This window comes from Emys orbicularis, chromosome 2 (assembly GCF_028017835.1).
Source record: "Emys orbicularis isolate rEmyOrb1 chromosome 2, rEmyOrb1.hap1, whole genome shotgun sequence".
In the NCBI taxonomy this organism is placed as follows: domain Eukaryota; kingdom Metazoa; phylum Chordata; order Testudines; family Emydidae; genus Emys; species Emys orbicularis.
The window spans coordinates 218,290,060-218,419,197 of record NC_088684.1 but is presented as its reverse complement, the minus strand read 5'-3'; the positions used below and the strand labels follow the sequence as shown (position 1 = coordinate 218,419,197).

The 129,138-nt window shown below is 43.4% G+C and overlaps 1 protein-coding gene across 1 annotated transcript; it reads right to left on the bottom strand.

The window, feature by feature from the left end:
• Window positions 1-19,859: 19,859 nt before the first annotated feature.
• ZNRF2 (zinc and ring finger 2) lies at window positions 19,860-92,093 on the bottom strand. The gene is given in 6 exon segments (XM_065400131.1): window positions 19,860-19,928; window positions 21,104-21,185; window positions 21,983-22,088; window positions 45,211-45,306; window positions 91,464-91,955; window positions 91,958-92,093. Coding segments are annotated over 5 exon segments (888 nt in total). The 3' UTR covers window positions 19,860-19,928; window positions 21,104-21,127.
• Window positions 92,094-129,138: the final 37,045 nt, after the last annotated feature.

Below are 129,138 nucleotides of genomic sequence, written 5' to 3'. Positions count from 1 at the left end.
TAGTTTTCTGAAAGATCTGCTCTAGGAATTATATTGGGGGAAGTTTGAGGGCCTATGTTGTACCAGAGGTCAGACTAGATCAGAGATTCTCAAACTGGGGGTCATGACCCCTCAAGGGGTCACAAACTGTCAACCTCAACCCCCAAACCCTGCTTCACCTCCAGCATTTAGAATAGTGTGAAATAGATATATTAAAAAAGTGTTTTTAATTTATAAGGGGGGGGGGTCGCACTGAGAGGCTTGCTGTGTGAAAGGGGTCACCAGTACAAAAGTTTGAGAACCCCTGGACTAGATGATCACAATGGTCCCTTCTGGCCTTGGACTCTGACACGCTGCTGCTAGCAGCGCACCAACAGCAAAGAGCTAGCTACAGCATGGAGAAAGTAGAACTGAAAAACTAATTGAGTGGAGCAGAAATCTCTTTCCCAACAACAGGGAAGTGCTAAAAACCGTTAGCGAATGTAAGACGTCCCTGCCAGTCCTACCTGAATTAATAGAAACATTGAGAGAGGTGGTAGGAGATTGGAACGACAAGCCACAATCTTGAGCTAGACTAGCGAGAAGCAAAATGATTTTCAGTAGGAACTACTGATTTTGGGAGCCAACCTGAGATGCCTTAAAGAAGCCTGATTCTCAGAGGCCAGGTGTGCAGTACTTTATGAAAATCATGTCCTTTTTAATGGATCTCAAGCATTGAAGCACCCAAAAGTATTAGACACTGTGCAAAAGCTTAGTCAACGGTCCTTAATTTTCCTTTAGTTAAATAAATTTTCATTCCTGGATAGATTTAAAAAAAAAAAAAAAAAAAAAAACCCAAAATATCTACATGTGTGTGTTGGCTTCTCCATTTACTAACTTGCCCATGAAGCTGGGTGGGATGAAGGAAGGAAACAAGCTGTGGTGGAGGTTTTAGTAAAAACAATCTTAGATCTCCACAAAGTAAAAATATTAAAAGGTTTTTTCTATTTTAAATCCACACCCACCTCTTTTTGGTCATAGCACCCTCCTCTTTCCCACCCCCATTTATTCCCTTTTTCCCCAAAACACACTTTCAAACACTGTAAAGAAAAATATTAGCGTTTGTTATTTTCAGTGGGCTTTTCTCACTGACTATGTCATGTCAGTGATATGGCTCTCTGCCCACTGAGGTGAAGTGACATTTCCATGTCTTCCTAGAGAAATCAGCTAACTGGAATGATTCATGCATCTGGGCCACTGGTTACTGAAGCAGAGAGGTGCACACTTAGACATGCAGTATATTTCAGCTGTAAAAACATCTGCCAACACAAAGTAAATAAAACTCTGTTAAAGGCTATTTTTAGGGAAAAAAAACCCACACTTTTCTCTTAGGCTATGTCTACATTGGCACTTTCATTAAAACTTTTGTTGCTCAGGGGTGTGAAAAAACACCGCCTTGAACAACAAAAGTTTTAACAACAAAAAGCACCCGTGTGGACACCACTTTGTCGGCAGGAGACTCTCCTGCTGATGAAGCTACCGCCCCTCATTTGAGGTGGTTTTATTTTGTCGTTAGGAGAGCGCTCTCTTGGCCACAGAGAGCAGCTACAATGGCACAGTGTTAGGGACACAGCTGCGCCGTTGTAAGGTGTGCAGTGTAGACATAGCGTAAGTCGCACTAAGGTCTTCCCAGTCCCTCGCCAGGTGGCAGATACAACCACCACCAAAAAAGGGCGAGTCCCCTTAGTTCCTACTGTGCTCAGCACGTCCCAGGAGGTGTTGATAGCAGAATTAAAACCTAGAGCATCAGTGAGGGAAAAATGCATTTTCATGTTCCAAGCCTTGTCCTCCTTTTGCTGACCAGTTACTGATGTGAAAATACAGAATGTCCATGAATTTAATATGCTCGTTTGGGGCTTCTCCCTTCAGCTTCTTCTGCACTAGTGCTGGTGCACACCCTGTTACATGCATGCCTCCGATGCTGCGAGCACTTACTGTGGGGCCTAGTGTTTGCTGAACTGCTCAGGGAAGCAAGCGCTGCATGTGGCAGGAAATGCCTGCAGGAACAGGGCTTGTGTTAAACCATGTGCTGTAGACTGTGGGCCTGTTAAACACTCCTGTCCAACTAATCATTAGCATCAAAGGAGGATCCACATCTAGAGAGCTCAGAGGACTGCACCTTGGCTGTGGGAAGAGGGCAGGCTGTAGTGTTGATACTGAAGCCGTAGCAGATTTCTGTTCCAAGTGGAGCCGTGACAGCGATTTATTTCCCACATTACTTCATAGCTTCAGCTTAGGGAGAACGTGGCTGCCGTGCGTGGAGAAGCTTGAATTTCCTGGCACAGAGCTTTGGGCTGCACTTTTTTCTTCATAGAAACTTAATGGGCTATTTGCAGTGAGCTCCCAAGCTATAGCTTGTGGCACCTTAGAGACTAACAAATTTATTAGAGCATAAGCTTTCGTGGGCTACAACCCACTTCTTCGAAGAAGTGGGTTGTAGCCCACGAAAGCTTATGCTCTAATAAATTTGTTAGTCTCTAAGGTGCCACAAGTACTCCTGTTATTTTTGCGGATACAGACTAACACGGCTGCTACTCTGAAAGCTATAGCTTGGCCACCTACAAAGGGGGCCTTGTTTACCAGAATTCAGGTCTCTGAGAAAGACACGTAGCTTGTAATTAAATACATATTTTTAAACTTGGAATTAATTTACTTAAAGTCCTTTCTACAAAACCATGTATTTTTTCATCCCTTTGTTAATAAACAGCTTTTTCAGAGCTTCTCTAGCCTGCTCCTGTGATTCCTTGGGGTTTATTTCAGTCCTGCCAGGGAGAGACAGGGTAGATTCAGCCCTGGCTGAGACAGCATAGCTCAGGCAACAGAACGCTATTAATGAAAATTCTTCAGCTGGTGGGAAGAGCAGTTGCAGCTGCTCCATGGGTGCACAATTAGCCCTCCTGGAGGGATCCTACAGCTGGCCAAACCGGGGGCAATACTAGCCAGGCAGAGGGTATGGGCAGAGCAGCTCAGACTGCACTGTTAGTGCTTTGCCTGTGGAGTCCTGGTCATGAGATGACCCTAGCAATCGCTCTGTGCTCCCCTTCGTCCCAGGGGTGGACTCCCCGCTGGCTCAGGAAAGTGTCATTTGTACTTGGCTGGCACAGGCCGAGCAGGTTTATTAGAAACTCACATCCCAGCTTGTACAAAGACTAACGCACTGGCCTTTGGAACAACCTGGTTCAACTCAGTCTCTCACTTCTGCACATTCAGTCCTAACCCTGTGTTTGGAGAGAATGTTTAAAAGTTGTTTTAATATCATGAACAAGCTGACGTAAGTATCACCCAGAAGCTGTTTTTAAACAAGCATTTAAGAGTTGGTTCTTAATATACGGTCAGGATGTGTGAACTGCAGCATTGATCAGGCCTTACAGTGTCCAGTAGACACTCTCCTTCATGTTGATAGTTGCTACTAGAAGGACAATGCAAGGGATGAGAAGCCCCCAGGAGTTTCCGGTTGCTCTAAAAGCCAGTGTATATTACGCCCAGAGCATTGCCCCTGTGTTCCAGGACACACCACTTCACTAGCATGAGTGAAACTGAGGTGGATCTTTAACAATTTGATTCTGCTCCTAGTAATGCCCCAATAAAGTTACTGTATGCAGCCTTCTGCCATTTTAACACAGGAGCAGCACAGAATCATTGCATCCCTTCCAGCCCGTGCCAGATCTAAACCCATGAATTTTACAGAATGCTAAAAGCAGAAGAGCCCATTTCTGTCCCATGTTCATTTCTTTTTGTTTATCACCTTGGCTAAGTCAGCTAGACTCTGACACTCTTAGCATCCCCTGCCTTTCATAAAACCTTGTGCCATAGACAACAGCATTTAAGAGCCAAGGAGTTTAACTCAGAGCACACCCGGCCATAGGCACTGAGGCTGCAGAAGCCTGGAAAGGGGATAGTAACTAGAACGGGAAGTAACAACAAAACGTACATTCCCTGAGAAGACAGGAGCAGCAGCAGCCCAAGAGCAGGTTACCTATCACTATAGGGGATGTAAAAAAAATTGAGCATGATGGATGAAACTGTACTTCTGGTAGGACTACAGCCTGCTGCACTCAGGGATTGTCTCAGTTCATCTTTACACTGCTCCTGGCTGTTAGCTTCCTCAGAGCAGCCAGGGATGCATCCGGACAGTATCTCAGCCTGCCACTAGGAACAGTTCAGTCTTCTAAAACATTATTTATTTGGAGGAGGTGGGGGTAAGTCCTAGTCCTGATGCCAGATTTCTAAGCTACAAGCAGACTGAGGGATCCCGCCATCGCTACAGGTACTAGGAAATTTCCTTGGTGGAGCCTGACTTGTTGACATTAGAGCTCCCTGGCTGAGGGAAGCTTGAGCTCCCTTCTCTTCATTTCAATGTTTCAAGAGTGGAAGTGTCAGGTAAAGCACTGAGTCATGGGGTTTTGAAGTAACTGGGGCCAGTTCCCTCTTACAATTTGAAAGGAGGCTCTATGTTACAGGGAACAATCATTTTCTCTAGTTCCAAATCCATGCAATCTTCCTAAGGCACACAGGTAAGACACCATACATTAGGGAACTGGGTGGTTTGGAGCTTCATGAAGGGACAGCTGTAACCAAGTTGGTTGGTAGAGTATATACACACACATATTCCCTAAATTGCATTGACTGACCTAATAAACAGGGCATACAACTCAATCAAAATAATCCATCCCCAATCAAGTCCTGTATGCCAGAGGGAATTAAAAAACCCTCATTAGATGGGGACAGGGAGCAAAAGGGAACACAATCCCCACATCTAGAGCTGCCTTCAAATCCTGTCAGGTCATTCAAAAACTATCCCCTTAACGACCACCATATTATTCCTCCTGCCCCCAACAAACCCGAGACATTAAAATAATTTTGTGCAATGATAGTTTTAAAACTAAGAGCAAGCCAGCTCTACATCCCTCCTCTTGTGGAAGTGAGACCAGCAACGGCACAGGGAGGACACCAGCAAGGCTCTGACTGAAAGTCTGTACTATCTGCTGTCTGCTTAGGAACTCAGGAGAACAGAGTTGGTGGTCCTAGAGACGGGACAGTAGGTGGGGAGGGCTCTGAGTTACTACAGACATTTCTTTCCCAGCTGTTGGGGGGGGGGGCCTCACCCACATGCTCACAGTCTAACTTGTTGCCATGTTTAGGGTCAGGAAGGAATTTCTCCCCAGGTCAAATTGGCAGAGACCCTGGGGGATTTTTGCCATCCTGTGTGGCATGGGGCCTGGGTCACTTGCTGGTTTGAACAAGAGTAAATGTGAATTCTCTGCAACTTGAAGCCTTTAAATCATGATTTGAGGACTTCAGTATCTCAGGCAGAGGTTAGGGGTCTAGTACAGGAGTGGGTGGGTGAGGTTCTGTGGCCTGCAGTGTGCAAGAGGTCAGACTAGATGATCATGATGGTCCCTTCTGATCTTAAAGCTGAAGAATCTCAGTCTAATGCCTAGTGGCCAAGTATTTGATCACAAAGCCACACAGTTTACAGTCTCAGCTGAGATCAAGTACTGAATGGGGTATGGCAACCAAACCATCCTCTGTCCTGCAGAGGGTCCCTGTAGAGCAGAGTTGTGCATATTAGCCAGGCCACAGAACCTCACCCAGGCAGTATGGGCTGCTTACCCTGCTGCGACCTGTGCTGTATCTCATTGGTGGCTAAATGAAGGAGTTCAGTCATCATGACTAGCAGCACCATCTTTCACCCACCCCAGATGTTAGTGGCCTGAGACAGGATGAGTACCCGCAAAGTTAAAGGAAGGCGGTGGAGGCTCTGGCTGCTCAGTACCTTTTGAGTATCGGGCCATAAAAGGTTTATATTGATCATAGCAAACGGGGGGTGGAGGGGAAGGCTACATTCAACCTTTTCCTCAAGAACTCAGTGGGGAGTTCTGGAAGCCCCCTTAGCACTAATGGACAGTTACACCAGTTCATCATCTGAAAAACAAAGCTGAGGTATCTTTGCATGGTCAATACCAGCTCAGCAACTTCCCTTTTGGGGCATGGAAGGGAATTAATTCAAGTGTCACTACAGAGAAGGGCCAGTAGCCACTTCTGTTATCTGCTAGCAGAGCATCCAAATGTGGTCCCATGAAAGGGGACAGTCATCTGGTGTTGGCCAAGAACCTGGGCTAGTGCCAGCTGGGTCTACACAAGCTTCCCAACGTACTGTGTACAGTCAGTAACAATAGGCTGGGCTGGGTGTAGCTCAGCCCAGTAGGGTGGGAAAGACGGGAAGAGAAGTCGACTGACTCAGAAGAGGGCACTTCAGAGTTACTCACAGGGAAGCAGCTTTATTGCTCTAATTCATTAGTTTCCAAGATCTGTTAGCTCTTCTTTTCTGACTTGTTTCTTCCACCTTGTCCACAGCCTCTCAGGGCATGCATGACCATGCTTCTGCTCTGACTGCAGCATCACCAGCACTTCCAGAACCTGCACACTATGGGGCGCTGCTGCTTTCAGAATTATCCCTACATAGAGTAGAGAGTCAGCTACATGTAGCATGCTCTTAAAAGGATCCACACACAAATAGCAAGGCACCAGCTCTCCGGGCATCTCCAATGCCTATTCAGCCCGTGACTTTTCTGCTGAGGCTGCCAATTATTCTCACTAGTGATTTGGTGATGTGGGCACAGGTATCCTAGGAATTGGATTGGGACAACTCATTTCACAGAGCTTTCATCAGCCAATGACCAGCCAAGGCTGGATTTGAACTAAAGCCCTGGAGGTGAAAGTCTCCAACTCCCATTACAGAGTCCCTGAGCCAGTCTGCCCACCCGCCTCACTATACATTTCAAATGAGCTATGTGCACAGAACATGAAGCTTCCCAAGAAGCACGATTCAACGGGTTAAATTTTGATGACCAGGTTAGTGTGGGGTCAAAATTTAGCTTAGAGTGTTGTCACTGCTGGCTTGGGGAGCAGTCATCCTACAAGTTCCTTCAATTGCAACCCTAAACTTTGTGATTCTGCCCTCCCCTGGCTCACAGCCATGAACAGACTGATAGGTCTATTCCCCTAACACTGCATAGCCAATGCGTCACTCAAGTCCTCAGGGAGCTGCCTGGCGTGGGTCAATGGAATCACGTCAAAGCACAGTCCACGATCTGTTTTCAGCTTAGCAGAGAACAGTTGTGTGGGCTGCAATCCAAGAGCAAATTACACTTTGTGCTGACTTTAAATCCACTCGCAATGAGCCCAGGAGAGACACATTCAATTCCTGTCACACATGGAAGAAAGTCAGAAAACTGCAGCAATAGGAGACCCTCTGCAAACAGCACTGGCTGGGTGCATGGGTAATCAATCCCCTCCTCACTTTCTGGGAATTTGCTCCCCTTTTAGTTTGACAGAGTTTGCTCTGCTTCTGGGGTCTAGTTATACTGGCCTTTTTCTGAGCAGATGGGTTTGTTTTGTTTCGTTTCTGTCTTAGGCAGTTATACTGCTGCCCATCACTGCAGTATCTGAGCACCTTCTACATAAAATCAATTGCAATAGCGAACTCACTAATGCTCTTCACGGAGGCTCTAGCACGTCTCTTTTCTAGAGTTCAAAACTCTGCTTAGTGTAGGGGCTGCAGATTATAAAATTTGATTATTTTTGTAATTAATCTCCTTTTCGGTAGGATTTAGGGGTGGGGGGGGTGGCAGTGTTGTGAGTTTGCCTTTGATAACTTGAGGCAACCTGAGCTGTAATTTTCAGAGGTTTCTCTTCGGTTTTGTGTGCCCCAGGCACTGAAACAGGCACTGTCTTTACCTTACAAAAATAAACGCTAAATGTATTGGTCAGGATTGCAAACAGAAGATCAAGATACAGATCGAAAAATTCTGGGGGTGGTTCCTCCTTTCCACCTCATTCAACCAGTGTTGTCACCTCCACTTGGTGTTCTTTGCCTTAACCTAGATTTTAAAGCGCAAGCACTGACGATCTTATCTTCCTATTCATTCTTTAAGACTTTTTTGTTATTGTGCCCCACAGAGGTGGTTAGAGTTGCTTCCTTCCCTTATAGTGACCCTGATCCTTTCGCAGCTATGGTCTCTATTCCCCAACTACGTCAGTCATCTTTCAAGTACAGAACAAAAATTCCAATCGAGCCTGCTGACGTGGGATACGGGGACACTACTAGATCAATAGAGGGCATCAGGCGTGCGCTGCTTAGTCCATTATAAACACACTCCTAGGTAATATGGCTGAGACCAACTCTGCTTAAATAAAGCCCAAGAGTGTGCCCCATCTCTCTTTGATGTGCTGCATTTTATCTCTGCCAGGGTGGGTCAGAGCATGGCAATGTGTCCTATGGATGGGCCTGCCATTCTACGTCCTTTGTTTTGAAACTGTGGGTTTGCTGGCCTCAGCCTAAGGCAGGAAGTCAGAGGCAGAGCGATTTAGCATAGGCACTCGGGGGAGGCTGGTTAGGTTTCTCTCTGCCTTGTTCTTGGTGAAAATGTGAAGTCTGGACAGGAACAACATTGACAATGCGCAGAGAAGCGATTTGTGAATTTTGGACACATTCACACAGACAGATCTGTAACAGGGGAAGGAAAGCTACACCGAAGCCTGACAAACATCACTTAAATAATGGGCCAAAGCCTGAGGCACTGAGTGCCTGCCATTCCCACTGAAATCAGTGGCAGCAAGAGATGGAATCCAGTCAAATCTTGTTTATCCTGCTGCCTTTAGAGGGAGCGAGTCATCGTGCTACTGACTATAGGTTTTATACCATTACTTATTTATGGCAAGCCCTCTCTAACAGCCCCACACACACCCCGATCTCATCCCACTCCAAAAATGGAGGCTTTATTACATGACAGCTGGAGAACTCTGTTTCGAGACTGAGGGGATGGTGTTTGACAGGCTTCTTGCTATTTCACATTTGGCTAGTAGTGAGACAATGTACGCGAACGGAATGGAAAAGCCTCAGCGAGCAACATTGCGAATCATTTTGGGACAGACTCGCCCAGGTCCGAAGCAAGATTAATGCCCGTACCAACAGCAACACTTTACAACGTTGCATGAAGCCGGCTGCGTAGCTGCTGTAATTCTGCTTTGATAGTAAACGTCAAGCATGTCCTACGGCTTTGTTGAGTTCTCCTGACTTTCCCTCGTCCCTCTTGTGAGAGCAGAGCAGACAGAGCAACGGCAGCGGGCTCAGTGCATGCCCCTTGAAACACCATCATATGAAGGAACTCTAGTAAGCACAGCCTGAAAATGAAACATTGATCCAGGGCTGCAACAAGGCTTATCCGGAGATGCAGATTTCATCTGGAACAGCCATGAGAAGAGGCCTTCAAAAGCACTGACGTCACAGCAGTGAGATACTTGGTCCATTTGACTAGAGCTTCCTAAATCCTAGAGGCAACTCTATGGGTAGCAATGATTTCTGCCGTGCTTACAGTGGAATGGGGAGCAGCCACAGAGAAATTCATGCCTGTCTCTTGCTTGGTTTAATTATTTAAGGGACATGGGGACAGTCCCAATGTCCTTCAGGAGGACATTGATTTAACCTGCATTCTTCCTTGTCCCTACAACCACCACTCTCCTAATCAGCAGTGGTTGCGTTAGCAGAACTTGCCACGTGTTACTTCCCAAAGCTGAGGGCATATAGGACAGCCAAGCTAAAGGAAGAGGCACTGCATTGAAAATAGTATTACAGCCTGAGCTGAAGGAGCAGAAGTCATGGCTAGGGCAGGCACCAATCTTTGCCTTGTTGCTCTCTGCAATCCTACAAACTTGATCTATCAGTACAGGCTGTGGCACTTACAGCCTGGGCTGCTAGTGCAGAGACAGTGAGCTGGGAGAGGGGCAGGAATCTCATCCTTTTTTCCATTTTTGTTTCCCAAACATCACAGTGATGACATGGAACAAGTCATTTGTAACAGAATCCTTTATCATCGCTCCACTTCCCTAACACAAACATCCCCTCTCCTCAAGCACGCTCCTCCTAGCGGTACTCGGGGCTCGTGAGGACACTTTTTGGCACCAGTAGGTGCCTGTGACACATGCGGCTGAGTTCAGCTTAGTCAGTGGCTGTCCCTGCCCGGGATACCAATTACAGCTTCAACTATGGGATTTTCCTTCACACATCTCTCCATTTCATAAGCCCCTCCTTAGACAAGTTCGTTTCCAGTGAATCTGCAAGGACAGAAGGGAGAGACATGCCCTCCACCCCAATCTGCTGTTTGGGGACCAGCCCTGCTTTCTCTTCACCCCCAATAGAAATGCCTACGGTACATTTTAAGTACAAAAACTAGCTGGCATTCAAAAATCACCTAGATGTTTACTACAGAAAATGTCACAGGGGATAGGAAGACGTTAGCCATCTCTGAACAATCTCTCAGAGCTTTCTCTACAGATCCGTGGCCATCAGAGAGTTGAGAATTCAGACCTTTCTACTGGAACTATTTTCTCCATCTTAACTATTTATATGGCTCCCATAACCATACTGCCTGAGCACCTCACAATCTTTGATCTATTTATCCTCACAATAACCTGGGAGCAACGGGAGTGCTATGATCACCATTTTACAGATGGAAAACAGAGTCCAGAGAGGCTCAGTGATTTGCCCAATGTCACAGAGGAAGGGAACTGAGATACAGATACACAGAACAGGGTCTCCAGAGTCAGAGCCTTGTGTCCCAACCACTAGATTATCCTTCCTCTTCCTTCTCTGGGGCTGCCTGGCCACCACTGAACTCCTTTAAAGAGCCTTTTCCAGCTCTCTTCTGATCCTTTAAATCTAGGAGAGGAATACAGTTGCCTCCCTAAGGTGGCCATTTGATACGGACTGCTGCAGGCTACTCCTTCCCTTCCAGCTGGTAAGTAATTTTAGCTCCTATTAGGTTCTCCCTCTCTCATCCATAACACACACGTATGGCAAACACATAGGCCAAAACGTAGCTCAATCCTCACATGCAAGGCAGACAAGTTTCACGGCACCTGAACTTTGGGCCCAGCTGTAGACTGTGCAGCTCTAACATTTCATGCCAATAGCCCCACAAAAAAAGTCCACCTTTGTGCACTGTAATCCCTAGAGCACCTGATTAACATTCTGGTACAGGCATCTACGGTAGATTAACTGCCAAGCCCATTGAAGCACAGCTCTACTAATTGAAGGCAGAGCTGATGTGTTCTAGTGATATGTAGTCAGGCATAGTATGAAACCAACAGATGCCACCAATTTAAATTCAACACATGAATTTCTGTACCTGCTGGATTGGAATAATTTCCAGCAGAATTCCTGTTGCTAAGCCAGACATGGTTATCCTGACTAATTATCAACTGCTTCCACAATAAAGCTCTCTTTTCATATGTCCAGAATGGGGGGCAGGGGCAGGAGAGAAGAGCACATGCATTAATGACAACGAAGGAACTAAAGCTTAGCAAAAGCCGATCGGGGGGGGGTGGGGGAAATCACAGTAGCAAAAAATGTGGGCACATTTCATCGTAATTATAGCCAACTCCCTGTTGGTGAAGACATGAGTGTGAATAATTCATATATTAAACTCTATGGACTCCCCCAGAAAGAATCTTAGCAGTGATAAATGGTTATATTTCCCTGACTGGCTTTGCTTCTATTGCTTTACATTGGTTGCCCCAGAAGGTCTCCATAGAAAGGGGGGGGAGGGGCAGACACCCATCATGGTGTGGTGATGGATGGCCTTTGAGGAAACTTGGGCTAAGCCCAGAAAGAACCTGAGTGTTTTATAGTCAGTTTTTCTTAATAGCAAAGAGCTTTATATTGCCCGATGCTGCCATTTTTAACCATTTTCTAGTTACAATGAACTTGTTTCAAGTAGCTGGCAAATTAACTCTGACGTCAGTATATAATAGGGTGAGAAACTTGGCCACTGTATATTGTGCAAACCTCAGCCTGGGGCTATTATTATTATTATGGTAGTGCCTACAGGCCCACATGGAATTGAAGGCTTATGCTTCAAGGCAAAGGCACAAACACAGCGAGGGACAGTCCCTGTCTTGAAGAGCTTACAAGTTAAATAGGAAAGATAGGAACAGGGAGCAAAGGGAAAACTGAGGCACAGAGCAGTGAAGTGACTTGCCCAAGGTCATGCAAGAGGTCAGTGGCAGAACCAGGAATAGAACCCAGGTCCTGGGCTTCCAGTCCAGTACCCCCCACACCAGACCACACTGTCTCCCTGGCTAGGAGGCAACATAGGCCAGGAGTGGGAGGAGGGAAGGACCAAATTCTGCTCTCAATCAAACTGGTCGAAGTTTGGAATAACTATTGGCTCCTGTGGAGCTACTACCGATTCCCACCTATATCACAACAAAGCACCACCTGGAACATAGCCACAAAACTGAACACAACTGGCATTTGCCAGAAAGTGTTACTCCCCAGGACAGATTGGTTTCCTCCCCCAAACCTCTTAGAACTTCTCTTGGCCACGCTGAAGGGAATTAAACAACAAGGCAACAGAGGTCTTGAGAAACCTCTTTCCAGAAAGCTGCAGCTGTCCACTCTCTAGGCTCACTTTTCTCCAATTTGGGAAACTGTGTGCTGCTGTCACTGTTGATGTTTTGTTCCAAGTTTCTTCCATACACCGCAATGAGTTGACAGATTCAAAGAGAAATCTTTCCAGCAGCAGTGTCATCATGCAGTAGAGCCTGTGTTGTTTCACCGCATGAATGGCCGCAATCAGTTCTGTATCCTTGTGTACCGTACAGCACCACAACGGCCGTTTGCAACAGGTTTGGGAGTGGATCAGGATGTAGGCAGTAGAGAAATGTCTACATAGAAATGGCCAAAACTGATCACAGGGAGAACAGCGTGGGAGTCTCATGTCCTGCTGGCAGTTTGGGAGTGAATGGGGGTAAAAAGGATTTTATTCCCTCCTCAAATCTGCTATAGTTCCCCTGCAAAAGGCCCCTTTATTCTGATTTTGCACCGAGTATGAGGAGTTGGCCATAAGCCGCTGTCTGTGCTAGTGAAATTTGGTATGCCAATCGCTTTTTGATCTCCCTGGCAAGCTCATACCACACCACATGACCATGCACCTAAATGTTCCCAGTGGGGCACATGCAACATCTGAATAGCCAGCATGTGGTCAACGTCAGTGCAGACAGGAAGTGCTGGTATGATAGTCCTAATGGCATTGTTAGGCCTTCCACCACTACCTCATAGTGCACAGCCCAGATAAGCCATCTGTTCTTTTATCTGCCCTCTTCTAACAAGAGATTACATTTGCAGAAGCCACTTACCTGTACAAATTGCTCTACCCTCACCAGAGAACTCATTTGTATGCTGGTTTGCCAGCATCTGCTTCTTCCACAGCACTGTCTGGCGATCAGCTCCTTTAGCAGCAAACGTGTCTCCAGGAAAGCTTTCCCATTAGCATTCTGCCTACTGGTCAGAGGCAGATGTGGGGCACTGATGATCATCTGGGGCAATAAGGAAATCCACTCAACTGAACTGTGGACATATCAATGAAGCATTACACATTTTAAGAGAAACAGATGAGTTGTAGCCCAACAGTTTGAATTAAATGACCAGTGTACTAACATATGATGCTTCACCCTCTGGTCTAGCTGCCACTTTTACCACCCCCATCCTCCTCTCACCTCCATTATTCTGAGGCTGGACAGTGGGTCTCAGGGCTGCTCCAATTTGTACTGATCCCAAAGGGCAGTTATGCCATCCAGAGATTACCAGAAGGTACAACACTCCAGTCATGTCCTTTCTCCAGCTCCACACACGACACAGGAAGCAGCATAGTGTCAGCTACCTCAGCTCTATGCTGCTCGAGGAACCTTCAGCTAGCAAGTTAAGCCGGCTTTACATCCTCTTTGTAGTGCAGGATCCAAAGGGGCCATATCGGGAGCCAGAAGCTTGCAGGATACGTCTGAATTCCTACCTCTAGGGCTATAGCCGCCCCGAGGACTGTTTCTCCTGTATTTATGGGGGTTCCATAGTATTTAATAGAACATGGAGACAACTCTGCCCAATCTACAGCATTATTCTTTTTATCAATACTAAAGTCACCTGGAATCGTGACAGAAACTGTGCTTCAAAAGATTTATTACATATAGTTGTACATATTTTACATGAATGGAATGTTAAACATAACCTAAATCAATAAAAAAATATTTAATTCATGATTACATACTGACAGACCATCAAAAAAATGTACCTTAACACAAGTTATCTTCCAATCATACTGCTCAATTACAAAATTTACAAACATGTTTTACATTGCAAATTACATTCTTACTTATGCTCAGGGTAATGAAGGAAGACTTCTTGTCCATTACCATTACAAATAATTGTAGCATTCATAAACTACTACAGAGTTCCATCTAGCACTTTGTGGACACTTAATTTTGTGGAAACAGGTACGTGAACCAGTGGCTACACTTCACCTTCTACCATGAGATTGCTGCTTAATGGTAAGAAGAGAGTAGGCGAGTTTCTCAGGCAAGTGGAAAGGTTCCAGGCTGAATCACCACTTGTTAAAATAGGTTGAATTTTTAAAATTAAGACATTCATTAAAACATCCCATCAATAACTGAGCTGCCCCCCGCTCCTCAAGTGCAGCAGTTTGGCAAAGTCAGCCAGAAGAGTGTTACCTGCTATACAATGATCAGCTTTATTTTGACATGTATTTTAACAGAACCCCTCATACACAAGGCCATACCTCGATGTTCCCATTAATCATCATAACCCTTGGGAGCTTGTGATCACCTATATTTACCATTCAAGTAGTTTCCAATATAACAAAGTAGGGGTTTAAAAAAAGTAAAATAAAAGGAGAGCTTCTGAGGAAAACAAGAACAGGATTCAGCAACAGCCTATTTACTGGCGGGCGGGCGGATTTACTTACATTTGAAACTCTGCCAGAGTCAACCTTTGTCAAAGCAGACCCCTGGGCAAAAGTCTCATACAAACATGTTAATTAGAAGCGGACACAAGGAGATGAGCAAGTAGCAAACGGGTAGGCAGCAGGCACCCTAGCTACTGTACATTGGCAACTCGTTAGGAAAGGATCATCGATGCCAGAGCCAGGAAAGGCATACTAGCCAATCAAGTCCAACCTCCTGAAAATGCAAATATGCTATAGTTATTTATCGGAACAAATCTTCAGTTAACTCTCATTAAGTTAGTTTACAATTTATCCAATCGGTGACTCTGACATACCCATTAGGAAGGTAAGATAGCCTGTAGTCTATAGAACACTGTACAGTGGCCTGAGAAATTTCTGGAACAAGGATTTCAAAACCTCAGTTTCAATTTCGGAAGCACAACCACAAAACAGACAAATGCACAACTAAAGCAGTCAGGGTCCTCCATTCCAACAGGAAAAACCTCTTGAATGTGTCATGACAAAGCTGATTTTAGAAGAGAGCAATGCACTTCTCTGTTCAATGTGTGCAATAGAGCACAGTGCAAGTTCTATATTTCATAAAGTAAACGTGGCCACTGTTTTGTTCAGAATCTCCTGCCCAAGGTCATTTCAGATGGCAAGAACTTAACTGGTGCAAGCTGCACCCGCTGACAAAAGCACTTGAGAAGTGGTTGAAGCTAGAGTTCTGACAAACGTTCCTCTTCCAATGAGATGGTGTAATGTATTTCTAACTGACATCAATGGGAGCTTTGTCCAAAGAAGGAGGGTAGAATAAATTCCTAAAAATCATATAGCATGTTGGGGTAGGAGGAGGAAGAAAAGAAGAAAGCTTTGAAGCTTATATATAAAGTTTGAGGGAGAGAAGCATGAACAGCAAAATTTTGCACTGGTCAAATCAGAGCTGAGATAACCCATTAGCACAGATAAGTTGGGAATCTTCATGTTAGCACTTCTGTATTCTGTCAGGAAACTCCCTCTCTACCACAGAATTAGCAAATACAAACAGCTACACTGAATCTAAGTGGAATCATTCTATTCCATGTGATAAAGCAGCTCAGAGTCATAGAAACTTGGAAAGGAACTGAAAGCAACTGCATTTAAAAAAATATTGGTTTGTCCCTGTTTCCTTAGAGATATCAAGAATATTAAGTTTTAACTTCCTTTTTTTTTTCCTGGAAGATTGAAGAGGGAACATCTTAAGCCCTCAAATAAAAGAACAGGAGTGCTCAATCTTTCAATAAGAAAGCTTTTATCCCAAGTTTGTGTCAGGAGAAGTTAGATATTATAACCAAAACATAGTTGCAAAAGTTCTGACTTAAAATTCCTTTTTCCACAATTGCTCAGGTTTTAGTCTTTTGTGAGGTCATAATCTTACTAGCTCTCCAGTCCTTTAGCAAAAATGGAACTCAAAATGAGATACTTGTAATTTTTCAGGGAAGTTTGTTTTTGTTTTTGAAATCATAAAACACCCTTTACATCATAATAAAGCAAAAAAGATCACAAAGAATTCACTCCCACCATTGTGGGTTACCTTCAAATGCCCCATTTAGAAATACTGCAGTACACTTCCCCTTGCACACTAGGATTGGGAGAGGCTCTAGTTTATAATCTATTTAAACTAATTTTTCCCCAAAATAAAATAGCTTACTTCAAATTTGCAGTAGGCTTCATCATCTTTCCTTTTACATTCCACTCAAATCAATGTCTAGAGTACATGCACAGTGAAAACTAGCTCACTATTTAAAACATAAGTGATAACCAATGCATTAAAGATACAAAAGACAGGATAATCACAGTCCTGTAACTATTAGCAGCATGGCTCTCTTGATACCATATGGGATGATCATACAAAACCCAAATCATAACCACTCCCTATCACCTTTAAATGAAACTTTTACTTGAGATGTTTGCTATACAATGAGGTTTTGAAAAACCTCACATTTCAAGATAACCTATGTCTACTCTTCTTTTCGGTAAGCAGCATGTATATGGCAAACCTGAGTATGGGAATTTGTTCACTCTTACATACTTGGGCAAGATATAGGTCAGATGAAAGAAAAACTGAAGCAATATAAATTGGCAATCTATATATTTACAGGCAGAAAATGTGGCACATCTAAATTTTATCATAACCTATTGGCTTCTAATGTGTGCAAGTGTGGTCTTCCTCTACTCAAAAAGAGTGAACGCTTTCCCCCTATTGAAGCACAGTGGTCCAAGACCTTGGTGAGGGGATATTTTTAAAATGAGGATAGGCTTAATTATGTAGTTATGTGTACACAATTTTTTTCATAATAGTTTGAGATGAAAGCTTACATACATGAACTTCCATAAGGAGTTCTGAATACAAGCTTATGTTTAATTTTTCCATATCCTTCCAAGTTTTGTCCACATTAAGGATCTAACCCTTCTTTCCTTGGCTCAGTCAAAACTTCCATTGACCTCAGAAGGAGTTTTGGATGAACCAGAAATCTAGGATTAGGCCCCAGGACTGAAGCCATCCTAACAACTCCAAACAGTCCAAAAAAAATCCACTCTCTCCAATGGCCAGGGGGGCAAACCTGCAAGCAACCACCATATATAAAAGTGACAGCTGCTGGCATGTTTCAACTACAGCATGGACACTGGCCTTAAACTTCTGAATGTGATGATAAATGCTGGGGAGTTTGTTCTTTCAACTATTTACTTATGCATTTAAATCTAGGAGATTCAGGTTTTGAAAAAGCAGCAGATTAATTGAAAGAGTGAATTACTGAAATCACACAAATTGTAAACAGATTCATGTTTAAATACTGATCTACTTAATCCCTAAGCCAAAAACTACCTACAACCTTGAAGCACAGGACACCAAAACACCCCAAACTTTCATTGTAAATTACAGAGGAATTTCTGCTCCAGCAGTTGAGCCCATAGTTTGTTGTGGATGGAGGATGATGAGCACTAAAGTGTATTGTGCATTGACACTGTATGGCATGAAGCTAACAGCAAATGTTAAATCAATATAAATGCAAAAAAAACTTACTTTCAGAAGATAAGTGATTCAAAATACCAGGAAAGTAAGCTTCTAGGCAACAATGTCCCTAATAAAATATTACAGCTGCTGCAACTTTTTCTCCTTAATACAAGGCAGCAAAACAATTCCCTGCAACAACAAAACCTATACTGGAAACTACTGTCAATCGTTGGTCAGGAGAACTTGTTTGATGTGACTACACAGTTTAAAACATGCCAGAGTCTGATCCTGCTCCCACTGAAATCAAAGAGTATGATTGGGACCTATAACTATAGATTCAATTGAGAGTGATTATGCAAGGGAAAAAAGCCCCATGGAAACTGTACTGTCAGTTGTCAGCATTAACCAGTTTTGATTGTGTCAGATTTGCAGCATAACAAAAGGCATTTCACAGCATAAAGTTTAAGGAAAAAGGTTCTCTAGACTAAAGTCATTTGACAAGCAAAATGGGGGATTCGTATAGTGTGCAATGCACTAATTCTTCTGGGTGGCAGCAGTTGCTCCTGTACTTGCCCTTTTTAATATGAAAGAGCAGCAACAAAGGAGAAAAATATAGAATTAAGAATACAATGCCAGCCAAATTAAGCACACAAGACAATACTTAGACACTTAAGAAAAAGGTGTTGTGTAATTTATTTTTGCTATTGAAACTTAACTAAAAATTGCAGTCACTAATAGTCAATCTATCCCTGTAATGTGAAAATTCAGAAGCTGCTACATATCCGTTCTTGAAATAAAATAATGTTTTCCTTCTAAGCTGTGATATCTGTTCCAGTTTGTTTTTGTTTTTTTAAATTGTGATGTTTTATGGGAATATTTATCCACATTTTGTTTGCTGTTTCCCCCTATGGATATCCCATGTTTGATAAGCCCTGATATATAAAGACAAATATAGTAATATAGGAAAATAGTAATAAATTAAACAAATGCAGGTGCGTGTTAAAAATACTGCCAAATGCTAATGTCCACATAAACAGATAAGTGATGTTAGGTGCAAATTACTATGGCTCTGCTATCAAGAAAATTTCAATTAAAAAATTTACGTATAAAAAGTGTTTCAAAAGTTAATGTAAATCCCACCCCCGTGTAATATCATTACTCTAATGCCTAGGAAACTTCACTGTGCCCATTTTTGCAGTTATTCCCCTAAACCTAAAGAGGCAGCCTGGAGATGAAAGTAGTACAATAAAATAATTACCTGAAACATTTAAAAAAAATACCCGTTAAACAAATTACCTTAACTGGCAGCACTTAAAATTGGTAAATTCTCCCATTAAAAAAAATTGCATAGCTGCAAGATTATGCTTTGCTGCATTTTTTACCGACAAGCTGTAAAACAGAGAAATTTTAGTACACTTAAATAGCAATACAGCATCCAGATTTCAACAATTCTATAGCTCAATCAATATAAGTTAGTCAGCTGCCTTCGTTTTATTCTTTGGACAGCATTCTGACAAAGGTTTAGTTAAAAAAAACTTTGAAATACAGTTTTCCTATGCAGAAGTAGTTTTCATTTCCTGTTCTTGAAGAAGGTGAAGAATGTACTGAGGACAGGGTGTGAATTCAGTGAATAAGGTCACACTGCTAGATTGCTTGCCATTTACTCTTCTTCAGCCTAAGAGAAGATTAAAACACTTCCACTCAAAAATATGGTGATCCTCATGAAAATGTTTCAGATAGTGTTGATTTAGAATGCATCAATTTCCATTTGGGGTAAGAAGAGAGACAACCATAACCTGCTTCTGCAGAGAACTTAAAAGTTAGACTGAAATTAGTAACTTTGGCCTTTCAAATACAAATCATCAATAACATCTGTGGCGAGAAGATTGTTACAGGATGTGCAGCATTTTCAAAATCCCTGCGTGTCCTTTATATGCATGTTTGGTATGCTGACTCTACTGGCAAGCAATTGGACTCGGCAGTTTTTGTTCCACACGATTGTCTATCTTTGCCTTTTCCAGACACACAAGAACACAAGTTTAAGCCAAGTATGTTCTCAAATTTGTGTTCAAAGACAGAATCTCAAATCCTCTACATTTTCTGATCCATGTAAGAAGCTGTGAGAAAACCAATAAAGATGACAAATATTACTTTCTCAGCTAGTTCAGTAAATTACACACATTAAGGCATTACCTGCTAAAACAAAAAAAATCCAAGGAAAATCTACATTTCCCTACTTCATATTTCCTAGTGTATCACTCCTATCTTCTACAATTTAAACACATTTGATTTAGCATCCTGAGTGAAATATCCTTAAGTATTTTCAAAGATAAACATCATTGCAAACAGCATCTTGTGCTTCTCCTATGGTTCAATACACCAGGGACAACATGTGACGCTCTATATACATGACTAATTTTTCACTTGGACTTGTGCTATGGGAAAAACAGTTGTCCCTGCAGGAATGTGTTCTTTGGCAAGTGTGACAGTGCATAACCCTCGCTAATATGACTGCAGTGTGAGCTGCAACACATACTTGTGAAGTAAAAAAGAAAGCAGAACACAAACAGTGCTTCAAAAAACCACTTCATTGTTTGGGGCAAAGAGTTCATATTCCCTGATTGCCATAGTGTTTAATATAAACCGTAACGTGTTTTGTAATGGTTGGAGCTGGTAGTTTAGTGTAAGCAAGTTACCTGAAAGAATAAAAATGCCCCTTTAGTCCTTTGACTAACTGGTTTCCAATCTAAACCGTTAATGCACAATACTAAAGAAGGAAAGCTTTGTATCTGTGTGAATGGGAGTGGGGCAGGCTGGGTTGTAACATTTTACATGCATTGCAGGAAAAACAATGCATGCTCAAATGTGTGTTGAAAGTAAAAAGCAGGATCTCACTGAAAACTATGTAACATTCCAAATGAAAAAAAAAAAGATTTCAGTCCAGAAAGAATGGTCATTCACTAAACTATCAAAAATTCTGGGGATTTGGTATTTTAAGTAGGTTTAGGTTACACAACAAAATAATCTTAAAAGGCTAATTAAAATTTCAGTGGCACTGCTGCTTGTCACTTTGCAGTAGTTAAACTGCAACTTATTCCAGACTACTGGATGTGAGGGTGCAGAAACCATTTATGGATTCTAGTAATTTAAATAGATAGTAAATATACTGGAACTACAATGAATTTACCAATTATTTTAGGTCAAACTTAGATCTGAGTGCATATTTAATGTATTTATTTATTTAGTTCTTATTACTGACAAGATCAATTAAATATGTAAAAAGAGAAGTTACCTACAAAAGAGGAATCTTGTCGTCTCAATCTGAAGGGTGTTCAGGACAAGATCTATTTACTTCAAACCACTCATCTATGCAGCTGTTGGAACATAAGAGAATAAATGGAAGGTAAGTATATTAAATACAATTACCAGCAATTGTTGTGTGTACTAAATAATTTTATCATAGTTAAAATAAAGTGACTAGAAACATTTGAGAGTGGGGGAGGGAGAGAATGTGTTTTAAGACCTAAGCTACTTCAACTAGAATGCGTGGCACAGTATTTTTCAACATTCACTAATCATTTTTAACATCCCTAAATCCCAATAAAATAAAGCATATGGTACCACGCATTAAACATTAGAGAACTCAATGTGTAAGTTGTTGTAACTGTTTATTTCAGAAGTTTTAAAAAATTTACAAATTACTTTTTGTACTTTTCATTTCTTAAGAGGGACACCATCACCCTAATCACTCTGCTGCCTGCAATTTTTGCCCATTGTTACAAACATCATCTAAAATGACTATAACAGATCAGAGAAAAAAAATACACATTTTTCAATTTTACTCTGTGCATTCAACAGACCCTGTGTGCACGTATAGGGATTTTTACTGTTTCCCCTGTATAGAAAATGTCCCCCTTTTGTTTCTGGGAGTTTTTCAAACAGCAACAAGAGAAAAACAGAAAAGGAAAATTTGACTGTAAGAGCAAATATACTTGGGTAGGGGAGGATAACTCAAGATGTAGTACCTCAAAGTACTTTTAGCTAAGTTTTGTTTGTTTTTTAAAGTGACAAGATGTTAATTGTCTCTTTAAAAATCCCTTATAAAAATTACTCAGCCAATGTTGGCATATGGCATTTTATCTGGGAAGAATACAGCATGAAGAATACTTGCCCTTTATGATATATGCATAGACAAGGCAGCCGTGCTATAGTATCCCCTTGCTGCAGCTCTTCCAGGCATATTGCACACTCCCCAGCATCTTTACTAAGCACATCCTCTGTAGAAACAGGGCAGTTTTAAATGGTTAAAAAAATCAACACTTAAGGCAAAACTTTCATAACATTAACACAATTATACAACACAAAATTTTAAAAGGTTCCCTTTCAGCACAAGATGTGAAATTAAGCATGTTTATAATGTCTGATGATGTAAGACGGGGTAGGCAACGTATGGCACACGAGCTGATTGTCAGTGGCACTCACACTGCCCAGGTCCTGGCCACCGATCCGGGGAGCTCTGCATTTTAATTTAATTTTAAATGAAGCTTCTTAAACATTTTAAAAACCTTATTTACTTTACATACAACAATAGTTTAGTTCTATATTATAGACTTATAGAAAGAGACCTTCTAAAAACGTTAACATGTATTACTGGCACGCGAAACCTTAAATTAGAGTGAATAAATGAAGACTCGGCACACCACTTCTGAAAGATTGCCAACCCCTGATGTAAGAGGTCTGTTATCAGGAGTCTTTAGATCACAGCTGTAGTTTAATTTGATCTCTTGTCTCTGACTAAATGCAGTTGTACAACAAAGGGAAGTACTGTAGGACTAAATAACAAATACACCACCATACTGAAGCAGTGCTGCTATAATTAAGGGTCAGTTACTCTTAAAATTGACAGAGACAAAGAACCCACCACTACCATCACCCTAGTTCTGAGTTCAGAGCATCTGCACACTACACAGCATAGAAGCTGTAACTCAGTACCAGTACTAAACACTGAAGAAGTTGGATTCTCAGGACCCTAATGGCTCCAGTTCATTTTATGGGGAAAGGGGTTTTTCCTCATTGCCGCCGCCTCCTCCTCCTGCCCAAGTGCACATATTCTGCTTTAAACACACACTTGAGCTAGAGGCTAAGACTGAGCCTGGACAAGTGGCTTCTCTGAAAAGAATGCTGCAGCCTGACACCTTCTACATCCTCCACCCCCAGAGTAATTAACTAGGTAGAGACCACACTGGCATCCTCCCTCTAAGTATCCAGTCCCCCCCTTGCTTCCTCCCATTCATTCCTCCACTGTATGCCTGGCCCCTTCCGCACCAGCTCTCCTGTGAGCACCTGGTTCTGCTGTTGCCTCCCACCTACCCCAACTATCAGCCTGTTTCCCCTCCCCACTTGCTTCCCTCCCATTCCTATCATCCAGCCCTTCAAGAGGAACCAGAGTTCTCCATCACTGCAAACTGGTATATGGTATGGCTCACAGACCCTAAATTCTGCAAGGTCCCCTGATTTTGTGGAATCAATACTACGTCTGTAGTTAATGGGAAGATTAGGCAGTTGCCAGAAATGCACAGAAGACACTTTTAAAATGGAAGTTTTCATGAAAAATATTAGGGTGATATAGTAAAAGCTGTATTTTCTGGATACTTTTTTTTTTTTTTAGCAGCAGTGCTTGATGCAAAATTCAGCATCGGTACAACACAAATCAAGAGGCCTGACTACCCGAATTTAGGCCCATTGTACTGTAGAGTACAAGACATAGCCTAACGTGGATTTACACAGTGCAAGGACCATAACCAAAAGGGACATTCAGGGTGTCACAGCAAAAGAGCTGGCAATCCATGGCAGAGCTGAATGTTGCATTCCTAAAAAGGGTAACGTGTGTGCTGAATGCCCCTTTTGATTAACTCTTTAGGGTACTGGTTTTCAAAGTGCAGGGCACAAGGAGATCACCGGGGATGCAGGACCAGGCAACAGCAGAGAGAGGGTACAGGGGGCAGCCCTTCCCCAGCAATAGCCTGCTGCTCCTCCCCACTCCTTTCCAACCATTGGGGACTCAGACTCTGCATGCTTGCCCCAGCCCAACAATTCGTTCAGCCACAGCAGTGTGTATTTTAAACCCTTCAGAGCCTGCAGAAGCAAGGTACTCTGTGCTGGGGGGAAGGGAGAGGGGTAGAGAAGAGGAAGAGATGAGAAGCCCCAGTCTGCATCATGCTGCCATGAGCTCCTCCAGGGATGGAGCCAACTAGGTTTTGCTGCACTCCTGGCATAAGCCGCCTGCTTCCCTTAGGAAGTCACTTTCTACCCTGGTCCCTGGATGGGTGGGGAAGGGCCTGTTATGGGACTCCCATAGAGAAGGAGGGCTTAGCAAAAATGTTTGGGAACCTCTGACTTATGGCATTCAGCACATCACTCCAAAATCACTAGATTTTTAAAAAAATGCGCAGGTTTCCTTTAAAATTGTGAACAAAGCTTTCAAAGTTTCTATGGCACCTGGGGGAAGGTCGTCCCCCCCACCCCCCCGCGAATCAGAGGGAATCCAAGATGGTTATCTGAGGAGCATGAGTAGACAAACTAATTCTTAAGAAACCACATACTCTAGTAATGAAGAAAAGGAAAAACGCAGCATATATTTGCACTGTTTGTAGGCGATCTACAAAAAAAAAAGGGGGGGGGGTTTCCAGTTGGTTTCTGTTGCTCTTTAATAGAGAAGTGGAACTTTACATGAACATTAGGGGCATTTACTATTCTCAAGTGATAAAAAGATGGAAACAGTGCCATATTATCTTGCAGAATCTCACATTTACTGCTGAAACTTCCATCAAAGACATTAAGAATTTGCCCAGAAGAGGGTGCTAGGGGTACACATTTTTCACTTGACCTCTTGAATTAACAGATGTTTCAATATCTGGAAGAAGGCAACAACAAAAAAGAAGAAAAAGGACAAAGACAATTACATTTGTCTGTTTCACAGGGAGGTTCTAGGCTTTCTCCAAGGGTTTACTCATCTCACTGCTTCCCTCCCCTTCAACGCCTCTCTTTATGGGTACTGCTGCAACATGGTTCTCTTGGTCCTCTGAACATATCTATTCTACCTCCTCATTATGGCCACATAAATAAATGCTATTAAAAATAATTCACATGCATATATACCACACACTCTCAACAAGAACATTTTTGTCACAGAACAACTTTGCTCTAATCAGAGGTTTCACTATATTCAGAGTTGCAACTGGCACACAGAACCATGCACTAGGTCCTTCTCCCCCGGTACACTCAAGCATGGTGTCACTTTAGTCAGTCCCAAAACTGACTGCATAAACTGAGGCTTTTGTATAAAGTACTTTAAAAACAAACATTTACATAACTGAAGACATTCTTACAAGAGAAAGCCAAACCCGTCAATTTAAAAAAAAAAATCATTTACTATGGTTAAAAGGCTCATAAGACATAAAACATTTATATGAATTGTTGTATGCACTATTCTTTACATTATACACTGGGGTTATTGTATACTGCACAAACTTGTATTACATAGTCCTGATACCAGTTTTCTGTATCTTTGCAATACTCTGGGGTAATACAAAGGCAGACATATCTGGTTGTACAAAAAGTGTTCTTTTTCTACCTGGTACCCAAAGATACTATTAGACTTTGTAACAGGTTATGAAGTTTCCAATGTTTGTATGCTCACCCTTCCATATATATGGTGAGCAAGTCAAACTTCTTGCATTTCCTCACCCTCCCACCCACTCATGTGCACAAGGAAAACACTCACCTGTCTAAATCTTTAAGATGTCTAACTGAAAATATCCAATTATAAATAGATTCCAAGCCAACATAAATTGCTCTCACATTTGATAACATCTACAGAATGACGACAGTGAAACTGACTGTAGTCAGGGGACCCAAGAGACTTCATATTTAACTTATATAAAAGAGATGAAATGTAGTCAAATTAGCAGAACTGGATAAACCATAAAGAATGGGGGGGGGAAAACAAAAAAAAAACCCTCATGCCTTGATCTAGTCAGAATTCCCAACTGTCCCCATTATACACAACCACCCAGGGTACCAGCCCTAGATCACTCCAGATGGAAGTCAGTTTAAGGTCCATTTAACACTGATTTTTAAATGCATTTGTCATGGAAACACATGGCTAAATAATATTTTGCTGATCCACTTGTAGTGTGCAGCAGCCAGTTACATTTCTCATGTTTCCCTGGCTGTGAAAGGATCAAATGATTCCACACTAACAAAGAAAGGGAAAATAGTTCAGTCTTTTAAAAGGTTTTAATCATAACATACGCTGATGTTACTACATTATAGGTATTATAAAAATGGAGGTTAGGGAAAGAGGGAGAAAAGTGGAGACATTTTTCACTAACTAGGAAGCGAAAGGGGTGAGGCAAACTCATCCTCCCTTTCAGCTATTAGAGCAGAGGTGGGCAAACTGTGGCCTGCGGGCCACATCCGGCCCGCGGGGCCGTCCTGCCCAGCCCCTGAGCTCCCAGCCAGCCCCTCCCCTGCTGTTCCCCGCCCCCGCAGCCTCAGCTCACCGTGTCGGGAGTGCGGCGGCGTGGCTGGCTCCGGTCAGGCGGCGTGGCTCAGGGGCAGATTTACAAGTGAACACAGGGTGCCCCGGCACGGGGCTCCCAACAACAGCAGGGGGCCCGAGGGCCGGGCACTTGGGAGCTCAGCACCGGCGCACCCCCTGAGGGGGGGGGAGGGGCTGCACTGCGGGGGCAGGAGAGCAGGCGGGTGGTACGGGTGGCAGGAAACGCGGCCGAGAACTCAGGAGGAGCAATGGGCAGCCGCGCAGCCGGCCGGAGAGAAGCGGCGCTTTGAAGGGGAAAACGCTGCTTCTCTCCAGCTGCATGGCTGCCCCTGCTCCTCCTGAGTCCTCCTCCCATGCTCGCAGGGCCACATTCCGAAAAGGGTGAGGTCCCAGGGGGCGGTTAGGGGCAGGGGGTCCCGGGAGGGGTGGTCAGGGCGGGGATCCCAGGAGGGGGCGGTCGGGGGACAAGGAGCAGGGGGGATTGGATGGGTCAGGAGTTCTGAAGGGGGCAGTCAGGGGGCAGAAAGTGGGAGGGGGCAGATAGGAGGCAGTGGCCAGGCTGTTTGGGGTGGCACAGCCTTCCCTACCTGGCCCTCCATACCATTTCACAACCCCGATGTGGCCCTCGGCCCAAAAACTTTGCCCACTGCCCCCCCCCCCCCCCCCGTGTTAGAGACTCCTACTAGCCAGAGTCTGATATAAAAGATGTAGCACACAAGCAGGGGTTGGTGTTTCTTACCATGATTTGCCCAAGTCCCCATCCTTATATTTATCTACCTCTGGCTAACAGGATTAGTATTTCAACTAGTAGGTATATGGTAGATTTTTCTAAAATCTTCTCTCGGGATTCATGGAGTACAGTTTACACACCATACCCGTACTTAGACTAAAATATATAGTACTGGATGAAGGTACAACCATCACAGCAAGTTTTCACACACTGTATCAATTAAAAAAAAAAAAAAAAAACCATCACCACAGCTTTTTTTAAAGTCTTTAAAAAGTCCCCAAATACAATTATATTAATAATTAATTATATATACTAAATTAAAATAGTTACAAGCAGAGATTGAAATATTTATACACCACCACCACCACCTAGCCCAAGGACTAAAGCTTACTCACAAGGGTGAGGGAAAAAAAAAAAAAAAAAATCTGATGACAGCCTCTCCGAAGGCCAAGCCTACCCAAATTCAAACAAACAAAACAGCTGTGTATTGTGCTTTTAATTAGAACATTGACACTCAAGTTATTTAATCAAATCAAGTGTAATTTGCTACCAAGGCTGACCAAATAGTACAGAAGAACATTTGAATAATATATTGTTCTAGAAATACAATTGAAATTTTTCAAAATAATCTATCTATTCACTGAATAGTATTTGACCAACTCAAAAATTGTTTGACCACCACAAATAAGTATTGCCAAATCAATGTACTGGTGAAAATTCATTGAATATATTTATTAAATACTAATTTATCAGTCTATTTTATTACGTCTTTCCGGCTTGTTATTTTCCCCCATTCCCATCTTCACTATTTTCTCCTCTCCCTTTCCTACAGAAGATCATGATGTATCTTTACTGAAACTTGTCCATGCAGCAACAGAACAAAGATCTGATTATTTGCTGTTCATAGGGTTCTCTAAGTATCAGTAGCAAAAAATGAGAAGACCAGTCAGTTGTCACTCCAAAGCAGACTGCCTCTGCTGCTGCTCATAGGTTGCCAACAATGTTGCCTGTCTGCAGTCTTAGGGTACATCTACACTTACCGGAGGGTCCGGCGGCAGGCAATCGATGTTCTGGGATCGACTTATCGCGTCTAGTGAAGACGCGATAAAATCGATCCCTGATCGCTCTGCCGTCGACTCCGGAAATCCACCACGGCAAGAGGCGGCAGCGGAGTCGGCGGCAGCGGTCGACTTTCCCCCGTCCTCACAGCCAGGTAAGCCGACCTAAAATACGCAACTTCAGCTACGGTATTCACGTAGCTGAAGTTGCGTATCTTAGGTCGGACCCCCGCTGTAGTGTAGACCTAGCCTTAGGAAGGCAGGGCTAAAACAGTTACATTTAGTTCACATGTGGAAAGTTTTCTTCAAAACTAGGAGACTGGGAAGCATTTTTATTTTTTTTAAATGAAAACTTACATTCTGCAAAAGTTACTGGCTCTTAATCAGGACACTGATTGCTGATCACAGGCAAGTGGAATTTTCAAGCCTGGGTATCATCAATTGCGTCTGCTAAAATCCCCTATAAACTATTGCATTTATTGAAACCACAAGGAATTCTATATTAATGCTACATTAGTAAATCTAGAAATTCAGAGTTAAGGTTGCTTGCAAAACCTTAACTTTCCCCTCTTCCTGTATCCTTTAACAACCTACCACTAACATCCCAGTGGTACCAAAACATATTCACATTGTGCCTTTTCAGACATTTCCATAATGCACCACATAACATACATCACCTGTCCTTGCTATTTCAGCCCATACTCTAATGAACAAGCTGCACTTGGAGCCACCTACCAAGATACAAAATTCATCAGTCTGTAATGAACCTGCTACAACAGTTTGACATTTACCAGATGCCAATCAAATACCTGTCCCTCCCTCTCCTCTCTATCTATTCCCGTTATAGTACAGATATCATTTTTATATCCCACGATCTAAGTATTATCCCCCCAAACCATCACTAACACATCACAATTTTCTACCTGGAGTACAAACATTCTACCTATTTTCCCTCTCAATGTTGTTCCGACACCAACATATAAGCAGATATCCACTGCGACTAACGTATAGTATACAAACACTGGTTACCGTACTCAGTTCTGCAACCTCATACTCACAAATAAACATAACTTTACCAATACTACATATAGAACAAAGGTGGAAAATTTTGAAAAAGTATTTGAAATAGCATAGAAGCTAATCTACATGCATACTGAGAGGAAAAGGGAGAGAAGGTTATTTGTGAACATTTAATTCTGCATTTGCAGACTGTCAAAATTTTATTTAAAAGTTGTTTTGGAGAATACAAACTTCACACATGAAAAATGTACCCAGAAATCAATCCTGAGAAATAAGTAGGTTCCTCTCTTTTGGACACATACTGACAATTTTCAGTAAAAATATCATCAGTATTATGAATAAAGCAAAGAAAACACAAATAAGTTAAATATTTTATAATTAATTATTCAGAGGGGGATCAACTAAAGGCTGATAGCTCTAGACATCTTGATCTAATTCTAAATTGGATTAGCCCTGTTAAATAATTTGGAACAGCAGAGATTTTGTATACCAATGATACTGTTCTGTGGTAGGGTGACCAGATGTCCCGATTTTATAGGGACAGTCCCAATTTTGGGGGCTTTTTCTTATATAGGCTCCTATTACCCCCCACCCCCTGTCCCGATTTTTCACACTTACTGTCTGGCCACCCTATTCTGTGGTAATTACATAAGTCACATTAGCAGAGACCAGGATTCAAAAGTCTACTTCTAAATTGTGTCCACTACTTTGAATAAGATTTCAACAAAGTGCAATTCTGCAAAGACCATTTAAGTCAAAGTCTTATACTTAACTTTCATGCTGCCAAAGATGCAAAATTAAATATGAATTACCATCTCTAAACAAATACCTCTACTGTAAATGTAGGTCAAGGCAATATGATTAAAGCAGACAGCAAATTAATAATAATAATCTATATTTTCAAGAGAAAATATATTGGTTTTATAAAAGGCATCCAAGGAAATTCCATGCTTTATTTCATAATGGGAACAGTCACCATTCAGACCAAGCATCCAAAACAAACTATCTTTTTCAGCTGTGTAAAAGACAGGCACTATAACTTGATAGAGAAATGTCAAGCATTTTACCTGGAAAAAATTTTTGTTTTGTTCTTAAACCCTCAATGATAGCAGTAGAAAACAAAAACAGCTCAAATGTGCACTTTCCTAGAAAATCAAGAGTGACAATATGTTTTCCACATTAACAGTTCAGCAGCAATTATGTATGGAATACAATTTTAGGCCAATGGTAGTTGTCTTTCAGTACTTATTTAAAGATCCTGCAATTTCAATCTTCATCCTCTATCCCAGTGGTCTCCAAACTTTTTTGATCGTGCACCCCACCAGTAAAAAATTTTTGAGCATGCACCCCCTGCTGCGCCGGCTCTACCATTTTTGCCGAAGGGAAAAAAAAAAAGAAAAAAGCCGCTCGGACTCCCGCCTGAACTGCCAAAGCAAATAAATAAATAAATAAATAAATAAATAAGCGCTTCTCCTGCTGCGTACCCCCAAGTATCCTCTTGCGTGCCCCACTTTGGAGACCAATGCTCTATCCTAATAGTTGAAATACTGACTTATTTAAACTAAAACTTCATCTTCTGTGCTCTTAACAGGACAAGAGCAGGCAAAAATGGCTTATGACTCAACATGTTAAGGAGTTTACTGTAGTAAAATATAACTAGTTATCTACCTACAAAAGACAATCCAAAAGGTTGAAGACAAAGTTTGTGTAGGAGATCCATTGTTCATTAAATGATATAGTTGCTAATTTATAGAAATGGTGTGATCCAACGGTAGTCAGCAATGAGAGTTTGCTTACCTACATATATACATAGGGTAAACTACATCTAAAAACTACAAATGAAAAATTAGAGAAAACCTGAGAACATTTAAGTTATTGACTTTATTCTATGCAACCATCATGACTAGAAATCCACGGTGGTGGTCTGAAGAAGCAGAGAAAACAGCTACAACTTCTTCTCAATTCACTTTTTACCTTGGGATGGAACTGAATTTATATTTTTAGTTTAGTTAAACTAAAATTTAAGATTAGGGAACAACCAGAAGAACGGAGTATTGGATGCAAGGGAATAAAATAGAACTCCCCCACTAAAGAAAAACAGCAGCACAGCCCCGAAGAAAATCAGTTTGAGAGAACTGCTCTATAGGACACATGGCCCAAAACTCAAATTAAGCCAGGCTTCATCTCTTGTGAGGAAAGATCCAGGTTGATCTACACAGGTGGGAATTTGTGACCATCGGATCATAGAATATCAGGGTTGGAAGGGACCTCAGGAGGTCATCTAGTTCAACCCCCTGCTCAAAGCAGGACCAATTCCCAACTAAATCATCCCAGCCAGGGCTTTGTCAAGCCTGACCTTAAAAACCTCTTAGGAAGGAGATTTCACCACCTCCCTAGGTAACCCATATTCCGGTGCTTCACCCCCTCCTAGTGAAAAAGTTTTTCATAATATCCAACCTAAACCTCCTCCACGGCAACTTGAGACCATTACTCCTTGTTCTGTCATCAGGTACCACTGAGAACAGTCTAGATCCATCCTCTTTGGAACCCCCTTTCAAGTAGTTGAAAGCAGCTATCAAATCCCCCCTCATTCTTCTCTTCTGCAGACTAAACAATCCCAGTTCCCTCAGCCTCTCCTCATAAGTCATGTGCTCCAGCCCCCTAATCATTTTAGTTGCCCTCCACTGGACTCTTTCCAATTTTTATACATCCTTCTTGTAGTGTGGGGCCCAAAACCGGACACAGTACTCCAGATGAGGCCTCACCAATGTTGAATAGAGGGGAATGATCACGTCCCTCGATCTGCTGGCAATGCCCCTACTTATACAGCCCAAAATGCCGTTAGCCTTCTTGGCAACAAGGGCACACTGTTGACTCAGATCCAGCTTCTCGTCCACTGTAACCCCTAGGTCCTTTTCTGCAGAACTGCTTCCTAGCCATTCGGTCCCTAGTCTGGAATAGTGAATGGGATTCTTCCGTCCTAAGTGCAGGACTCTGCACTTGTCCTTGTTGAACCTCATCAGGTTTCTTTTGGCCCAATCCTCTAATTTGTCTAGGTCCCTCTGTATCCTATCCCTACCCTCCAGCGTATCTACCACTCCTCCCAGTTTAGTGTCATCTGCAAACTTGCTGAGAGTGCAGTCCACGCCATCCTCCAGATCATTAATGAAGATATTGAACAAAACCAGCCCCAGGACCGACCCTTCGGGCACTCCGCTTGAAACCGGCTACCAACTAGACACGGAGCCGTTGATCACTACCTGTTGAGCCCGACGATCTAGCCAGCTTTCTATCCACCTTGTAGTCTATTCATCCAGCCCATACTTCTTTAACTTGCTGGCAAGAATACTGTGGGAGACTGTAACAAAAGCTTTGGTAAAGTCAAGGAATAACACATCCACTGCTTTCCCCTCATCCACAGACCCAGTTATCTCCTCATAGAAGGCAATTAGGTTAGTCAGGCATGACTTGCCCTTGGTGAATCCATGCTGACTGTTCCTGATCATTTTCCTCTCCTCTAAGTGCTTCAGAATGGATTCCTTGAGGACCTGCTCCATGATTTTTCCAGGGACTGAGGTGAGGCTGACTGGCCTGTAGTTCCGCGGATCCTCCTCCATCCCTTTTTTAAAGATGGGCACTACATTAGCCTTTTTCCAGACATCCGGGACCTCCCTCGATCGCCAGGAGTTTTCAAAGATAATGGCCAATGGCTCTGCAATCACATCCGCCAACTCCTTTAGCACCCTCGGATGTAGCACATCCGGCCCCATGGACTTGTGCTCATCCAGTTTTTCTAAATAGTCCCAAACCACTTCTTTCTCCACAGAGGGCTGGTCACCTTCTCCCCATACTGTGCCGCCCAGTGCAGCAGTCTGGGAGCTGACCTTGTTTGTGAAGACAGAGGCAAAAAAATCATTGAGTACATTAGCTTTTTCCACATCCTCTGTCACTAGGTTGCCTCCCTCATTCAGTAAGGGGCCCACACTTTCCTTGACTTTCTTCTTGTTGCTAACATACCTGAAGAAACCCTTCTTGTTACTCTTAACATCTCTTGCTAGCTGCAACTCCAAGTGTGATTTGGCCTGATTTCACTCCTGCATGCCTGAGCAATATTTTTATACTCCTCCTTGTTCATTTGTCCAATCTTCCACTTCTTGTAAGCTTCTTTTTTGCATTTAAGATCAGCAAGGATTTCACTGTTAAGCCAAGCTGGTTGCCTGCCATATTTACTGTTCTTTCTACACATGCTATTGCCCTGTTTCCAACTTCTGTTGAGTTGATCTGCCTGCAGGTTTAGGTACCCTGGGATGTTAAGTCCTCTCAGGGTAGCCAATGGTCTTTTTTTAGGTAAGTGGAACAGAAAAAAGTGTGTGTGTGTGTGTGTGTGTCACTCCTATCAGTTCTCATACCATCACCACCACCACACTGTTGGTCCCAATGAAGACATGGTGACACAAGCTGGACTTCTTCCTGGTAACACTATCAGTGGGTGGACTTGGCCTCCAGCTCATAATTCAAAGGGTTCTGCTCCTTGCCTGCCTATCATCCCTGGTCAAGTTCTTCCATTGAACAGGCCCCATCCTAGCTGAATTTGTTCATATCTATGGTTAGGCTGATTCCAAGGGTAGCATGGTTCCTGAAGAGGTATCCCTTGGGACATTGTAACTATTCATCCATCAGACTGAGTTCTTTACTATTCCTGGGAGATGGACTCTGAAGTCTTAAGTTTTCTCCTACCAATGAGAGAATCTGGATGAGAAACCAATGCAGAGTCCTTGAGTGGGACTGAGCACACAGTACTAAGCCCTAGCATGACACTGGTGTACCTATGATGGACATGCATGTCTGGAATAAAAGTCTGTTGTTATGGGGGGGAAAAGGAGTCATGAGAGCCTTTATCCTTAGAAGCTTCTCCTGGAAGTGGAATACTTTGACAGTATGGAGGGGAGAGGGGGCAAACTGTAGGGATGAAAAATATCTAATCTAAAGGTGTGCCTTAGTTCCATGTCTTCTTCTCCTCTACCAAGTCCTGTTGCTAGTCTCAGAACTGAAGCACAGCTAGCTTGCCTAGTTCTTTTCCACTTTCAGAAATTTACCAGATGACTGAGGCATCTCTGCAGAAGCCTGGAATGGGGTTGGATTTCATGTAGTGTCAGTACACTCAGGCCACACTATATAAAATGGGAGTGAAGGTTGCAATCTGGGGATTACTTCAGTTTTCTAGTCTAATTCATGGTTATCAACAAAAAGCTAAAATCAAAAGGCACAAAGTCTCTCCCTGAAAAACTTTTTTCCTGGCATCACTGATTAGGCAGACAGAATAACGGAAGAACCTGAGGTGGAGATGCTCGTGCCAGAAATCTTTGCGTATGGATTCCATATCTTTTGCATGATTGCCAGGAGACAGAACTAGGCTGAGAAAGTGCACTAGTGGCAGCCATGGTGCTAGAATTATGTTTTGCAAGGACAGTTTGGATTGAAGCAAGAATCAGAAAAATTAGGGCAGTGAAGCAAAGTCACTGCAAAACATTTCCTCAAAATTATTTCTCCTGCTCAAGGCAAACGACTTTGCAAACTACTCCTATTCCAAAACACAATCACCTTGGGCATATAAACTTAATTCAAAGTACACGCTTCAGATAAAGGCAAAAAAACCCTCCAACCTCAAATTATGAGCAAATGTAAAAAAATGCTGATTTATACTGGCCTGCTTTACATTAACTCAACCTACTGTAGTCCTCTACACTAATGGTGAATAGCTCAGGCAATTCTGGCAGTGACAGTGCCTCTGTGGTTTCCCTACATTATAAAGCCACGGAGACAAAACATTCTAGTTCTTTGATTTCAAAGGTAATTTTCAAAGTTTCTATCACCAATCTAGAAGAAACAACAGGAATGGCCTACATAACCAGTGTCACTAATAAACAGATGTGAAGCAAGCACTCTGTAAATCAACCCATAGACTTAAAATATGTTCACAAAGTATTTGAACAATTTTGAGCAAAATTCATAATTCAAATATTGTTTGCGGACAAATAGATAAATAAATAATTTGCTATGAATAGTTCACCCAACTATTGAAAACTCAGAAGGGCTTATATGATTAAATGTGATATTTTGAAGAAAGCAATCTCCTCTAATCCAAGACTAGGATATGAAATTTCAGGGCAATTTTTGTTAAGTTAATAAAGGTATCAGAGGAACGTAGGGTTAAAATGAGTCTTTGAATGGAAACTGTCCTACAGCCTTAACTACGAAGTTTTAATGAGTTTCCATAATGTTAATATCATTCAACTGTAACATTTCCCATTACTATGAATGTAGCAGGGCAGTATTTCATATTTCAGTTTTGTACTAGTACTGTAGGTTCAATTCCTTAGCAGAACAAAATATAGCTAAGTAAGACTGACAATTATGCAAACCTTAGAAAGAGAAATAATTCCATTACTGGCAATACATTAACCTAATACTGTCACTATGTCACTATATAATCACCAAGTAGACACAGTTTTAAAATTATTGCAGGATCATTGGATCCAATTGCAAATACATAAAGCTGGTAAATATCTCCTCTGGAAAGACTGAGGATAATCCCTGATTTATATATGAAAGGACTTCGCTCTCACTACTACATGTAGTCTTACTCAATTTATTTTGGACAGTGGTTTAAAAAAATTTAAAAAAAAATTTTTTTTTAAAAAACTTTACCATCAAAATCCCCTGCCCCCCCCCCCCCAAAGTATCCACTTCTGCATTGAAGATTCGGTAGTAAAAGAACAGCAAGATATTAAAATAATTGAAAGTGCAACAGATTTTTGAAGTGATGCTTTCATCTGAGGAGAAAAAAATATCTAACTCTAGTTTAGAAAAAGCCCTTAAATATTCTACACGTTAAGGAAATTCTCTGACAGCAGAAAGCATTGCTGCTTATTTTGTGGCATTTTAAAAGAAAACTCTAAATATGAGCAAAAACTCTAGTGAGGATACTGCAGTTCCAGTATAACGGTTTGTGGTGTTACATGAAAGGAAGACCACTAACCTAGATTTATTGTTCAAATCTAAATAAAAATAAAAGCCTAGAATTTACTTTTTAAATCTATAGTTTTAAAATACTTCTACCTCAAAAACCAGACCCATGGACAGTGTTCCTAGAACTGAGAGACTGAGTGAAAGGAAAGATATTTTGATGGATATAGTCTCCACAGATTGACTCCACAAAATAAGTCACTTCCCTTCTGACAAAATGCTAAAATCTCCAATGTTTTAGGAATATCAAATTTAAACACTGCAGAAATGACCTGAAAGACAAGGAACAATGTCTGCCCTGTAGCAAAATTCCCAGCAGTCACAAGACTGCGGCAGTTGCAGACACGATTTATGACATCCTCTGAATGACCTCTCAAAGAGAAAGACTGATTAAGTGTAGGACGTGATAGGTTGTTCCTATCCAGGTGGATCACATGATGCAGTGTGTAATAAGTTTGCATTTGCTACTGGGCATGTATATAGCATTTCAGGTTTCTGCAGCTCACTACCCAGCAGTTTCATCATATAAAAGCAGTACAATGGATGCACACATATAAAAAGGAATGCAGCAGAATATAAATATTTTCTCTAACCTGCTTTTAATGACTTTTTTCTGAAACAAAAAAAATTCTGGACTACCTCACAGGTATATCCTTAGTTTTGAAGGGCATTTAGATACTACAACGATGAAAATATTTACCTTTAGCACTTCCTTTTATGGTCAGTACCAAAACAAGATCAAAAGATATGATTACGTATGACGAATAGGCTTAGCAACAGTGTATGAAGGGAAGAATGAAGAACCACTGGAATTTTAGTTACTTAATATATGGATGACTTTTCCTCTAAAACGTTCAGCAATATGTATCAGGTTTTATTGGTTCTACATGCTCTTTCAAAAACCTTGATTGATTTGTCCCTTGCTGTATGCAGATCATTACTGTGGGATGGTTTAAAGGGAATTACAGCTCGCTGAGAAGCGGCCAGTGGTCAGCCCTCAGCATTCCATGTGAATCACAAAAGACAAAAGGGTCAAGGATAAGACATTTTTTATGCAGAATTTTTTTTGGACAAGTTCTTTTGTACCAATATGGAAACTGCAAAGCCTTCCTTACCAACAGGTAGACACAGTACCAATTCTAAAGACTTAGAACCTAAGAACAGCCATACTGGGTCAGCCCAATGATTCACCTAGCCCAGTATCCAGTCTTCTGACAGCGGTCAGCACCAGATGCTTCAGAGGGAATGAACAGAACAGAGCAATTTTAACTGCTCCATCCAGTCATCCAGTCCCAGCTTCTGGCAGTTGGAGATTTAGGGATATCCGGAGCATGGGGTTGCGCCCTTGACCATCTTGGCTGATAGAATAACTCTTCTGTTAACCTAGCTACCATCGCTTGGGAAGGCTGAGTTCTTACCACAACAGAAAAACCCCTTCAGTCAATGTAGTATGCGTCCACATCATGGGCTTCCAGTGGCATAGTTATGCCATATGTATGCCACTATAGCACCAATAGTGCAGGCATGGTCTTGTACCATTTAAAGCAGAGGTTCTCAAACTGTGGTCCGTGGGCAACCAATGGTCCGCAAGCTCCATTCAGGTGGTCCGTGGATAGTTCCCTTTAAGGTGCATGCCTAAGCTGCCGCATATGAGACAATGAAGGGCCACCCACCTAATTAGTGGAGCTGCGCAGGCGTGGCTACAGTAATTAGGTGCCTGGACCCTGGAGAAGATGCACATGGAAGATGAGGTGGTGGCCTCAGGGGGAATAAGGGGCAGGTGGGAGGGGGCAGTGGGGTGAAGAGGGGGTGGGGGGAAATTTGGAACATGCAGGGCTGCTGCGGTCAGAGAAAGAGGCAGCTTTCCCCAGCTCCAGGACTGCGGCTGCCAGGGAGAAACGGCCCTCCTTCCCAGACTCAGTTCCTTGGCGAGGGAGAGATCCTCCTCCTTCCCAACCCCAGCTCGGTGGCTGCCACAGCGGGGAAGAAAGGGCACATCCATCGCATTAGAAAGGAAGACTACTGATATAAAAATATATGAGTCGTGTGCTTTTATTTGTAGAACAAAAAAAAAAGTTAATTATTAATTTTTTTTAATATAGTGTTTTTATCCAAAGCGCTTTACAATAGTTAGCTAATGGTACAAACAATATTTGGAAAGATCATTAAGTGGTCCGCCGAGACCCTCAGCAATTTTCAAGTGGTCCGTGAAAAAAAGTTTGAGAACCACTGATCTAAGGGCTACGTCCATCAACGGCTATTAACCAAGATGGTCAGGGAAAGCAACCTCATGCTCCGGTTGTCCCTAAACATCCAACTACCAGAAGCTGGGACTGGATGACAAGGGATGGATCACTCAAAATGCCCTATTCTGTTTATTTCCTCTGGCCACTGTTAAACAGGATTCTGGGCTAAAGGGGCCATTGGGCTGACCCAGTACAGCTGTTCTTATGTCTAAGTTATGCTGCAGGCCACTCCAGCCTCCAGAACATCCCAGGATTTGGAGAGCACAAACAGGGCTTAAAGCTGCCTTAGTCCCCACTTTCCCAGGTCTGAGAGTTCTGTGCTGTGCCTCTTGGGAAGAAGACACAGACTCTCACCCAAACAATTTAGGCAATATTTTTGATTGCTCGCTGAAAACAAGTCTCTTGAAGCAGCACCTTGACAGCCAACCTGGAGACACACCAGGATCATGCCTTTCTGCATTCCACTTCACTTCTATCCTTTCTTAAGGAACTGGTACACACAACATGCAAGTATTATAGATTAAAATAGAAATGCAGTGGAGGAGTTTCTTTAAAGGACATATTCCAATGTACTGATTGTATGTCTAGCATCCAGCAACATTTCTTTTGAGACTGACCCAAACTGACTCTCTTTTGCTCCACTTCAGAAATGCAGAATCAGTGGAGGGTTGTTGGGTTTGTTTGGTTTTTTTATGGTTAGTGGTGGTGAATTATTAAGCAATGGCATTTTTGTCCAAACAGCTGCTTAACTCACTTAATTAAGCCTACACCCAAATGACAGTATGCATCCCATTGACAGGTCAATCAAGAGAGCCTTAGAGGCTGGATCAACATCTCCAGCAATACATACCTTCTCAACAGCTTATTGAAACAACTTTGCAAAATCTTTCTGTCAAACAGCCATAAGGCAGTAAGCCCATCTTTTCTTGAAAAGTGATTTTTGAAAATCCCAAGCATTTGGATAAAAGAATAAAAGCAGTAGCTTATTTAGTGCTTTAATTTTGTTTAGTTATTTATACCAGCTCCAACTCCCTCCTTGCTAGTCAACACAGCATTAAGAGTGTGTATGTTAATGAAAATGAATAATTAATTAAACTGATCAAGATGCTGATTACTTTTAATTCATACAGCAGGTTTATTACTTATGCAGTTTCAACTCAGGATTCTGAGCCAGGCCTGAATGTACATACAGGCCTGAATGTAATCAAAAGTCAGTTCTACTCTCTCTCCATGGGAAGGAACTATATCATGTGTCCGGGCCAGTACAGAATAATAAGAAAAACTAGGATGTATATTTGTAGCATTTTCCCCCTCCACTCTGCTTTCCTCTATTGTTAATTAAGATCAGTTGCACTGCTGTGGCTCAAGTCACTTTGAATGCTGCTGTATAATATTGGAATATTGAGCCATGTGTATGCTCTGTTTAGCTCAAACACAACTACAACTGATTGTAATAAGAGAATATTGACCTTTATTTTCCTGGTTTTCCATCAAATATTTTGTTACTTTAATCTTCTACTTTAATTTTCGAGATCGTTGAATATAAAAGCAGTAGCCACATACTATCTTATGATTTAGAAAAAACCTGAATTAATTTTAAATATAAACCCAAAAGCCATTGGCAATGCTATATTGTTGACATAGTTTAACTGTCGAAATGTCTCTTTGGATGATAGGGCTCAAATTTCACTTATTTTAGTAGCTGAACAAATGAATATCAACAAAGTTACCTTGCATAAGAAAATGTTCAACCCTATGTTTACACACTAAATGCCTTGACATTCTCCCTTTAAAATTACACTAACCATTAGTCAGTCTACGCAAAAACTTTACTACCTTGAAAAATTTCTCTCCAATAGTGAGAGACACCGACACATTTTGGTTTCATCTAACTTAGACTGATAGGAAGGAGGAAGAGCAAGAGAAAGACCACAACTTCTGAGATGAAAACCAGCTGTAGAAACAGAGGACTTCTTAAAATCTTTAGATACTCTAAGAAATAAAAAGAGGACTGGAAGTATAACATGATAGCAAGGATTATTTCAAAACAGAATAAGGTTGCAAGGTTTGTCAAAAAAGGAATCAATTTCTCTGAGATGGAATCTAAAACTAGTTCAGTGCCACAGACACGTTTCTTTTGCTACTCCTTTTCCTTAATTTTTTTCCCTTCAAAGGCTTTTGGAAAATATTCTGCATAGATTGCGCGCACACACTATGCTCATTCATGTATATCACTCTCTGAAGCACCTATACTTTAATATTACCAGAAAGGTAAGAGGTTCTGCAGAGCAGTCCTCCCTTCCATGTCCATGCTTCTGCGAGAGCACAAAGGCAACACAATAAGGTGATCAAGTTCTAACCCACAAAACATGGACACCATTAAGACTAAGTCCTGGTATGTTTTTGATTAAAGTAAGGATTTTTGGAGAAACAGGTAGTGAATGTGCACTACTCAAGGAAGTAGTTGGCAACTTCATGGTCATGTGAGGAAGGACATCTTGTGGACAAAAGCAGTTGGATGTTGTCCCAGCATCATCAGAGTCAGCTGGGCAAACATGACTCTTGGCCTCTGCCATGGCATAAAGCAGAGGTTCTCAAACTGTGGTCCGCAAGCTCCATTCAGGTGGTCCGCGGATAGTTCCCTCTAAGGTGCGTGCCTGGGCAGCCGCACATGAGAGAATGAAGGGCCATCCACCTAATTAGTGGAGCTGCGGAGGCGTGGGGTTCTCCAAATATATTGCTCTTGCCCATCCACACTGTAAGCAGTTGTGGGCCTTTTTCTGTAAACCACATCTTTCACTAATACTCAAAAGTCACCCATTAACATTCTACAGAGGGCATAAAGTCCCCAACCAACATTCTGAAGAAGAGAGGATGATGGGAGGTACTAGTGTGCCTACGCAATGGTTCTGGAGAGGCACAAACTTTCTGAAAACCCAGTTAATTTAGTAAGTAACTTTGCCTTCAGCTTCATCACTTTGACTCTGTAGGTCCCCATAGTATGGAGGCAAGCTACTAGAGATAACCCACAAAGAAGAGAAGAATACTACTTAAGCAATCCTCACTCAAACCCAGGAGCGTGCACAAGGGGGAGAGCAAGCAGGGGCACAGCCTCCCCCCCCCCCAATAATCAGCAGGAGCTGACAGCTGCTCCAGCCCTGGGGTCACGGCGGCACAGAACATGCCCTCCAAAAGTGGTCAAATTTAAATTCCTGCACATGCCCCTGCTCAAACCCAACAGCTGACTGTATCTGAACCAAGAGTACTGCTTAGCAGGAGTATGGACAGAACTCCAAAAAACAGCTCTGCAAACAATCAGATGGTTACATTATGTAAGCAAATTGCTGTAAGTGGCTTTGCCCACAGTGGAGTGAGTGCTTCCCTTTCTGGAACCAAGATTCCTGCTATATTGTAGCAGATTACAGTGCACATCTTAATCCAATTACCTTGATTGAAAATGGCTAGATACTTTGATTTCTAGAATCGTAGGGTTAGAAGAGACCGCAAAGGTCATCATCTAGTCTAACCCCTTGCCAAGTTGCAGGATTTGTTGAGTCCAAACCATCCAAGACAGATGGCGATCCAGTCTCCTTTTGAAAAGCTCCAGTGAAGAAGCTTCCACAAGCTCCCTAGGCAGTCTGTTCCATTGTCCTACTGTTCTTATAGTTAGGAAGTTTTTCCTGAGATTTAATCCAAATCTGCTATGCTGTAGTTTGAACCCATTGCCCCATGTCCTGCCCTCTGTGGCAAGAGAGAACAACTTTTCTCCATCTTTTTTGTGGCATCCTTTCAAGTATCTGAAAACCACTATCATGTCCCCCCCTTACTCTCCTCTTTTCCAAACTAAACATACTCAGTTCCTTCGGGCTTTGTTCATATAGCTTGCATTCCATCTCTTTGATCATCTTTGTCGCTGGACTCTGGATCCTTTCCAGTTTCTCTACATCCTTTCTATACATTGGTGACCAAAATTGGGCACAATACTCCAGCTGAGGCCTAACCAGCACCATGTAGAGTGGTACTATCACCTCCAATGACTTGCATGCTATGCCTCCGTTAATGCAACCTAAAACTGCATTTGCTTTTTTTGCAACTGCATTGCATTGCTGACTCAGGTTGAGGCTATGATCCATCACAACTCCCAGATCCTTCTCAGCAGTATTGAACAAGTTGTTCTCTGAAGAGAACAACTAATCTAGGAGATATATGGAACAGATAATTCTAGAGAAATAAAAAAGGGCTCTTCTTACATCCCAGATACAATAAAGCAACATAATCTCCCCTAGCAGGTCATATAATCTTGGAAAGAAGGAGGACAAGATATACCAATTTATATGAAATATAAACTGTCAGCAACTGTCAGCATGAAATTAGGGCACATTTGTAAAACCATTCTCTCTTTGCAGAAGAGCATGTGAAGCAATCAACTACCAGATCTTGTTGTTCACGGACCCTCCTTGCTGAAGTTATAACTGCCAAAAATGCCATGTCCAAAGAAAAGTGGTAGAGAGAAAAATTAGTTCAAAAAAGAGACTCCGTTATTTTTGCTAAATCCAGGTTAATAGTTCAACAGATTTATGAATTTGCTGGGGGAGAGTGGATATAAATTTACCACACTCTTCAATAATAAAAGGGCAAATAATGTTAATCTATTCCAGTAGCATAAAAATGCTGCTAGACATCCTCCAGTTGAAGTAAGCAATCTTCACACATTTACAATATCAGAAGGAACAAGTAATAGAGAACTAAATGAATTGATCACATAAAGGAGTTCACTTCTTTAGTGGCTGTCCAGTTCTTAAACTGCTTACACTTCCAGGTGTAAGACTGCCTTTGTTTTCCTGAGAGAGAGAATTCAGAGAAAGGAGAAGGAAGAATGGATGTTTTTCTTGTCATCTTTAGTAGGTTTCTAAAATAACCATTGGCTGGCATAAGGAAACATTCTGCTCCTTTTGGATGGATTTTGTCAAGGCAGCAATGGTTAAGTATGGGAAGTAGAGGAAAACATACAAAAATACCTTTCCAGAAGCAATTTGATGGAAAGATTAAGCTGTACCCAGGAAAAAATTACAACAGCAATGTAAAGGCAGGAAAGCAAATTCCATCACTTACACTTCCTTTAAACTCATTATTAAAAAAAAGAAAAAAAAGAAAGAAAAAAAAATCACACTTAACCCTTCTTTATCAAGTCCAAAACGGCAGACGTCTGATGTCCATCTAATTAAGTAGAGTGCATTATTTCAGAGTGAAAAAAGTCCATCAAAGAACAATTAAATCAAGCCAATCCAATGCTTACAAGTTACAGTAGAACCTAAGAGTTAAGAACTGACCAATCAGTCAACCACAAATCTCATTTGGAACTGGGCAGCAGCAGAGACAAAAAAAGCAAATACAGTACAGTATTGTGTTAAACGTAAACTACTAAAAAATAAAGGGAAAGCAGCATTTTTCTTTTGCATAGTAAAGTTTCAAAGATGTATAAATCAATGTTCAGTTGTAAACTTTTGAAAAAAAACAACCATAACGTTTTGTTCAGCGTTACAAACAACCTCCTTTTCCGAGATGTTCATAACTCTGAGGTTCTATTGTACAGAGAAACCTGGCATATTCCTTCACCATTCCTTATAATCACAAGGTGGATTACTATCATCTTTTTGGCTAGACCATGGGTTGGCAACCTTTCAGAAGTGGGTGTGCCGAGTCTTCATTTATTCACTCTAATTTAAGGTTTCGCGTGCCAGGAATACATTTTAACGTCTTTAGAAGGTCTCTTTCTATAAGTCTATAATATAGAACTAAACTATTGTTGTATGTAAAGTAAATAAGGTTTTTAAAATGTTTAAGAAGCTTCATTTAAAATTAAATTAAAATGCAGGGCCCCCCAGACTGATGGCCAGAACCCAGGCAGTGAGAGTGCCACTGAAAATCAGCTCGCGTGCCGCCTTCGGCACACGTGCCATAGGTTGCCTACCCCTGGGCTAAACCATCAGCTGCTGAGCATATGCATGTGCCTTTGGGCAAGGACAAGAGACTTCAGACAGTCAGCAGGCAGTGTGCGCGTACCAGCTATGCAATCGAACCATATGAGTGAGGTGAGAATTCTCCATAGCCTGTTTCCTCTCTGCCAGCTTCCCTCCTGCTCCACTCTGACTACTGCCCAACTGCTTTACTCTCTCCTAACTGGGGGATAGTTAGCCCATTCTTCTCTATTGCTCAGCATCCCCCAGGACTATTCCAAGGTTTCCACACAAACTGAGTCCATCACCCACTTTCCTTGAGCCACACCCTTCAGAAAGCTTCAAAACCCTCCTTCCTGAACAGTCTCCTTTATGCTATCAGCTGTACCACTCTGTGACGTTGTCTAATTAAAATATAACCATGTAAATCATTATTGCTACCACTGTTGTATACTTGCAACGAATCTTATAAAAAGAGTAACTCATGGCCAGAAAGTGTTAAACAGCTTGCAGGCTGAATGACCCAAAGCCAACCTTTAAAGTCATGTTAGAAAGGTATGCGAATGGTAATTAGGGCCATTCATGTTAGGTAGGCTAGAACTTTGAAATGCAAACCTATATTGTTAGAAGTGATACTACTTATGTGCATCTTAGAAGCAATGTAGTGGTAGCATACATGTCTAATTAATATATATACACACGTGAGATCAGAAGAGCGTCTCAACAGCTAAAATAAAAGAAAGTTTATCCCAGTTAACAGTTAAAATGAAGAATAAATATTGGGTTACTTCTTACTTACCATTGTAGGTTATCCTTGGCTTCGTCAAACACATCACAAGATGCAAATCCATTTCATCTGAAGATACAAACTTTGAACATACAGGACACTTGAATCCTATTAAAAAAAAATATATATATATATAAATATATAGAGCTACTGATCACAGGAACTATTCTGATGGAAAGCTATATATTTGTACTGAATCCAAAATTTTACACACATTAAAAACCAAAAGCGAACTAGTAGCTTTTATGGATTCAACAGAAATAATATGTCTGACATTTATATAGTTCCCTGGATTCTGAAAAATCTCAAAGAACATGGGTGTTCAAACAGAACACTATTTTTGGAAGGCACAGTTTTGCACTCTGTGAAACTGACCCTATTATATCAGTCTCACACTTCATGAGTGCTTTTTCCTGGCAATGCTTTGCAGGTGCAAATCCTGCAAGCACAAAATTGTGTCTTCAAAGAAAGCCCTCGGGCCCTGTTTGAAAATCAGGCTCCAAAAGTATTTAATCTTTACCTATAATGTATTTGAGTCTCTTCACCTACCACAGACATACTGCTGGAATGGAACATACAGTTGTTTAATAACTCAGAGCAACTTTAAAAACAGTTCAGGACAGTAGGTGGAGAATATCTTAACCAACTGAAATGGCTATGGGAATTAAAAAGGTAGACAGAATGTAGTCACTAAAATTTGAATTTGGGCAGGAGCTCCGAGTTAACACCTTCACTCTTACAAAGAATGCTATGAACCTTTAGTGATCACAAGCAATTAGGAACACTAGACTGCAGCTTCAATACTATCACATCCCCTAATACCACATACTGGGGCACAGATTTAATATTAACTCAGAGATGTCAGCTCACCTACTGAATCACTGATATTACTTCCTGCAGCAGAGTTTTAATTTGACTTCTCTCATTGAAATACTAACCAGGCATGACCCTGCTTAGCTTGTGAGATCACAGCCCAAACTGATTTGACATAAGGAATAATTAGATAGTCTGGACTCTGATGCAATGCCATAATGGTGCATGACACTTTGCTTAATGCTGTCATATCTGTGATTACCAACCACAGTGGCCTTCTAATTAAAGAACAAGGTTGGCTGGTCAAGTCTTGGAACCCATATCCCAAGGAAATTTCAAGTGGCAGACTGCTTTTGATCAATGGAATTGGTTTGCTTTGCACTGGTGCATAAGCTGTCTCAAAGAAAAAATGCTCATCTTAAGGTCTAACAGCTTGTTAATGAGTATAACATACAGCAAAAAATGTGAACCTAAAACATTCAAAGCTAGACTTCAGCAATCATCCTCTGCTAATAGCGTAAGAGGAATAGGAAGATGAAGAAAAAACTGCCGTGGAGAGCAATTATGGAGGTGGGTACAGTTAAACACGGAGTCTCCCATCTCCATGTCCAGCTGAACATGGGATTGCTCATCTGAGGGAAAAAAAGACAACTGAGGGGGGATATAATAAGAGGTCTATATAATCATGAATGGTGTGGAGAAAGTGAACAGGGAAATGTGATTTACCCCTTCACATAAACAAGGAACAGGAGTCAACCAACGAAATTAATAGGCAGCAGGTTTAAAACAAACAAAAGCAAGTACTTCTTCACACAATGCACAAACTGTGGAACTCATTGCCAGGGGATGTTGTGAAACCCAGAAGTATAACTGAGTTAAAAAAATTAGATAAGTTCACGGAGGATAGGTACATTAATGGCTATTAGCCAAGATGGTCAGGGATGCAACACCATGCTCTGGGCGTCCCTAAACCTCTTACTGCCAGAAGCTGGGACTGGACGACAGGGGATGGAAGCCTTGATAACTTGGCCCTATTCTGTTCATTCCCTCTGAAGCATCTGGCATTGGCCAATGTCAGAAGACTGGGCTACATGGACGATTGGGTTAGACCAATGTGGCTGTTCCCAGGCTTTTTGCAATATTATTCCTCAGTGGTACTCCTAGTTCTGTCTCTAGCACTAAATCATTCATAATGCAGAGAAGTCAGTCAAGGATATCAAATGACTTGATGCCACACTTTTAAGCTAATAATTCTTACAAGCTTTGATCTGTTAAAAATTATACTGATGTGGAGTCAACTTTTCAAACCATATTATTTACTTCCAATATTGTGCAATGGATTTCTTCCCACTGTTAATTTCTTCTTTATACAAAAAAAACAAAAAAAAAACAAAAAAAAACAAAACACCACACTATAAATTTTTGGTGCAAGATAAAAGGAGGCAAAGATTAAAATTGAAGACAAATAAGTGACTGTTGATGGGTGTGATGAGTTCAGAACACCAAAGACTGAACAGCTTTAAGAAAGTGATCATGTGAAGTCTCTTCAGTCTTGTGATTTCACACAACAGGAAGTGTTCTCTACCAAGTGATTTATACATATATACTGAGCACCTCTCTTCAGCCACTAACCAAACTGAAATGGTCCGTTTTCTACGGCAGTAGCTCTCAATTTTTCTAGACTACTGTACCCTTTTCAGAAGTCTGATTTGTCTTGCCTACCCCCAGGTTTCACCTCACTTAACTTCTTGCTTACAAAATCAGACATAAGCCTACAAAAGTATCCCAGCACGCTATTACTGAAAATTGCTTACTTTCTCATTACCATATAATTATAAATCAATTGGAATATAAATATTGTACTTACACTTCAGCGTATAGTATATAGAGCAGTATAAACAAGTCATTGTTTATAGTACAAACTAACGTTTCATGACTTCGCTAGTGCTTTTTATGTAGCCTGTTATAAAACTAGGCAAATATCTAGATGAGTTGATGTACCCTGTGGAAGACCTCTGCATATCCCCAGGGGTACGTGTACCCCTGATTGAGAACTCTGTACTTGTAGATTTGGGTATTATCCACCTATATCTTCATTAGTTCAGAAAGAAAGAAGGATCAAAATTAACACCACAAATACCCTATAAACATTATGTCAAATATTTCTACGGCAAAGCCTTCCTAATATATTTGTTTTTAATCTGTACCACTGGAATTCATTTGACAGATCCAAATAGCATGAATGAGAAACAATTAGACAAGTTTCTACTTTAAGTTGCTTTCAGCCCAGTTTTGACAGATACAAATAATTAAGAATGAGGCATATAGGAGCAGACATTCTTATTTGATCAACTGTAGTAGAGGAATTAGAAGGGAATTGCAGACTATATATGAAGCAGAGGTGGGAGTATAGTGAAGAAATAATGCCTGAGATCTAAATTTTAAAACTAAACTGTTTGACTACCAACCCAATAATAGCTGCAGAGTTGAAATAAAGCCTATGGTGCTCATCACTATCTTCTGCAGTAGAGAATGGGTAACAGGGAGGGAATGAAAAGATTTGAGCTAATATCACCATCCGTCCCTTCATCATTGTCACCAGAGAGAGAGGATGAAGCAGCTGAAAAAAGCTACAGCAACCAAGATTTTTAAGGGAGCGGGCTCTCTCCACTCTAGCTATTGCTTCCTGCCACTGCAAAAGACTTACTTGATCTCTAAGAAATTTAGAGCCGCATTTTGAATTAGCTGCCTTTAAATAAAATACACACACACACACACACACACACACACACACACACACTAGGGCTGTCGATTAATCGCAGTTAACTCACGTAATTAACTACAAAAATTAATCATGATTCACCGCAGTTTGAATTGCACTGTTAAAGAATAGAATACCAATTGAAATCTATTAAATATTTTTGGATGTTTTTCTACATTTTCAAATATATTGACTTCAATTACAATACAAAGTGTACAGTGCACTGTAAAATTTGCACTGTAAAAATGATAAAGTATTTTTCAGTTCACCTCATACAAGTACTGTAATGCAATCTCTTTATCGTGAAGTGCAACTTACAAATGTAGGTTTTTTTTGTTACGTAATTGCACTCAAAATATCAAAACAATGTAAAACTTTAGAGCCTACAAATCCACTCAGTCCTACTTCTTGTTCAGCCAATCACTAAGACAAACAAGTTTGTTTACATTTACAGGAGATAATGCTGCCCACTTCTTATTTACAATGTCACCAGAAAGCGAGAACAGGCGTTCGCATGGGACTTTTGAAGCTGGCATTGCAAGATATTTACATGCCGGATATGTTAAATATTCATATGTTCCTTCATGCTTCGGCCACCATTCCAGAGGACATGCTTCTGTGCTGATGATGCTTGTTAAAAAATAATGTATTAAATTTGTGACTGAACTCCTTTGGGGAGAACTGTATGTCTCCGGTTCTATTTTACCCATATTCTGCCATATATTTCATGTTATAGTAGTCTTGGATGATGACTCAGCACATGTTCGATTTAAGAACACTTTTGCTGCAGATCTGACAAAACCCAAGAAGGTACCAATGTGAGATTTCTAAAGATAGCTACAGCACTCGACCCAAGGTTTAAGATGCTAAAGTGCCTTCCAAAATCTGAGAGGGACGAGGCATGGCGCATGCTTTCAGATGTCTTAAAAAGAACAACACTCTGATGCGGAAACTACAGAACCCGAACCACTAAAAAAGAAAATCAACCTTCTGCTGGTGGCATCTAACTCTCATGATAAAAATGAACATGCATCGGTCCACACCGCTTTAGATTGTTATCGAGCAAAACTCATCATCAGCATGGACACATGTCCTCTGGAATGGTGGTTGAAGAATGAAGGGACATATAAATATCTTCCGACGCCGGCTACAGCAGTGCCATGTGATTGTCTGTTCTCACTTTCAGGTGACATTTTGAACAAGAAGCGGGCAGCATTATCTCCTGCAAATGTAAACAAACTTTGTCTGCAATTGGCTGAACAAGAAATAGGACTGAGTGGACTTGAAGGCTCTAAAGTTTTACATTGTTTTATTTTTTTAAACCACATAATGCTACATTTGTAAGTTCAACTTTCATGATAAAGAGATTGCACTACAGTACTTGTATTAGGTGAATTGAAAAATACTAATTCCTTTGTTTTTTACAGTGGAAATATTTGTAATCAAAAATATAATGCGAGCACTGTACACTTTGTATTGTGTTGTAACTGAAATAAATATATTTGAAAATGTAGAAAACATCAAAAAATATTTCAATAAATGGTATTCTATTAACAGTGCGAATAATCATGATTAATCTTTTTAATCACACAATTAATCTTTTTAATTGCTTTACAACCCTAATATATATTTAAAGGGGAAAAAACTACAGTAGAACTTCAGAGTTATGAACACCAGAGTTACAAACCGGCCGGTCAAACACAAACCTCATTTGGAACCAGAAGTACACAATCAGGCAGCAGCAGCGACCAAAATAAATTATTATTTTTTTATATATATATTATATATATATACACACACACACACACATAGTACAGTACAGTACTGTGTTAAATGTAACCTACTAAAAAAATAAAGGGAAAGTTTAAAAAAAGATTTGACAAGGTAAAGAAACTGCTTCTGTGCCGTTTCATTTAAATTAGGATGGTTAAGAGCAGCGTTTTTCTTCTGCATAGTAAAGTTTCAAACTTATATTATGTCAATGTTCAATCGTAAACTTTTGAAAGAAGAACAAAATGTTATGGTTGAGTTAACATTTCAGAGTTATGAACAACCTTCATTCCTGAGGTGTTCATAACTGAAGTTCTACTGTACTTGTTTCATCAACAACCAGAGTTTGAATAGTACTGAATGTACTAAACAAAAAAGGTGAGTTGAGTGGGAAGGTAGAAGAACTTCTCAGAAAGCAGTCCTTCACTGACTCACAATGTATAAATAACTCAGAGAACAAAGGAACTGCTGTGCTACTGCAAGGCAGACCCAAGAAATGCATTTATGGCCTTTTGCTTTTATCACCAGCTCAAGGAAACATTCCAATAACCAATTCCATAAGAGACTTTCAGGTGCCTAAAGTCATTGTCGATGAAGCAATCAAAGGAAGGTTCAAATTGGCCTGTCTCTGATATAGTAGTAAGTCCTTTGTGTTTAGTAGATAAACTGTTGTCAATAATGTAAATGCAGATACATCAGGGCAACAAAGAGACCGAAATCAGTTAATGTGATATCAAATTCATTAAGAGTACATACAACTGCTCTGTAGTAACCACAAAAGAGACATGGAAGAGAGACATGGAACTCACACTCGGCACATTAACAGATGCCATAAATTTATATTAAAAAAAATATTAAGGAAATGTTACAGCTGCATAAAATATAGTTGTAAAATGCTCGGTTAGTATTGTTAACACTGGCCAAAAGGCCATGAACAAACCCAGAAGGGCCACAGAAAGGACACTGTGGCTCAACCTGATCAGAATACACTTATAACAGAGCAAGTCTCTGGCAGAACACCACAGAACTCAGGCCAGTTTGAAAGTATATTTTAAAAAATCCTCAATTATTTCAAAACAAACATATTTCCTCCTACCATAAAGATTTAATATCCCTTGGATATTATTACACAGATACGTTAACTATGCTCACAATGTAAAAGGTTGTTGAAAACAAAAGCAAAGCATTACATACTTGTATAGTCTTACAATAAAATAAAAAGTTTGGGGGGGAGGGGTGAGAACAGCTGTAGAAAGACCATACTTCTGCTTGTTCTTCAGCATTTGGAGAATTAATGGTGCATACAATCTGTATTTATGACTACCAATCAAAAATGACAGGTTTGCAAAAAGATCACCCACATAAGGTCTACTGTCATCATGTGCAAGTCAAATTCTTTGAGTGTAATGAATTTACATTTAATTGTAGAGTGGACCAGTTATTATTGAAAGGACAGGGAACTAGGAGGACCAAAGGAACTAACTCTAATTCTTGCTGAGCCAGACACCTTGGGCAAGTCTCTTGATTACTTTGCGCCCTAGTCAACTATTTTGTAAAATTAAACAAATTGATTTTCAGTGAAAGCTGCTGCAACAGAACCAATTGGATAAATAAAATTCCCCAAAAGATCCAAATAAAAATAAAAGGGAAGTATAAATCCATCTCCAAACACACACTGAACTGCACATCTTCAAATCTTTATTATTTGTGAAAATATATCCTTTTAGCAAGATTTCTAATTCCTCCCCCTGTAACCTTCCCTCACCTAACCTAAAAGTGGATACAAACCTCTTTAAATTAATGTCAGAACACAGAAGAAAACACAAAAGTTGAGTTTGTAGTTATTCCTAAAGAAGTCTTAAGGGAGTCAAAAGGACAAAGGACTATTACTATGGTCCCAACGGGCCACCTGCCACCTCGGGATTGCCAGAGTACAGCATGCTCCTGTCATGCCCTACACCAAAAGCTGCATGGGGTGTGGAAGAGGATAATCTAGCACTAGGCTTCCTGGGACTCCCCAATATTGGAGGAATCCCCAGCTAAAATGTTGCCAGTTTTCTGTCCCCTTGTACATCCAGCTCCCTAATCCCGCTAGAGGATATAGCATCAAACAGAAAGATTCTTAAAGGTTAAACAGGTGGAAGTGAATCATCTCCTTAGATTTCAGAAGGGAGGGATAGGAAACCACAGCAACTATGGAAGATCATGCTACGGTTCCACAGCAAAAATATTGTTATAAGTTTTTCTAGGAGCTGCAATATGACCAAATGATGCCAAGTCCTTCCATTAGTTAGACTTTTGTGCTGATGTCCTAGTTTTCCCCTTTATTTTGTGCCTCTCAAGAAAATGAAGTAGACCATGTACTGAAGACAGATGTGGTAGGCAACAAAGTACTAATTAGTCAAAAACTTGTAGGGACAGATCCTCAGCTCAGAGCAGCAAAGAGGCCTTAAAAGTTGTCTAAAAAGAGCATCTGGGGAGTCCATTTAGAGAGGAATCCCCTATTGGTATAAAGGTACTGTAGTCGGCATTACCTTTCCCGCTTAGGGAGCAGGATGGGGGATTAGCAAGGACATGCCCAAACCACAGTAGCTGCTTTAACTTGTACAAGAGGCCAGTTTAGCACATGGATTAATGTGGCAGAAAGGTGGCTTAAACTTTGCTTCATCCCTGCACCATATCCCCACACGCATACAGCCAAATATGAACCTCGCCTGCCTTTCCTTATTCAAAACTTCCATAGCACTCAAGAGAAAAGACAATTGTAAAGAAGAGTCAAACACCCTTATTTGAATAAAGCTAGAAAAAGCTACTGAATAAGCCAACAACTGGAAGAACTTGTTTAAAGAATACTTTATAAACTAAGTTAACATTTGTGAAAGATTAAAAAAAAAAAAATCTTACTACATGAAATTCTTTAATCCTCTCCTTTTGTTAACTGGGGAAAGCAGGGTCATCAATACCAAACACTGAAAGATAGCATAAGAGAAAACAGTGAAAGGGGGAAAAAACTGGAGTGAAGGGAAAAAGAAAAGAAGTTGAACAAACAAGACATGTTTTTTTATATAGTGAAAGAATCTCATATATCAGCTGTGTAAGTTTGGTCCTGACTCCATATGACCTATTGCCAAAGTAATATGCTAATGGTTTTCTTTGACAACTTCACATTTTTGGAAATTGAGGAAAAGTAAAAACAGCTATTGCAGAACAAAAAGGGGAGGGGAGAAGAGGATGAGGGGGAAGAACTGCCAGAGTGCAGTTTCTGGACCAATTTCAGGCACTCTTCTCTCAGGCTCCAAGCATCTGCCTGAAAAGTAACCACTAGGACCCCCAGGAGAGGGGGCCTGAAATGGGTAGACTCCTAAAGAAATTGGAAGACAGCACATATGAGGCTGGTTTTCAAACATCTTCCAACTACAGTATTTTCAATTAAATGTACCTTTACATAGTGTTATCATTCATATCAGTGTTTCTCAAACGGGGGTCCGCAAGGGTACTCCAGGGGTCTGCAGGCCCCGCTGATCAACTCCTCCCTCTCCCTCCCAGTGCCTCCTGCACGCCGCAGAACAGCTGTGCCCTGGCATGAAGGAGGTGCTGGGAGCGGGGACAGGGGCAGAAAGAGGCAGGGAAGAGGAGGGGCAGGGGTGGAGCAGGGATGGGGCCTTAGGAGAAGGGGTAGGGCCTGGGGCTGAGCGGGGGACTTGGGGGTCCACAACAAAATTTTAAATCAAAATGGAGGTACTCGGGTTACTAAAGTTTGAGAACCGCTGATTTATATAAATTCTCAATCCTCTTAGAAAGCTACATAAACATTAAAGGTCCAAGAAATTATTGTTCTTACCTATAAGAAATAATATTTTAATGGAAAGACTGTATACAAATCTAATTCCTATGAGATCCGTAACAGTAAAGAAAAATCTCAGAGAACATAAGCGGAAGATTTGAGCACTTAATTGCCATTGTTATGCTATTACAAAGCCAAACTAGACAAAAAAATCTCAGCAATGCAGTGCTGCTTCATAATTGCACAGCTGAACGGATGCACAGGCAGAAGAGTCAAAACAGTTTAAATATATTTGACATTGTGAACTGTATTTCAATAAGTACCTGCATGTGAGTTATCATTTAAGTATTATCAATGAGTACATTCCATTTAAACAGATCAACCATGTGGTGTTTTGCACGTACTAGCAATATACCATCTAGCATGAAGTTACAGGTGGTTGAAATACTGTTTTGTAGCAGAAAATATTTTGTTTAATCCATTGCAGTATTTTAGGACCTTGAAAAGTTATTTAAGATTCTTTTTTAAAAAGTAAATTAAGACTCAACACTCCCAGTGAAGCTAGAATTATTCCCTTATATATAAAGCATACACTGAGGCACAGAAAAGTTAAATGAATTTTACAGACAGCATGTTGTCCTATACAAAATAAAAACAGCATCATGCTGAGTTTACAGTCTAAAAAACAATTACACAACTCTGAAGCATCTTATGCCAAATTGTTACTTTCATTAACAAATTCTTGTAATCACTAGGTTGGACAGATTTAACGGCAGCATACCAAAAAATGCACAGAAACGGCCATTGAGCAAAAGGATGGCCTTGTTTCATGTCAATGAAAAGTTGCATAATGAAATAAGATGGGATTTTTCAAATGATTTAACAATTATTTTTCTAGAGTAAAAGTTAATACAACATCAAAAATTAAAAAAATTCAGTTGAAAGTTATTGTCATGTAGTTTAAGAGGAAGGATGGAAAGAACTGATCTAAGGTAAGAAGAAAGAAGAAAGTTCTGGTTAATAGAAAGTACAGATTTATATATCTTGAAAACTTAATACTGTACAAGACAATAATGAATAGGATGAAGATTATATGAAGCATAACAACAGGGGGTAGGGTGAGAACACCATGCTGAGCAAGTCTATTTAATGGAAGAGTCAAAGGAAAGACACAAAATAAGGCGTGAGAGACAGTTAGCAAGAATTACATATAAAAGACTTGATCAAACATCCTCCCAAAAGCTGAGGAATCTTATGAGCAGACTGATCAAAACATGTATAAAGAACAAAAATAAATGGGGTAGAAAAAGACATCACACTTAAGAAAAACCGAGCAGACAGAGAAAAGAACAGGATCCAGAAGAAGGCAGCATCATAGTGGACCGCAGAGAAATGGATGCCACTTGACAGCATGCAGAAGACAAAGTATCTCAGAGAGTTTTAATACTACTATCATTCTACTAAACAAACAAGGCGATAATGGAGACCTGAGAAAGCACAGTTAACAGACTATTGTCTGTAGTCTACAAAGTTTCCACCAAAAGTAAGGAAGTGTAAAAATTCCTCACTAGAGCAAAAACTTTGTAAAATCTGATTTAATTGAAATACTTACCAATAACCTATTGGTTCCTGGAGGAATAGAGGTAGCAGTGATAAAGAAAAAAGGAAAACCAATCAACAACAAAAAATAGAATGCAATATTAAGATGTACATCTGGGAGGAAAGACAAAGCAATAGAGAGAGAGAAAGATCAAAGTTAAATAGTTATGTGGTCTGCTCACCAGACTTTAAATGTTGTATATAAAACTTACCTTAAGTATTGCAACTTTTTACTTTAATGTTTTAAAAGCAATCCTTAATTTATAAATCTCAATAGTAATCTTCGTATTTTGGGCCTTCTCTACATTTGTCATTCTATTTAACAGATCAAACTATGCAGTATTTTGCTAATAATTAAAGTGTCACAAAACACTTCAAATATTATTTAAAACATATCTCCATTTAGAAATGGAAAAAGCTGGAAAATGGCTAAAAAATAAAATTTCCTGAGAGAAAATTATGTGAACTGAGCAAGATAGCAGACTTCTCCTATATTATTACATACTTCAATTTTCCCTCTTCCAGTTTTCCCAATTTAGCTGTTCTTTATACAACATCATCTCCAGAAAATATTAATTTCTTAGATCAGCCAGGGCAGGAGATGGGGGAGGGGATTCAGCCTACAACCTATTTCACTTTAAATCAGCTCAAGTTGGCCAGAAGAGTTAACTGTCTCTCTCCTTCAGATAAATGATGGTATGTTGAGGTGAGTAGAAAGGTCTGGGACTGGAGGGTATCTACATCTTCATCACTATCCTTGGCCCACAGGAATCCAGTTGCCCAAGAGATCCTTTTTAAGAAGCATGATCATATTCACTTACAATAAAGCATCTTCCTTTCAACTCATTGGGTGAAACTTTACAGGAAAATTCCAATCTAATAGAAAGACCATGCTGCATCAGTGAATTCTCCATTATCTTGACTAGGAATATAATTATCCTCATGTATGGATTATTAATTGGAGAAATATTTTTGTATTTTGTAGAGTATTGTGCTATATACTTCTTAGAAACCCCCCTCCAATATACATTTTTTTAGGAGAGAGAGAGAGAGAGAGAGAATGAATATGGGAAGACAAAGGGCAACAAGAGGAAGTTTCAGCACACTGTGCATTGATTTAGCCATTTGGCTCTCACGAGTATTTACAGACTTCAAATGAGATTTCAATTCCAGCATAATGTGATGAGAATTATGCCTAATTTGAGACTAATTCTTCAAAGAGAGTCAGGTAATATTTCATTTACAAGTCTCTGTACATGTTATAAGTAATGAAAAACAGTTTATGGAGGAGGAACTAGCTTTCCAAAAACTCAACATCCAAAATGAACAGCTACATAGAAAGATCCTTTTTAAGTCACTATTCTGGACAGTTGCCCACGTGCAAAAGGAATGTAAGGGCTTGTCTCCACTTACTGCGGGATGGACGCGCAGCTATCGATCCACCAGGGGTCGATTTAGTGGGAAGACCTGCTAAATGGACCGCCAATCACTCTGTCAACTCCTGTACTCCACCAGAACGAGACTCATAAGGTAAGTCGACAGGAGAGTTTCTCCAGTCGACCCAGCGTGGTGCAGACACTGCAAAAGGTTGACCTAAGCTATGTCGACTCCAGCTATATTATTGACGTAGCTGCAGTTGCTTAACTTAGGTCAACTGAGCCCCATAGTATAGACCTGCCCTGAGATGCAATCTGTCACAAGGAAATGTACAAAAGCTGCTGCAATGGATCCACAATGCTTACATGCTTGAACACTATTGCTTTCATGTTAAAAATAATGCCAAACCATATTCAAAAGATGTTAAAAAACCAGAACTATCTGTATATTTGAAGCTGAATATTTGAAACTTAAAAAGATCGAGAGATTCACATTCAGAAGAACACAAACATATTAAAGTACTTTTCAGTAGGACTGCAGAAATCCTAGGTTACAGCTTGCATTGGGGAATTACTCTCTTTAACAAGAACCATAATGCAAAAAGCTTTCATAAGAATTCCCTCAAATAGGGGCATCACTGACATTATTAAATAATCTTTAGTACAGATTTCTATTCTTCTTCCCCAATAATGGCAGTACCTATCACCATTAAACAAAACCTTCAGCTAACTGTGACAATCCAAGTTTTCTTTAATGTTATCAAAGGAAAAGGGGGTTAGACACTTTGTAATAGTAGATTGTTCTTAACTTAAAATCAGCGTTTCATACACAAAAAGATGAATACACAGCGTAATGCATTGGTTACTACTACTTTCACAGCACACTTTTGCTGTAGGGTGTTTTAGATGCTTTAAGCTCTGCTGGAAACTCCTTTCTAAAACAAACATTACTTTCTGATCAATAAATCCAAATACTACAGCCAGTGACAAGACAGTCAGTATTAAATATATCCCTGAATTTGGCTGCTAGGTACAGGTCTACCAGCTAAACTAGATTGCTGAGAAATTTGCTAGAGGTATTACGCAAGTTTCTATTCTTAGACATATGAGTATTTTGTGGTTTGAAATTTGATGTTTATTTGCGCATAGTAACTGGATCATGATAATTGCACCAATTACACACACACACACACACACACACACACACACACACACACACACACACAGAGTTTATTTATACATGATATATACACACTGTGTGTATATTGTTCAGGTGAACATGAACATATATTTACACTCGCATACACACACACAGACATATATTTTGACATTTCAGCATTTCAAGTAGAGGTGTAATAATAAAAACATTTCAATCTACACAATAATTAAAGCTTTCCTGAAAAGGAATAAAAAGGATGTATTTAATACCTCACCCTTTCATAATATTTCAAGTAATAAATAAACAGCTTTGTTTAAGAGTTATGTTCACATATCAATAGTGCTGAAACACTGACACCAAACAAAATTTTGATTTACATAGCTGTAATGTAGTGTATACATTTAAACTCAGGACAATGTCCAGTTTTCAAGCTCACAGATATAATCAATATGAAACTAAAATATGTTAATCACCTCTGTGCCTCCTCCCTTATTAGAATCAAAAAAAGGCCCACTACACTGAATGGAGAAGCAGTATGTGTATAATTAGTTTGTATTAGAGTAAAGCCATAACAGGGTCAGCACCCCATTGTGTGAGAAGTTGAACATACATATAGTGAGAGACAGTCCCTTCCCCAAAGACCTTACAATCTAAATAAATAAAGCAAAGGATGGAGAAAAAGGAAGTATTATCCCTATTATACAGATGGAACTGAGGCAAACTTTCAGTTTCACAGAAAATTGAGCAACTCATCCAAGGTTAAGCAAGAAGTTTGTGGCAGAGCCAGGAACTCAAATCAGAGTTTTAGTCCAGTGCTTCAACTGAAAGTCCATCCCTTCCCTCATAACCCTGCATGACCCTGAACCAAGACCCACAGAAAGATCCAAAAAAAATGATGATGTGCAAGTAATGAGAAAGTATTCCTTTTTGTTCCTCCTCAGGAACTAAAAGGAAGTCAGAAGGTGACAAATCAGAATGAGTTTCTTTAATAAAGAGAAGGGTACTCACCCTGTGCAGTAACTGAGGTTCTTCAAGATGTGTGTCACTGTGGGTGCTCCATTTTAGGTGTTTGTGCGCCCCTGTGCTCGTACTTGGAGACTTTTGATAGCAGTACCTGGTTGGGTCGCACACACGTGGTCCCCGTCTCGTGCGGCTTCAGGCAGTTAACTGACGCTGTGCGACCAACCCCCACTCTGTTCCTTCTCTACTGCAGAGGCTGAGTAAGAAACTCCAAAGTAGAGGGGAGGAGGGTGGATGGTGGAACACCCACAGAAACACACATCTCGAAGAACCTCAGTTACTGCACAAGGTGAGTAACCTTCTCTTCTTCGAGTGCTGTCCCTGTGGGTGCTCCATTTTAGGTGACTTCAGAGCAGTGCCCTCCGGTGGAAGGATGGGGCTTCAGAGTTGAAATTGTGACATGACAGTAGAGAGTCTGAATGAGGTATCAGATGTTGCCTGTTGCTCTAATGCATAGTGCTGTGTAAAGGTGTGGGCTGAGGCCCAGATAGCAGCTCTACCAATGCCTGTGATAGACGCATTGTTCAGGAAAGCCGTGGAGGCTGATAGGGCTCTGGTGGAAGGTGTGCGAACCCCCTTGGGGGGTTGGCGGGTGCACTGATGATTGCAAAAAACTATGCTATCAGAGATCCACTTGGAGAGTCCTTGTTTAGATATGGCACTCCCTTTGGAACGTTCGATGACAGATACGAACAGTCTGGGTGATTTACGAAATGGCCTTGTTCTGTCTATGTAAAAGGCCAATGGCCGCCGTACATCCAGAGTATTAAGCATGGACTGTGTTCTATCTGTGTGGGGCTTGGGGTAGAATGTCGGTAGGTAAATGGGTTGGTTAAGGTGGAACACAGACGACTTTTGGTAAAAACTTGGGGTGCGGTCTCAGGGATACACAGCCTCTTTTAAAGATAAAGTATGGGGGATCTGCCATGAGGGCCCCCAGCTCTCCTACACATCTGGCAGATGTAATTGCCACAAGGAATGCCACTTTCATGGAAAGGTGTAATAGTGAGCATGTTACCATGGGTTCAAATGGGGAACAAGTGAGGGCCTGAATGACCAGGGTGAGGCCCATGGTGTAGTTGGCTCACGTAGTTCTGGGTAGACGTTGTTGAGGCCTTTGAGGAAACGTTTGGATAGCAGGTGAGCAAAAACAGAATATGGATTCACCTTGGGGTGAAAGGCTGTTATGGCGGACAGGTGGACTTTTATTGAACTCATGGAGAGGCCAGACCTTTTAAGCTCCAATAGGTAAGCTAATATTGAGGGTAATGAGCGTAAGATAGATGCCATCTGTTTTTGACAACAGGATGCTTCAAATCGCCACCACCTGAACATGTACATATGACAGGTAGTTGCTCTACGACTATTTAATAATATGTTTTGTACCTCTTCCAAGGAGGTCATTTCCGATCCTGTGAGCCATGGAGGAGACAGGCTCCGAGATGGAGTTTTTGCGGGGCTGGATGCAGGACATGACCTGAGTCCTGGGACAGCAGATGAGGCCAAAGTGGGAGTGTGATTGATGTTATCCTGAGGAGGTAAGGATACCAGGGTTGGCGAGATCATGTGGGGGCTATTAGGATTACTGTGGCCCCATCCTGCCTGATCTTGTGGATCACTCGGGTCAGGAGAGGAATGGGAGGGAAGGCATATAGGATGGGAGCATTCCACTCTAGGAGGAATGCGTAGCCTAAGGACTGTATGCCGAGACCTGTCCTGGAGCAAAACCGAGGGCATTTGGTATTTTGTGCGGTTGCAAAAAAGGTCTATTGTTGGGAACCCCCACTGTTGAAATATGCGTAGAAGTACTCTGTTGTCGAGCTCCCACTCGTGGTCCTGAGAAAAATGCCTGCTTAAGGCATCCGCTGTGATGTTCTGGCATCCAGGTAGGTAAGATGCGGAGATGTGGATATTATGTCTGATGCACCATTGCCAGAGTTTTATGGCTTCCACACATAGGGAGTGTGATCGTGCTCCCCCTTGTCTGTTTATATAAAACATACAGGCTATGTTGTCTGTAAGGATCTGAATGGCCTTGTCTTTGATGAGCGGTCCCAAACTCTTTGAAGACAGATGACTCTCTTGACTCGCTCAAGAATTCATGAGCGACACTCTAATCCTTGGGAATCTATACACCCAAACCCAAGAAAAAACAGAAATTATGTACCCAACGCTACCACCAGACCACATATTCGCAACAGCAGCACTTTGAGTCACAGGCCCCCCGAGAGGACGCCAATCTACTTCTTCAGTACCTGCATTCCAACCATCAACCTCCAGACAACAAATCTGGTTGAGGGCATGAGAACCCCAAGTCTATCTGTGCTGGTGACCAGTAGGAGAATACTTCAGCCTCTCTGGCCACTCAGTAACAGATTTAAAGGTGGCAATTTCGCAACAGAAAAGTTTCAAAAACAGACTCCAAGGAGAAACTGCTGAACTTGAATTAATATGCAAACTAGATACTATCAATTTAGGCTTAAATAGAGACTGGGAATGGCTGAGTCATTACACACATTGAATCTATTTCCCCATGTTAAGTATCTTCACACCTTCTTATCAAACTGTCTTAAATGGGCTATCTTGATTATCAATACAAAAGTTTTTTTTCCCCTCCTGCTGACAATAGCTCATCTTAATTAATTAACCTCAGAGTTGGTAGGGCAACTCCCACCTTTTCATGTTCTCTGTGTATATATCTCCTCACTATACGTTCCATTCTATGTATCCGATGAAGTGGGCTGTAGCCCACGAAAGCTTATGCTCAAATAAATTTGTTAGTCTCTAAGGTGCCATAAGTACTCCTGTTCTTTTTGCGGATACAGACTAACACGGCAGCTACTCTGAAACTTATCTGTGTACACTGCATGTTAAAGCAAGGAACTCTTCCCTAAATGCAAATACTTCTGTCCAGTAACCCATTCTTCTTGAAATCTCATGGATGGCTAGAAATTCCTGCATACCTCTGAACATTCAAGGTGGTCATTAACTGAGTCACCAGCAAACAGCTGTAAAAGTTTTCCATCCCTCTCAAAGACCTTTCACATCCTGAGGTAAGAATACATCTAATGTTCTAATGAGGAGTCAATAGGGGACCCATTGAATACCAACATTTTCACATTGCAGCCTCTTCCCCCTTGGGGCAAGACAAGCAAGAGTTTTACCTAAAACGTTCATGCTTCCCACCAGAGGCGTCAAATCTCTTATGAAAAATACAAGCCAATTCCCCACAGAGGTTTGGGTTTAAAAAAAGAAAAAAAAGAAACCCAATCATTCATATTATATATAAGGCTGCGAGTTTGTCATGGATTCTGTGACTTACCGTGACCTCTGTGACTTCTGCAGCAGCCAGTGCACCTGGTTCAGGGGCAGCTCAGACAGCCCCTGCACCAGTCGCACCAGCTGCTACTGGAGCAGTCTCGAGCCACTGCATTGCCCACCACCCCCCAGCAGCAGCAGCAGAGTTTGGGTATGGGAGGGGGTAGGGAGACAGGGCAGGGTGAGGTGGGCTCTGGGCGATGCTTGCCTGGGGGGCTCCCCAGAAGCGGTGCCTTCCCTCTCACTCCGCTCCTAGGCAGAGGCATGGCCAGGCAGCTCTGTACGCTGCCTCCGCCTACAGCCACCAGCCCCGCAGATCCCATTGGCCACGGTTCCTGGCCAATGGGGGCTGCGAAGCTTTCATTCTGGGCTGAGGCACCACACAGAGCTGCCTGGCCACGCCTCCGCCTAGAAGCTGAGCAAGGGGGAATGTCGCCACTTCCGGAGAGCCCCCCCAGGTAAAGCGCCACTCAGAGCCTGCTTCACCCCATCCCAAGCCCCAACCTCCTGCCTCCTCCCACACCCAAACTCTGCTGCGGGGGGTGGGGGGGCGCAACGAGCCAGGTAGGGAGCCTGTTGAACCCACCAACACCCCCCCCCCAGCCCTAGCGGGGGTCCTGGGCTGCCGCCTGCGCCCCCCCCCCCCCCTCCCCAAGCACCTGGGCTGCCCACTCCCCCCAAAGTTTTAGTCAGGGGTATATAGTAAAAATCATGGACAGGTCACGGGCCGTGAATTTTTGTTTACTGCCCGTGACCTGTCTGTGACTTACTAAAAATACCCGTGACTAAAAGGTAGCTTTAATTATATATAATCAAATGTTTCAAATATAGTTAAAGTTATGTAGGAAATGGTTAACCCATTCAGAAAATTTCTGCACGTACATAATTAAAAATTTAATAAAAAGTCAATAGGAAAAAAAGGACCCACAACCAAATGCATTTCTTACTGCCATGTTTTTACTGCTGCAATATTTTTACAGTATCACCTTTCAAAAGATCAAATACCAAAAAAAGTACATGGAAAAACCTAGTTCACCGCAGGCATTTTCCTGTGTTTTCCAAAGGAATTCCATCTCTTTAGTCTGGGCCATCGTCAGTCCTAAAAGATTTTATTTCTAACATATGGAGGTGGTACTTTCAATGCCTTTGGGGGGAAAAGTTACAATACCACTGAGCTCCTTGCTCCCAGCAATCACCTCTCTTGGGTGGACACTGTCTCTCTCCCTCCTGTTGAGGGGTTTTAAGGTTTCTCAGCTCCCTGTATTATATTGTAATATCCACAACAAGACAGTCTGCCTAAAGGCTGGCATCTGCACTTTGCTTTCTCTCCAAGGACTATGAATAGTGTATTACCAGCAGTTACACATTACCACACAGCTCTTTCTAAGCAAGCAAAACATTTTTAAGGCAAAAACATTAGTAGAAAACATAAAAACAATAAAAGTTCCTACACACATGCTAAAAGCTCAGAGGTCTTATGAGGCTCTGGTAGGTCAAAGTCTTTCCAAACCTTCCAGAAGGTCTGGGGTCCTTGGACAGAAGATCTTGTCCACTTGCTAGATCAGAAAGAAGGCCCTGAGTCAGCTTAACACAGCCCTTTCATGCCCAAAGCCCTTTCTTTGTTTTCCTAATCTCTAGAAACCCAGTTTGAACAACTGTATGTGAACCTGTACTGGGGGTGGTACCTCTCTGGAAGTATTTACAATATGAGGGATTCATTTTAAATCACCCCCCACTGTTTTAGTTCCTAAACTAGCTGTGGTAAACCCTCCCCCACGGAGTAGAACACCAGCATACATGCAACCCCTAGCCCACAGTGGTACAGCTTAATACAATATGTTCCTCCCAAAGATCCTGCATGCAGTTGCAATATCTGTCACAATAGACCTCAGCCTTAATCCACTCTTTATGTCATTGAATATGCCTCCAGAACTCCAAGCATCTCACATGAGTACAGCATCAGTGTGGATGCAACAACTTTTATAGTTTTTCAGGTGCTCAGACCTGGTGCTGATCACTCAAATTAACTCTACATAACCTCAGAGACGCCCTCCAATTTCTCATGGGTAGCTTCTGTTAAGGATTAAGCCACAAATAACTAAAAGGTTCAATCCTCCACCTCTATAATCTTCTGCTTTTGATATTAATAAAATTTTTGGAATTTGCTTTCACCTTTGTAACACTGCACCCAATATTCTTCACAGTAATATTATATTATGACAATCAATGTATTTTATGCAAGACAGGTCATGTGATATCATTGGAAAGGTTATGATTTACTGAATATGATTATCCTATTTGTATGCATGTATCATTTCTGTATCTGAAGTTAGGAATATTGACTATGTATCTGTACCATGAATGTATTTACGCTTAGGGAACACCCACTTGACAGAATGCACTCAATCTATGGATGGCTGGGAAGGGCCCATTCAGGTTGATGAGCCATTAGGAGAAAACAATAAGCCTTAGAAGAAGTTTATATCACACTAAAGATACTGATGATGCTACAAACAGCTTCTGAGCAATGGCTGCTGTGGCACTACAGGAACATGTAACCAGGCCACCTGGTACTGGACTCCATCTTGGAATACCAGTGTTTTCCCACTGACTGGCGTGGGAACCAAGCTTCGAGACAAAGGGTTCCCGCCATATGCAAAAGCTATTTAAGGCAGGGGAGTGACATCACCGTGATTCTTCACTGACTCTTCACCCAAAGAGACTCCTAGAAACAACCGAGGGGAAAAAAAACGCCCGGGGGGGGGGGGGAGAGAAGAGTAGTGCTGGACCCAGACTAAAGGGATCTTTAGCCTATGAAAGAAACACCTGGGGTTTTTAAGCTGTAAGCAAGTGTAGATGGCCCTTAAGAATCTCTGGAGCCTGCTTGAATCATCATTTAGGGTGAGAATTTGCTTCTCATATCCAATCTCTCTAGTATATTAAGCTTAGTTTTCATGTTTTCTTTGTTTGCTAGGTAATCTGCTTTGATCTGTTTGCTATCCCTTATAATCACTTAAAAATCTCTCTTTACTCGTTAATAAACTTATTTTTGCTTTGTCTAAAACCAGTGTGTAGTAATCATAACTTGGGGCAGAAAGCTGTGGCATACCCTTCTCCACATAGAAGGAGGGGGCGAATTTCATGAGCTTACGCTGTAGAGATCTCTGTGCAGTGCAAGACAGTATCATTCTGGGTTTACATGCCAGAGTGGGGTGCCCCTTGGGTAGCTGGGCAGCTCCTCAGCTATAGCCTCCCCATGCAGAGCTGATCACAGCTCTGTATGTACTGCAGCTGGGTGTGTCCCTACCTGTATGTGTGCTGGAGCCTGGGAGAGGGCTTGACAGGCTGGTCACAGCAGTACAGTGTAAAACAGGGGTGGGCAAACTACAGCCCGGGGGCCACATCCAGCCCTTCAGACATTTTAATCCAGCCCTCGAGCTCCTGCCGGGTAGCGGGGTCCAGGGCTTGCCCTGCTCCGCATGTGCTGTGGCTCCACATGGCTCCGAGAAGCAGTGGCATGTCCCCCCTCGGGCTCCTACGCCTAGGGGCAGCCAGGGGGCTCCGCACGCTGCCCCCGCCCCAAGCGCCGCCCCTGCAGCTCCCATTGGCTGGGAACCACGGCCAATGGGAGCTGCAGGGTCTGCGCCTGCGGACTGGGCAGCACGCAGAGCTGCCTGGTCATGCCTCCACATAGGAGCTAGAGAGGGGACATGCCGCTGCTTCTGGGAGCTGCTTGAGGTAAGCGCAGCCCAGAGCCTGCACCCCTGACCCCACCCCCCCACACCCCAACCCCCTGCCCTAGCCCTGATCCCCCTCCTCCCCGAGCCTCTCGGTCCCATCCCAGAGCACCCTCCTGCACCCGCAACCCCTCATTCCCAGCCCCCTCCCAGAGCCCACACCCCCAGCCAGAGCCCTCACCCCCCACACACACCCCAACCCCTGCCCCAGTCCGGAGCCCCCTCCCACACCCTGAACTCCTAATTTCTGGCCTCACCCCAGAGCTCTCAACCCCCCTCCCGCACCCCACCCCCAATTTTGTGAGCATTCATGGCCTGCCATACAATTTCCATACGCAGATGTGGCCCTCGGGCCAAAAAGTTTGCTCACCCCTGGTGTAAAGGGAGCCTAGGCTGGTGGGTCGGGGGGACTCAGTGGTACCCCAGTTCCAGGTGGCACCCCAGGGAGAACCCGTCACAACCGTCACTTCACATCTCCAGTTTCTCTTGCACAAAAGCCATGAAGAGAAAAACTGCCAGCGGAACTGTGGCATTCTGAAAGTCTTCACAAAATCTTTAAGCCTCTAGTGGAGGCCTCACCATATTTTCTCTCTTTTATGGCAACTGCATCAGCTAGGAAAGTAAATGAGTTGGGAGCTCTGCCAATTAAAAAAAAAAAAAAAAAAATCTTCCTTTTTTCCTTAAGAGTTTGTACAGTAAAAAAAAAAAAAAAAAAATTCCAATTAAACCAATCTATTTCTCTGCCTGAAGTGTTTGGCTATTATATCTTTCATTCTAATAATCTTATAATCTACAGTGATTTTATTAATGTTTTCTACTATACATCGTTTCAGTTCTCCTTAGGGGCAGCATGCAGTGCTACAGCAGACCAGGAGAGGGAATCTGAACTCACTGGAGGAAGGATGGATGCAGGGCATCAGCCTAAATTGCCTCCACTGTAGGGAAATGAGCAAGTCTAACTCCCAAGTAGTCTCCAGACCAGGGGATGCCCTCTATTATGAATAAATGTTACAGGTAAGGAAACTGAACTTCTCTTTCATCTTCCGGGTGGATCCTCGTTCAGTACTGAAGAACATCAACTAAATGCTGAACTTATTCTGTGAATAAGTGACTTCTATAGTGCTGTCAATCTGATACTTTACACAAGCACAAGATAGATTATTCTCATGGTTTAAAATCAATCCTACTGAGCTGAAATGCATAAAAACCACCAAGAAAGCAGCAAGAATACAAATACAAATAAAACAGAAGCCATTTGAGGGCTTACGTCACATCCATATAAGAACTTCTAGAAAGATTAGTTACAGTAAAAATTAAATCAACATGCAGATTTTCCTTTCACTAATGTATGCACAGTACAATATTGTGTCTTGGTTTCAGAGACATTCAGAACTACATTATAATTAAATTTGGTTTAACAGAAAAAGTTGTCTGCTTCTACATTTGAAGAACTATGCACATATAATAATCTTTAGGAAGGGAAAGAAACTAACCAATGCTTCAATTCACTGGTTTACTAAATTTACCAAGATTTGTTAAAGGCAGACTAAATATGTAGACAGGGCAATCTTGTTTTCACAATGTAGGCAATAAGCTAGTTACTCCAGGAAGACAAGCACAGAAGGCTTTTTTTTTTTTTAAATAACTAAATGAAAATCACCTGAGGTCTTTGCATCGAAGGTTTCAGGCTGGCCTGTGTACACTGAGACTTGCTAGACTGCAATCTCTACACACCAATTTACCTCCAGTACCCAAGATAGAGAGGATTAAAATGCCAATGCTTATAGCTTGCTCTATTTCTAGACTAGCTGGACATCTGACAAGCCTGATAATGGTACCATTCAGCATTCAAATGCCTAAAAAATGCCAGAAAAATTGTTTGGCATTACTGGGAAAAGTTCAGTGGTTAAAAAAAAAAAAAAAAAAAAAAATCCCAAGTCATTTTGAAGCAGCTAAAAAGGGCAATACAACTTTCTATTCTATTGTTGTTCAGAAAAAAAAATCGTACATATGACAAGTTTGAGTATACAGTAAGTGCCAGAACTAGTGCAGGCTAAAATTCAGACTTCAGCTACAAAATCTGCCATGTAGTTTTATAATCAACTAAGTTCTTGTCCTCTAGCATTTTAGCCAATTTTACAAAACATGCAGTGCACTGGTATAGAAATTGTTGTGTCAGCTTTTCTATTATTGACCCCTATTTTCAGAGGTGCCCTTCCATCAATAATTTTAGGGAGGAAACTTGCTATTCATGATCAACATTTCACCATCTCAGCAATGGCTCACCACCTTAAACACTCCCTTTCTTGCTTTGTGTAGGCTGCCAACAACAGGTTTTAAATGTAAAGGTGTTCCCCTAAACCACCCACCCCAAGCGAATATAAATGCCTCCTCCAAGTTACAGGCTCAGTACATTTTGTGAAGATATAAAGAATTAAAAAAAAAAAAATGAAACTGTTTGTATACCTATTCACCACTTAATAGAGCTGAACAAAAATACTAGTAAAATAATTCTACCTACAAAACTGTAAGGCTTTTATCAATGCATTACTTTACAAATATACAGTAATACTGAACTGTATTTCAGGGTTTCAAAAATTATGTGCAATAAAGAGAAGTTTACAGTAACAGCAGTATTTAAAAAAGAAAAAACTTTAAATGCTTCACCAGCAAATACCAAATAGTTTTGCCACAGTTCCCAAGGTTATCTGGCAGACATCCAACCTAAACAAAGCACAGTTGGGGAGCCTTAGTTACAGTTCACTTAGGTAGGACACTTAATTGGAAGTGCAGCTTTTACAATGCAATGAAAAACTTTAAAACTCATTTTGTTTATTACTGATCTTTCCATTGTTGTTAGAAATAGAAATATCTATATTCTATTTTAATAGATTTTCCTGAGATGCAGGCAATGTCTTACAATAAGGAAAAAAGCTTTTAAAATAAAATGATTTTGTAAACTGACTGTAAACAGGGTAAAGCTAAATGTTCTGTCAGAAGCAACAGCCTAACACAAGTGATGCACAAACACAGAGGAGTCTTTAATGTAGAAAGATATAATATTTACTATAGGATTCAGCTACCCAAAGGGAAACACAAAATATTTGTAAAAAGATAACATTAAGTAGAAAAAGGTCTACTCCATTATCTTAAATAAACTTCATTTAACAATGGAAAATATTCAGGCCTCTTAGTTTTCTCAAGGCAGGGTCATAAAGAGAAAGGGAAAAAAGTCATTGGAATGTTTACAAGTCTTGTGTTCAAACATCTGAGTCAAAGTCTTACCACGTTTTCCATTTCTGCTTCAAAAGCTATTAAATGAATTAAATATTTAGTTCTGTGTTCTCTCTCCTTCCTCTATCTTTGTATGTTACTTTCAGCTTCACTAGATGCAAAATTGCCTTTACCTTAAGCAGGAGCGCCGCCAGCTTTTCTGACGCCCTAGGCAGCGGAAGGTCCCGCCCCGAAATGCCGCCCCCCACAGAGACGGCGGAAGGTCCCGCCGCCGAAATACCGCTGCGGTCGCCGCCCCCCAAATTGTAGCGCCCTAGGCGACTGCCTAGGTCGCCTAATGGGTTGCGCCGGCCCTGACCTTAAGTGACTATTTTAGAGTAGATGTTTCTAGCTTCTTATCTGGTAAAAACAAATCTTTGTTACTTAAAGGTTAATCTCACTTTCAGAGAAGTTCCTCATTGCTTAAGACTTCTCCCCCACATTAATTCAAACAGTATATCAGAATAATGTGCTCTGAAGTTCCTCCAGATTTATTTCTCTCAGGTCAAATAGTTACCGTAAGTGTTTTCATTTGAAAAGTGTGTGAAACAGACTGTACAAAGGGAGTTGAGCAAGTTGTGTGAAGAGAAAGGGCCAAGGAGGGTAGCCAAAAGATGAGAGCCAAGGGAAATGAGTTGCATAGGGCCTTCCTCTTCCTCCATCAGTTGGAAGGCAGAAACTAGCAAAAGAAATCCAGATTAAAAGGCAAGCCGGACAATACCTTGGGCAGAAAATTAGGAGCACTTTATCCAGGTGGAAAACTAAAACAGAAAAGAAACATAGGACAGGGTGGCAATGCCAACAAGGAAATCTACTTTCCAGAACCAAAACTGAAGAGATACTGTGGTACTGGTAGCAGGTTCAAAAGAAGGCAAACCTCAACAAGCATTTAAAGATACAAGAGGAAACTAGAGCCATAAGGTATTCAAGATGGACAGCTACTTTGACTAAGGAAGATTGCAAGGTGGCCTTCCAAAGAAAGGCCATCTTTGGTGCCCTTCAGCACTGCTAAAGCTACTTCCTACATCTAAAGAGAACTGGAGAATAACTTTGTCCAAGCCAACTAAAGCAACTCCAGTCTCTGAAACACAGGATTCCCTAGCCCTACTCTAAGACAAAAAAAAAAAAAAAACCCCACACAATTACTTACAGCACATGATTCTTGGAGGTACCTTGCCTTCTGGAGGTTAGCAAGGAGAATCCCGTCTGATAAAGCCTATGCCTTGGAGCAGATGCTCATGAACCAATCTTATAGTTTGAGCTGTCCAGGGTCTAGGTGCTGAATAGATCTTTGGACTAGGATGTTCAAACTTTTTTCTTGCTGTTTTTATAAAGGAAACTGTGTGTGTGTGTGTGTGTGTGTGTGTGTGTGTGTGTGTGTGTGTGTGTGTGTGAGAGAGAGAGAGAGAGAGAGAGAGAGAGAGAGAGAGAGAACCTGACACTATTTCTCCTATAGAAAGTAAAGGAAGATAAAGTGATTGTTATTTCTATTTTTAAATGCTTGCAGTTACTCAGATTCTACAGTGAGGCTATAAGTAGACAGGTTAAATACATAAATTAGATCTTGTGCAGCCAGGCCATGATCAGGCTTCTTTGGTTTTTATATTTACTCTCTGGGGAAGTAGTCAGCATATATAGCCATGAAGAACGTGGAAGCCCTCTGTTAGGAGGGAGCTCTTATCTAAAGTAGTCAGATTGCGGCAATTCCTGGGAGTTTCAGAATTTCTGGCATAAAACGAACCCTTGCAAGAGAAGAAGCCTGAAACTTTCACACTTAAATATGCAAAAATACCTCCCCCTTCCTCCTTCAAGTGAATTTAAAAAGGGGAGAAAAATCACCAAGAACATCTCCTACTAGGTCTGAGTTTGGCCAGACCACCTTAATTATAATTTGTCTGAGCTTTGAAAAGAAATGTGTTCCAAATAGTCATGTCATGCATTTCAAGTTTTAAAAAGAAGCTGCATCTGGTTTTATTACGGATACTGGAAAAAGCAGCTTCAAGTTTACCAACTAACAAAAAGAGTTGTCTGCATCTACTATATATAGGATGGTATATTTTTTTTAAAAACTGCCTTATTGATCCACCCTGTTTTGAATGTAGCATGGAAGACAGCACTGCTGGAACATGCAACAGCAACTGAAGCAAATCAGGTATTGAGAGACACGAACTGCCTTAAAACAATGCAGCCTGCTTCATTCCCACCAGAGCCCTTCCTCAATAGAAACAGACATCAAACTGGGCTTACAGAGATCCAGAAAGCTTTCTGTTGTATACAAATGCTCTAAAAACTGAGATAAGCATACATCCCAAAAGGCACAGCTTCTCCTTTAAAACAGATCACAATGCTATATTACAATTAAATTGCTAAAAGCAGCAAAGAGTCCTGTGGCACCTTATAGACTAACAGACGTATTGGAGCATGAGCTTTCGTGGGTGAATAACCACTTCGTCGGATGCAACTAAATAGCAATTAAATTGCTATTAGCTTATTTAGGCCCTGTCTACACTGGCAAGTTTCTGCACAGTAAAGCAGCTTTCTGCGTTGTAACTCCTGAGGTGTACACACACTGCCAAGCCACTTAGTGCGCAGAAACTGCGCAGTTACAGCGCTTAAAAAAAACAAAAAAAACCCACCACACCTCCCCCAACGAGAGGCGTAGAGCTTTCTGCACCAGGGCTACAGCGCTGCAGTGCCAGTGTAGAAACCCTGGTCAATTACAGTGCTGCGATTGGCCGCCGGTAGGTGTCCCACATGCCTGTTCTTGCCTCTCTGGTCATCTGTTTGAACTCTACTGCCCTGCCCTCCGGCAGGGTGGATAAAAATAAATGATTTTTTTAAATTTTTTTTTATAAAAATGCTTTTTGAGGGGGAAAAAAAAAAACCTATCTAAAGGTTGTTTTAATGAAGATACATTATAGCTCAAAGATATCTCATCAGGGAATAGGGATTATAAATTCTAATTCTATAGTATGAGACAATATATTTATGTAATGTTTAAGAAAAATTTTGTAAATACATTCCAATAGTTCATGGATGAGGAACCCAATCTTATGGGGTTCCAGGGGCTTCTGTATAGATTAATTTAAGTTAATCTTTCTATCTACTCAATGGGACTTGGTATCTTCTAGACTATCAGAGATGCTTAGTTTTGCAGTTCTCAAACTGCGGATTTGTCTCTCAAGAGATAACAGCAAAAATGTTTTTAAATAAATAATATTTAGAGGTGAGAAATAACAGACCTCAACCCTATTGTCCCTCTGCAAATTTGTGTACCCAGAGTCAATCCCTTACCTCTCTCTAAAAGCACAAAGTTTCTAAAAGTTCAATGAATAGACTGTTGCGGGTGGAATAGATCTGGACAAGGAGAAGAAGTCTGGAGATAAATGTGAGAAGGGAGGGACAGGCAGTAGAAACAAAAGTGAAACTGTTTGAGGAGCATATTCCAGAAGTCTTGAGATCTTTCTGAGTGTAGCCTTCATTGATTGGAGATCTACCATACCATTCTCTCACTAGAAGGGAAAACCTATAATGGCAGCAGGCCATAAAAGAGACCCAGTTTGGGAATATTTTAATGAATTTCCTCTACCTGTGGGTAAGACAGGCATGCGTGCAAAATGCAAACAGTCAACAAAGAAATGCAAGGCCTGGTTGCCCGAATGAAACATCATGAAAAGTGTTCCTTCTCAGGAGGAAGCTGCGTTGAAGATGATGAAAGGAACATGTCTGAACATGCAGGATCTTCAGGTTGGTAAACTTTTTTATTTCATACTTGGACTGCCTGTCTTCCTTCTGGACTATTCTTGAATTCTCATGTTTGAGCAAAAAAAATATAGGTGTTACTTTATGGTACTATCATTTTAGATGCAGTTGTGATAAAAAATAAATAGCTGAAATAGGCAGATCTTCCTTCTACAATTTCACTTTTAAAGCAGTCCTGAGTGTCAGTGAATGCAATCAGTAATACTAAATGAGCAGTATGTTAATAATAATTAAAATAACTGCATTGACTTATTTTGTTTAGGAGAATCCATTCTCAACATACAGGATTCTGAAGACTATCCACCTTCAAGATCACCATAGTTTTCTATACTTTCAGAGTTATCTGCCAATGATTGTGTTTCAGTCACATCATGTATGTCACCTGTAGCAAAAAGAAAAAAAAAAATCTCCATCATCCAAAAACCACCATAGGTAAGTTTGAGATCAGAACCAGCAGATTACAAAAAGTAGTAACTGATGAAAAAATTGCCTGGTTTGTTTATGCAACACTCTCCTTTCCATATGATTGAGAACCCACACTTCATTAACATGGTTCAGTCATTAAGACCAGGATTCAGTCCACCCAACAGAGCAGATGTCGCAGGCAAATTGCTGGATAAAGTGTATGAAAGAGAAATTGAGCAGTGTGCAAAAGGTATAGAGGGTGAAATTGTTAACCTGAGTCTTGATGGGTGGAACAATGTCCACAATGATCCTGTTGTATGTGCTTGCGTGACAACAGCAGAAGGGAATGTCTTCCTTACAGAAACCATTGATACATCAGGAAATGCACACACAGCAGAATACTTACAAGTAGCAGCATAAAAGCTATAACAAACTGTGTGTGTGTGTGTGGGGGGGATTCAAATGTCTAGTATTCAGCTTGGTCACAGACAATGCTGCAAATGTATCCAAGATGAGAAGAAATTATTTAGAAGAGAGTGAAGAGAGTCCCAAGCTCATAACATATGGTTGCAGTGCTCATTTGATGTACCTCCTAGCCAAAGACTTCAGTGTTCCAGAAATAAAGGCTAATGTTGTTGAAATTGCAAAATACTTCCCTAACAACCACTTTGCAGCAGCTGCTCTGAAAAAGGTGGGAGGAACCAAGCTAACTCTCCCACAAGATGTGCGATGGAACTCAGTAGTGGACTGTTTTGAGCACTATATTAAGAACTGGCCTAATCTGATGAGAGTTTGTGAACAAAATCGTGGGAAAAAAAATAGATGGCACTGTCACAGCCAAAGTTCTCAACATTGGGCTTAAGAGAAATGTTGAACACATGCTGGTTATCCTGAAGCCTATTTCTGTAGCCTTGAACAAAATACAGGGAAATAGCTGTTTTATTGCTGACACTGTTGAAATTTGGAAGGAACTGAGTGAGATCTTAAAAAGAGAAATATGCAATGACAGAGTTAAATTACAATGGGACAAGCACCATCTCCACCTCATTTTCTTGCAAATATTCTCAATACGCGGTACCAGGGTCAAACCTCAACTGCTGAAGAAGAGGAGTTGGCTATGATAGGGACATCCAGCAATCATCCCTCCATAATGCCAACTATAATAAACTTCAGAGCGAAGGGTGAACCTTCAAGAAATATATGTTTGCTGATGATGTTTTAAAGAAAGTTACAGTCACTTAAGCACTTGGATTCAGAGACTGTTGAAGTGATAATCTCACTTTTAACAGCAGTGGCTTTTTCTGACAGTGTAGAAAGAATATTTTCTTCCTTTGCACTAATTCATTCCAAATTGATAAATCGTTTGGGACCTGAAAAAGCAGGAAAGCTTGTTTTTCTTTTCCAGATTATGAACAAACAGGAAAATGAAGGTGAAGATGACTGAGTTAGCTGCAGAAACCAATATTTTAAGTTTCTCATGTTGACCTGGCTAACAGTCCATTTAATTTTTGTTTTTTGTTTTTTAAATATTTCATTTAACTATTTTAGTTAATACAATTAACAAAAACAAACCTGATTTTAAAAAACTTGAATGTTTAAATTCAAAAATTCATATGCTTCTTTTGTTATAATACTTTATGTTTGCTGTTGAAGAAAAAAATCCAGAATACATAACGTCGTTTTAGTTAAATAAAACAATTTAAATGTCTGTCTGGTGATGCTCTCCTCCTAACAGAGCATGGCAAGAAAATCCTCCAAATATTAACCTGTTGAATTGGAGATATTTATGAAGTTACTGGGAGCTGAACTATCTGCTTCAATTACCTTTGGTAAGTGAAATAACCAATCATTCATTTTCTAATATAGCTGTAAAACTAATCTGAAAAGTTTTCAAAATAAATCACTTTAAAAATGTAGTGTGTATCTTCTAAAAATGAAACCTACATCCACCTCCGAGTTGTGAAGAATATGTATTAAGGGTATAACAACCAAAAAGAATGCACTTTTATGCAGAAACCCATGATTAAATCAAGTCTTCCTGACTAGTGATTTAAATCAAATCCACCTTGTCCTCAGGTAACCAACCTTCATGCCCACCCCGTAAATTCCTTTGGAATTTTGAAAGTCCCCTTTCTGTTTGCTCGGTGATGCATGCAGTGGTCTCAGTGCATCTTTCCAGGTGGTCATGCCTGCTCCACGCACCAGGTGATCCCCTGCTTGGAGCAAGGCCGAGCTGCTGGACCTCATCAGCATTTGGGGAGAGGCGGCTGTCCAGTCCCAGCTGTGCTCCAGCTGTAGGAATTATACCACCTACGGGCAGATTTCACGATGCATGACAGAAAGGGGCCATGACCAGGACACACTCCAGTGCAGGGTCAAAGTGAAGGAGCTGCGGAACGCCTACCACAAGGCGCGGGAGGCAAACCGCCGCTCCGGTGCTGTGCCCACAAGCTGCCAGTTCTACAAAGAGCTGGACACAATATTTGGTGGCGACCCCATCTCCACTGTGAAGGCCACTGTGGATACTTTGGTGGCTCGCGCGCCAGTCGAGAGTGGATCGAGCCAGGAGGAGGAAATCTTGGATGAGGATGTGGAGGGGGACCCAGGGGCAGAGGACGACTCAGAGGTCACAGATGCATGCAGCCAGGAGCTCTTTTCTACCCCGGAGGAAGCTAGCCAGTCACAGCTGTCGGATCTTGGCGAAACGCAAACGAGACCCCCTGGTAAGTGGATTTGATTTTGGGAATCGCTGAAGCGAGTTTTGAGGGCAGGAGGGTTTCAGAAAGCAGGCTTGTATCTGTATGATGCACATACACCACACTCCTAGTCTGAGCAGCGGAACAGGCTGTTGATTGAGGCAGATTCCCGTGAAGTGAGGGAGTCAGATCTCCAGGAAACCCTCATGGAGATACTGGGCAATCCGCTGCCACAAGGTTCTTTGGCAGAGCTGCTTTGTTTCTCGCCCCATTAACGGTAACTTTCCCTCATCACTCTGCCGTCACGGGGGATCATTGCTGCACAAAGGCAAGCTGCATAAGGGACAGGGTGGAAGCCGCAGTCTTGGAGAAGACCCTCCCTTGATTCCCTGCTCACCCTCAGCAGCAAGATATCTTCCATAATGAACACAGCCTGGGGAAAATGTGGGGAAAGGAATGATTATCAGGCCCCCCGCCCCCACACACAGTGCTGGTTCTCCCCAAGAGCCACGTGGCCAGTATACAGTAGGGTCCGGGAACACTGATTTACCCTGCCCCTGCAGCTGCTCACCATTTTGGGGGTCTTGTGGCTCTTGTGTGCTTGCCTGGGGTCAGCCTGTTAGGGACAGGTATGTGAATACTGGCTGCATTTTAAAGCACTGAATCAGCGTTCTGTGTGTTGCAAACAATACTGCTTCTGTAAAATGTTGCGTTTTGGCTTCACAGAGATGACCTTGGGAGCCCAGCCTCCCTCTTTGCTATTGCCAGCTGAATGGCTGCACAGAATTAGAAAGCGGACACAAAGAACTAAGGAGGACTTTCTGCATGACATTATAATGCACTCCCAAGCATAGCAACAAATATTAGTGGCTTTCAACTTCAAATTGCTGCCTCAAGGCATCCCTGATCCTCATGGCCCTGCGCTGTGCCCCTCTAATAGCCCTGGTCTCTGGCTATTCAAATTCAGCCTCCAGGAGCTGAGCCTCAGTGGTCCAGCCCTGAGTGAAGCTTTCACCCTTCCCTTCACAAATATTATGGAGCGTACAGCACACGGCTATAAGCATAGGAATATTGTCATTGGCCAGGTCCAGCTTCCCATATAGGCAGAGCCAGCAGCCAAAAGCAAACTCAGTCATTCTGCACTTACCCAGCCTGTTGTTAAACCACTCCTTGCTGCTGTCAAGGTGCCCCGTGTATGGCTTCATAAGCCACTGCATTAAGGGGTAGGCGGGGTCTCCCAGGATCACAATAGGCAGTTTGACTTTTTGCTACGGTGATCTTCTGGTCCAGGAAGAAAGTCCCTACTTGCAGCTTCTTGAACAGGCCAGTGTTCCGAAAGATGCATGCATCATGCACCTTTCCAGACCAGCCTGCGTTAATGTCTGAAATGCTCACGGTGATCCACAAGCGCCTGGAGAACCATTGAGAAATATCCCTTGCGATTAATGTACTCAGTTGCTAGGTGATCTGGTGCCAGAATTGGAATGTGCGTGCCATCTATCGCCCCTCCGCAGTTAGGGAAGCCCATTTGTACAAAGCCATCCACAATCTCACGCAGGTTGCCCAGAGTCACAGTCTTTCGAAGCAGGATGCAATTAATGGCCCTGCACACTTCCGGCAACACGACTCCAACAGTCGACTTTCCAACTCCAAACTGGTTAGCGACTGATCGGTAGCAGTCTGGAGTAGCCAGCTTCCACAGTGCAATTGCTACATGCTTCTCCAATGGCAGGGCAGCTCTCATTCTCGTGTCCTTGTGCCGCAGGGCTGGGGCGAGCTCATCACACAGTCCCATGAATGTGGCCTTCCTCATGCGAAAGTTTTGCAGCCGCTGCTTGTCATCCCAGAGTGCATCACAATGTGATCCCACCACTCAGTGCTTGTTTCCCAAGCCCAAACGTGGTGTTAGACTGTGGTCAGCACCTCCGTGAATGTCACAAGCAATCTCATGTCATAGCTACTACATGTGGTGAGATCAATGTCGCACTCCTCTTGCCTTTGTAGTTTAAGGAGTAACTCCACTGCCACTCGTAACATGTTGGTCAGGGTGAGCAGCATTCTGGTCAACAGCTCAGGATCCATCCCTGCAGCTAGTACACAAACTGTTGAAAGATGGCGCCAAATGTGGACAGAAGCACAGGGATTACTGGAATGCGAAGCAATGCATCATGGGGCATTATGACAGGACCCAGGATGCCCCGCGACCCCTTCCGCCTTCCCACAAGTCTTAGCGGCAAAAAAGAAAGAGGTGCTCTGTGGGATAGCTGCCCAGAGTGCACCGCTCCGAATAGCACCGTAAATGCTGCAAGTGTGAACACGCTATTGCACAGGCAGCTGTCAGTGTGAACACACAGCAGTGGTTTTCCTTCAGCGCTCTCTGAGCGGTGTTGTAACTACTGGCGCTGTAACTTTGCCAGTGTAGACGTGCCCTTAGCTACACTAATACACTTTTGAGGTTTCTCCTTTTCAATTTGATAACTCAGCCCTTTGGTTCAGTTTAGGGGATGAGAGTTAACTAGAAAGCTAGCTTATGAGAATACCACTCATCCGTCTTGACTGGTGAAAAATGTGATTGGGCCGACAGTGACCAGGACAGCCCCAAGTGAATGGGGGAGGAGAACATACGCTGGGGAGATGGTAAGGATGCCCCCTCCAGAGTCTCTAGGCACTCACTGGCCAGCTGGGGGAGGAAAGAAGCTGATAGGTCCCTCACCCTGCCCTTTCATTAACTTAAACCTTAGCCTGAGCCATGTGGAGCCTCTTTTCGTTCCATTTCAGCAGCTTTATTTTGGGGACACTGCAGGTCTGACCGACTGCCTGTTTTGGGGGTCAGGAAGTAATGTGTTCTTCCCTTAGGGACCAAATTGGCATAGGCCTGGGGAGTTTTTTGCTTCCCCACAGCATCCTGGACGCACTGTTAAGTTAAAGAGAAATAGGATTTAGTCATTAGTGGTAGTACTTGGTAAGGATGTTAGTTCATCCCAACTTGCGGACGATTTCAAGTGCAGTTACTTCTGGGAACTGTTCCTTTTAACAGACCTGGGATTTTGCTGATGGGTGTTGTGCTTATGGGACAGGAGAGACTTTTAGGTCTTCACTGGCAGGGGTTCCCCACCCCCTTTAGTATCCTCTATCCCCCTCACAGGAGGCGAGGGGGTGGGACAGAACTTAGATGAGTTGAGTCCTAGGGGTAGGCTGAAGAGAGTCCCTCCTGATTTATGGGTTATATGGTAGGAGCTCTGTAACCCCACCACTTAAAATGCCAGGTATGTGAGTCTGGGTGACAGAAATCGAGTAAGTTTAAGAAAGTAAGTACCATTATTTCCGAGAAAATATAGGATCATTTTAAATGTTTTCCTTTAAAGTAAGCAAACTGCATTTTGAGGATCGCGCTAAAAAAAATTCTTCCAGGCACATTTCAGCACACAGCAAATCTTTACCAAGTTATAAATACCTTTCATGAAACCAAAGTTCACAAATGACAGTCATCACACAACTTCTGCTATACTAATACAATGTAGAAACTAAGGTCCCACTTTGACACACTTTAACAAACACTCTTTATTGAAAGCCACTCCGAACAAATGCAATGCTCTCCCAAGATGGCTCAAGACAGAATTTTTCATTATCACCTCATCCTTTTCTTTTGGCAAGCTGATTTTCCTTAGTTTTAATGGGACTTAAACAAGTCTGTTTACTCTGTGTACCAGTAGCCTCAATAATGAAGTACGTAACTATCCCAAACACATTTAAACTTGAACACCAGATTTACAAGGTGCCATAGAATCTTTCAGGACAACAATAAAAACACCATTTCAGCAACAGTGTCCATTAATACCACATGCTTAGGCATTGTTTCAGTACTGACAAAAAGAAGAGTACTGTACTACTTTACTGAAATCAAAACTTCTGCCTGGAGCACCTATATGTTCAACTAGCATAAAAGCATATGACCTTCTCTCGCTTATAAAATGTGATGAAATCACAATACAAAGTGATTGCTGCAGGTAATAATTTCAGTCAGAGTGGCTAGCAAGGATGTGTGAACAGCATTAGTTTTAAAACATTTACAAATAAAGGCTGCTGCCATGTGAATCCTTTATGTAAACTCCCTTTTCATATATTAGGGAGAATAATTCACAAAAGCTCATCTTTTGTTATTTTTGGTATATTTGTCAATTAGAAGAAATGCATGTGTACGCACCATGCGAACTTCAAATTTATGGTACATTTAAGTCAGTCAACACAATAGCAGAATTTCCTAAAAATCTCCACCCTCATATGCCGCACACCCACTCATTTGGGACTGGTCAAGGCTTATCTGGGAGTTCTCTCCTTTTTAAGTCAACTGCCAACAGAGAAGGGAAAGGTGACAAAGCCAAATCTAAAGCAACACTTGTGTTTTGTTGTGAGTTGGAATCAGCCATCTCAACCCCCTAGGGGAAACCCTGAAGGTTTCCTGATCTTTTCAGAGCAATATTAATTCTCTGCATATGCATAGGGAACAGGGACACATGCACTGGTAATGAGTTGCATGTCCATTTCAAGTTGGAAATAAGTCTCAGGGATTATTTTGGTTTGTCTTCCTACTTTTGTGAAACCTGTCAGGTAGCCAATGGGAGGTGCTAGATACTCAGCACTTTTGAAAGTCAGGATATGGCCTTTGAAGCCTAACTTTTAGTGCCTGTTTTTGAAAAATTTGAGCTCAACACATTCACAATTGGGGTAGTTAAGCAAAAATCACTGCTCGTACACCTGATCATGAATATTTTAAACTTCAGGAATTGTGTGTTTCAGAAGATTTTTTTTTCCTTGATCCAGAAGAAACAGATACGCAAGATGCTCAAAAATAAGGTCTCAGAGTGCAGAAACCAAAGGCTTTCCACTCCGTCTTTCACAGAATAACATCCCTGTGAACAAGAGCAATCTGCTCCATCACCATTGTAAGTGAACACAGCCTGTGGAAATTAATGAAGGTGATTACAGCAAGTAATTAAACCATTAACAAGATGCAGGAGCATTGAAGAAAACTCTAAACAAAGCATTATTTAGCTCATGCAGCTGCAGTTACAGAAAACTTGAGTAGAAAAAAAATCTCATCTCCGTACAGAATTATTCAGAGGTTAAAGGCTTCAAATGTGGCTGTATAAAAGACAGTGAATCAAGAACATCTATGTGGTAGTGTTCCCTAAAATGACTGGCAAGGGCTAGGGAGAACTTACCAAAATAGTTTAAAACCTTTGGTGCTCAGCCTGCTCTAGAATTATTTAAAGTGTATTCAGATTCCTACCAGTAATAAAAAAAAAATCTCCTTTATGAGATGTTTAGAAAAAAGAAATGCCACTTGGAAGGCTGCTAGAAACTAGTGTGCGATTGTGTGCAAGGGGACACATGGGGAGATATTCTGTCAGGATTCGAGCAATTATTCCAAAATTAGGGAACATCCTAGAAGAGCAGGGCTTTTCATTTCTATTATGCCAAGGAAGCAGGAAGAATGTACATGCGTGCGCATACACCCACACAAATTATGCAGGAGTTTTTGTTTGAACTGACAACCCAAAGGCTCAGACATTACGGTTATGTTGGTATCAGAAGAAACATTTACACACCCTAGTAAAATTAAGCAGTTTGCTTCTCTCCCCAAGACCAAAATCTTTGTATTTGAGTTTCTCCCCAAACCTAGTTACAGTACTGCCCATTCTATTATTTGGTTCCTCTACTTACTTTTGGGAGAGGAAGGAAAAGGGGGGTCTTTTCAATCATCATCTAATTCCCACTCTCCCCTTCCAATCACTTACTAGGCCCTTTGCAAAGCCACCCTATCACAGTGGCCTCTCTCGCTTCAACTGAGAGATCTGGACAAGGATTCCTGTGAAGCTCATCAATACTATTTCCTTCAGTAACAGAGATGAAGGAGTCAAACACCACCAATGTGAAATGCTTCCCCAGTTCTCCTAGTCCCAATTAACCCCAAGAGAGGAAATGAAATCTGTCCTTAGACCCTCTCCAATGTATCGTCCCCCTCCCCGTTTGTGTTTTTGTCCCTTCTAAGTACTCCCCATATTCTCAGTTTTATTTCTTATTCTTTCTGACTTTAGCTCCCTTTCTCGATCCACCTTCCCTCGATGGTGCCTATGCCTCTTATGTCTAAATAGCAATAACATGAAACTGACATGATCCTTGTGAGGTTCACACTTCTAGGAGTCCACTATACACAGAGCACCAGAACCAATCTCCAACATATTTGAGAATATAAAACTGCAGTGTTTTGCCTAACACCAGGGCTGAAGCAGTTTACCACACATTAGGACCAATATGAAACATAGCAGTCCCCCTCTGTCCAGGGACAATGCCTTGCTAAGGAGCCAGCCTCAGCTGTCAGGAAGATGGAGGGTGTACAGTCCTATGAGGGTAATGTACCTGGCTACTAGCTGGAGGGCACCACAATTTGTATCTAAACTCTAGTTAATAGGTCTCCCAATCTCTACCAGCTGCTGGAAGGAATCAGCACTCTGCTCCTTCACCTACACATTCTAGATCCCTTAGGAACTGCCAAAGGTGGCTGCCCTCAGCTATTCTATCCCACTTCCCCAACCCACAGTCACTGCAGAAAAGCTTGTGTGCACATGCACATCTTTCTGTGACTGTCCACTTCCAACCTTGTGACCATTTTAATCCTCTTTTGCAATCAACAGCTCCAGGGCTGCCACTCAGAGCTTTCCAAAGCTGAACAAAGCAACATGGACATGATCCTTGCCTGTTTCACTGCTGCCCACAGGGTTTTGACAGCAAATAATCAAAGGTAACAAGACCCGTCAGTCTTCACTTGGCTGCAGTTTGGGAAAGCTACAAGGAGCAGCAATGGAACTAGATTTGTCTGAGAACACAGATTATCGCTGCATACACAGCATTTAGAAACTTATTTAAGCAAAAGATTAATTCCATGGAGAATCTAGTGGCATTGGAGCCCCTCAATAACCAAGAAAAGCTTCCTATTAACCAGAGGAGAGTAGCTTTTTCAAGCCCTACCAATACCTTCGTGGGCTGAAACAACAACAGCAAGACTTTTGTGGTCAATTTTAGTGCTTCCCATCACTATACTCCTCCTACACACAGAAGAGCATCACAGTAAATGCCCAGCCATGTGTACTTGGCACCTCTGCTCTCAAATCAGAAAGCAAAATCACCCATCCCTAGCTTTGATGATACAGAGTGACAACAGGAATGAAACAGACTCATCTTAAGAGTTCTATTGTCATTGGTACCTGCATGATTTGGGGGAAAAAGAAATTTGAGCTCTTCGCCCTTCCACAAAGCCAAGGATAAGAGAGAAAATATAAGCCTCCCCACAAAACTTACCAGTCAAAAGCAGGTTTGGGATGGGAGAAAAAGATAATTTCTCCCCCAGAAGCTAGAAAAGCGAAGGGAAGGAAAAGAAAAGTAAGCATAGGAACATGCCCAAATAGACTGCATACCTACACAAGTCAGCTTAAAAATAAGTGGCCTCCAGGCAGAGTAACACCTTGAAGGGAACCCAAAAACCTTCCCTTTCCTTTAACCAAACTTCACACCCCTCTGCTATCAGCATCCACCTACAGTCCAGCAAGCATTTCAAGCCTTATATTCTGCTTTCCCTCGATTCCTATTATAGGTTTAAAGGTTCACTTGGAGAATTTATTCTTCACATCTTCTCCTGAAGGTTAATGTATAGTGTTACTGGTGCAAAACAGCTGCATTATTATACCCGAGAGGTGTCTGCAAATCAGTGGTGGCCATTCCTATACCAGCTGTATTCTACATAAAAGTACTTTTTACATAAAGCTTTCCCCTTCAGAATAATCAAAAAAATTACACCAACACACAGTTTAAATGCATCTTGAAAGGACAATCATCTTTTCTTAAAGAAAAAAAATCAGACAGAAGTGACTATTTTAAACAACTGTAGTTTCAACATCTAAGGTTTTGGAATGGAAATATCACAAAAAAATAACTTATTCAGTAAACTTTGTGCATTTGACAGCACTGTGTGAATAGTCAGATATCTGTGTCATCTGTGCAAGCTTATAACACAAGGGAGTAAAATTCAATATTAAAAAATATTTAAGTTTTTGTTTATAACTGTAAAAAAAATTTGCCCTGAAACAGTCAACCTGTCAGAAAGGATTGCCTCTATCATTAAGAAGGCTATTAAAATTAAATGGACAACTGTGGGACATCACAAGACTTTATTAATTTCCCCTTCACACCCATAAAGAGGCTACATACAAAAGGGCTTATCCAATCAGTTTGAATTCTGGAAGAAGGAAATAGACAATGAACAAGAAAAATTGTCTGCTCTTTTGCTGTTTGAACTCTCACAAGGTTGGAACTACAAAACAGAAGCAGACTTCCCCAGGATCAACTTGGCTTATCCCTAAAAGATATTCAGTACTGACAGACTGCTATAATTCTATGACCTTTTGGAACCATAGATTATAACTCATTTGTGTATGCTTGCCTGCTTTAACCTGTAAATAGTTCTCATTTCTTTTTCCTAGTTAATTAATCCTTAGTTTACTATAGGATTGGCTACAAGGGTTTCTTTCGCCTGAGATCTGAGGTACAAATTGACCTGGGGTAAGTGACTGGTCTCTTCGGACTGGAAGCAACCTGAATCTTTTGTGATCTTTGGTGTATAGCAACCAACCATCACTAAAACCAGCTTGCCTGGATGGCAAGATAAACTGAACTGCCCAAGGAAACGGTCTGTGACTCCATGGTAAGAGTTCATAGTTCACATTTGTTACTGGCTGGGTGGAATCTAATTACAGAACATACAACCAGTTTGGAGTGTCTGGAGGTTGGCACTCAAGGTCATGAAGTCCAGACAGCATGGCATACTGCACTTTCAGTCAATGGTTCCCCTTTAAATATTTTACTAATAGTTTAAATTACATTAGCAGAGAAATAGCTGAAGTAGAAATGAAAAGATATTTAACATTTTCTGTGTTATCTACAGTTGGTGTAACTCATTCCCCACCAAGAGTCTTTTATGGACAAAGAGGAGTTCAATTTAAAAGGCCTTACTCGTCTCCCTGCCTGACCACTCTTAAGAAGAGACTGTATGTCAAGACACAAGTGGGTTATTTACATTAGACTTTTTTGCCAGAAAGTTTCCCCATTGTGATCATTAGTTCTGCTCCAAAGGTGGGCGCACCAGTGTAAACAAAATCCTAAGCAGTTGTTTTAGATGTGCACAGCACTGTTGTAGCTGTGTTGATCCCAGTGTATGAGAGAGGCAAGTTAGTTGAGCAATATCTTTTATTGGACCAACTTCTGTTGGTGGAAGGTACAAGCTTTTGAGCTACACAGAGCTCTGTGTTTTAGATGGCACAGGGGTTAAACACACCAGCAGCTGCCTGGATCCAGAGGCTATGCATGGGGGACACGCAGGGTCACATGTTACCTCCCCCCCCACCCCGATTTCTGCCAGGGTGGGAGCCAGGTTGAGTGCAGCTCAGGGAGATGTGCCCGTGAAAGTCACTGACACCTGGGGGGGGGGGGGGGGGAGGGAGGAGAAGAAAGACAGAAAAGCCTGCTGAGACCCATTCCTTCCTTGCCCACAACCGCAGTTACCTGCTTGACAGTAGGTGTGCGGAGCCCGCTCTTGCCCGCACCATGCACACAGTGGGGAGGTAATGGGAGAAGGAAGGAGCTGCGAGGGGAGAGGGGGCAAGGTGGTGCCAGCTTGGAGCAGGTATGGGAGGTGCAAGGTGAGTGGGAAAGGGGCCAGAGGGAACACATGGGACGATCAGGTGTCTCATCACCCCCCCCCCAAACTTTATATCGTGCCCTCTCCCCAAGAGTTACCGATCGTCTCTGCCCCTGCCTACCCTGAAGTTCCTACTGCTGGAGCTGAACTAGCTGTTCCAATAAAGGGAAATTTTTGGCAAAAAATCCTAGCGGTTTTTTTTTTTTTTTTATGGAGATATCCTATCTCCTAAAACTGGAAGGGACCTTGAAGGTCATCGAGTCCAGCCCCCTGCCTTCACTAGCAGGACCAAGTACTGATTTTGCCCCATATCCCTAAGTGGCCCCCTCAAGGATTGAACTCACAACCCTGGGTTTAGCAGACCAATGCTCAAACCACTGAGCTATCTCTCCCCCCCAAATACAAGGCCTATCCTAGTAACTCTGGTACAGTAAGAGTTGAACAGGATACACCTAGACATCAGTCTTAACGAGAAATACAAAGTGTTGAAAACACAAATTATTTAGTCAGGCACATGAATTTAAACTGTATTCACTCTTTTCAAGGCCAACTTTTTCACAGGCCGTTTTTAATAGGAAGTCTAATGTAAAAAAAGAATGTTCTCTCTGTCAAGAAATGGTGAGACAGCTCTTACAGATGAGAGTAATGCCTCTATTTTATCTCCTTAGACAAAATTGGAACTTTGTACTATAGTGCAAAGAACTGGCTGAAGAACATGCAACGTTTAGAAGTCTACTCCTAACTACAGCATAAGGCCCGGATCCTGTAACACACTGACAAACAGAACTACAGGGGGTCCCCGGTATATGTCTCCCCTTTATCTGTTTTTTCACACATCCATCGCTCATCAATAGGGGAACATGTTCCGATTCACGTCAGTCTCAATCCGCATATCCGTCGTTTGCAACTTAGTACTGTACTCGCTTCACCTTTTGCGTCACTTTTCTGTGGGTATTTACCACCCACCAGTGCCCTCCCCCCTCAGCACCACCTGTCCGCCAATCAGCTACTCCCCCTCCCTCCCAGTGCCTCCTGCCTGCTCTGATCATCTGTTCAGCAGGATTCAGGAGGCAGGGGGGGGGGGGGGGAGGAAGGGGGTTGGAGAGAGAGAGAGAGAGAGAGAGAGAGAAGGAGGAGCGGAGACGGGTCGTGCTCAGAGGAGGGGGTCGAACGAGGCGGGGCAACCGTGAGTACAGGGGGTCCGCAATATACATCATTTCAGTACCCATCACCCTTTTCAAGAACTCGACCCCAATGTATATCGGGGACCCCCCTGTATTCACAGTGCATAAAGTTAAGTATATGCTCAAGTCTTAGGCCCTGATTCTGCAAAATTTGTTACTGAACTGAATTGGCTCTGATACTTAATCACAAGATATATAGCAATATTTGATCATAAAGGATTGCAAGCCTAAAATTAGCAAGAACACAAGATCGTCTTAACTCAAAGGAGAACTATGACTTTGAATGAATTATTTTTTAAACATTACTACAGTTTGTACCAAAGAAATAACAGACTGATCATAGTTTTGCACATCGCAGCATATAGCAGTGTTTCATTTTTTGCATTTTAGTGTACCTCTAGTACTAATCACGTAGTTTAAAACTAACAGATTAGATAGCTAATATTTAAACATTGTTCTGGGTAATTCAAAAGTCACAATGGAGTACAATTCAATAAGTGCCAATTAATTATAGTAGTCTTACAAGTGCAACACACATGCGTTATTGATTGTCAAAGCCAAGAAGTCTGCCAGGAAAATACAGTTTAATCTTTACATATTAAACTAATTCTCCAAAGAAACTGCTGAACTGATTCTCAAAATAAACTTCTGTAGTTTTCAGTTAAAAAAAAAAAAAAAAAAACCTGCAGATTACAAAACAAGGGAAGGTGCTTGAAGCACGCGCACAATACACATAGTAACTGCCAAGCACCATACCTAGACAAGCTTAAGCTAGTCAGAAACAGCACAAAAGCAGTCCTCCAAGTTATTTTCCTCCATGGACAGTCTTGTGAAATTATGATCTAGAACAAGACCACTTGTTTGAACCAAGCATCTGAATACTATATTGAATTTTTTAAAAGCGTATAGCTATGACATGTACTATGTTAATTGCACTGGAAAGTTATTATGCCACCCACATTACAAAATATTTAAATTGCAAAAAATATATAATAGGAAAGTTTGACATGTAAAGGTCCTCCCCTCCCTTTTTAACAAAACTGAATGCTAGGATTAGATTAAGCAGCCATTCATTTTCATATGAAAAAAGGAAAAGCTACTTCAGACTGATTCACAAATAGATTTAGATATAAATGATATACAGATTGTAACCAGTCTTGCTGGTTACATTTTGCATCTTGATCATCAAAAATCTAATATCTGACACCCATCATCGATTAGTCACCTTGCAAGGTTAAAGCTTATTGCATAAGTGGAGGGCATACATTCTATATCATCTCAGTCAATAAATATTTAATATTCTGCATTCTAGTTTAATAGATTCATTAATAAGAAAACATACGGTACTACTTAGCAATTATGTAAATTATCACTTGAAATTGTAATGAGGAAAATGTGGTCTGTAACTGATCTAATTAAGGCTGTGATGCAAGGTTTAAGCAAGGAATCCTACTTTTGACTGACAAATTGGCAACATGCTGTATGTTTTAATGCTTTTCTCTCACTGTATAGACTGTAAATATGCAATAGCACAGTACCCTTTGATTGCAAAAGGAACTGCACACACCAGCTTTCATGCATACTACTCTGATAACACTGCAGCATCCTTGCATCAAAGCCCTGCTACTCTTAACTAACAATTAATAAACATGCAGCAACTCAGCACTATATGAACACTTGCACTTAAGTTTTCCTTCTCAAGGGCAAATGCTCCTTGTTAAGGTAGGCTTGATGCTCTCCATTAGCATGTTCAATCACAGCACTAGGAGCTGACTTAGTCTTCAGGAGACCCAGGACTGTCTTCAGGTCCCCACACACAAAAACACAACTGAACAGAACTGAACAGAAATCTGTTTGTAGGGGTGTCTGTAACATACATGTTGACCATCCAGGAAGTGCCAGGACTGGGGAAAAAAAAAAAATCTCAATTTGACCTACTGTTCTTGAGTCTATACCAGTTACATTGAAGGCTAAAAATCTCAAATGTAAAGCTACGGACGTTTTATATTATAGAACTACATTATCACACTGCTGTAAATAATGCTCTCATTGATCACTATCAAAAGTGAAAGTAAGTTCACACAGACAGGCACCTTGCATCAAAACTCCCTTCCCCAAAAAACAACATTTCATTCTATTTTTAATTCAGACTTTACACAAGCTATAACACATATGTATTAAGTTAATCTAGACAATTACAACAGCTATCAAAAAGAATTAACACATTAAAGGACAGTCCTGTTGCACCTTACTCGTATGAGCAGTGAAACCTTTATAATAAATGTCATAGAAAGAAGTCAACTCAATAACTGTACCTAAAAAATTAAAAATCTACACTTGAAAGGGAGATAGAAGAGTGCATAATATGCACCAAAAACTTTCATTTAAACAACAATTGTACAATATTCTGTACAGGAAAAACTACTAACAAGTTCATCTTTTTCAAACTATTTACAGAGCTTTTAACTTCAGTCTCAATAGATTCAATATTTTGCTCCCCCTCTATTTCTATCACTTCCAGGAAACGTACTGCAGTCTTTAGAAAGAGAGTGCTATATTTTCTTAAAGACTGTTTTTTAAAGTATCTCCCCTCATCTAAACATTTTCTTCTTTTGGAAAAAAAATAAGCTAATTCAAAGAAACTTTCCATTACAATAACTTCTATTTTATTAACCATGTTTCAGTACAGACAATTCAGTGACTCAGAAACAGGAACAAGCTGCAGCCACATTTTAATCAGTACCTAAAAACAGATTTCAGTCTGATTTAAAATAAACTGCATGAATACATGATCCAATTAAATCCTAATTATGTAAGTAGTAGGCAGACTGGCATATTTACACAGGCACAGATTCGATATTAAAGTCTAAAGTGGCAAGACAGAGAGGCTCTTTTTTCCTTTTTACTGTGCAAACTACATTGCTGGGGGGGGGGGCGTTATTTCATTATTAAATTCTTTCCTTCCGCTTTCAGACCTCTAATTTTTTTTTTAATATACATGGCCAAGAAACAGCAGCGGAAGCATGTATAGATAAAACTGAAGCCTGGAGGAACTAGAAAGCTGTCCCTTTCACAAAATGATGATTCATTGTAATCCCCTCAAAGTCACAAACTACTCTCCCAAGTAAGAGCCAAAAAAGAGCTATACAAAAAACACTCACTTCACAAGTCTGAGAGTTACAAAATATTCAGAATGTGGAAACATGGAACAGTAAATCAATCAGTTCTTCAGTTAACTAAGAAAGGTGCACTGAAATGAAAGAATATATTGTCCTTTTAACATGAGGGTAGTGACCTAGATTCAGGCCCGAGATTTCCATAGGAAAAGGAGAACTTCCCCCCACCCCCCCGACACACACACACACACACAAAAAACTCCCCACAACACTACCGAATCGGCCCCAAGCGGGTTACTCACTACCTCAACCCCACCAAAAATAGTGCTACCCCTCAAGTCGCTCCCTAGACCATCACTGAGAGTTAGAGACCTACTCCCATAGGTGCTGGAATCAGGGGTGCTGGGGGAGCTGCCACACACCCCATGGATTGAAGCTGTTTCCACCCTATACAGGGTTTACAGTTTGGTTCAATGTCTCTCAGCATCCCCACGATACAAACTGTTCCAATGTGCCTACTCCCTACCCCCACCACACACGTCTGTGGTCCTGTATAATGTTTATGGTCTCTGTCTGGGGAAGGGCTGAATATCAGTCTCTCTATCCCCTCTCCCCCCATGCCATGGACAGGGCGGGAGTAGCACTGTTACAGTTCTCCCCACCCCCACATCCCCAGGCAGGGGTAGCGAGGCGGTTGCAGTCTCTCTCACACACACACAGGGGCACGGGTGGGTACTTTACCTCCGAACAGGTGCGGTGAGAGGTGCGCTGGCAGCGAGCCGATCACGAGCCGGGGCCCGCCGTGTCCTCCGCCCCCTGCGGGCCGCCCCCGGCCGCCCTCCTCGGCCGCGCTGTTCACCGAGTCCTGCGAGCCGTAGGGGCCGCTGCTGTGGGGGATGCTGAAGGCTGACTGGGCGGCCCTGGTCCCGGAGGCTGCCGCCCCGACTAGGGACCTGCTCCGGGGCGCAGCCACGGGCGGAGCGGCCGCAGCTCCCGCCGCCGAGCCCCCGGGGGCTGCCTGAGGCGCCAGCGGCGTGTATCTCCCGCCGGCCCCCGCCGAGCGCCCGCCGGCCCCGTTCGCGCCGCCGCTGCCGGAGGGCAAATCCCCGCCCGAGTACGCCCGGGTGCGGCCGTTGGCGGCGGCCGGGCCGCTCTGCTTGGCGCCCATAGTCCCGTCGCTGGCGCCGCCCGGCGCCCTTCGCCGCTGCCCTGAGGCAGCTCCGGGGGGCGGGCGGCCCCGTCAGGAGCGAGCCCCCGAGGGACGCGCGGGGAGGTGAGCGCCGGGCGCCCGCCCGCGCTGGGTGCCGCCGGGATCCGGCTCAGCTGGCGTTGCCGGAGCGGCCGCTGCTCTCGGGTCTCGGGCGCCACCATGAGCCGCTCGGGGCGGTGCTGGCTCCGGCTGCTACTGCCGCCGCCACTGTCCGGGGGCCGAGCCCAGCCGCCGCCGCCATCCCCCGCCGCTTGCTCTGCCCGCCGTGCGTGGCTGTGCCGAGGGGCGGGCGCCGCCCCTAGTGTGTCGCCATCCGGGGGGCGGCACCGGCGCGCGGCCGGGGACTGGAGGTTCGGGCTGGAGCCGCCCCCGAGCTAGGTACAGCCCGGGCCGCCCCCCAGCAGCGCCGGGCAAGCCCAGCCCCCAGCTACTAGTCACGTCTCTCGCCTACTGCCATCTGGAGACCCATAGCGGCCCCGGCCTCTTACCCCGTCGCCACCTGGCCCGGAGCCCGCTAGATAGAGCGCAGGCGGGGCTCCGTGATTGCGGGGACAGGCGGAAAGTGTGGCCCCTTCTCGCAGGGCAGAGAAGCGCGGGAGCGGGCCCCCCTCTTCTTTGGCACCGGGGGAAAAACAGGAATTGCCCCTGATTGCACTGACCAGAGGCCCGGAAGGGCTGCTGCTGAGTTAGCCCACCTGTTACTGCTTCCCAACCCCATGCCGGTGGGTGCAGATCCCAGCTGCTGCTTGATGAGCAGAGAGCTAGCGGGGCACAGCCAGCGCTCTGGGCGCCAAAACAGATACAAAAGCTATTTTCAAAGTGTGTTGCAGCAAAATTAGGGCTGCTGCGGGGCACCGCCGCTTAGGGTTTGTCCTCTTTTCTCTGTGAGTCTCTTGAAAGGGCAATTAAATGGTTTAAAGTTATTTACTTAAAATTCATTGTTGCCCAGATTCCTGATGGTAGTGGGCTGTTGTTGGTTTTTTGTTTCTTTTGGGGTTTTGGTTTTTTGTTGGTTTTTTGAAGGCCCAGCTCTTGGAAGCATGAGATTAGGGGAGAAATTCGTCTTTCATTTTAAAAAAAAGTTTCTAACGTTATGACTCTAGAGCAGGGGTAGGCAACCTATGGCACGCGTGCTGAAGGCGGCACGCGAGCTGATTTTCAGTGGCACTCACACTGCCTGGGTCCTGGCCACTGATCCGGGGGCCTCTGCATTTTAATTTAATTTTAAATGAAGCTTCTTAAACATTTTAAAAACCTTATTTACTTTACATACAACAATAGTTTAGTTATATATTAAAGACTTATAGAAAGAGACCTTCTAAAAACGTTAAAAGGTAAATGAAGACTCGGCACACCACTTCTGAAAGGTTGCGGACCCCTGCTCTAGAGAAAAGACTGAAAAACATGACCCTTGTGCTTGGGACTTCACAAAAAGCTAGGAAATTCAGACATCAGTGTAGTTGCACTGGGATGAATTTATCCCTTCATCTTTAAAATTTAATAATTCAGTTCTAGTGCATGCCATAAAGGGGGAAGGGAGTTAAAAAGCACAGCTACATGCATTAAGATAGCTGTCAGTTGTGTGCATCAATGCGAAACTGCATTGGTTGCTGTGCACAGAAAACAGATGTATACAAGTGTTAGGGTGACCAGATGTCTCGATTTTATAGGGACAGTCCCAATATTTGGGGCTTTTTCTTATATAGGCTCCTATTACCCCCCACCCCCTGTCCTGATTTTTCACACTTGCTGTCTGGTCATCCTAACAAGCGTGTACACATAGTACTACACCACCTAAAATGGGGCAGCTATGAATGAGTACTGTTATGTCAGCATAGTGTTCAAAGAAATTGTGTGGGCAGCTTCCATTCTTACCAGGCAGTTTTTACATGAATGAAAATCTTGCCTAAGATTAGTGAACTTTCCACTGAAGTGTATAAAAGACATAATTACTCACTGCAGTTACTCGAGTATAGGCATAGCTGAGTGCACCTAGGAGTTTGGGTTCTAGAAGGAGGATCGTTACAAGGCTTAGGAGGCAGACTCCCCCCTATGGAAAAACTAATACCTAAGAATATAGTGACCATTCCTTAGATAATCTTATTCTGATCTCTGTAAAATTTGAAAATTTAAACATCAACCACATTTTAGCATAAAAATTACATCATCCATAATCTTTAGCAACAGGTTTATGGAGCACAACAAATTCTTAGAAGACCTGTTTCCCACTCAGGATACAGCTATAACAACCAGTAATTTGATTTTAATAAGTTATAATGGTTCAGATTTTCTCCTGCAACAAGATCTGCTTGTTGCAGGAAAGAGTAGGTTTATCATTACCTGATTCACAAATATGGCTGCTACAGCAAAAAGTTAGAGGGGCCTAGGGGCTACTGGTATTTACACAGGCTGGCCATGGTCCCTAAAAGGACTACAACTATTCTGATCATTCTCAGCTGGCATGTTCTATCTCTGCTAGGGGACCAGATAGCAAGTGTGAAAAATCGGGACAGAGGGTGGGGGGTAATAGGAGCCTATATAAGAAAAAGCCCCAAATATCGGGACTGTCCCTATAAAATCGGGACATCTGGTCACCCTAATCTCTGCCCAGCCTTCAGTATATCCTTTCCTGCTCCAGATGCTCCACCTGCAATAGAGTGGATGGGTGTGGTTGGCACAGAAACAGGTTACACCAGTTGACAGATTTCCCAGGCTGGGGGAATTCTTATCTGAGCATTTAGGGCCTGATGCCAGCCCCTTTGTACCATCTGAATGGTGTGAAAGGGCAGGAATGGGGGTAGGATCTTGTCCCATATGTTTATTTTCTGGGCGTGTGAGCAAAATTCTAAACCCCTTATCTTTTACTCAGACAAAACTCCTATTGACTAATGAGAGTTTTATATAGGGCAGGACTGCCAGATTTGGTCCTATCAATTGAACCTTATGAATAAGTGGTTCAATCTCCACTGGACAGATCACATCAGGATGCAAAGATCATTTAATATTTTAAAAATAGAAAGATGATGTGATTGAATATGTCATGCATTGGATCTATGAGTAGGATTCCTACAATCAATCACCCAGCATAAACTGTTTGTCTATATGGATGATTGTCTGGCATTTAATAGGATACATCACTGTAAAGCTTTTCTATAAATCAACCCAAGGCTCTCATGTTTCAGTAAATTCTCCAACATTGCAAATTTGAATTACTCAAGCTAGCTATGTCCATATCAATAATAACACTAGTGGAATAACTACTACCAAAGATTATTTAACTGGGTTTTAAAATGTTCTTTAACCTTAAAATTTCTATACAAAATATTACACTGGTGCTGACAACTTTTATGCTGTTTGCAGCTGTGATTAAAAGCAAATAAAATTTTTAAACCCAGCCATCGAATGTTGGTGTGCATTTAAACCATTAAAGTCAATGGGGCTTCAGGTGGGCACAGAGGTCTGCCATAGTAGAATAAGTTGCGGGATCCGAGCCTTAGTGGTTTTGTGAGCCAAGGCAGGAGATACCCTGACTGAGTTACATTGAGCATTTTCAGGAATTCTGCCACTATTGGTTTAGTACCCCTGCGGCTCACCCTGTTCTAGCAATGGAAGGAGGTCTAGTGTTGAGTGGGCATAGGCTTTTTTTTTTTTTTTTTTTTTTTTTTTTTTTTTAAGGCCACCATGTTGTCCAGCCCTGTCAGTGTAGGTCTGGAGTGCTTACACCTGGTTCACATATTCCTAGTACTAGTACAGCTGCAAAAACAATGGAGGGATTTCTGAAAATACTTTCTGAAAATGCTCAGTGTAACAAAATATTTTCAGAAATTCTCCTACTGTTGATGTAACAGCTGAGTGTTCATTGTTGATAGGAACACTGATGTTTGACGCTCAAGTGTATTCTATTCCAGTTAATTTAAACAATACAGCCCATACAAAAGTTTAAAATGTCCCAACAGTTAATTAGACGGACAATCACAAAATAACCTCCCAGCAGCGTAGAATTAGTCAAGTACAGGAAACAATTTCAACTCAGTCAGCCAATAAATCAATGGTCCTCGATCCACAGGTCACGTACGGCCCAATCAGCTGCGGCCCATGTGACATCCTCAGGGCCATACAGGTAGTATATGTATATTGTGTTATTGTGTGGATGTGACGCACATAACACATAGAAACTTAGATTCCTGACAAAATTGTGACTACCATATTTTCTGGTTAGATACCAAATTAGAGAACCAGGTTGTCATTGGAAAAGGCACCTTCACAAATTAGTTCTAGCCTGCAAGACCTTTTCCTCATATGGCAGCTTTACATTTTTGTAAATTTTAGATGTTTACAGAAATATAGCTAGCATCAGACAACCACCACTCCTTGGATATTGAAATGGGGGATTTAAATGTTCAATTGCTTGGAGAATGAAGCAAGACAGGACAGCTGCTTCCTTCTAAAATAAGAAATGTAAGATATACACGAGTTACATGTTAACAGCTAATATTGAACCAATGTCAGGTTGGCCAGATGGCTTTAAGATCTGTTCATATCTATACTCCAATGAAAAAGCTCCCATTCCGTACTCATGCCAATACCACCACATGTGCTACACATACCCATCTTGGTTTTGAGTTTTCTGCTATTTGGATTCCTATGTCTTTCTCCAGCTGGCAACTGATATTTTAATTACATCATGCAAATTAATATTTCAAACATTACTGGCATACCTATTGTCAGAAGTCACTGGTGTGGTGCTTTGCTCTGTTCAATGTTGATAAAAGTCAGCTGCGTGCGTGTGTTCCCTCTGTATGCTGCCCTGGCTCTGCAGATTGCTGACACAGCAGACCCCAAGAGAATCCCCAATGACCACAGACTCTGATAAGGTATGAAGGCACCCAGCCAGGTTTATTGCCAAACGAAACAAAGTCTCTAGCTCCCCGGATCAGATGTCTATAGTTCTGCTAGTACATATGTGCTCCCTGGCAATGGACCATCTCAGTCAGTGGCGGGATTTACCACTGCCCCCTAGGCCAGACAAAGACATCCACTCAGGGATGCTCTCTTATACACAGGTACAAACAAGTTACACATCACTCCTGACACATAGAGGAGCAACCCCTCTACGTGTCAGAGTGCCACCTCTCACAAAACAACTTTACCACATTATCCTCCTGCCCCTGTCTTTAGGATAGGTCAGCCTGTTCCTGTTATCTGTGAGGAATGTACTAGTACCGGAGTGTTCTGGTACCATCCTGGCATGTGTTTCCATAACTAGTGCCCAGTACCTTTTAGGTATGTGTATTTTTGCAACATCAGCCCTCTTCTTGCCACATTCTGTGAGCAGGGCCTGCCTCTGGCTCAAAGCTTAACTTTGATTTATGTTAGCAAAGTCTTGACCATTACTTTAGTTCAGGCCTCAGGCATCATACCAGGCCTCTGATGCAAGAGTTTATGTTTCAGGGCCTCATCTTACTACACCTATATATCAGATAGTTTGATATACCATATATACTCCAGTTAAAACAAAAAGTGTACTAATTTCAAAATATCATTAATTCATAGTTTTGCAAATGCATCTATTGTTATTTGGTATGAACCAAATTAACATTGCTTCAGGTAGTGCCCACAATACACTACATGTACAAGCATAACTGTACATCACAAGCCCAGCCCCAAATATCTTACACTCTAACAAGACAAATAGAAAACGGATATGGGTTAAAGAGGTGCCACCTTAAATAAAGATAAGTAATCACAGTGGTGATTGGCCAAATCTCAATAATATGCATTTGTTTTATTAACTCTGAAGTAATTCCAGTGTCTTGGATTTATACCAAAGATTAATTTTACTATGTAGCGATAATTGGTCCTAATCCTGCAGAGATTTGTGAATGTGCTTAACTTTATGCAGTGTGAGTAGTCTTCACAAATTATATGTGCTTGAGTCCTTGCAGGATTGGGTCCTAAAAGGTTTATTCTGGAAATGTATGGATTACTGATGTTTATCGTTTCAAATTTACCCTCTTCACAGAAATCTGAGTTACATTCTGCCAGTCATTGTCTGTCTGCACTCTGTATCATGTTGTAAACAGAATATATTGTACTTTATGTCTGTTGACTATCCAAATTTAAGAATTTTGATCACAAAAAACAACAACATACTTTTAAAAATAAAATCACCATTTTGGGCTAGATGTCTTGCTCAGCTTTTTATTTTATTTTTGGTACAATAACAAATATTTTGGAATGGGTTCTCAAGAAATGTCTAGTTTTCTCTGTGCGGATGCTGTAATTTAGTTATATTTTAAGAAATATTGTATTATAACAATTGTTATAATATGGTGAATGTTTATTTTTTCAAGATATTCTACACAGATTATTGGTATCATAGACCATGGCCCCATTATGCTGGGCACTATTAGATATGCACTTCTTGTTTTAACTGATAATCAGTCCAAAATATTTTGTTGCTGATCCTCCCCCTTAAATCATGCTTGAATTAATTTTGTTCCCCATTTGCTCTATGACTAGGGCTTGCACACATACCACATTGCACAATACATCACTTCTCCCTCCTATTCTTGTGTGCATGTTTGGTTGCATCTCTGCTCCCTCTATGCTGCCTTCCTTCAGAAGGTACTGTGTTGGCCATTGCTACCATAGACACAATATTGTATAAAAGAAGACAAGCAATAGCTCAAACTGTGGTCCAGTCTACATTAGATGTGTACCAGTACACATTTCTCTATTATAGAAAAGGCCTAAAAAAAATACAAATCTCTGCTTTGAAGATCATGCCCCATTTATTTAAACAGCTGAAAGCTATATTTGCTCTTTCCTGCGCGTGTTTTCAGATCCGGACTTGTCAACATCTAGCAATCTCTGCTAAGTGCTGAGTTTTTTAACAACACAACTCTCCGCCGTTGCTAAGGAATGAGACAGTGGTATTCTGTCAAAATAAAATCTTGCAAAACATCTTGTCTTCTCTTACAAGGTACAGAGTGCCAGACTGCAAACCCCTAACCTTGGTTAGCAGTTGCTTCCATTGGCTCCAGTGGGACTTCCTGGCTGAAGACTGCTCCCTATTATGAGTACAGATAGGGTTTGTAGTCTGGCCCAGAGTGAGTATTATTGAATTAAATCACAATCTTGGGAAAGGGTTCAAACTGGATGCAGACAATTTCAAGTCAAGCACAAGTTCTTTTACAAAATGTACATTTCTTTAGGGCTGCTAATTTCTTGAATGCTACATACCTCTTGCATTTTTGACAGAGGCAAGTTGCTGCTTGAAAGTAAAGGGGAAAAAATAACATTTCAGGAACAGTTAAAAAAAAAAAAAGGGAAAGAGATGGACGATCCCCAGGAGGTGGGAGATCTACAGCACTAGGCTTGCCAAGTACAACATGTACTCTCTCAGTTATAGCATTATCTGCCAATTATTACCTAAATCCTACTTCGCTGAGTCCCAGGGAGAAAAATGCCTTACTTCCTTGTCTTTTCAACATATTTGTTAAGACTTTTAATCAGTAGTTTTTAGCGTTAGACTTTTAGTGTTTGTATAGCCTCCCACATATAGTCTGCCACTGATTAGCCTAGGACTCAGACACAAAAACAGTAGATTGCTGCTCACGTGGTTTTTGAACTACAGCAGTTTGTGCAATAATGGCCTCTTGAGGCAGAAGTCCACACACGATGCAGTAACCACCTTGAAGTATAATGAGAGCAAAGTGTAATAGTGTATGCACAAGGGTTCTTCTTGATGAGCTGTTTACAGTGAAGAAAAAAAAAGGCCTGCGGCTGGATTTTCTTAACAGAGCCCTAGACTGTGACAAGCCCTGAATAAGAGCTGTACTGCCCAACAAGGAGCACCAGGGTGTTCAGATGGCCTCAGCTTTTTGGCTGGCATAAAATGCTCCCTTGGAGGCATCAGCTCAGATCTACTGCCTGGTGTATGAAGGCAGTGAAGGGGGAAGGGTATGGGGAAATCAACGCTATCACTCTGTCTCCTTCCCACCCCAGCTTCTTCCCCTCCCCGCATCCCAGTCTTCTTTGGGTAACAGGAATAAGCAGTCCTTGTGCTTCTTAGGGTATGTCTACACCCAGCCGCTAGTTCGGCGGCTGGCAATCGAAGTTCTGGGTTCGACTTATCGCGTCTTGTCTGGACGCGATAAGTCGAACCAGGAAGTGCTCGCCGTCGACTGCGGTACTCCAGCTAGACGAGAGGAGTACCGCGGAGTCGACAGGGGAGCCTGCCTGCCGCGTGTGGACCGAGGTAAATTCGAACTAAGGTACTTCGAACTTCAGCTACGTTATTCACGTAGCTGAAGTTGCGTACCTTAGTTCGATTTGGGGGTTTAGTGTAGACCAAGCCTTAGAGTGTTGCCCACACAAGGGATAGTTCATACTCACTCCCGGACTCTTCCACAGCAGCTCAGGGGCCAGGCACAATTTGGCCCACATTTCTTAAATCAAATGTTTTAAAGAAGGGCAGGAGCTCAAATCAGCAATGTAACCATTTTAGAAGTCAAGCACACTTCTTGCTGGGCAGTTCAAACTGTTTTGCATTGTCTCCAGAAAGTGTCAAGCAAACTAATTAAAACAGGTTCAAGTTAGAATACTAGTTGAAACAGTGTGTTTATCTTTTGCTGTAACAAAACACTTCCAGATAACAGGAGAATAGTTTCCATGGATGCCCTGTGGACACATTGAGATAATTAACCCTTTAATTACTGGATTAACCAACAGTGTAAAGCACATATAGCACATTACCCTGATAGGACTGCTCATTACAGTTTGTGTCTGGAGAAGTCTTAGATCTTCCTGTGGTTCTCCATAGACTTCCACACCTGGTTTTTACTCAAGAGTCACAGTGGATGCTGTTTATACTAAAAATTATAAAATCAGCAGGCTGAATGGGGGTTTTCATGATTATATCGATCATCCAAATCAAGGAAATAGTGAAAGCAACATTCTGTTTAGAGAAAAAAGAGTGAAGAAAGGATTCAGGTACCGGTTTGTGCTGGAGGAGACGAGGGAGACTGTTGTTCTGATTCAGTATGGCAATTCTTCCTTTCTTATGAAAGAAAAACATGTAGGACAATATGATATTGTAAATGAGTCGATGGTGACATCTAGTGATAAAAAATTGCACTTACTGATGCTGAAGTATGCATATCTCTGTGTCTTATTTTTAGTCTTAAAGAACCAACATGCACGATAGATCTTTAAGGTGGGAAGACTGAAGAACAAAGAATTAGATAAGAAAATATTGGTGTATTTTAATCTATTCTCTATTTTCAGTGGGTGGAAATTTAAAAAATAAAGAAGGAATAAATCAGGAACAAGACTTTTTTTTATTGTCTTTCTAAGCATGACTACCATGCACACATCCCTCATCTCATGGGGGAAATCCTGAACACATCTGGATTAAAACCATGTGTTTTAGTGACCGCAAAGTGCTGCATACATGTCAGCACTCCATAAATCATAATAAAAGTGCAAAGAGCTAAGGGCTGATCCATTATTTGATTGACTTCAGTGGGCTTTGAATCAAGTTCTAGAAGAAGAGTACAACTGGAAAAGTCTCTTTTAAAGAGATTTTAGTCCAAATGTTGCCAAGTCGGCACAGAGAAGTTAAGTAGAGAGGTGTCTACAAAGAGGAGGGTAAAAGCAAAAGAAGGTGGTTGAGGAAGTTAAAAAATAAAGTCAAAGAAGCAGCAGCTACATCCAAGAATGATCAAGGGACAAGTCCCTTCTTAAAGGAGTTCTTAACAGGAGAGAGGAAGCATGGTGTAAAAAGAGAAAGCATGGTCCAGTGGTTAAGGCACTAGCTTAGGAAGAACTAGGTTGAAGTAGAGTTGCCAACTTTCTACTCGCACAAAACCGAACACCCTTGCTCTACCCCACCTCCAAGGCCTCACCCCTTCTCTGAGGCCATGCCCCTGCTCACTCCATCCCCCCCCACCGTTGCTCACTCTCTCACTCACTCATTTTCACTGGGTTGGCTCGGGGTTGGGGTGCAGGAAGGGGTGCGGGCTCTGGGGTGAGGCCAGAAATGAGGAGTTCAGGGTGTGGGAAGGGGCTTCAGGCTGAGGCAGTGGGTTCAGACGTGGAAGGGGTGAGGGCTCTGGGGTGGGGCCAGGGATGAGGGGCTTGGGGTGCAGGAGGGGGCTCCGGGGTGGAACCGAAGGGTTTGGAGTATAGGAGGGGGCTCCAGGCTGAAGAGGGGGTTGGGGCATGGGAGGAGGCTCTAGGCTGGGGGTGCGGGCTCTGGGATGGGTCCAGAAATGAGGGGATCAGTGTGGGGGGGCTCCAGATTGGGGCAAGAGGTTAGGGTGTGTGGGGGGGGTGCGGGCTCGGGTGTGGGGCCAGGCATGAGAGATTTGGGGTGCAGGAGGGGGCTCTGGGCTGGCGCTGAGGGGTTCTGAGTTCAGGAGGGGGCTCTGAACTGGGGCAGGGGGTTGCGTGTGGGGGGGTGAGGGCTCCGGCTGGGGGTGCAGGCTCTGGGGTGGGGCTGGGGATGAGTGGTTTGGGGTATAGGAGGGTGCTCCAGCCTGGGACCGAGGGGTTCAGAGGGTGGAAGGGGGTCTCAGGGCTGGGGCAGGGAGCTGGGGCATGGGAGGGGTGCAGGCTCCGGCGGCGCTTACCTCAGGTGACTCCCAGAAGCAGCGGCATGTCCCTTCTCTGGCTCCTATGCGGAGGCGCAGCCAGGTGGCTCTGCACACTGCCCTGTCCGCAGGCGCCGCCCCCGCAGCTCTCATTGGCCATGGTTCCCGGCCAATGGAAGTTGCGGAGTTGGCGCTTGGGGCAGGGACAGTACGCGGATCCCCCTGGCTACACCTGCACTTAGGAGCTAGAGGGGGACATGCCGCTGCTTCCGGGATCTGCAGGGAACCTGCCTTAGCCCTGCTGCACTGCCGACCGGACTTTTAACAGCCTGGTCAGCAGTGCTGACTGGAACCGCAAGGGTCCCTTTTCAACTGGGTGTTCCGGTCGAAACCCAGACACCTGGCAACCCTAGGTTGAAGTCCCTGCTCGACTACAGACTCCTTGTGTGACCCTGGGCAAGTCACTTAGCTTCTCACTACCTCAGATCCCCATTTGTAAAATGGGGGTACTTCCCTACGTCACAGGGGTGTTTTGAGGATAAACATTAAAAGCTGGGAGGTGTTCAGATACTACAGCAAAGCTTTGGTATTAAGTACCTAGATACTAAAAAATGAGTTACACCTAGCAAGGGACATAGAAGGCAATAAGAAGAGGTTCTATAAATACATTAGGAGCAAGAAAAAAAATGAAGAAAAATGTAGGTCCTCTACTTAGCAGGGAAGATGACAGATGACAACAAGAAGCCTGAGGTGTTAACGCCTAGTTTGTTTCAGTCTTCACTAAAATCATTAATTGCAACCAGATACTTAACACAATTAATATTAACAACAATGGGAGAAGGAACAAAAGCCGAAGAGGTTAAAGAATATTTAGATGTTAGATTCAAGTCAGCAGCTCCTGGAGAAATTCATCCTAGGGTACTTAAGGAACTAGCTGAAGCAATTTCAGAATCGTTAGTGATTATCTTTGAGAATTTGTGGAGTACAAGTGAGGTCCCAGATAACTGGAGAAGGGCAAACATAGTACCTATCTTTACAAAGGGGAACAAAGAGGACCAGGGAGTTATAGACGAGTCAGCCTAACTTCAATACCTGTAAAGATACTGGAACAAATTATTAAACAATCAATTAAACCTAGAGGATAATAGGATGCCAAGTAATAGTCAACATGGATTTGTCAAGAACAAATCAAGCCAAACCAACCTATTTTCCTTCTTTGACAGGGTTACTGGTCTAATAGATGGGGGGAAGCTGTAGACATGCTATATCTTCATATTAGTAAGTCTTTTGACACAATTCCACATGATAGTCTCATAAGGAAACGAGAGAATTTTTTTCTAGATGAAATTACTGTAAGGTGGGTGCACAACTTATTGAAAGACTGTACTCAAAGGGTAGTTATTCATTGTTTGCTGTTGAATATGAATCACCAATGTGATGCAGTTGCAAAAAAGGCTAATATTGTGAGTTGTATTAACAGGAGTGTTATCGTTACATTCCAGGGTGCAAGCCAGACCAGTGAGGGGTTGTGTCACTGCTTGCCCTGCAACCTTGGTTGCCTCATAGTGTTTTGCTGTTGTAGCTCCTAACTTGGATCACTCACAATCAACCTGCCAGCATGTAGGTCATACCCTGTGGGTCTGTATATAGCTGCAGCCCTGGTCCAGCAACTCGGACCCCATCAGCCTGACAGCAACACTCTGGCTTCCAGCAGCCTTGGTTACTACTTGCAGGATGACTCCAAAACACACCCAGTCCTGAATTTTCCCCAAAACATGTGTTCTGCACTGTCTAGCCTTCTCCTGGACATTTTAGATACAGTATTACAAGTCTGTTGCCCTATGAGAAATATTGAAAACAAAGACTGAGGGGGGACTTGATAGCCCTTAACATATTTGAAGACTGTTGTTATAAAGAGGACTGTGATCAATTGTTCTCCATATCTACTTCTTATCCTACGTTTAGTGATCAGCTTAATCTGCAGCAAGGGAGATTTAGGTAGGATATTAGGAAAATCTCTCTCATCATAAGGATAGTTAAGCACTGGAATAGGCTTCCAAAGGAGGCTGTGAAATCCCCATCACTGGAGGTTTTTAGGAACAGGTTAGACAAACACCTGTCAGGGATGGTTTAGGTATACTTGGTCCTACCTCAGTGCAGGGGGCTGCACTAGATGACCTCTCAAGGTCCCTTCCAGCCCTACATTTCTGTGATTCTATAAGGTGCCGAGTGCTTTAGTAATGCTCACGACAGAGGTCATAGAGAGACACCAAGTTAGCCAGAATTGTGATTAAGTACAGTTTTGTTTGAACAGTACTTATTGGTGGTGTGCCAACTTGCTGGCCAGAGCAATCAGGGATGAACCATACTATAAGCAAGTTCTACAAAAATCTGCAATGAGTTCATACAGCACAGATGTCACTGAAAACTGCATCCCAGTAATACTAGGCCATATATACATTCTTTAGGTCAGCAACTATACAACTGTAAGCACATACACTCAAACAGGGCTACCATGCCATCCAGTAGCATACATTTCAGCATCTCAGTGAGAGAGATTCACCACAAGAACTTAGAGCGCTGATGTTATAGCACTGACAGTCTTTTTAACATCCCTGTGACAGGGTGCAGAAGCCGTGCCAGTGCATTGTCAGGTAGGGAGCTCACTCTTATTAAAGTCTCTTGCAGGCATCAAAGCTGAAGTAATGAGACAGAGTTGAACTGAGAATTCAGAGGCAACCCAGAGCTTACTTTATAAACAGTTACCGAGTAATCAGATGGGACAACTACTGAGAATTAAGGTGGTACACCAGATGAAAGCAATTTTGCCTGTAGATTAAGCAGGACCTTTTCTCATTTGCACACATACAAAATGTGAAAATACTGCCTAGGAAGGAGTACTGCAGAACGGGATCTGGGGGTTGTGACGTTGCACTCTATATGATTTTATGGAAGTATGCTGATGGGTGTGAATTCAATGTAACTAAAATATGCTTCATGCAAAAGGTCTCTTGTAAGGTATCATTACAAAGCTTATAATCTACTGAGTATGTTCATCCTATTTGTATAAATGTATCACTCTTGTATCTGAAACTAGAAATATGAAATATAACTCTGAGGGCCTATTGTAATTATGCAAAGCATGGGCCATTAATGGTGGTTTGGAATCTTGATGGCTCCCATCAACCAGGACAATTGACTGTGGATGGCTCTGTTTGCAGGCAGGCCTTCCTGTGAGTCAGGCTGGGAGGAATGAAGGCTTGGAGTCTTACAGTGACATGTGATCATGTCACCTGAACTGGAATCCATTTTTAAGCTGGTGTTTTTCCATTGAGAACGAGGGGTGGGAACCCAGAGGGACAAAGGATTCCTGCCTTATGCAAAAGATATATAAGTGCGTGGAACAGAACAAAGGGGCGGCCATCATGAGAAATCCCCTAGCTACCACCTGAGCTGGAACAAGGGCTGTACCAGGGGGAAGGATTGTGCCCAGACTAGGAAGGCGTCCAGTCTGTGAAAGAAACTTATTGAAACATCTCTGAGGGTGAGATTTTATCTGTATACAGTTTTATTACTGTATTAGGCTTAGACTGGCATGTTTTATTTTACCTGGTAATTCACTTTGTTCTGTCTGTTACTACTTGGAACCATTTAAATCCTATTTTCTGTATTTAATAAAATCACTTTTTACTTATTAATTAACCCAGAGTATGTATTAATACTGGGGAGGGGGGGCAAACAGCTGTGCATCTCTCTCTATCAGTGTTATAGAGGGCGAACAATTTATGAGTTTACCCTGTATAAGCTTTATACAGGGTAAAATGGATTTATTTGGGGTTTGGACCCCATTGGAAGTTGGGCATCTGAGTGTTAAAGACAGAAACACTTCTTAAGTTGCTTTCAGTTAAGTGTGCAGCTTTGGGGCATGTGGTTCAGACCCTGGGTCTGTGTTGGATTAGACTGGCGTGTCTGGCTCAACAAGACGGGGTGCTGGAGTCCCAAGCTGGCAGGGAAAGCAGGGGCAGAAGTAGTCTTGGCACATTAGTTGGCAGCCCCAAGTGGGTTTCTGTGATCTAACCCGTCACAGGGGTCATAGTGGATCACAAGCTAAATATGAGTCAACAGTGTAACACTTGCAAAAAAAAGCGAACATCATTCTGGGATGTATTAGCAGGAGTGTTGCAAGCAAGGCACGAGAAGTAATTCTTCCGCTCTACTCCACACTGATTAGGCCTCAACCGGAGTATTGTATCCAGTTTTGGGCATCACATTTCAGGAAAGATGTGCACAAATTGGAGAAAGTCCAGAGAAGAGCAACAAAAATGATTAAAGGTCTAGAAAACATGAACTATGAGGGAAGATTTAAAAAATTGGGTTTGTTTAGTCTGGAAAAGAGAAAATGGAGAGGGGACATGATAACAATTTTCAAGTACATAAAAGGTTGTTACAAGGAGGAGAGAGAAGAATTGTTCTTCTTAACCTCTGAGGATAGGACAAGAAGCAATGGGCTTAAATTGCAGCAAGGGAGGTTTAGGTTGGACATTAGGAAAAACTTCCTGTCAGGGTGGTTAAGCACTGCAATAAATTGCCTAGGAAGGCTGTGAAATCTCCATCGTTGGAGATTTTTAAGAGCAGGTTAGACAGACACCTGTCAGGGATGTTCTAGATTAGTGGTCACCAACCGGTCGATCGCAACTGACTAGTCCAGGGGTCGGCAACCTTTCAGAAGTGGTGTGCCGAGTCTTCATTTATTCACTCTAATTTAAGGTTTTGCGTGCCAGTAATACATTTTAGTGTTTTTAGAGGGTCTCTTTCTATAAGTCTATAATATAGAACTAAACTATTGTATGTAAAGTAAATGCATTTTTTAAAATGTTTAAGAAGCTTCATTTAAAATTAAATTAAAATGCAGAGGCCCCCGGTCCAGTGGCCAGGACCTGGGCAGTGTGAGTGCCACTGAAAATCAGCTCGTGTGCCGACTTCGGCACGCGTGCCATAGGTTGCCTACCCCTGGACTAGTCGATCCTAGAGGATCTCCCAGTCGATCGCGATCTCTGGCAGTGCAGTGTGGCTGCCACTAAGGCAGACTCCCTACCCTGGCCCCACACCGCTCCCAGAAGTAGCCAGCGTGGTCCAGGGGGGCAGGGGGGCAGGAGTTTCCCTCTGCGCGCTGCTCCTGCCTGCAAGCACTGCCCTCGCAGCTCCCATTGACCGGGAGAGCTGTGGGGGCAGTGCTTGCAGAGAGGGGCAGCGTGCAGAGCCACGTGCCCCCTGCCTCCCCCAGGGGCCACCGGGGTGCGTTGGCCCCTTCCGGGAGCGATGTGAGACCGGGGTAGGCAGGGACCCTGCCTTAGCCTCGCTGTGCCCGCCACTGACCAGGAGCCGCTGGAGGTAAGTGCTGCCCAGTGGGAGGCTGCACCCCAACCCCCAGCTCTGAGCCCCCTCCCAGAGCCAACACCCCAAACCTCCTCCTGCACCCCAACCCCCAGCCCTGAGCCCCCTCCCAGAGCCAACACCCCAAACCCCCTCCTGCACCCCAAACCACCTCCTGCACCCCAAACCCCAGTCCTGAGCCCCCTCCTGGAGCCAGCAGCCCATCTCCCCTTTTGCACCCCAAACCACCTCCTGCACCCCAATCCCCAGCCCTGAGCCCCTCCTGGAGCCAGCACCCCATACTCCTTCTGCACCCCAAACCCCCTCCTGCACCCCAAGTCCCATCCCTGACCCCCCTCCCAGAGCCAGCACCCTTTCTGTAATGTGGGACCCAAAACTGCATGCAGTACTCCAGATGTGGCCTCACCAGTGCCGAATAGAGGGGAATAATTTTCACTTCTTTTCTGACCCACAAACTAAAGCTAAATCCTCCTATTAGATCTTTTTTCCGGAAAGGCTGAGGTAGCTGAAAAGCAGGTCAGTAGCCTTTGTTGAAAAACTTACTAGGATTCCTTTCTAAAGGGGCATATGATTGAGATGGACTCTCTTAATGAGGGTGCAGCCTGGCATTTTTCAAATGGATAGGTCAGTTGGGCAACATTTGAAAAAAATCCTGGATTACAGCCTAAAATTCAGGGTTCTTGTAGAGCCCATTGGATTTTTCCCCCCTGGCTCTTCCTTTAAGATCTGGGATACATGCCAAGCTCTTGAATCTCTCATGGTTAAATGTGTCTGAAAGCAGTGCTATTATTGGGAGGCCTGGATATCTAGTATATGCCAGAAAACAGACGTGTCTGGAAGTAAAAAGCAATTAGGTTTACATTGCTCTAAACCTGAGCCATCTGGAAAGAATTCTTTCTGAAGACTAAAGCTTTTGGATAGGAATTGGGAAGTTACATTATCTTTCTCAGGCAAGCGAATATCTGAAAGGACAGAAGCCACATTTTTATTAAACATATTGATCATTGATAGTTTTCATAAAAATAGAGGAATATGTTTTTTCACCTGTCTAGGGAAGTCTTGAAGATATCAATTCCTTAGAGATGGGATATATCTTGATTTTAGTAAGGCTTTTGACACAGTCCCAAATGACATTCTCATAAGCAAACTAAAGAAATATGGTCTGACTCTACAGGAAATTACTGTAAGGGGCATGAATAACTGACTAAACGACTGTACTAAAAATAGTTATCAACAGTTCACTGTCAAAATGGGAAGACATATCTAGTGCAAGTCCCACAGGGGTCTAGTACTATTCAAAATTTTTATTAATGACTTGGATAACGGAGTGGAGAGTATGTTTAGAAAATTTGCAGATAATACCAAGCACCTCGGAGGATAGGATTAGAATTCAAAATGACCTTAACAAATTGGAGAGTGGATTTGAAATCAACAAGATGAAATTCACTGAAGACAAGTGCAAAGAAGAAGAAAAAAAATCAAGTGCACAACTACAAAATGGGGAATACCTGGCTAGGTGGTAGTACTGCTGAAAAGGATCTGGGGGTTATAGTGGATCACAAATTGAATATGAATCAATAATGTGATGCAGTGGCAAAAAAGGCTAATATCATTCTGGGGTGTATTAACAGGACTGTTGTATGTAAGAGATGGAAGATAAACATCCCACCCAGGCCTCAGCTGGAGTATTGTGTCCAGTTCTGGGTGCCACATTTTAAGAAAATTGTGGCCAAATTAGGGAGAGTCCAGAGGAGAGCATCAAAAATGATAAAAGGTTTAGAAAACCTGACCTATGCGAATAGGTTAAGAAAAACTGGGCATGTTTAGTCTTGAGAAAAGAAGACTAAGAGGAACCTAATTACAGTCTTCAAATATAAAGGCTGCTATATAAAGGACTGTTGTGATGAGTTGTGTTCACGGGAGGTAGAACAAGAAGTAATTGGCTTAATCTACAGCAAGGGAGATTTAGGTTAGATATGAGGGAAAACTTTCTAACTACAAGGAGGTTGTGGAATCTCCATCACTAGATGCTTTCAAGAGCAGGCCAGACAAACACCTATCAGGGATGGTCTAGGTCAGGGGTCGGCAACCTTTCAGAAGTGGTGTGCCGAGTCTTCATTTATTCGCTCTAATTTAAGGTTTCGTGTGCCAGAAATACATTTTAACAGTTTTAGAAGGTCTCTTTCTATAAGTCTATAATATATAACTAAACTATTGTTGTATGTAAAGTAAATAATGTTTTTAAAATGTTTAAGAAGCTTCATTTAAAATTAAATTAAAATGCAGAGCCCCCCGGACCGGTGGCCAAGACCAGGCAGTGTGAGTGCCACTGAAAATCAGCTCGCGTGCCGCCTTCGGCACGCGTGCCGCAGGTTGCCTACCCCTGGTCTAGGTTTACTTGGTCCTGCCTCAGTGCAGGGGGCTGCACTTAATGACTTCTAGAGGTCCCTTTCAGCGCCACATTTCTATGATTCTATGATAATTTTGCTAAGGTCCCACATAATTAGCCTTTTCTCAGAGTATGCACTAGGTCAGACGTGGGCAAACTACGGCCCGCGGGACTGTGCTGCTGGCCCCTGAGCTCCTGGCCGGGGATCCTAGTCCCCGGCCCCTCCCCCGCTGTCCCTCCTCCCCCGCAGCCGTGCCGCCGTGCGGGCTGTCCTCTGGCCCGCCGCTCCCCTGGGCAGCGTGGGGAACGCAACTGGCTTTGGCCAGGTGTTGCGGCTGCGAGCTCCTGCTGCTGGTAAGGGGGCAGGGAGCTGGGGGGGGGGGTTGGGTAAGGGAGCAGGAGTCCTGAGGGGCAGTCAGGGAGGAAGGGGCGGTTGGATGGGGTGGAGGTTCTGGGGGGGCGGTCAGGGGATGGGAAACAGGGAGGGTTGGGAGTGGGAGTCCCGGGGGGCCTTTCAGGGGGCGGGGATGTGGATAGGGGTCGGGAGGGCAGTCAGGGGACAGGGAGTAGGAGGGTTTGGATAAGGGGGTGGGATCCTGGGGGGGCAGTTAGGGGCAGGGGGTCCCGGGAGGGGGTGGTCAGGGGACGAGGAGCAGAGGGAAGTTGGATAGGGGGTGGGAGTCCCAGGAGGGCCGTCAGGGGGTGGGGGTGTGGATAGGAGTCGGGGCAGTCAGGGGACAGGGAGGAGTGGGGTTGGATAGGGGGTGGGGTCCCGGGAGAGGGCGGTCAGGGGACAAGGAGTGGGGGGGGGTTGGATGGGTCAGGGGTTCTGAGGGGGGAAGTCAGGGGGCGGGAAGTGGGAGGGGGCGGCGGCCAGGCTGTTTGGGGACGCACAGCCTTCCCTACCCTACCTACAGTTGCGCAACCCCGATGTGGCCCTCGGCCAAAAAGTTTGCCCACCCCTGCACTAGGTTCTCTGGATTCTAGAAGGCCTGTTGATTTCTCTGGTAAAAAAAGAAGTATGTTTCAAACCTATAGTACAGCACTACATTATCATTATCAACAGAATGAAAGTCTTAAAACATTTTCACACTTAATTTAATGCATAAAGAAAGCAGGTGACAGTATACATTTCGGTATGTGTGATCACACTTTTCTGTGTGCAGCATGTGGCACAGCTGTTATTTGTATGTGCAGAGGCTACAAACTCTCCAGGAAAGCTTTTTTGTGTGTGGCAAGAATCTAATTTTCAGCTGCAATTGTTCTTGACTAATTTGAGTTTTGATGTGCAAATAGCAGCAGACTCAAGGCCTCTGATTTTTAGATTCATCATATATATTCTGCAGGGTTTAGCGTCCCAAGGTGTCTTCACTGTGGAGTTAACTCGGGGGATCAGCACCAGGGGTGACCTAGCTGAGTGTAAGCATGCACACTGCACAGCTGATTGAAGCATGTCCACTCAACTGTGTACACACTGGTGCTGTACTCACTTGTGTTGTTACTAGGAATTCTGGGGGCATATCCAATGGTTTTTAGCACTGCAGTAAGATGGACCATTCTATAATTCTTTCCCAGTGAATTGTGGGAGAATTGGTCTGTCCTGGTAGGCACACAGCGGAATCGTGGGAAGGCTTTGGAGGACTATCAGCACAAAGGTGGTTTAACCTGCATTCTCACTGCAAAGTGGGCAGGTTACCAGCTGGAATGTTAGCAGCACTTGGGCTTATGCTTACATCCCAGGTCAGACCAGTTAGCCTGAGTGTAAAGTACCATCGCACTTGGGTGAAAGTGTTATACGTGTGTAGGATGACCAGACAGCAAGTGTGAAAAATCGGGACGAGGGTGGGGGGTAATAGGAGCCTATATAAGAAAAAGACCCCAAAATCAGGACTGTCCCTATAAAAATCGGGACATCTGATCACCCTATACGTGTGGATGGGAGCTGGGTTGAGGCAACATCACACTAAAGGTCCAAGTTAACTCTGCAGTGAAGACAAGCCCTCAGAGTCATGCATGCACAATCAAATGGGGCAGCTTCTTGAGCCCCTACTTTTTTTGGTATAAACGTAGCGCTTAGCGATTGCTTTTTGTTGTCTGATTACTGTCAAACCATGCCCCAAATGATGCCTGCACCGCCAAGGGAAAAAAATCACAAGACTGGCTCTGCCTGCAGAGAGTAAATAAAAGCATGTTTGCATGTTGCGACATGTGGTGTCCAGCCTGTACAATGTGGACTTTAAGCTCTGTTTTGTGTTCTGTATATATGCTGTTTAAAGATCTAGCTCTCTGTCTTGAGGTGCATATAAAGGGTCTTCCTTAACTTGTATAGTAATGAAGCACTTCTAAAAGGGGTCTATTCTGATTTTCATACAGCAATCATCATTGTGGTATCTGAGTTCCTGGCCCTACAGTAGAGCAGCTAATGAACACATGTGCAAAACTTGGGAGAAAAGAAGAGTAGATCAGCAATGCTTGTTTGGGGAGAAATTTGCATCTGAAAGGGACTGCTGGAAATGGGTGATGTGCCAAAGAGCAGGGAGGAGGAGGAGGAAATAGAACATACATGAGGGAATATTATCAATGATCCAGGTATGGCTTTAACAAGAACCACCACTAAAACCCAAACTGAATATTTCACTTATTGTTAATGAGTTGCTGGTGCTTTCTGCTGCTTGCATCTTCTCCCAGGGGTCGAGGCCTACATAGCTTTTGTGAGTTGAAGGTGCTACGTTGCTGCCTCCAACCCACATAGATGAGAGATGGGGTGACCATATATCCCGTTTTTGCCGTGTCCCAGCTGGCCCAAGTTTTTTGACAAAACTGGTTTTGCAAAAAAAAGTGGGGTGTGACCCCTAGCGGGGCGTGGAGGGATGTACGGGGGGGAAGGGGGGGAGAGTGATGCCAGTCCTGGATAGGGGGAGGGAAGGCTTGGGTGAGCACCAGCGTGCTGTGGGGGTGGCAAGCAGCTCGAGCCAAGCTGTCCCCGGGCAGGTGGGTGGCTCAGGCCAGCCCCACGTGTGTGGGGGGGACTCCCAGGGCTCGGGCCAGCCCCACATGGATGGGGGAGGCAGGGCCGGTGCAACCACTAGGCGAACTAGGCGGTCGCCTAGGGCGCGAAGTGGTTGGGGGTGCCAAAAAGCGGTGCCCTGGCTCGACAGGGAGGATCCGCCTTCCGGAGGCACCGGAGAGCCAGAGCATCGGCTTGTGGTGGTGGCAAGCCCCAGTCATGGAGGAGCCGGCACGGCGTGGCACGGGGGGCAGCAGCCCTGCAAAGGTGGCGGCGCTGCTAGCAGGGAGTAGCCGGGCCCCCCGCTCCTCCTGCCCAGGCTGTGGTCTGGCGCCCCCCCCGGGGGGGCTCCTGCAGGCTACAGCAGATGCATGCAGGCGCCGGCCGCTGTGCGCCCCCCGGCTCCCTCCTCGCCGCGCTCGGGCTCTGCGGCTCCTGGGCATGTGAGTCGCTGCCAGGGCGCGGGGCCCTGAGCCTGCTCCGGGAAGGGCAGCTGCGGCGGCTCACACGCCCGGCAGCCGCAGAACGCAGTGCGCGGCAAGGGGGGAGCCAGGGGGTGCACGGGGGCCGCCGCCCGCAGCCCAGGCAGGCACGCCCCCCGGCTCCCCCCTCACCACGCTTGGGTTCTGCAGCTCCTGGGCGTGTGAGCCGCTGCTGCCCCTCCCAGGGCTCCCGCTGCCTCAGCACTCTGCCGCGGAGGGGCTGTGTGTCTGGCAATATGTTTTGCCTCCACGTGGAGCCAGCATCTGACCAGCATGGGCATGGTAACGGGAGTCCCAGGGGGGCAGTCAGGGAGCAGGGGAAGGTTTGGATGGGTCAGGAGTTCTGGGTGGGGGGAGGCTGTCAGGGGGCAGGGGTGTGGAGAGGGATCAGAGCAGTCAGGGGACAGGGAGCAGGGGGGGTTAGGTCAGGAGTTCTGGGGGTCCTGTCAGGGGGCAGGGAGTGGTTGAATGGGGCATGGGAGTCCCGGGGGTCTGTCTGGGGGTGGGGGTGTGAATAAGGTTTGGGGCAGTCAGGAGACAAGGGACAGGGAGGCTTAGGTAGGGGGTAGGGTTCTGGGGGGCAGTTGGGGGGGGGTCCCAGGAGGGGGCAGTCAGGGGACAAGGAGCAGGGGGAGTTCGGGGTTCTGAGGGGGCCAGTCAGGGGATGGGAAGTGGGAGGGAGTGGATGGTGGCGGGGCTAGGGCAGGGCTCTCTCCCCCGTTCCTCTTTTTTGATAGTTGAAATATGGTAACCCTAGGTGAGGCGGGAGCCGGGGGGCGCATGGGGGCCGGTGCTGCAGGAGCCCCTGGGGGGTGCCGGGCTGCAGCCTGGGCAGGAGGGGCGGGGGGGCGCAGCCGCTCCCCGCTAGCAGCACCGCTGCCTTTGCAGGGCTGCTGCCCCCCTGCACTGCACTGGCTCCTCCATGGCTGGGGCTCGCCACCGCCGCAGGGGGACGCTCTGGCTCTCCGGTGCCTCTGGAAGGCGGCTCCTCCCTGCCGAGCTGCTGCAGCGGCCCAAGCCCAGCAAAGCCAGTGAGTGGACTCGGGGCGGAGGCCACCAGGGTGGGGTGGGGAGGGGAGGGCTCGCGGGGGGGCTGTGCATCCTCCAGGGGAGTTCAGGAAGCGGGGAGGGGGGAACCTGGTCTGGGGAGCAGCCCCTGGGCACGGCTGGCCCCTGGGGTCTATAAAGGCTTGTTGGGATTTGCCCCTCAATGAACCGATGTGCAGGGAGGGGGGCGCAAGGTGGAAGTTTTGCCTAGGGCACAAAATATCCTTGCACCGGCCCTGGGGGGAGGGGAGCCCCGGGCAATAGCCCCAGGTAGTGTCCCATTTCCCCTTTGGGGAAATATGGTCACTCTAATGAGAGAAGAAGGGCCTGCTGGGGACCTTGTGCCCCCAGGGTGGAAGGGGTCCCTGCTTACCTCCAAGTTTCAGCCGGAGCTGAGGGCGCTTTGCAGGATTGGGCCTGTTAAGCATCCAGCTCCAAATGCCATGGAACCAGGAGCTCCCAACCTTTCTGCTCTGTCTCATCCTAAAGGAACATGGCTCAAAACATTCACAGCTTACCCTGGAGATAGCATGCGTGAGGTGGAGGGACAACAAAGCAGCTGGACACCCCAGTAGAAGTCACTCAGTCCTCCAGGACTCTCACTCTTTCTGAGAACTCCCAGGGAGCACAGGGTGCAGCAGCAGCAGGTCTGCCATTTTTCCAATGGTACACCATGTGCCATTGCCATACCTGGGCAGCTTTGGTGGCCACTACAAAGGAAGGGGGGGGGGGGCACTGGCCATGGCCTCCTTCCCCAGGCCTTTTCAGGTAGCTGGTGTCCAGAGGGGCTAACAGAGAGCAGCTCTCATTCTGGGCAATCGGATTGTGTGTTGTCCCTGCACAGGGGCACTAAGTTGGGGAAGGCCATCTTCCCCACTGAATGTGAGCACCCACCAGGGCCAGGCACACTCTAGCCCCAGATTAGCTTTTCAATATGGTAGAGGTGGGGCTTAGGGACGCTGTAAATGAACTGACCCTGGCAACAGGCCTGGACTACGAGAGTTTGGGATCTGGATCTGAACCTCCACAAATGTCAGGAGAGTTCACAGATGGTGGTCCAGTTCTGGCTTATCTCCAGCATTAATCTGCTGACTGAAAAGAAGAAAGAGCAGTGACTGATATGGTAATGCAGCATCTCCCATGCAGTAATGCATCCACCCCTAATACACTTTTCCTAACCAAACACACACCTGGTTTTGCACTATAACAGATGTGGGAATGAGATGTGATAATGAGACATAGACAGATGCATCTCAGACACCTGTGCACTGGCAGTGAACATAAAGACACACACACACACACGCAGCCTCCCATAATTCTTTCAATCATTCCTCAGAGCAACTCCAGATCCAAACATTAAGTATCAGGTTTTCTGACCTTTTGTGCTTGCACTGCTGTGCCATGAAATTGTTTCACCTCTTTTGCATACATGCGGACCCACAACATATGACCATTGAGTTGATGGCCTGTCATGAGGTGAACTAACAGTAACAGACACGTGAACAGATTTTCCTTAGGGACATAATGTCAAGTCAGACGGACATGCAGCAGTGGCAAGTACGAGCAATTCTCATTGTCATTTTAAACGGTTGTTTTAAGTGTCCCTAGAAGTGGGGCTGACAGATGTTATTTTACAGGAAGAAGGGTATTAATTCCATATTAGAAGATACAGGTGCACATGCCAGTTCTCTAGTGACAGCTAATGGGTCTGATCCTTCGAGGAGAACTCCCCTAGAAGTCAATGGGAGTTCCAAGCATGGAGATGCAAGATCAGCTCCAAGAATGTTTCTCCATGAACATTTCATTTTGATGAGCATTCTTTGCTTTTGTTATTTCTTCAGATTTGACAGCCCCACTGCGTATCTACTCTGGTTGAATGCAAAAGCCTTGTCTAGTTCAACGACTGCAGCTGTGGGATTTGATTAATTCCAGCTGCCATGGTGGATGCACATTGCACCCTCCCCTCCTCCTACATCATCAAGGTCCAGTGTGTCTGGGGGTTGGGGTTACTAGGCCAACTTTCCTTTCTCCCCAGGAGAAGTTAGGCAGAGATTGTGCATTAGCGCTCCCTGTGAAGTTTTCAACTTGTGTCTGGAGGTGTGTTGGCCATGCCCCCTTCCTGGACAGTGTAGACCAGTTTGGAAGTTGTGTTGGCTGTGGTCCGTCCACTGGAGTGGGAGTTGTGTTTGCCTTGTGCCACTGCAACTGCTTTTAGGCAAACCTTTGTCAGCAGGGGTCTTGCAAAGTATGATTTGTGAGCCTTTCAGGGGTTGTGTGTGTGAGGGAAATACAGGTGGGACCCAAAGATGAAGAAGTAGTTTCACTGGCAATACACTAGTGCGCATGCCTTTGTGTGCTACTCATAACACACGCTCGGATCATCCTGGAACGATTTCTCTGACAACAGATAATTATTTCTTAATGTAAACCAAGCTTGTGAGACCCATTAACCATACCATTTGCTGAGGGCTGGATGAGTGATTTTGAAATAGAGAGCAAAGAAAACCCAGGCTGCTGTGTTTATAGAACTGAAGCTAAAGAGATTTTGAAATAGAATAGATTCCTTGTTTTCCTAGGCAAATGTGCCTTGGTTATAGGGCATTTTTTTCTTACATTGTGGAGAAGATGGCAGCACAGGAAAAGTTGGTGCAATGGGTTAATACACTATTCTTTCAACTCTAGACATGGAGCCAAACCAACCCTGTTTCTAGGAGCAGCAGGGATGAAAGGTACACAAATACTGGCCAAGAGTGGCTAAAGGAGGGTCTTAAGGGGAAGAGGCATTCATCTTCATTCCAACTTGCAGAAGCCCCTCCGAAATGCCCCAGGATTGGGGCTTTGGGAAGGCAGAGCTGAGGGTCATTCACTCTTCACAGCACCCTTCCATTGCAAAACTGGGGTAATTCCTGCTACAGCTCTGCATTGTCCTGCTCTGTGCCCAGCCTCCTTAGGCAGGAAGACCATTGCCACCTTAGGGGACCCATCTGGCAGGGGATGGGGTCCCTGTGAAGTAGCGAGGAAGGCCAGTCCTTCAGTGATGCTCTGGGATTTCCCTTCAGATCTCAGGACAGCTGGACATTTGGAGGGCCATCTCCTCTACTCACTCCTGCAAATGCCTCCCCTTCCTTCCAGGAGGAAGGTGTGTTGGAAACTCCAAGGGCTTTGACCCTGTACAGTCCAAGTATGACGTGCTGTGGAAATAAACACACATAAAAGTGGGCAGCACAGGAGTACGTCAATTCTGCATTAGTGAGATCACTGCTCTGCAACAGCCAAGTTATTCCTGCCTAATAGCAAGAGTAAGATCAAAGACAGTGGGGGAGGGAACACAACTAATTGCTTCATTAGTAGGACGATTCCACCAATTCCCATGTCTCCTCTGCCACACTCATTCAGTCCCCCTATTTTATCTTGCACTCAGGAGTACAAGGGAGCAAGTCAGCAAGAAGCCTGAAACAGTTCCACACGCTTCAGAAGGCTACGCCTGCTGCTTAGGATTTCTTGCCCCCAACAGGTGGGTATTTACCAAGCAAAAAACTATTAGGAGAGCTGTCAGTTTCAGGAGCAACTATCACTGAGATTACTTGTCACTCAGCTGGGGGGGGGGGGGGGGGGCGGAAGGGTGTAAAACAATGAGGTAACTCTTCTCAAGTGCTTTGTATAGCTTGATTGTACTATTGTGCCATTTAGTGAACTGAGTCTGATAGGACTTGGGTCAGATTTTCAAAGGAATTAGGCAGATAGATGCTTAGTGGGATCTTCAAAAGCACTAAATACTTTTGAAAATCTCGCCCTTGGAGTACAGAAAAGTTAAGTTTCTCTCTCTCTTCAACAGCTTATTCTGATTCTTGTTCTTTGATAATGAGAACAACTGAGTGTGAGTTGAGTTCCACCTCACTTCCCCTCCTTGTTGTTTCAGACCATCTGCAGATTCAGGAAGACATCACTGCATTGGTTTATGTTTGGTTTGGGTTCAGAAGGTTTTCTTCACAACCACGTGGGCTAGAACTTATTTTTGTTTTTAAATGTAAGCTTAAATTCTACAGAATGTGGCTGTTCCACACGGACAAATATAGCCAGTGGTTCAGGTGTTTTGCCACCACATATTAGTAGGATTGTGGTAGCACATTAGAACCCCAATCATGACTCAGGGATTACACTATGCTAGGCGTTGTACAAACACAGAACAACAGATGCTCCCCGTCCTAAGAAGCTTACAATTTAAAGAGAAGACAACAGAACAGATGGTTAGACAGGCAGGCAGATGGGGGTGCAAAAAGAAAGAATGAGACAATATTGATCAGCATAATGGGCACCGCTCTAACATAATGTCCCCACATTTAAACACACCAGTAAGTGGAAACAAGTCCAGCCAAAATGTTAGTTTATTACTTTCCATGTTGGTGACCCCAACTCAATATCCCACATGCCTGTCTTCAGTGTGAATTATTCCTCTTCTCACCCTCTCTAGGCACTGGACCAATATTCTCTGTTCCCATAAGTCAAAAGGCAGATAAGGGAAGTCCATATTTCTCAAAATGGCTGCCTGTCAGGGATGCCGAGTCTCCCCTACACACTGCAGGCTTGTACTCTAATATTCTTACCTTCTGCTGCTACTTCTTCAAAAGGATTCTTATAAATTTAACCAAAGACAGAGGCCCACATTTCAAAAGAGCTGTACATCTAAATGAACTTGCCTAACCATCCCAATGCACAAATGCAAGTTGGTTCTATGCACGTATAGATATGAATGCAGTGTACACCACTAGGGGCGGGGTTGTGTGCCCAAGCAGTGTGCATGCACTTTTCGAAAACACCACCCATATCTTGGCTTGAATCAGCATGAATATCATAAGTAATTCAAATCTGCTTCAATACCAATAGCATTGTGACATTAATGAAGGCTGACATTTATTATAGCCAAGTTTCCATTTGTTGTCTGAAGTGTATTGATTGTTACAGCGATCAAGCCATTGTACTTTTTTCAAACAGATTACTATTTACAGTATTTTCATCGAATGGAGTCTCCAATGTATTATGTCAGCTCTGAGTATCTTTGCTGCAAGGCCAATGTCTCCTGCAGTAATGAAGAAGCTGGTTTATATTTATGAGCGGTCAGCACCTGGCTATCTGGATCCACACCGCAGCATACACTGGAACAGTCAGATTGCCAGTGTATAGCCCTTAAATGTTGTCAGAGGGAGGCAAGATATTTAATAAGAGTAACATACAAAACCAGTCAATACCTATCCTTCCTAAATCCAAACATTTCTTTTAACCATTACAAAGTTCACCATTTGGAAGGAAGGGAACAAAAAATTAATATACAACATTAAGCTTGACTTTCTCCAGGTGAAATAACCTGATGGGAGCAAGCTGAGATTCTGCTTCAGGACTCATTTTAAGAAGTGACTCAAAACTAGACAAGGTGGTGGAGCAGGAATTCATGAATCAGAAGGGGTGGAAAGAGGTCAGCAAAAGCAGCGGATGCCAGCAATCGGCAGGTATCCAGGGCCTAAACTGCCAGGATCCCCCAGCCAGGTGAATAGTTCTCTAATCTAACTGGACCCCAATTAGCTATGGCATGCATGGATCAGTAGCTGAGTAAATATTGGCTCTTATCTCACAGTCATGTACTAGGGAGTCTTTGCCTTTTGCTGGTTTGTTTCCTGTTCGAGGTCATCTGCTCTGAGCATTACACCCACCATTTTTGGATCATTGGTTATTCACGCCTACATGAGTCACCTGGTATTTAACATCCTAACATTGAGCCTCATTTTGAAGGTGCTGAGGGCCTCCCAGTAGCGACTGAACACATTAGACTTCCACTGAAGAGAATGGGAGTCAGCGGAAACTGAGGGCACTCAGCAACTCGCTGGATTGTGTCCTCATGCTGCAGGTCATAGAGGTGCTGATAAACGTCACCCTGACGTAATTGTTCCATAGCTTCCTCCTTTTCTAGCTGCCATCAGTTCACAGATATGAGTAACTGCAATGCATTTCATGAAATACTGCAGTGAGGGAGAAGGGCTCGTGAGCATTGCTTGACCCATAGGATGCATTATTAGGATTTTCAACCCACTTAGCAAGGTCTATTGGAAAAATCAGTTTAATGCAGTTGCTAGTGTTGCAAAGCAGTGTTCTAATTATCTATTAATCCACTTTTCTTTACTGTGACAAAGTCTGCCCAGAGGGGGAGTTGTGCTAGCACAAGATGCTCCACTAACAGACTCCGAGACAGCAGTGAAGGCCCAAAAGCACTGATTCAGCTTATTTCTGAGCAGCCTCTTGCAGAGGGGTTCTGAAGTTACCCTCTGTGACAGAATCCCAGAGGAACAAACCATGCAAACTGTGTCTGCCCTCCCCCACAGCATAGTTCCCTCAGGGGTCTGAACAATTATGGCCATCTCAGGAAGAATGACTGTCTTTTGCCAGAGATGATCTGTCCTGTGATCAGTTCTTGTAGATCAGTTTCTCTCCCCCTTTTCTTCTTGTCTGAAAAGACTGGCCAGTGCACTCTTTTGGGGCCTAATCCGACAGTTTTAATGAAAGCAGAACTCCCTATGAACTGAAGGACTAAAGAATCAGGACCTATGTCTGTCCTTTCCTAACTTCCTTTACAGAGTTTGAGAATCCTTATCACTGGACACTGCCTGCTTGGGGTTAGGAACCTGAGGGAATCATTACTGGGCACTCTGACTTTGCTCCTTTACCTGCTCCTCAAGCGAAGACAGTAACAGGTATAAACCTGCTCAGGGTACTCTGATGGTTGGGTAGGGTCCTGGGAACGTCCAGAACATGGCTGTAAGGTGGCTGAATACTGCAGTCTGTCAGGAGGCCACCAGGGCAGGCCCAGCACAGCCTCAATGGCTGCAACAGGTATCACTGATTGTGTCTAACTTGGGAAAGCACAGCAGGCATCCATGCCTTAGGCCTCAGAACCCAGAGGAGAGGGGGTTTTGTTCATTATCAGACAAATAGGTGAAATTAAGCATGATGTCTGAGTCAGAACCTGGTGCCCTTATTCCTGTGGCACGGTACGTCACCCACCAAGTGGCCCCACTGACTTCAGTGGGACCCCTTGGGAAGCAAGGCACTGTTCATGCCGAGTATGGGAGTCAGAGTCTGGCCCTTTCTGAACCTGATCCTCCAAGGCTCTGAGTGCCTCTTGAAAGATGCTGAACAACCATCACTCACTGTAGCCACTGGGAATGGATGGTGCTGCTGAGGATCAAACGCTAAGATACATTTCTGGGAGCTCCTGGAATGTCCCAGAGTAGTCGAATGGACTTGGGAAGAACAGGCCCCTGTAAGAGAACTCCCGATTCAAGACCTGAAAAGAGCTAGCCTGAGATTTCCTAGACGTTACTAAAGAAAAAACACACTGAACTGGAATCTCCATTTTGCAGTTAGTCACAATGTTTACAATTTAAAAGCCCCACTTTTATTTTGGGACGCTCAGCAACTTGTTGCAGAGTCATGCCTGCAACACAATATTGAGTGCTCGTGACACAGTGCAACTGTATTGTCACACTGTGATGTCATATCACAGGACATGTGACTTCCAAGAAACAAAGACACAAGTTATTTGTTTCACAGGGCAAATTCAAGAGTGGGGAAGCCCTGCCCTGGCTCACAGTAAGAAGTATATTGCTTAGTTTTCCTTTGTTAATTACAGTCCATGAAGTTATGCACATGCATAAGTGTTTGCAGAACTGGGCCTATATTTAGTAAAACTTCCTTCAAACTATACCTGAAAACACTTTGCTACATTTAAATTATACAATATGACATGTAGTATAATGAAAGCAATAGCCTTGCGAGGACATTTCATGTTAAATAAACAGAAGAGTTCACTAATATGTAAGGGTAATGGTAGTGGGCAAGGGAAATTAGAAGCACAAGAGATTTTTTTCAGAAGACATGTTCAATTAATTGGAGAGATATAGGACAGTTGTGGCAGGGGCGGCAGAAGAAGAGACAATATAGAGCACTAAAAGGCATTTTACATTGTACTACAGAATTGCTATGGTGGGACATATCCTCTGCTGGTGTAGACTGGGATAGCCCCTTTAAAGTCAATCCACAATCTGAAGATGGGCTACAAAATGTTGTTGTTATAAACTATGTGTATAAGTCACCAATTAGGTTATTTCAATGTAATTTATTTTGCATTATTAAAACACTGTCCAAGGGCCAGATTCAGCCACATCGATGCCTATCAGTTTTATAACCCACTAACCAAATCAGCGTAATTGCTTTTGGTTTTTGCGCGGATTTATCCAGAAGCACCATAACGTCCAGCAAACGACACCTGGTGAAGACAGACAAGTCATGCATGTCAAGTCAGTGGTAACAACCAGCTGTAAATAAACATGAACTATGCTATCGACAGCCACCATCCAGGCCTGCCTTCTCTCAGCAGAACATGCGCAAGGGTTGGAAGAGCCTAAGGCAGGCAAGCAGCCAGTACTCCTGGATGACATGCTTCATCTGCTCCAGCTATGAGCTGCTACTGTCTGTCCATTGTTTCCAGGGGTGCAGCAGCAAGCCGTTTGACATCTGTACATACTGGTCAACCAATTGCCCCACCGCTCACAACATCCCTATCTTCTCCCAGTGTAGGCCTGCTTTGACTGTCTCTCACCCAGCAGGTGCAATTAGAGACCGAGATCTAGCACTGTGTGAACACAGCGCTTAATAACAACTTTAAAGAGAAGCATAAACCCTGCTAGTTTGCCACAAGAAATATTGTCCCCAGAAAATGAACGGTTGTACTCCATAATATATATGACATATGTGCCTGCCTGTGACAGAGTGGCCAAGCCATCTATCACTGAGCAAGAACAGAACTAGCCATAAGCACAGGATATTTCTTGGGAGCCCAAGGGCTCCTGTGCAGATTCTCAGGCCACTCCCATCTCCACCCTCTGAAGCATGAATAGAAGGAAAGAAATGCTCAGCCTGATTTTTTCCTCCCCTCTCAGCCCCAGCAGCTTTGTACTCTGCATATCAGAAGCCAGGCCCCAGGCAAAGCTCAGCAGTGAGGACTGATTGAATCAGCTCCACAGGTAAGGGAGAGAGTACATACCCTCAGGCCCTAGGCGAAACTTCCACCTTGCGGGCCCCCCCCCCAGCCCTGCGGCAGCTCCCCGCCTGCTTCTGTAGTTGGATAGCCATTCACAGTCTTTGTTTAATCCTGATCTGATGGTGTCAAATTTGCAAATGAACTGGAGCTCAGCAGTTTCTCTTTGGAGTCTGGTCCTGAAGTTTTTTTGCTGTAAGATGGCTACCTTTACATCTGCTATTGTGTGTCCAGGGAGGTTGAAGAGGCTATCCAACTACAGAAGCAGTTTCTCCTCCCTTGGTGTTCACACCTCAACTGCTAGCAGAGCACCTCACCCTCCCTGACTGAACTAACCTCGTTATCTCCATACTGATTTATACCTGCCTCTGGAGATTTCCATTACTTGCATCTGAAGAAGTGAGGTTCTTACCCACGAAAGCTTATGCTCCCAATACTTCTGTTAGTCTTAAAGGTGCCACAGGACCCTCTGTTGCTTTTTATAAGTTGTAAGGCTCACTGTATTAAAACGAGCCACTCTGTTAGTCTTTTCTCTCTCTCTCTCTCATTGAAGCTAGCACCTGCTTTTTTGTTTTCAGCCAAATATCCCTTTAACCATATAGAAACCCAGTCCCAAATACCTGTTTGTGTGAGGTGGAATAGACTTTCCTGAGACAGCCTGGCACAGCTGTATTTCCAAGTACCAGGAAGAGCTTTGGGGAGAAGGGGAAATAAGCATGGTACTGCTTGTACACACCCCTGGGGATGTTTTTTCTTGTGTACTCAGTGAAATGCTCTGAGAATTTTTAGATCTCCTGATAGCTTTTTTTCATTTGTTGGATTTAGTGCCTGTTTGGGATGTTTCATTTGTTCTTCTGATAAATAAAAAGTGCGATTGTATCAAGTTTGCCCTGGGAGATTTTTTTCTCACCCTTTTCATGGGCAGTTTTCAGACACAAACTCCTCTCACTCACATGTAGTGGTGACAATTGTATGATTTAGCACCATGGTTCGAAATACAGGGCAGAGCATAGCTACTCACTCAGGCTCTCTCTAGGGCTAGGACACAACAACCAGGGCTGCTAGTCCTCCAATACCTTCCCGTAATCCCTCATTCCATGGCTTTTTCCTGCCCTCTACCTATTCCCTGATCAGAAGTCACCTACCACTGAGAATAGGGCTGGAATGACTTACTCCCCTGATCTGTAATGAAAGGAGGCACAGAGATAATATTGCCTGCACTCTATCTCCTCTGCCATCCAGGGAGAACATTCTTCACCTACTGCTACTCTCGAGACAGAGCTGGGAAGGAGAAGTTCATGAATCATACATACTCCCAGCTCTAATACGAGCAAATCACTTCACCTCTCTGCCTCAGTTAGTACTAGTGTCAGTGAGCTCATAACACAAACCTACCTCACGGGGGTGTTTTGAGATGTGAAGTACTGAGGAGGAAAATTCTAAAGAGTGTCACTACATTGGCTATGGTGGAATGGAAGAAAGCTCTTGTCTGTTAGTAACAGTGGGAGGGAAATTTGTATTAAAGCTAATGTTAAAATTAGATAATACGCAGGTTAAGGAAAGAGTATCTATACATCTGGGTATAATGCTTAAATTATCCAAAAGTACAAAGTTTGGTTTAAAAGTCATAAAATGCACATAGTACCTAATCTGCAATATTCTAAAGTAAGGTTAATACATTCAGCGATACAGTTAGGCCTGGTCTACACTAGGAGTTTATGTCGAATTTAGCGCCGTTACATCGAATTAACTCTGCACCCGTCCACACCACGAAGCTATTTAGTTCGACATAGAGGTCTCTTAAATTCGACTTCTGTACTCCTCCCCAACGAGGGGAGTAGTGCTAAATTCGACATGGCCATGTCGAATTAGGCTAGGTGTGGATGGAAATCGATGCTAATAGCTCCGGGAGCTATCCCACAGTGCACCACTCTGTTGACGCTCTGGACAGCAGTCCGAGCTCGGATGCTCTGACCAGCCACACAGGAAAAGCCCCGGGAAAATTTGAATTCCTTTTCCTGTCTGGGCAGTTTGAATCTCATTTCCTGTTTGGACATCGTGGCGAGCTCAGCAGCACTGGCAACGATGCAGAGCCCTCCAGCAGAGATGGCCGTGCAATCTCAGAATAGAAAGAGGGCCCCAGCATGGACTGATCGGGAAGTCTTGGATCTGATCGCTGTGTGGGGCGATGAGTCCGTGCTTTCCGAGCTGCGATCAAAAAGACGGAATGCAAAGATCTACGAGAAGATCTCTAAAGCCATGGCAGAGAGAGGATACAGCCGGGATGCAACGCAGTGCCGCGTGAAAATCAAGGAGCTGAGACAAGGCTACCAGAAGACCAAAGAGGCAAACGGACGCTCCGGATCCCAGCCCCAGACATCCCGTTTCTACGAGGCACTGCATTCCATCCTAGGTGCGGCCGCCACCACTACCCCACCACTGACCGTGGACTCTGAGGATGGGATATTGTGGCGGCCGCTTCCTCGGACATGTTAGCGGACGGGGAAGATGAGGAAGGAGATGAGGAGGACGAGGCAGTCGACAGCGCTTACAACGCTGATTTCCCCGACAGCCAGGATCTCTTCATCACCCTTACAGAGATCCCTTACCAACCGTCCCCAGCCGTTAACCCGGACACAGAATCAGGGGAAGGATCAGTCAGTAAGTGTTTAAAACATCTAAACATTTATTTTTAACAGAACAGGAATATTAACAATATTAACAATGGGTTTTGCATGATTACTTTGCCCTAGGCGCTTAACGGTTCAGTCCCTGGCAGTGCAACTACTGAAAAAAATCTAACAATGTCCGGTTTAGCATGATTGTTCTGCCCAAGCCGCTCTACTGTTTAGTCCCTGCCAGTGCAGCTACAGTAAAATCCGGTCTATATGTCCGGGGATAGAGCAGAAATCCTCCATGGACATCTCCACGAAGCTCTCCTGGAGGTAATTGGAAAGCCTTTGCATCAGGTTCCTGGGGAGAGCGGCCTTATTGGGTCCTCCATAGTAGCAAACATTTCCGCGCCAGGAGACAAGCAAGTACTCCGGGATCATTGCCCTGCAGAGCATGGCGGCATACGGCCCTGGTCTTTGCAGGCTTTCCCGAAGCATCCTTTCTTTTTCCGTCTCTGAAATCCTCATCAGAGTGATGTCGCTCATGGTGACCTGCTTTGAATTAGGTAGGGGAATGTTAGTATTGGGACTGCTTGCCTGTTCCTTTACAGAACTGTAACCGGCGGTTTACAACCACGCGGTGGAGGCGGGAGAGGGGCAGCATACAGGGATCTTTCCCTGGGACAGCCGCGAGGGGGTGGGACGGGGCAGAGTTCATGCTTGCCAGATTGCTGGCAGCAGGGACTGTCATTGCTTTCAATGTGAAAGGAGGCCAGTGCTACTATTAAAGTTTTAAGCAGCCACAAGTCTACAGCTTACCATTTCGGCCTGCTACACAAATTCCGGTGTCCTGCCCCGCTTCTCTGATCTGCACTGCAAGACCCCAAGCACTGAATGCGAAGGCCGAAAATTCGACCTTGTCCTGAGTGCGCATGTGATAGGTGCTGTGCATGGTCTTGTTCACAGAGAAAGACTATGTTCTTTGTTCACAACTAAATTTATCTTTCTGAGGAATTCACTACCTTTTTCCCATTCCCACAGCTGCGACTGTCTCCCGACCTAGCCTGGCATCACACTCCCAGAGGCTAGCGCAGATTAGGCGTAGGAAGAAGAGGACACGGGAGGACATGTTCACGGAACTTATGGGCTGCTCCCGAGCCCAGGCAGCCCAGCAGACCCAGTGGAGGGATAACTTGTCCCAAATGCACCGATCACACATGGAACGGGAGGAGAGGTGGCGGCAGGAAGACCAGCAGGCGACTCAAACGCTGCTTGGACTAATGAGGGAGCAAACGGACACGCTCCGGCGCCTTGTGGATGTTCTGCAGGACCGGAGGCAGGAGGACAGAGCCCCGCTGCAGTCTATCTGTAACCGCCCTCCCCCGCCACCAAGTCCCATACCCCCCTCACCCAAAGTCCAAAGAAGGAGGGGCGGCAGAGTCCGTGAAAACTCTCACTCCACCCCTGCAGACTGCTCTAGTACTAGAAGGCTCTCATTCCCCAAAATTTGACAAGTCCTTTCCTTCTCGCCTCACCCAAGCCCCCGTCCAAGTTTCACCCCCCAGTTTCATGTGTAGTTGCTAATAAAAAATACGTTTCTGTTAATTACTGTTTCCATCATGTTCTTTTAGAGGAGAGTCTGTCTGAAGGGGGTTGATAATTGGACAGGACAGTCACCTTTACCAGGGTACAGAGGCGGGGGCAGGTTCAGCAGCAGGGCACACACACAATGCAGTCACTAGTTACCCTGGTCAGTCTGGGAGGTGGTTTTCATGTTCTGTGGTGGGGGGGTGGGGGTTGCTCTGTGACTTTGTGGCGGGGGAGGGCAGTTAGAGATCTTATGCAGCGGTCCTTATCCTGGATCACAGAGCCACGCAGCAGGGGATCTGTAACCGTCCTCCCCCTGCCACAAAGTCACATAGCCCCCCCACACACAGAGTCCCGAACAGGAGGGGTGGCAGGCTCCGTTGAAACAACCAGTCCACCACTGCGGAGCCTGTCATTCCTGGAGTTTAGAAGCGTCATTTGCATCACTACACTACACCCGCTCCCCACCACAGTCTGCGTCCCAGGTTCAACACTTTCCCGCGAAAACAGTAATAAAGAAAACGGTGTTCATTAACAAAATTCAAGTGATTTTATTTTTAAACATGTGTTGGAAGGGGGGGAACAGGGTATGTAACTGGAGAGGATAGTGAACATTTACTGGGTAAAGAATCGGGGGCAGGTTCAGCTTCTCTGTACACAAACTTAAAAGTCACAGGTTACCCTGCTCACTCAGGAACCTAGCTTTCAAAGCCTCCCGGATGCACAGCGCGTCCCGCTGGGCTCTTCTAATCGCCCGGCTGTCTGGCTGGGCGTAATCAGCAGCCAGGCTATTTGCCTCAACCTCCCACCCCGCCATAAAGGTCTCCCCCTTGCTCTCACAGAGATTGTGGGGCACACAGCAAGCTGCAATAACAATGGGGATATTGGTTTCGCTGAGATCACAGCGAGTCAGTAAGCTTCTCCATCTCCCCTTGAGACGGCCAAAAGCACACTCCACCACCATTCTGCACTTGCTCAGCCGGTAGTTGAAGAGTTCTTTTTCAG